Source organism: Mercenaria mercenaria, chromosome 18, assembly GCF_021730395.1.
Source record: "Mercenaria mercenaria strain notata chromosome 18, MADL_Memer_1, whole genome shotgun sequence".
Classification (NCBI taxonomy): Eukaryota; Metazoa; Mollusca; class Bivalvia; order Venerida; family Veneridae; genus Mercenaria; species Mercenaria mercenaria.
In genome coordinates this window covers 24,905,232-25,049,410 of record NC_069378.1, presented here as the reverse complement: position 1 = coordinate 25,049,410, position 144,179 = coordinate 24,905,232, and the positions used below count along the sequence as shown (strand labels likewise).

Sequence of the window (144,179 nt, the reverse complement as noted above, 5' to 3'; positions counted from 1 at the left end):
GGTGATATTACAAGTTTACAAGTTTGCAACATTCTATATTGCTCATGCAATAAAATCTGCAACATTCTAATCTGAAATCCGAGATGGAAGTAACCGGGTTCCGTCATATTATAGTACAAAGAAAATAGAGTTTAAATTATATAAAATACATGATAAATCTCTGTATTAAACTTGAAAGTGACATATAGAGCTGGTGTATCTCTAAATAAATGCCCATCAAAGAATCATTGAAAGCCACTCCCCTGACCACTCCCCACCCACAAGAGCTCATATAGCGACTTTTAAGCTTTTGATTACTATGAACTTAGCACCCACGTGCGCCAGTACGAGTGCTTTTTTGGCACGGTTTAGCATCTGGGTAAAATCATCGACCTTCCATAAACGAGCTGAATGACTTCCTCACAAGAAGAATTCTACCTTCTAAACAAGTTTTTGAACCACCAGTAGTGATAGGCAAGCTATTTGCAGTTATCGACCTTACCTACACTGTCTAAAATTAAACAATGAACTAAAACGTTTACTTTTTCCCAAAGCATAATTGTAACGCCTAAATCTGTGTTACAGATATCAGCATAGACACATTCAAATAGGAAAACCAAATAAGTTAGTAAGTTCAAAGAATTGCAAAACGATTCATTTGATTCATTTGTTACAAATGATGTAATAATGCAATATTACTTCCTGAATTGGATTTCCACGACTTATTTTATTATATTTTTTTTATTATTTACTTGGTATTTCTTTAATTTCTGTAATATCCATGCATATAATATTGATTTGAATAAATCTTGCAATACCATCGACATGTTATTAATACATTCTCAGAAGAATTCTGACAGGAAAGGAATTTTAACTCCCTACATCAAACAGTCACTTATGAATATGCAAGCAAGGATGAATTGTCTTTCTTTGAAAGCATTGAATTACCATACGTTATACACTGCTACAGTAATTATAAGTTTCAAACAGTGACAAAGATGTCAAGAAGAATAGTCGTGTTCAAAACACTCCCGCCCATCCCCCCCCCCCCACCCCTGACCCCCACCGCACACACACACGCACTCACGTATATTCATAGATAAAGTAAAGCATATAGACAGGGCGGATGAAAGCAAATGAATAAACACAGCTCGTAATTGCCCCTCCGCACCCCCCACCCCACCCCACCTCTAGTTATACCATATAGTTTGCTTTTTCTCCCTTTTTCTGTCCATTAGACTGCTTGTACCTTGTATTATGTCTAGACAGTCATCATCTTTGTTTTACCTAAAAGCAATTAAATCTATTATTCAAATATATTTGTGAACATTATCAGAAATTTTTGCTTGCAGCCACACAGGACTAAAGGCCAGGGTATGCTTATGATATTGACAGGTACAATTATCATATAAAAAAAAAGTCCAAAAGTGGGGAGAGTATATCTCTAAATATACAACGAAAATGCACTTGAGCTGTTCTGCAATTTAATTCTTATTTCCATGGGGCATGCACATTATCCCCTCCACCCCCACCCCACCCCCACCCCCTCCACACACACACTAATATGTCCCGATCAACATCCAGTTTTAGCTGACTTTGCCTCTTGGGACTCATTTATCTTTTAAGTATCAATTGTATAATTAATGTATATGAGCATTAAAAGCCATTTTTACAAGTTTTTCTTTCAGAAGTTTATTACTGTCCTCAAAATTAAAAATACCTGCATTTAGCTGTTTCATGTGTACATAGGCTAATTACTCAATACAAAATGTATGTTTTTGTCGCCCTTGTTTATTTTGAATAATATAGGTAAAACAAAAAATATTTTGAGGAAAAAAGATGAAATTATCTTTGGTTTACTCTGAAAAAAAAAAATTCTGGCTTTCAAGTTCTGAAACAAACATCTGACTTCCGTAGATGGCAAAAAAATTCTTAGCTCCAAGTAAAATCCCAGGCCCCCAAGAAGATCGAATGGTCGGCCTCTAGCATGCCTTTTTAAACTTGATAGTCCATATGGAGGTGTATTAACTGAATGCTGAATACAAATCCAATAACAAAATCACCACCAGCAGAAACAGTTATCCTTGCGCGGTGCTGCTCGCTAAGATCTACATCTGGAATATTTCCGTCATTCCATGACTGATTAGCCCATGTCATTTTGTTGTAGCATAACTCTGTACGGTTTATATTCTCATCCATAATTTGGGAAACTTCCTTCCTGGTGCCAATAACCAACCTCTAAAACTAAATGAACTAAAAAATTAATCTGTGCAATACCATCGAAGTTAACATTTAGGACACGGTTGCAGAAGCACAAATTTTCCGAAGTTCACATGTAAGACACGTCGCAGCTTTCAGTAACCTCTCATTTCCATCAGCGGCAACAACCTTAAGTCTATGTTTATCAACAGAAACTTTGTGTTGCCAAGCGAACCCTCCTCCATTAACTCTAAATCTATACTCTTCTTTGCTGTACAGTACAAACAATTAAAGGAATGTTCGTTACCTGTTGTTCGCCTTGTTCATTTAACACACGTCCTCTGCCATTAATTAGAGACGATGTCGTGTAAGAAGGAGCGTAGGTATTGTCAATCAATTTAGCAGCGTCAATGGGAAACCCTTCAGTATTCATAAATCCAAGCAACGCAGTACTGACAAATATTTCGTCCGAAGACAGTAAATTATTATAATTTTGTATCACGTGCTCCTCCATTTCCGCTGGCTTTTTCTCCTTGACAATAAATGCACCAACTAGGACTATGCTTAACTGTGCCCCACTATGAGAATGATAGAAATAGGTTCCGTTAGAGTTCAGTCTAAACCTGTATGAAAAATGTATGTCCTGGTAAAATAAGACAGTGTGTCTCGAAAGCAGCTCTATCCGTCCACGGTGTTCTCTTCATCTAAAATCTATGAAAATGAACCGTAGCTAAAAAAAATGTGATAGCACATTCGTGTGATGAACCATACGACATCCTCAGGATCAATTAAGGTGTATATGTCGTCACCATGCCTATTAAACATTCGGATGGAATTTAGACGTCAAAACTGTTGACTAGTTTGACAGTGCTTGTGCTATGCACTTACTCTTATTGCTATTTGTCATTATTTAAATATTTTACATTTTCTTCTCGAGTTTCAAAGTTACTTTCGGTCAAAATACGAAACATAAAGCTAAAATGGTTAGCAAAAGAAGACAAATTTAGGTACAAGACAAGTTATAAGGTCAAACTTTCGTCTTTATGGTGTTTTACAAAAAAAAGAAGGAGAAGCTAAATAAATTTTAAAACATTTTCTTGTACATCGATGCATGAAAACATACATTTTCACTGATGTATTCATCAGCAATACGTTTCTCACGTTTATATCTTAATCTGCAAACAGTGAAATAAAATACAGGCTTCAGGAAAGATGCGACTTATTACTTACTGTAAAATCATTTAAACTTCATGGGCATGAAATTTCGTGGTTTTGGTCAAAACGGCAATTTCGTAGGAGTATGAATTTGTGGATTTCAACTTTTGAACATTAAGTGAATGGGAATTTTACGTGTTCGTTGGGATTAAATTTCGTGGATTGACTCAACCACGAAAATTAGTCCCCCACGAATATTAATGATTTCACAGTATTTAAAGATTTATCTACTATACCCTACTGAATCAGAAAAATTGTCATTTTGGAGACAACATTCGTAAAAGACGGATACTGAGTGTAAGACAAAACATTGTCTTCAAAAGAAAAGTAAACTTGTCACAAAAAAGTACACTTGATATGACCTGTGTAAGATAACAGTTATATGTTAACGTTTAAAAACCATTAAAATAAACTTTTCTCATATCTTTTGAGACTCAGGATAAAAAAGTAATTAAAAAGTGTCCAAAAAAATGCATGTCACATTTCAAATGTTCAATTTCAATGTAAATATAAATCAGTTTCATCATACCTGCCATAATGTAGTCTTCTAAATGTGCAGTAAGAAAAATAAAATGTGATCGTGTAAGTAGGTCGTCGGTTAAAAATAGAATGCAATAGAAACCTTTACTTTTTGTAAAGTAATACAGGGGTATTCAATGTAGTTGTTGATACATAGTTATCCAAATTTACATTCTTCCATCTTAAATTGCATATATAGTAAATAATAATAATGAGCCGCGCCATGGGAAAACCAACATAGTGCCTTTGCGACCAGCATGGATCGTGGTCAGGATCCATGCTGTTCGCTTTCAAAGCCTATTGCAATAAGAGAAACCGTTAACGAACAGCATGGATCCTGACCAGACTGCGCGGATGCGCAGGCTGGTCTGGATCCATGCTGGTCGCAAAGGCACTATGTTGGTTTTCTCATGGCGCGACTCAATTATGAATTGTGTTGTCTTAAGATTTTACTTACGGGCACTTAACCTTCAGTGAAGTTAAATGTAATGATTGCAAAATGTTTCGTTTGTTTTGTTATGCTTTAATTCACACAGACAACCTTAAAGTAATTGATGTTTACTGTATAGGTGTAAGTTTGGCTAAGATTGTTCGATAGCTAAATATCAAATAAAAGTTTAAGGTAGTGGACATGTAACTACAGTCGACATTTTCTTTTCTATTGCGCAATAACTGTATGCTCCGTATCCGATTTTGGCATTCTCAGGTTCTTTTGAAAAAGAGTTTTCTATTATTTCCGAACGATGTCGAAATTGCATACGGAGAATACGGAAACGAACGGAAATTGCCGATTATCATGACGTATCCATTGCCTTACGTCACTCTGGCACAGTTCAGGTTATATGGCGTCTTTCTGGCTTTCGGTGGCTGGGTTAGATTCCACATGTTCTCTTGGGGAATATCGGGGGATATCCAAGACATGAGGTTAAATATTTTAAAATGTATGCATTTCATATAGCATCACAGTTACATTTTCATTATTATAATTATTATATAACACTTTTATATAGCACTCTTTTCATGTACATGTACAAGTTCAAAAGTGCTTCACAGAAACATTGCAAAAATACTAACAAATACGCATACAAAAATAATGCATTCAACATTAACAACATTCATAAATGTAAAACGTATAGATTAAACAAAATAAACATACATACATATTTAAAAGTATTTAAGTTACCCTAGGATAAAATACTGTTCTGCGCAGTTTTATGAAGAAGAAGGAGAAGACAAAAGCATCAATGTATCGGTCAGTTAGCAAAATATTGTACAAAGAAGTCGGGTCTTTAGCAGGCTTTTGAAAGCAGCTAGCGTGTCAGCTTCCCTGATCATGACGGGAAGGGAGTTCCAAAGCTTTGGAGCAGTGCACGAAGCTGTGATTGCCATACATCATGGTTTTAGTTTTTTGCATAGCCAGTGACAGCGTGTCTTGTGATCTTAGGTGTCTGACCGGTTTATACACTTCTAGCATATCCCTAATATAGGCAGGGGCCTGAATGTGTAAAGCCTTAAAGGTGTGGGTCAGAACCTTGTACTGCACCCTGTATTATACTGGCAACCAATGGAGCTCCTTCAGAACCGGTGTTATATGATTGCGACGGGGCGTCTTGGTGATGACGCGAGCTGCCGTGTTCTGGACATGTTGCAACTTGTTAAGTGTGCTATTTGGAATACCACTTAACAAGGCATTACAGTAGTCTAACCGTGAAGTAACCAGGCTGTTGATAAGGGTCTTTGTGGCATCACTGGTAAGATACCGTCTGATGTGACCTATTCTGCGAAGTTGTGCATATCCAGTCCGGCACACAGAGTTGATTTGTTGTTCCATATCCATATTGTTGTAAAGTACTGCACCAAGATTCCTTACACATTTTGTGGATTTTATCACAGAGTCACCGACCTTCACAGAGACGACATCAATGTACTTGGAGTTACGCTTTGATGTGAATAGCATTACCTCCGTTTTATCAGCATTGAGCTTCAGCATGTTGCAAAGCATCCACGAGTTGATCATAGGTTTGAACTTAGACACTCTCAAAGGTTACCGTTGGTACAATGTAGAACAGAGTTCTACAGAACATCTTTCTTACCCTCTGCTATACGGGAATGGAACAGTTTACCAGCTTCTATTACAGACCAAACGACCATCCATTCTTTCAAAAATGCTTTAAATGATAGAAGCAATCTGAAACCCAACGCTCTGTTTAAAATTGGTCAGCGCAAGCTCCAGATGCTTCATACTCGCCTAAGACTGGGTTGTAGTTCATTAAACTTTGATCTCCATCGGCGTTCACTAATTGACTCTCCCTTGTGTAGTTGCGGCTTATTCGAAACAGTTAGTCATTTCTATTTATCCTGTTCCAACTACACCCAGCAAAGGCAAAATCTTTTGACTAACCTCCCTTGTCCCGCTACGATTGACAACCTTCTGTTCGGCAACGAGCATCTGTCTTTTGAACAAAATAAGCATGTCATAATCAAAGCTCAGCAATTTATAGCAGCGACAGGTCGTTTTGATCCGAGTCACAACGGTTGATGAGTGGAGGTCCCCGAGTAGCTGAATATATATATATTTTACATTACTTTCTTCTATTTTCGTATTTTTTTCATCCGTCTACATTAGGTTGAAAAATATTCAGTTTTTACCAGTTTCTACTTCAATTTTCTTCTAAGTTCATTTTTCTACGACGTTAATCATTTAACAGTACTAATCTTGTTGCAACCTGTCATAACAAAAATTTATTTGTATGTATTAGGAAATGGATTCATATAAGTTACCTTGTAACTTTTTTCCTAATCCTAACTGTATTTGTTACAATGATGTTTATGTTATGTGTACCTGATTGATTGAAATAAATACTGTTTAAACTAAAGCATCCACGAGACAATTTCAGCCAGACAGCTCTCAATGCGGCGCAAAGTCTCACTTCTAGCCACAGCCTCTATCAGATTAGATATCTTATCTTATTAGATATAAGCTGTGAATCATGGAAGTGGTTTTACATACCAACAAGCCCGACCAAATCAATTGACTCTTTATAGCGACTAACCTACACATCGTGGTGGCATATTTAAAAAAATCAAACTTTTGCTATATTCACCTTTATGTCGCATATTTGATGTTCTAACAATGTATTAAGGAGCTACAAAAATCTCATCTATTTTATTGAAAATTGGATGAAAAAAAAACAGTTTAATTTATTTGATAACATCAATCTACATTATTTTTGGTAAGGTTTCTGTTTTCTGATTTTCCTGTCCAAATGATCGGCATTTGTATACGAAAGTGGGTGGGGTAAGGAATTTACATTATGAATTGTGTTCAGACCAATTAAGATCTTCAAATTTTCCAATCCCCGAGTAGAATAATGTTAATGCACGTTAATCTCCATTTCAGACCTTAATTGAGACTTTGTTTCAACAAATTTAATCCATTAAGAATGTATAAAGTTTGAAAAGTCGAGCTAAAAATGCTACATTTTTTCATAGCAGTAAAAGTCACACCAAGTCACATATCTATGTCATGATTATGGTTTAAGGTTATGCATTGTTGTATATTACATATTTTCTAATAGCATTTTCAAACACATACATTATTTGATTACACTGTACTGTATGCCGATGTTATTACCTTTTTTTCACGCGTTCGCTCTGTTGTGCGCCTGCAGGTCAAAACGTACCCAAACCAAAATGTACCCATGTTTTCTCAATCCCTGGCAAATTATTTTTAATGTAAAAGGGCTGTATATTCTATTTTAAGGTCTTCATTATTTAATCGGGAGCCAAAACAATACAAATATTAGTCATCGCTCCTCGTTCGCTCTTGATTTTCCCAAAAACAAAAAAAAGAAAATTTTTTTTGCTGGCCGGCTTAATTTTTTTAGAAAAAAAATCCGATGAACAACTTTTCAATTTGGTGTGGCCTTATTTCGGTCGTTTTGTTACATCTGCATATATATAACCGAGTGTAGCGGGTACTGAACCCTAATTAATTGTCTCTAAACACCATGGCTTAAAACCCTGCCCGTGGGCCAAGTGAGGGAGGCATCATTTTGATCGTTGCTTCTATCTCTGAACAAAACATGTCACTTAAATAATGTTCCAAGCGGCCTCTTATGCCTCCACCACCGTTAAAGCTGGAAAAAGCCGTATGACATAACTCGTGTCACTCAGAACTTTCTTAGCTGTAAACATTTAAATGTATTATTTCTTTTCCGCTTTTGATATAGAAATTATCAACTCTTTACATGCTATCATTCTTTACGCACACTGGAAAAACTAAAATGATATGTTAAGTACAGTAAAGTAAGTACTCCTTATATTGTCTCATGCGTAAAAATGCAATGCTTTTGACAGGGCAAGTTTTATCCAGATAACACTACTAAAGGATTAAGGTAAAATCAATTGGAGAATACCGGTTCTTTGTGATATGTGAGCCCATCGTCCAAAAGGTCAGGGTGGGTTCGAACGAAACTCTACAGGAGCATGATGCATGGTAGTACTTTCAAACAAACTAGTATATTAACTCAGTAACCGCTTCAGTAGCCTAGTGGTAGAGCGCCCGCTTCAAGTGCGGGAGGTCCTAGGTTCGATCCCTGGCCGCGACATACCAAAGACGTAAAAATGGTACTAGTAGTGTCTTCGCTTGGCGCTCAACATTAAGAGGATAGTGCTAGGACTGGTCAGCCCAGTGTCGGTATAATGTGACTGGATGGGGTATCATGTCACATGTCTACGGCGCGAAATATAAAGTTGGGCATTGTGCTCACTGCTACAAGTAGACACCTTCGCTTATATGACTGAAAACAAAAATGTTGAAAAAGACGTTAAACCCGAACACACACACAATGCACACACGCACGTACGCACACACAAATTATCTTTTGAAGGATATAGGGGGAAATTATGACAGTCATCGCAACATCAAAAAGGAAATTGTTGCGACTCACTGTAGAAAGGTTAATCACCAAACATGCACTGTGCTTTACAGTTTTTGTATCGAATCCTCTTTTGATAAATTTGTCTAACTGATTGGTTTCAAATATTTGATCAAAATATTTTTTCTCAGTTCAAATGTTACATTCCCATAATATACCGTTTGTGTAAGACAAGGTTTGAGAAGTGTTTTAAGGCTTGATTTGTATTTGACGATCTGTGATAAAATTTAGTGAAAGCCTTCTGTAGTTTGTAATGGATGGCGGTATAACTTTTTATAATAAAACGACGAAAAAGAGCATCAGTTTCTCTGATTAAGTTGGTCATAGATCTTGTGATTTGGCCAGATCTTAGATTCTCGTAGGGTATATAACAGTATTATAATATTCTCATAAAAATACCATATTTAGTCATTACAGGAACCTTTGACTCATATCCAATAAAGAATGGTTTAAATGTCAACATCAATTGAATATTATATTAACTGTGAAATAACATGTAAAATTCTACTTTAAATGAATAACAACTTCGAAATGATACTGTTCCAACTGTATCCCACATCAGGAGAACACCTATGCATATAGATACACGTATTATATATAAATCAGTATTTGCATGAATTTTTTCTGATGTATTTGGCAACTTAATCAAGAAAAAGGAGATATTTCCCAATGTTGCATAAAGATAACGATGCATTTCAAGAATATAAGAACTGCTTTCAAAACACCTATTGTCAATACACAGCTATGTTTATTAATCATTATTACAATAATAGTCAGACCAGAGAAAACGACAGAATGAAACAGACTGAAATAATATTTCACAGTCAAGATCTTGATGAATAATTTTCCATCTTCGAAACAAAGCTTAGTAAACGTCATATACTGTAAGAGAGGTGAAACGTCAGTCCAGTCGTATTTAGAAAACGTCATTTACTGTAGGAGAGTGAAAGATCAGTCCAGTCGTATTTAGAAAACGTCATTTACTGTAGGAGAGTGAAAGATCAGTCCAGTCGTATTTAGAAAACGTCATTTACTGTAAGAGAGGTAAAACATCAGTCCAGTCGTATTTAGAAAACGTCATTTAATGCAGAAGAGGGAACTTGTCAGTCCAGTCGTCTACAGAAAACATCATTTACCACAGAAAAGGTAAAACATTAGTCTCATCGTATTAAGAAAACGTCATTTACTGTAAGAGAGGTAAAACATCAGTCCAGTCGTATTTAGAAAACGTCATTTAATGCAGAAGAGGAAACTTGTCAGTCCAGTCGTCTACAGAAAACATCATTTACCACAGAAAAGGTAAAACATTAGTCTCATCGTATTTAGAAAACGTTATTTACTGTAGAAGAGGTAAGTGGTCAGTCCAGTCGTATATGGAAAACGTCATTTACTGTAAGAGAGGTGAAACATCAGTCTAGTCGTATTTAGAAAACGTCATTTAATGCAGAAGATGTAGATCGTCAGTCCAGTCGTCTACAGAAGTCATCATTTACCACAGAAAAGGTAAATCATCAGTCTGATCGTATTTAGAAAATTTCATTTACTGTAGAAGAGGTAAATTGTCAGTCCAGTCGTCTTTAGAAAGGAAAAGGTCATTTACTACAAAAAAGGTAAAACTATCAGTCTCGTTGTATTTAGAACTTGTCATTTCCTTCACAACTGGTAAGACTTCAGTATTATTTTGAAAACGTCATTTACTATAGGAGAAGCAAATTCTCGAACTTTTTTTACGTCAGACATATACGTAAAATATGTTTCATCAAGGTATTAAAACGACACCGATGCTTTGATTCTCCGTATGCACGTTACTGAAACAACAAACTGTAAAAGAATAACGAACAAGAGTGCTCCAAACATTCCCCAGAATTCTTCTTCTGTGAAAGTCCTCTCAGGAACATCGGGAACTGAAACGAAATGGTAAGAAGAAATTCAAATGTGAGTCTTCTGTATAATCGGCCTTATTGCTGGTATATCAGAAGTTGCTTATCTAATGGCCTATTTTGAATAATTACTATTGTATAGTAAGAAACAGGGAGTGTTTCTGCTCATGCGTTGACCAAACGTACGTTACTTGCAGCTTTGGTAGAGCGTACTGCTCTCAATAATTGCCGAAGGTGATGAAATAGTTATATATTATGGCGTCGTAGAAACTCCGTTAACTCTTTCCTGTCTAACATCAGTACACACTTCTCAACGGTTCTCTTGTTCCACCTATCTTTTAACAGCAATTAAGAGCAAAAAATAAAAATTTAAAAGAAAATATGTCCTTCCACTGAACGGTTAACATGTTCGCACATTTCTCGGCCATTTTAAAACTAGAAGATTACCACGCTCACTCAATAGTTGAACTAAAGTTAAGAATACGTCATATCCCGTCGAGAGGTAGTTCGATGCAACAACAGTTTTACTTTAGTTACAATAGCAGGCGATAAAAGATAGGCAAATATTATCACAAAAGTGATTTTTAAACCTATACATTTTACATGATACGTATACCATAAACATTCAATATTTCATCGCGTAGCGACATACAAATTATGTAAATTTTATTGCTCTCTTTTTTGCTGATATAAATATACAATATGAGAGTTTAAAACATATATCCACCACACGTAAATTATTAATATGTGTCGGCCGCATATATAATGTATTTTAGAGGTAAAATGTATTCAGTTGACCGTAACGATTTGAAATATGTCAAATGCTATTTGCTGAAATGACATAACCCCTTTCGTATCAATTCATACAAAATACACCGTAAATATAATATAAAGTTAAAGTAGCCACTACTTTTTAGATATAGGTATAAATTCATGGTTCAGTTTCTAAAACACTGTCATTTGAGCTGGGTAAAATATTTACTCGGCTTCGGTGATTACGAACCTTTTATACTCTTTTTAAATTTTTCTGCATCTATTTATTCAAATTTCATCATTTCTCATTGCATGCAATCACCAACCGTATCGCAGGATCTGATTTCTTTTCACTACTTGTACCTGTTTATTATTTAAAAAGCTTATCGGGTGTTTGAACTACTTTAATAAGGAATGCAATATTGTACAAAATAAAATACCTTCAGTGTTTTCTTCTTTATTTGGAGCAGTCACTGTGGTAGGTCTTTCCGTAACAACCGAATGTTCGGATGGGAAGTTTCTGCATTCCGGAAATCCAGTTGGAGGAGGAGGAACTTGTGCAAACGAATCATTTAAGAGTAAGCCTAGTCCTTAAATATAGAAAAAGAATGTGAGTACGAAAGCAAACGTGCAATAACTGATGACTGGATACACAAATTTCCCATTGAGATAACACTCTGGTGGTATTCACAGTTGAATACTTAGCAGTGTGAAATAATTATCTTCGAATTGCACACACATAAATAAAGCTAGTTGGGTAACGCTGTTTAATTATGTTAAAAGTTACAAACGTTCAATAGGGTATATTAAAAATCGTCAACATTATTTAGACGCATTCGATCTCTGTTCTTGGTTGTTTTATCTGACTTACGTACTTGTTCGTGACATACAGTTTCATTCATTCTGCATTTACAAAGTTTTAGATAAAGGAAGGTAAAAATGATACGTTATTTAGAATGTTCTTAATCAGAAAACACTGAAATCACATTGTATTAAATATTAATATTTGTTTTGGTCCAGTAATTGTAGATCACTCCGAAAATATGGTCAATTTTTAATGTACGTCAGTCTGTTTCTTTACATTTCAGAAAATATCATTCAGTATTGAATTGAAAATACATGTTCATGTAGTTTGTTCATTGATAATAATTTAAAAAGCTTACGGAGAATGATAAAACAGCCAAAACGTATTTAAACATACCCTGATGGACACGACTGGTTCTGCCTTTTCGACCAATGTAGATCATGATCAGCCTGCATGATCGGTCTGCACATCCATGCAGTCTGATCGTGCTCTGCACTGTTCGCCATACAGCCAGTATCGTTTAGGAAAGTACCCCTTTTAACAGTAATGGTACTGTCATAATTGAAAGATGGACAAGTTCATTATAGTAATTTAGCAAGGCACTTAGCCCTTATCAAGCTAGACACAATTGATGCTGCCTTTGCGACCGTGTAGATCATGATCAGGCTGCAAATCCGTGCAGCCTGATCACGATCTGCTCTGTTCGCTATTCACCCAATATCTTTTTGGTAAGCACCCCTTTTAACAGTAAATGGTACTGTCCAAATTGAAAGATGAACAAGTTCATTATAGAAATTTAGCAAAGTACTTAAGTGTTAAACATACCCTTTTGAGCGTGATATTCTTGATGACAGTGTATGTACCAAAGACCTGGATTGTCAGCCACGAATCTTATTACCACATAACCACCGGCTGGAACTGTTATTGTATCCTTGCGCGGTGCTCGTCTCAAATCTACACCTGGAATATTTCCATCACTCCATGACTGATTTGCCCATGTCATGTTGTTGTAACATAGATCAGTAGGACAGTGTATATTTTCATTCGTCCCATAATTTGGATAACTTGCATTCTTATGACCATATCCAACCTTCACAACATGAAAGGAATACCCATGAACATGTATAGGGTGGCTTACAATATTGAGACGACCGGCACTAAAGAAGTTTATCTGTACAACATCACCAAAATCAACATTTAATGGACGGATGCAAGAACAGAACTTGTCAGGAGTGCAATTATGGGATTCGTCGCAGATTCCAGTAACCTCAGTGGGTTGTGTTAAGGCGGACACAGGAGGCAGTTTCAGACTAACTCCATTCATGTGACCCATTATTGCATAATCATCCGCAACTGCAAACCCGAGACTTACAAAAAATTCCTTAAATTTTCCGGACGTAGGTTCTGGTGCTGGATCATTGTTGGAAATCGCACGGACTTCATCAGCATGAATACAGTTCCAGTTTGGATACTTATCAAAAGGACAGTTAACAACAGTGCAGCGGTTGTTTTGCGAACAAATATTCGTTGTTGTAGATGGGTCCTGTTTGTCAGCTCCTACGTACCTCAGTACAGCAAGACCAGTGTGGTTACGATACTTTTCAAGCGTTTCTGCTCGTATCCAGAAATTGCCGATAGTTAGATTAGCATCAATGATAAAATCAAATCGTTCACCCGAGTGCATAATGAATGAATCAGCTATGATTGCATCGATATCATTTCCATCGGCGGCAACAATTTTAATTGTATGATTATCAACAGAAACTTTGTGTTGAAGAGCGAAGCCTCCTCCAATGATTCTAAATCTATACTGTTTTCCTGGTTGCACGGTAAAAACACTTAAAGGAGTTTTCGTTAACTGTTCCCCTTGTTCGTTTATAACCCGCCCTCTTCCGTTGATTAAAGATGACGTTACTCTCATTGCGGGCGTGTAAGTGCTGTCAATCTTTTCCGCCGGAGTTAATTTCACACCATCAGTATTAATGAACCCAAGTAAGGCGGTACTTGCAAATATTTCGATAGAAGACTGTAAATTGTTATAATCTTGTATTAGCATCAAGTGTTCTTCAATGTTGTTTACTTTTCTCTCTTTGACAATAAATGCTCCAACCAGACCCATGCTTAACTGTGACCCACTATGCGAATGGTAAAAATAGGTACCGTGGCGGTTCGGCCTAAACTTGTATGTAAATGTTTGTCCCGGTAAGATTGGACACTGTGTAACGAAAGCTGCCCCATCCATCCATGGTGTGTCCCTCATCTCAATCCCATGGAAATGTACCGATACTCCATCACTTTTCATATGATTTCTGACGTGGACTACAACTTCTTGGTTCACGTACACGATTAACGTTGGCCCTGGCATTGTCCTGTTGAAAAGAATAAGAGCACGTTCGTGTGGTGACCCGTCAGCTAGTACAACATCCTTAGGGTTAACTACTGTATATGTGACGTCACCGTATACATATAACTGCCCGTCAGTTTCGTTGATGTATACTTTCTCGTTGTACCCGCGACGCATTGGTAACCATGCACTCACGTCAAGATAGATTTCGCAAGATTCCGCATCCATATTGCATGTCCCCTGATCATTGTGACCGGTGCAAAATAGTTCCGGTATGATGAGTAAAATGGTAAGCAATTTTACTTGCTTCCTCAGAAAAGAAATTGATAGCATACCTGAAAAATAATGGCTTATTAAAATGTAAAGAGGAACTATATGACATTTAAATAATATGAATGTACGTTTGTACTATAATATATAACAAAAGTATGTTTTTTTCTATACTGTTTCCGTTTTATTGAAAATAAGTGATGGATTACATCCTAAAGAACATTGTTTAAAAATGGACTTATAAAATATAACTTCACAATTTTGGAAAATGCTAAAGCAGAGAAAGTACAAATCCTTAATAAACATAGCAACTTATAAAAAAAAAGATTAAATGTTACTGCTTATAAGAACTTTGTTCTCTAACCGATGATACTTCCGACAGAAACGCTTATGTAATTAGTTCGTTAGTGTTTTGAAACAGTCAACCTATGTTTCTGAAGAAGTGAGAACAACTAAATGAAGTGCGTCTGATTCCGACTGTCCTAGGGCATCAGCCATCAGTTCTAAATGCCACCCTCGATACATTGGGACGAAAAGTTCAGTAGTGTCTGAAATACCCGTGAATTTATCGGTCATACCCAATTAACAATGAACTGAAATTTAGTGATAAAAGAACATGTGTAATCATGTGGGTAAAGACACGGATGCTTTCCGCTTTACATAAATGCAGTTTGACCGGAAGTGACCAATATGATCATTTATGTGCATCTCTGGCTTCCTGTGTTCTGTGTTAACACTGTTACATATTCCTGAAATATTAACACTGGAAGATACTCCAGCAAAATGTTTTAAACTAACATTTTAGTGTCCTTTCTCAGACATTGATAGTCCTGCTATCACATAACAATGTCTTTTTGTTCTTGTTGTTTTTCGCTTACAATATGTTTACAGTTTTAATTAAAAAATAACCATTTAAGCCAGTTAGTCATGCTAACATCTCTGCCGAAAGTTGTTTTTATCCCTCTCGATGAATTAAAATTTTCGCGTGAAACAGGGTAATAGGTATTTTTGACTTTATATCAAATACTTCCGGATGTACAAGTTTAACATTTAAATCAGCCAGGATGTAGAGTATGTCATTAGAATATATTTCATGCTGAGTACAGAAGTCGCTTGTGTATGAAAACAACTGCCACGATACAAAATAAAAAAGATAAAATTATATACAACACTTTTTCAATTGTGCTTTCTAATACGCATATCAAAATCAACCGCGGTCAAAGAAGTCATACTGTATCTAATACCTCGTCTTTCAAAGTGTAAACGACCATTTAAAATTATAGTATCCGTGCTCATCAGAATAAAACAATAAAAGAATAAATACTAAAAATGTTACTTATCCTATCCACTGAACAGAGATATATCCTCTTTCATAATCCGAATGTTACTGTTATTATTACAATATGGGTGCCTAAAGTTAACAAAATCAACGATTCATAATCCGAATGTTGCTGTTATTATTACAATATGGTTGCCTAAAGTTAACAAAATCAACGATTCATAATCCGAATGTTGCTGTTATTATTACAATATGGTTGCCTAAAGTTAACAAAATCAACGATTCATAATCCGAATGTTGTTATTATTATTACAATATGGTTGCCTAAAGTTAACAAAATCAACGAAGCATCAATTACGGGTTACGTAAAAGTCAACTCTATAAGGTTTCATAAACTGTTATAATAGGATGTATATAAACGGAAGTAGTTTAAATCAGGTGCTCCTTTAGAATGAATTTCACATCAACTCTAACAAGAAATATCTTTAAAAATTATGGTCGGCGAATTGTAATAAGGAAAGAAGTTTATGAATTTTTCATCTAACATTAATCTTTTATCTAACATTTTTCAAATTGCAAAACTAAACACCGCACTTTAACAATTTAAATGGTTCTCTTTTAATTTTTCGCAAAGGTTTCGTAGGGCTGCAATTTTGTTTCGTTTATCCTTAGTCGAATAATTACAGCAGTGGTTTGATGAAGATTCATGAAGCGGTTCATGAGAAGAGGTCATTAAACGTGTTTATATATTTAGCTAAATTGGTCCCTATCCCCATTTGTAACAAAATAGCAGGAGACCTTACGATATTGTTACACATCGAGTTTGATAAAAATCCATTACATTTTAGTGCTTAATGCGAAGAAAGGCATATCTACTTTTAGCTATAGTGTCTCTAATAAGGCCCAAGTTCCTATATAAATAAATTTGGAAGAGGACCTTATAATGATGCTCCAGACCAAGTATGACAAAGATCCACCAAGCTGTTCATGAGACGCTGTATAAAGGCATTTCTAGTTTTAGCTCCAGCAGCCACTAAAAGGGGTTAAATGTCCCAGCTGAACAAAGTTGGCTGCGGGCCTAATAAAGATGCTACAAATCAAGTTTGATTAGAGTACAAAATCAATTAAAGGATTTTTTTATTTATTATTTTTATTTATTTCTAAAATAGGCCAACTGATCCCGCTTTAACAAATGCATATTCGCTATTCATGAATCTTTGGACGATGACGTCACACCTATAAAAAGTGAAGGTCAAGCAAAACATACAATTGTAATTATTTCAATATTTCAGTTTCATAAGCAATGTTTGACCGTAGTCATATCACATAGATAAACTGTATGCATCGTACCTTCATTTCAGTGTAATGAGATTCAGTCATTATATAGCATATATATAATAAAACAGATTTCAACTGAGTTCAATATTTGCATACCATACTAAAGAAAAATATTCATATATAATAAATCAGTCAAATAATTTATAACAAATATATCAAAGCAAACAAGTACTTATTTTAATATGCAATCTGGATAAGTCACAAAAGCAAGAAACCTTTTCATATACAGACGACAATTGTAACAAGGAAAATCTTTTAAAAAGCACTTCTCTACATAAAAGACTCTTATCACACCCTTATTCATGTGATACGCAGACCGTATTCAACTCTTTCTTTAATTTGATGTTAGTATTTGAACATGTTTTTATCATATTTATTAAAATTACTTATCATTTTGAGATATATCAATATTCTTGCTAAATATACTGAGCCAAAGTTAGCTTTAAAACTGTGAACAGCGTCGTTTAGGATAAACGCTTTGTCTACATTTCACTCAGCGTAGCACAATCAACAGAGTGAAAGAAACTGACACTCTCGTCCAATCAGGCAGAGTGTTCCATAAATCTTCCATTTTGATAAATTATAATGCGTTATCAAGTAGTTTGATTTGCTAACTGAAGTCACGTGGCATAGGTAACGAAAACGAATTTAGACGGCGTCGCCGAAAAATACACAAACAAAACACTGGTTCAGACAATCAGTAGAATAATGATGTGGTTGAAGGCTGTCCAAAGGGGATAATTTAGCGCTATTATTGCAGTAAATGCAAGTGTTTATTTAGATTCGAGGTAACAATAGAGGACTTCCACAAAAAAGTTCTGATATTGAGCCTTGGTAATAAATGTTTGAATACATCAAAAAACATCAAGATTCTCATTATTTTTTCTTGCGTTTCTGTAAGTCCCTTCTACTTTGTGCAATCTTCATAATGATTTTACCACAATTTCGTATTTTTTGCGATACGTTTATGCTTGTCTGTGTATACATATCATAAATGATTTATTTAGCCGCGACATTTTCAAGATAACACGCTTTTCCTAGCACTAGAGGCGCCAAATTCATCCTCTACTAGTGCATACAAAGAGCGTTCTGAGAGAGAGAGAGAGAGAGAGGGAGAGATGGAGAGGGAGATAGAGAGACTTGCAACAATAGGAATAAAGGCTTTACGGAGGGTTGTTGGGATCTTTTCATATAAAAATCTCCTACGCTAATGATATTTCAAGTAATCTCAAGTCCGCAATTGCTTACACGTGCACATCTTGAAATGATATTGATATGTTAGATTACAACGGATTCTTTTAACCAACTTATTGACTGTTTGGGGCTACAGGGTTTAAATAAAATTTCAACAGTCCGTAAATGAGCCGCGCCATGAGAAAACCAACATAGTGCGTTTGCGACCAGCATAGATCAAGACCAGCCTGTGCATCCGCGCAGTCTGGTCAGGATCCATGCTGTTCGCTAACGATTTCTCTAATTGCAGTAGGCTTTGAAAGCGAACAGCATGGATCCTGACCAGACTGCGCGGATGCGCAGGCTGGTCTGGATCATGCTGGTCGCAAACGCACTATGTTGGTTTTCTCATGGCGCGGCTCATATATTTGCCTTTCATTTAATATTTACATAGGATTTAAATTGTTGGAGGCTACAAATCCCCTAGGAGAATGTGACAGTTGATCAAATAGATATAAAAACGTTTATATTTTTATAGTTGGTATGGAATATGTCGTTCCAGTACAATTATTCGTCAGTAAATTAAATGTATACATTTTATTGACGTGTAATTGATTCACTCATATTAACTAATAGAAGATACAAGAATTCGTAACAGAGTTAACAACATCCCCGGCCTAAAGACATTTTTCACAAAACATATCGCATGCCAATACAACATTATTCTAAATAAAATCATAGCTACATATCATAAAATTTATGAAGATATTATGAAGTTTGATAAATGTGTGGAAATCTATAACTGGTGAATGCTTTCAAATGCTAATGTCTATACTGCAAAGATTTGATGTGATTCTATTTTTAAACTGGTAAGGAAAAATGGATAAAAATGTAATGAAATATTTTATCAAATTGAAGGGAGGTAATTAATAAACAAATAAAATGCTTGGAACTTTTTTGATACTAATATAACAACTGCACACAAGAAAAAAGTTAATTCTACAGTTGAAACGGTGCTGCGCTACAAATCAACCTAATGTTTTGCAACCATAGTAATGCTATATTTACCTTTAAGGTTTAGCAGTATATCACAAAACAACAGATTTTTAAGTAATGAACAGTATCTTGACACACAACTTATCTGTCCAATACATGTTTTACTGTTTTGTCCCACGGAGTTGGATACTAAAATTATTCAAAATGAGTTGTCCCCCTGTAAATAAGAATGGCATTTGTAAAGAAATAAATGTAAACAATTGTCAAAAACGATGTATTACCTACTTATGTAAAGTTTAAACTCTCGCACGATGTTGCAAATGCATCAAAACGAAGACATGCAACAGCTTTTTAAAAATGTTGAGTTTTTAAAGGCGCTGAACTGTCCAGAAGTGTGGCCCCTGCAAGCAGTCCTTTTCTGGAATTCAATAAATATATGCGTAAATTGACAATGGCTTTGTAAAATAATATAAAATTTTTATATGCTGTTAAATTTTCATGTGAAACAATGCTTTCTTTCTATGATTTGATGACGTTCGAACTTTTTTCTCCGAAACATGGACCGATACCTTAAGTATACCAGTGACTTATAACTTGTGCCTGGGTTTGCATTCTACAAGTCTACAGTTGTTGTCAGTTTTTATATCTATCAATACCAGTCATCTTACTTAAAACATAATTTCGTTTTTGAAATAGTGTGAAAACTGATATAAAAATACATGTATTGTACTTTATCATATAAAAGGGAAGTAATCTCATATACAAAAAAAAATTAATAACTCAGGTGTCTGTGACCTTGACCTAGCACATGACACAATGTCTTGTAATGGTGAATATTTATGTCAGATTGTTTGAATATACACCAGTGCATAAAACAGTTACAGACCAGACAAAAAATGTCTCCAAAAAATCTCCAAAGGTTACCTTGACCTTGGAGCTAGGGGTCTGGGCCTTGCGCCTGACAAATCAACTCATTACAGGGAACATTTGTGCCAAGAAATTCTAAAATTCCATGATGAATGGCAGAGTTATTGACCGAACAAGAAACAGATCGTGTTAACATTTAACCTCTTAGTGTGACCTTGACCTTAGAGCTAGGGGTCTGGGCCTTGCACATGACACGTCATCTCATTATGGAGAACATATATACCGGTTGCACGTGATTTCAAAATCCATTGATGTTTGGCAGAGTTAAGGACCGGACACGAAATATACACTGTTACCCTTTGACCTCTAAGTTTTATCTTGACCTTAAAGCTACAGATCTGAGTCTTGCGCCTGACACATTGTCTAGTTTTGGGAGACATTTATGCCAAGTTATTTCAAAATCCCTTCATGGATGGCAGAGTTATGGACCTGACATAAAGTGTGACGGACGGACGGACGGACGGACGGACGGACGGACGGAAGGACAAATAAACAAGGACAAATATCCAACATGTTTATATCGAAGTGCTAAACTGCACATTTTCCTAGATGATATTAAAACTTAGTTGCAATTGACATCACAAAAGCTCATAAATATTTCTATCTTAAGCTGTTTTAAGAAGAAAGAATTTAAGTGATTTTCTAGTTTTGAAGAACATATCAAGAAATTTAAATCAGGATTCACCTTCACATCCTGAAATGAGCCGCGCCATGAGAAAACCAACATCCGTGCAGTCTGGTAAGGATCCATGCTGTTCGCTTTCAAAGCCTATTGCAATTAGAGAAATTGTTAGCGAACAGCATGAATCCTGACCAGACCGCGAGGATGCGTAGGCTGGTCTGGATCTATGCTGGTCGCAAACGCACTATGTTGGTTTTCTCATGGCGCTGCTTTTCGCAGCTTTTCAGTTAATAATTTACAACGGATTTTAAGTGTTTATGATGGACTATAAATTCTACTGAAATGTGAATCAAGCATTTAGTCTTGAATCTAAGATCATTAACGACTATGGGTTTGCTACGCTTAGTATTGATTTTGGTCGTGGTTGGATCCGCGTTGACGGCATCCGAAAAAGAGCCACTAGGTTTAGGTAAACCAAATTTCTCCTCGCTGCTGAAGCTGATCGTAGAAGAACGGACACAGAGGGTACGTCTGGAGAAAGACGTCGAGGAGCTTCTGAAGCAAAATAAAGCTATAGCAGCACAGCTTAACACTGTAGAAGGTATATATCTTATCATTAGTTCATATAAGTAATTTTGCTATGTTAAGTGTTGCTATCGTTACTTCGAAAAACATGATAATATATCACGATTATATGGAAAGCCAATATTTGAGCATTGACAATAAGCATGGCGCACGGGTCATCCTATGGAAGATCGAATTCGCATGGGATCGAAACGTTTTTGCTCTAAAAGGTTACAAAAATATTTTAGAAAAGAGACAGTCATGTAATTAAGAAATAATTTACTACCAGTATAGCAAAACAGTGCTTTATCATTATTTATACACGATGGGCGGTTATACGTCGGGCGGAATAATTTCACGAGGGCGCAGCCCCAGTGAAATTATTTCGGACGACGTATAACCGCCCAAGTGTATAAATATGATAAAGCACTGTTTTGCTATAAATTATTTCGATTCTAATATGTTCTTTATTGAAAAATTTATATCAAACATGATGGAACTGTTTCTTCGCGCAAGCATGGCGCTAATAGTAGGTCTTTGTTTATACACGCCACTGAGAACCGGAAATGGTAATACGTCTTGCGGCAGAGTTCAGTTCGGGCGAAAATAATTGCGAATTATTAATCAAAGCGAATAACTAACTCAGTATGTGTGTAAATTAATCAACACATTTGTGCAATGTGACATTTCGTTTAAAACATGTTATTAAGTAAAATATTTCATGAAATTTGAAAGCGCTATTTCTTGATGCGTACATGGCGCTAAATACCACGTTGACGTGACGTCAGCATAATATCGTTGTGATGATTAAAGCATTGTTAATCATATTAGAATTAAGGCCAATGACTATTTAAATGGTGCATTTATCCACTGATATGTTCAGCTCTTTATTTGAATAAGGGCTTAGCATTAAGAGTATGGCATTTAGTAACATTTAGACTTTATTTTTAAGAACCATTTGTGTCAATAATGGATTTATGAGTTTTGTTACATCAAGTATGTAAGTTTCTATATAATTTCAAATGCTACGAACATGTGTATGTATCAGTGTTGAATATATATATAGTGTTGAATATATATATAGTGTACACAATGCTTCATGTTGTAGCTTCATATTTGTCATATTGGCACAGTGGAAGTATGAAAAGCTATATCTAGGTTTGTGCATTTTCTAGACGGTTTATTACTGTTGTTGTTAACTTGTCTGTTTGGAGGCTCTGAAAGACAAAAAACAACAAATGGCCTGCTCGGGGCCACTGAAAGCAGCAATACATCAACTGGCTTGCTCGAGGCCACTGAAAGCAACAATACAACAACTGGCCTGATTGAGGCCACTGAAAGCAACAATACAACAACTGGCCTGATCGAGGCCACTGAAAGCAACAATACAACAACTGGCCTGATCGAGGCCACTGAAAGCAACAATACAACAACTGGCCTGCTCGAGGCCACTGAAAGCAGCAATACAATAAATGGCTTGCTCGAGGCCACTGAAAGCAGCAATACAATAAATGGCTTGCTCGAGGCCACTGAAAGCAGCAATACAACAACTGGCCTGATCGAGGCCACTGAAACCAGCAATACAACAACTGGCCTGCTCGAGGCCATTGAAACCAGCAATACAATAAATGGCTTGCTCGAGGCCACTGAAAGCAACAATACAACAACTGGCCTGATCGAGGCCACTGAAAGCAGCAATACAACAACTGGCCTGCTCGAGGCCACTGAAAGCAGCAATACAACAACTGGCCTGCTCGGGGCCACTGAAAGCAGCAATACAATAAATGGCTTGTTCGAGGCCGCTGAAAGCAACAATAAAACAACTGGCCTGCTTGGGGCCAGTGAAAGCAACAAACAACAACTGGCTTGCTCGAGGCCACTGAAAGCAACAATACAACAACTGGCTTATTCGAAGCCACTGAAACCAGCAATACAACAACTGGCTTGCTCGAGGCCACTGAAAACAACGATACAACAACTGGCTTGCTCGAGGCCACTGAAAGCAGCAATACAACAACTGACTTGCTCGAGGCCACTGAAAACAACGATACAACAACTGGCTTGCTCGAGGCCACTGTAAGCAGCAATACAACAAGTGGCTTGCTCGAGGCCACTGAAAGCAAAAATACAACAACTGGCTTGCTCGAGGCCACTAAAAGCAGCAATATAATGACTGACTTGCTCATGGCCAATGAAAGGAACGATACAACAACTGGCTTGCTCCAGGCCACTGAAAGCAGCAATACAACAACTGACTTGCTCCAGGCCACTGAAAGCAGCAATACAACAACTGACTTGCTCGAGGACACTGAAAGCAGCAATACAACAACTGGCTTGCTCGAGGCCACTGAAAGCAGCAATACAACAACTGACTTGCTCGAGGCCACTGAAATCAGCAATACAACAACTGGCTTGCTCGAGGCCACTGAAAGCAGCAATACAACAACTGACTTGCTCCAGGCCACTGAAAGCAGCAATACAACAACTGACTTGCTCGAGGACACTGAAAGCAGCAATACAACAACTGGCTTGCTCCAGGCCACTGAAAGCAGCAATACAACAACTGACTTGCTCCAGGCCACTGAAAGCAGCAATACAACAACTGACTTGCTCCAGGCCATTGAAAGCAGCAATACAACAACTGACTTGCTCGAGGCCACCGAAAGGAACGATACAACAACTGGCTTTATCGAGGCCACTGAAATCAGCAATACAACAACTGACTTGCTCGAGGACACTGAAAGGAACGATACAACAACTGACTTGCTCCAGGCCACTGAAAGGAACGATACAACAACTGGCTTTATCGAGGCCACTGAAAGCAGCAATACAACAACTGACTTGCTCGAGGCCACCGAAAGGAACGATACAACAACTGGCTTTATCGAGGCCACTGAAAGCAGAATACAACAACTGACTTCCTCGAGGACACTGAAAGGAACGATACAACAACTGGCTTGCTCCAGGCCACTGAAAGCAGCAATACAACAACTGACTTGCTCGAGGCCACCGAAAGGAACGATACAATAACTGGCTTTATCGAGGCCACTGAAATCAGCAATACAACAACTGACTTGCTCGAGGCCACTGAAAGCAGCAATTCAACAACTGACTTGCTCGAAGCCACTGAAAGCAACAATACAACAACTGACTTGCTCGAGACCACTGAAAGCAGCAGTACAACAACTGGCTTGCTCGAGGTCAATGAAAGTAACGGTACAACAACTTGCCTGTTCGAGGCTACTGAAAGCAGCAATACAACAACTGGCCTGTTCGAGGCCACTGAAAGTAACGATACAGCAACTGACCTGCTCGAGGATAATGAATGCAGCAAAACAACAATAGAAACAATACAACTGACCTGTTCGGAGGTCCTGAAAGCAAAAATACAGCAACTGGCCTCCGAACAGGCCAGTTTGTCAACGACAGTGTAAACCCGTCTAGAAAATGCACCGCTGAACTGCCAAAAAAGACATTGCCATTAATTTATATATCTTCAAAAACTTCGAAAATACAACTGATACGAAGATTCATGGCATTGTATAACATTTAACGAAAACTGATGCATACCTATATTTGTAGAACTCAAAATAACATAAAAACCAATAACCAGGCAACCAAAGGTCCACCATTTTGTCACGCTTGAGATATGTGGGCAGCAACTTCGTGTTGCAGCAATTCCACGAATTCAAGTTCTGTCCTTGCCTCTCACGCTACTCGCTAGTGCCAATAAAATGTACCATTCTGGATCATATCAGCTCAACTCTGCACTTATCTGTATGTTTGTTACGAAGCAATTAGTGACGCATGGTGAATTTTAGCCTTAACGAGACGCCGTACATTAGATGCGGTAGCGTCTGAAATAATTTTCGAGGGAAATGAACGCTCATAACGGGACAGGTCATCCTTCCATTTAATCCTGTCTGAATGATCAAGAAAATAGTATAAGGTACCATTGCGCATAATCGTGAAAAATATATTTCAGTGTTTCTTGTCCCGATTATTGTCGATTATAACAGCATTTTATTTTTATTTTAGCTGAGGTATTCAACAAGAAAAAGCAGATTGCTTTCACTGGTAAAATCAGCAGACGGATTCCGCTTTCTGAGGGGAACAAATCGTAACATTTGACGTTGTAACAACGAATCTGGGAAACGCCTATAGCACCGCCAATGGGATGTTCCGTTGCCCAATCAACGGACTTTATTTGGTTACCTGCAGTATCATTGGAGGTACCAAGGGTTATGTTGCAGTTAGCGTTCATCTGAATGGGAAAGTGATTGCACGGCCTTATACAGGATCCGGATATTGGCGCGACTCCGCTGCAGACACGGCTGTAGTTCATGCGAACGCTGGAGACGCCATTTATGCAAAAATTGCGTATGGAACCACTGCATACCTTGACAATATGTCAAGATTTGTTGTAGTCCTGCTGAAGGCTGACTAAGTAAATGCGTAATAGAAATGCATATTCTTTATAAGGAATAAAAGATATATATGGAATAAACATTTTTATGACTAGATCTTAAAAATACGAAACAACCTATGTGAATGCTAAAAAGTGTATGTAAAATTGATATTTCTATAGTAATACTATATAATTATAGAGAAGGGAAGAAATATTACTATAATGACATAATCAAAAGACAAGCACTGATATTGTCAATCCGTCATGTTCTGTCGGCTTTAGTAATTATGTAATGCCTAAAAACTAAATTATAGATTATAATTGGATAGATATGAGATAAGACATTATTTTCCAAAGCTATAGCACAGCTTAAAACAAAATCTGTAAAAAGATCCTTTGGAAGCACATAATGCAACCAAGCAAAATGATAGTAGAGTCGGTCTGAGTCTGTTCATGCGAGGTAATGTGAAGTGCAATACCTCTCTCGTCCCCTAGCACCGGCTAAAGCGGAACTATATTACATAGATACTGAATGGACTCCGTGATCCAAAAGGACCAGAAAATATAACAATACTGAATCCAAGTACGGGGGAGACTTAAAGAGTTAATAAAATCTGTAAAAAAATGATCATTTAACAAAACAACTCTGAAATAAATGATAAAACTTTTAAGTTGCATCTAAATTTCAATAAAATCGTAAACGTAATACTGGTAATAAATTTAAAACATATAGATACAGTAAAAAGTCAGTTAAAATAGCATCCAACCATGCACTCCAAAAAATGCCATTGTAACTCGGATCCCACGGCTATTAAAACTGTATTTGGATTACAACATATAAAGTTCATAATCTTATGATATACTGGCACTACAGACTACTCAAAAGATAAAGGGTCATATCTCAAATAAAGTGACCGCCAGTCTGTTAATCTAACGTCATTTATCCTGTCGAGTGACAACGTAAAATAAAGCCTTGACTGGGTGTACGGAAATGAAAATGTTTCATGAATTAATGACAATCCGTGTGTACCTTTATCAAAATGGCAACTTTACTCTCTTTTTAAAGATAAAATTTGTTATGAACACGTTTGATACATTAAATAATACCAAATATCTGTAAAACAAGCATACGGATCCTACCTATAAATTTTTTTCACCATATAATAAATCATATGTTTATTTATTGCTGTGAGAAGTTTCATTAAATCTACAATGTAGAAAAATTTCTGTTCGCGAAAATGGGATTTTCCCATAGACGCCCATTATGAACACTTGTGTGAGGTCTAAACTTTTTTAAATTAGTCTATCAAATATCAAGCACACGATCCTTATTTTCCATTGCAGAAGATTCTAAGTATATTCTGAAATTTTGAAAAATCAGGAATTATTCAAATTCTACATTGTAGAAAAAAAATAACGTGTAGAGTTACCTTAGGACACGGCCCACAGATATTAACACATGATTCTATCATAATTTGTATTCACATGACCGGTCTATAAAGTAAAGTAAAGTTAAGTTTAGTGTTTGTTTATTATAGTGTCACCCCTACTGAAAGGGCCGTCCAAGTTGACTTATGAGACACCTACATACTAGTACTTTGAACAGCATTACTTCCCGATTGCTATATTTTATTGCCGGACACCAGGTATTTAACTAGCTGGCGGCTCACCAACTGGTCTCTCTTCAGTTCTGACAGAGCTCGAACCTTCGACCACCCGATTGCGGGACAGGTGCCTTATCCATTACATCCGTTCCGTTGCATGTTCAAAGAAAGTAATCGATACATTACCAATACACTTATTCAGCAGGGATCTGCCGTTATCATAATGCAGTAGGGTATTAATACCGGCTTGCTATAAGGCTAGCTTATATATAGCGGCGTGGTAGAGTGTCCTGCTTGGATATGAGAGGTACCCGGCTCAATTCCAGATCAGTGCTGAAATGTTTTAAGTCTGTAACATTGAGGTCTAATGTATGTCTTGAATGAGATGCTGTTAAATGTGAAATGACACTTTGAAATGTCCAGAAGACACTCAAGCTTCTGGAATGGAGGATGAATTCTGAAGTGGAAGAGGAGTATGTGGTATAGGTGGGTATATGTCGACGTAACAGAACACTTGTCCACATTACCAATTAGATGTTACCAATTAGATGTCACGGGTTTGAATCCCAGTCAGAGCTAAAATTATTTCAGTCTGTTACATTGGCGCCTTGTTTGATTAATGTTTTTCTCAACTTTACTGCCATCATCCAGATTTGGTTTTAAAGTTTATAGGTACCTAAAAAATCTTCTACGACAAGATATGACATAACTTGAATTCTATTGGCATGTCATTAACAAACGTCTTAAGATTATGAGTAATGGGTATTTCCTATTGTATATGATGATTTTGTTAATGGCGCCCATTCAATACTACTTTGTAACGGATTTCTGCTTAATTAGGTCGTTCCTTTTTGGGATTGGGGTGTTGCAGTTTTCATTTATTCCCCTTAACAGATCCCTGTCAAAATAAGTCTTCTGTTTTTTTTCCTTGGTTGTTACCATCTGTGTTTCAAAAGGATCTAAACTTGTATATATTTTTTACCATCACAACAGCAGTCTTTAAGTTCTGTAAGCTCCTTGAAGGGTTAGCATTGATAGAATATGGGAGATTTTTTAAACATGTTGAAATGGTAACAGAAGTTGTTGTATGATCGAGACATGTGCTCAGTTTGTTTTAAAAGACGAAAGTATATTGGCTGAAGGTTGACAGGGCGGATTGGGAGGGTGAGGGGTGCTGACCCCCAAGTGTCTGTGAATTCATCGGGTTGTATTTAACGAACTGTAGTTTTCTTATGTAAAAGTTAACACCCCTCTTTCTCTTTGTTTTTCTAAAGTAGCGATATTATGTTTTATGGGAATATAAGTCTCTGAAAATCTGATATGCTAGAAATGTCGAAAAAAAAACGTCATGAAGTAAGTGGATTTTATATGAAATAAAGGACGGATTAACCAAACCGGAAGTGAAGTAGTCCAAAATGTAGTTCCATGCTATGGATGAAATCTGGTATATTGAGTGATATGAGGAGATGAAAGTTATATTTTTGGCTTAGTTTTATTGCTTATTGTATTAAGAAAAGATCTAGACCATTTTCATTGTGAATTTCCTGGAATAAGTTTTATTCTTTGCGAAAAGTGTCTACATACGCGTAATTGCTAAACGGCTGTTTTGATGGGGGCATTTTTAGAGGGTGATGTTTCTCAGAACAGATTGTTTTTCTTATATATAATATAACATATCAATATTTTTCTATTTTTGATAAGAAGACATGTCATACTAAATGACCATATACGGTTTTCATATAATTGAAATGAGATCTATGTGCTGAAAATGAGGTCTGAATATTTTATTGTTAGGATGAAATAAAGAAGGAATTGAGTTGGTAGAATGTAACCTAAAGGCATACAGATACTAAATAAGAAAAAAGCGTGAACAAAAATGGTAGTCGCATAATGGCGGATTCAAATAGTCCTGACTTTTTTTGTTTTTTTTTTTTTTGCTCTGTAGAGCTATTTTCCTTATTTTCTTTGCAGTTTTTTCTTCCTGAAATCACATGACAGATCTATGCTTGACATGTAGGTAGCACTTTCTTACTGAAATAACAACATGACAGAATTTTTCATGGAAACTTAGCTCATACACCACCACTACAATTTGGGGTCTCATTTTTAGCTGATTTTGCAGTTTGTGTGTTTGACTGAATTCTTGCATCAAACATGACCTCTACTTTTCTTTTGATTTTTATTCAGCTCTGACAATATTCTTCAAGAAAATGTAAGTTGCAGAATTTTAAAATGGGTCCTGATGTGTGCTGCGGCCATTGGAAATATGTCAATTTTATATAGAATAAAGAAGAACAGCTATTTAGTGTGTTGTAACCTAAAGATCAGCTGGATTTAGTGGTGTTCAGCCTGTCGAACGTCAATATCAGTCAAACGCTACAGGGAAAATATCAAGCGCCTGGACGACTACAGAACTGGTAAATATTTATTTTGTGGGGTTTTTTTTTGCCAAAAAAATATTGAGAGATGTAAAATATTGCTTTAAATGTTTGTGATGATAATTGATAATACATAAGTTTACAATATTTCCGTTGAATGACTCATAATGTCAATAAGTTGGCAGAAAATCTTAAGGTAAATGGCCAATCCTTAGTTGACACTGGTTGGTTAGTTTGATCCGTCCCAGTCACGGGTGCGAGACGTAGGTATTTCAGTGACATTTTATAGAAAATACATTTCCAAGTCTTCAGAATATTATTTCATTTGTTAAGACAGTATCATTCTGAAAATGTTAAGAACTTAGTTAAATTCCTTACTCCTACTTTTCTCTCTTGATGCCGGAAAATATGTAAACAAAAGGGAGACCACCACAGAGGCATCGCGACTGGGGCAGCAGGGGCAGCAGTCACCGCCCAATAATTCAGCCAGTGATGGCAAGACAAGTGTTTCAAATATTTTGAAAATGTCCAGATTTTTTCATCAACTTTCTACGCTCATGCAAATTTAAATTGGAGAGGCGAAACAGCAGAAATCGATAGAGCATTACCAGGGACATGTGTATTGTCAATTAGCGGAATCGCCAAGTGTCAAAAATCAATGAAACAATCAAACATTGTTTAAGAGTCATGTGTCTTAGTTGAATGTTGACAAAAGCTGTGCTACAAATAAATGTAAAGCAGATAATATATCAAGGCAGTGGCTACGATTACGGTACCGTATTAATCCTAGCCTCTGATTCTAGGATTACGGAAGTTACATATTCCTAGATAAGGCTGGTTACCTCCTTGAAAAAAATACCGTGGTATACCAGGGTTTTTTCCTAAATACCACGGTATATGCTGCTTTCTCCTTGATTCGAGCCCCTTAAATCTTTTAGGGGTGTGCATATTTTTGTAAACCTGTTCAATTAAATAATTTTTATTTGTTGTTACAAAAATATTTGCATTTAACAATGGACACTAAGAATTACAATGTTATCATCTTTTATATGTACCTTTTTGCATGAGACTGAAGGAGGTCATACTCCACTTCATTTTAAAACTTTCTCATCGATTTGAGCCCTTTGTTTGGTAGGTCAATAAGTGTTAATGTTTGCGCAGTCTATTTGCACAAAGCAAATTTCTATCAAGATTGAGTTATTGTTCACTCATTACAACAGTCGAAATATGCTCAGGATGCTTTTAATTTGAAATTTGGGCTCACAGTATTACCCACTGTGTAATTTCCTTTTGAAATAAGCGATTTTTTATGCAAAATATTAAAACATGTATTTAATCAACTTTTCAATGGTTTCATGACTAATATTTTTCAAAGCATTTTAAAATGTAAATGACACAAGTTTCTGATGGAAGAACTTGCTACATGAGCATGAATTTTACTAAAACACAAGGGCTCGAATCGATGAGAAGGTTCGAATCGACGAGAAATAGGCATATACGACAGTATACCACCATTTTTATCGTAAGACTTGCAGCTATGGTAGTGATCATAAAAATACTGAAAAACTCTCAGAAAGACTGAATTTATTATGAGCAACAACGAAGACTAGTTACTTGACTAGAATTAAGGAAAAAATACACCAGTTGGAATAATAACTTGACTAATGACTAGTTAGATTAGACCCTTAGTATTTTTTACCAGCATGACGCCATATTGTATCTAGGGAAGCACTGGATCACATGTATATAGGTCGCGCTTGGTTGAAGTTTGCTTGGTGCACCCGTTTGATAAACCAGTAATGTTTACAAATAGTATGAAGGCTTCATCAAATCGTTTTCAAACAAAAAATAATAAATTTCGACTCAACTTTTTCCATACTGTAATATTTCTTTTTGAATACATGCAAATACATACCGGGAAATTTTAATTTATCTTCATTTAAACAAGAAGTCGGGACTTGCCGAATTTACCAGACTCAAAGTAAAAACAAGTTCGCCCATGACGTCATCAATCTATACGGAATAGTCCGGAGGTTTTCGAAGGTTTTGATTGGGGATCACGCGGTCGATCTTGCATGTTCAATTGTACACTTGGGTGGTTATTTTTGAAAACTAATAATAGTAGCATGGGAATTGCAGAGATAAAAATCGGGAAATCATGCATGGTGTCAGGTAGGCTACATAAGACAATGTAAATTGAAAATAAACAGAAGTAAGGATTATGTTGATAAAATACCGGTATTCCCCGATGGTACCACAGTATCGTACCACGGGAAGATGGTACCACGGTTACCGGTATACCGGTAATACCGCGCACCTCTATTCCTAGACAACCCTTTGAGGGTAGACTAGGATTACGGAAGTATTTAAGAGGCATCAAATATTATGTTAAGACATGGCATAAATGATGTTATGAACTTACTTATACTTCACTTAATATAGCGAAAACGAAATTTAAAAAAACGTATACAGACGTTGATTTCACCTGGTTCTATATGCGCAGAAATCTAAAGTGATAGGCAAAATCAGATCATAAAATTGAAAGTGTATTTTTGAAAATCCTTTTGAGCTATTATTAAGAATATAATTCTTCGTTTGTCTGCCAGTTTTCAAAAAAATAATAATAATGATAAATTTATATATTTAGTATAAGCAACTCATAAAATTTAAAGTATAGAAACTTTGATCCTCAGATTTCTATAATATTTCCACACGCCGCCATTAATATATCATTTATGATTTATGATTATACTAACCCAAAATGGCTGATCAGTAACATGAAATAATAAGGTGGCAATAAAAAAAAAGCTATTTTAAGTGATATCCTCAAAGGTTTGTCTAGGAATACTGAACTTCTGTAATCCTAGAATCAGAGGCTAGGAGTACAGTACCTTAATCGTAGCCACTGCCATATATCAAAAGCACGTCAAATAAAAATATTTTAAGTGTTAGTTATCTGTAGAATACATATGCAGTTACATTAATTTTATAAAAAAGAAACAAGCATTATTTGTCTTTCATATCACTCTTTCTTGTTTTTACCCCTTTAATGAATGGTTCGTTGGTTCATTATTTTCCGACGATGGTTGATGCTTAAAGAGTAAAGCTCATTAAATATGTAATAAGCTTCCAAGACATTGATACAGTTGCGCTGTTCTATAAATGATAGGATTGTCTACAGTTTGCAAGACAATGAAAGGTTTTGATATTTCAGTGACTTTCAGAGTTATTTCAAGCAATCAGGGATTTTTTTACTGTTGAGAAACTGGGGCCCGGGGCCCATTCAGTTGGGAAAAATGGCCCGTAAAACCTGAAAATTGGGAAATACAAAAAATAAGTTTTACCATCATACAACCTTTATTTCAGCATTATCGTTGTTTGATGTCATATTTTTAAGTCTTTTGTTTTATATTTTTTGTCTTTTGAAAGTGTCTACTAAATTTTCTGGTATTTCTTCAGTGAGAAACTTGCAGACACTCATCGGTCAGTAAAATTTTGGGAAATTTAAACCAAATAATTGGGAAAATAAGCAAATTTTTGCAATTGGGATGGGGCCCATATTCGGCCCCAAAATCAGCCTTAAAAAATCCCTGGCAATGCTTAAATAGAGCTTCTTGGTAAAATTGGCACAAATAAGGTCTTGATATAATTAGTTATATGGTATTTAAATGCAAGGAAATAGTGTCATTTATGGTGCAGTTTGCAAAAAAATCCCAAAATGTCTCGCGCTGCCCCAGTACCAGATGCCTCGGGATGCACCTGCATTACTTCCAACAAGGGGATAAGTTTCAGAATACATATTTAGCAACATCATCATGATCATAGTTACTTAACCTTTAGTGGTGATAGTTCAGAAAAAATATAGAAAATGAATAAGTGCTTCTCCGTAAGAATTTGATCAGGAAGCACTTTACGACTGGACACATTTGGAGATAGATCGCTTGTAAATGTGAGGGTATATTGATTTTATTTATCAATAATGAAATAGTTGTAATGTAATTCATCGACATCTAATGTAGAAATTTCTTTTTGTTTGCTGCTGTATTTATGAAAAATTGACAATCATTTCCAACTTTCTATGATACCAAATAAAAGCAAAGTTTCACCACCAGATTTGTTTGTTTGGAAAATGTCTTTTCCACCAAAGAAATCACGAATGTATATCTGTCAATTTTTCAGTGAGTGACACTTTCTACTTTCAGTTGGCGGCCGCCATATTTTGTTTGCATCAAAGATCAAAGTCATTGAAATACCTACCAGACTTTTTTATATGCCCGAAAGGACGTACTATGTTATACCCCTGGTGTCCATCTGTCCGTCCGTCCGTTAACAAGTTTGTGTCCGCTCTGTAACACTTGAACCCCTTGAAGGATTTCAAAGAAACTTGATACAAATGTTCACCACACTGAGACGACGTGCAGAGCGCATGTTTTGAATGTCTGGCTTCAAGGTCAATGTCACACTTAGGTGTCAAAGGTCATATCAGTTTGTTTCGTGTCCACTCTGTAACTCTTGAACTGCTTGAAGGATTTCAAAGAAACTTGGCACAAATGTTCACCACACCGAGACGTCGTGCAGAGTGCATGTTTCGGATTACTCACTTCAAGGTCAAGATCACACTGAGGGGTCAAAGGTCATATATATGACTTTGCTTTGTGTATATTGCTATTCATTGCAGTGCTCTTGTTTTGCTTTTTTTTGGCAGATCCCTTTTCTTGTTCACTTACAATAAAAATTTATAGACTTATATAGGAAAAAACTTTAAAAATCTTCTTGTCTGAAACTACAAGACCTAGGCCTTTGATACATATGTGGACATATGTGTTGTTCAAAAATACTTATAAAAGAAGTGGACATCTGTGTAGAGTATATGATATATTGATGGTTATATGATTATGTGAAAATGTAGAAGTAATGAAATACATGTTGTGTTTTTTTGCATATGGTATACTTAAAAAGCACCATTTGGGTTCGATTTTTTTTTTTTTTTAAAAATCAAACACGAGAGGGGACACCCTTCCCGCACCCACCCTTTATCCCGCCACGCAAACTTTACCCCAGCACCTTAAAAAATTTCTGGGGAAGGGCCTGTTTTGTATGTAGCATTGCCTTGTGGTCCTCTATGAAGATTGTTCAAATTTTCCCCCTGGGGTGAAAAGAGGCCCCGCCCTGGGGGTCCCAAGTTTCACATAGACTTATATAGGAGAAAACTTTAAAAATCTTCTTGTGTTAAACTGAAAGGCCTAGGCTTTTGATATTTGGTATGTAGCATTGCCTAGTGGACCTCTAACAGAATTGCTCAAATTATGCCCCTGGGGTAAAAAGAGGCCCCACCCTGGGGGTCACTTTATGTGAGTTATATAGGAAAAAATACTTCAAAAATTATAAGATCGTATTTCCTAGACTGTTTAATTATATTTACCTGATGTACCCAAGTGATAACGGGTCACCTTACAGTGACCTTGACCTACTGACCTACTTTCTTGTTTTTTAAGATACAGTCTAGAAATTTGGATGACATGTACAGTTTTGCATACTGATCTTAAAACTGACTTTCAGTGACCATGAATTTGAGCTACTGACCTACTTTCTAATATTTTAGCATCAGTTTGCCATTTGAAACATGTGGCTCATATTACTCAGGTGAGCGATTCAGGGTCATCATGACCCTCTTGTTTTGACATAGAAATTAGTTAAGTTTTCCTTATCATTCCTTATTTTGTCTCAACTGTTTGATATATGGCTTTGAAACTTTGAACACTTGCTTACCATCATGGTCACACATTGCCATATAGTGAAAGACTTATCCAAATCCACAAATACAGGTACATTGTTCGTTTTATCTGTTCTTTTGTCTGAAAATCTCTGGTAATATTTTGAAACCCATACTTCCATCAATTCTTCGAATAGTCCAGCGCGCTGTCAAAAGACAGCTCTTGTTCAACTACACCACAGAAGCATATTTTTGACCGAATTACTGCTATATAACCAGTAATGGAGGTGAAGGCCAGGGTTCAATTCCTGGCTACTCCCATAACTGTGGTTTGTCCTTGGGCAAGGCACTTTATCACGACTGTCTCAGTTGACCCACCTGTAAATGGGTACCAGCAAGTTGCTGGGGGTAACGTAATATTGGTTTTAGGCTGTGGCTAGGGGTCCGATAACCAGACCTCTAGACGCGGAGTCCTTAGGTCCGGTAATCAAATTATCAATATTAATACTCAAAACAGTATTTACAAACTAGGACGACTATACTTTATCTTTAAAAACGGGAGATGATTTTAAAAAGTTTGATCTCGTTATTTTTCTTGTGCTTTTACATTCATTATTGTAAGTGACAGAAAAATCAACTGTTTCAAATTTCTTGAATGTCTACTTAAGGTGGTAGACAGCAAATTACGATTTCTTCTTATGTGATTTTGGCATTCTTCTGAGATGATGGAAAGAAATGTTGGTGCTGAGCTGTATTTACATAATACCTAACAATGATATGTTATTATATGGAAATTGCTGAATGAATTTACAGACCTGTCCATTATCTTACAAGAGCTGTTGGAGGGTAGCAATGCTCGACTAATCTACAGCCTTATCAATTGAGTGAATATTAAAGTCTAAAAAGGGGCATAATTTAGTAAAAATGCAAAACGGAGTTATGGAACCTGTGCACTTTCAGTCAGTTTATCACAGTTAATAAGTTTGTGAAGTTTCAATCCATTCGTACAAGTGGTTTACTGAGATATACCAGCTAGCTTACATACAAAATCTTAACCAAATCGGGCCGCGGAAGCTGATGCGGTCACACTAATGGTGCAGTATATTATTAAAAAATGCACCCTTTTTAAGTTCAAAATTTTCTTTGGGGATCTCTCCCAACATCCTCTGCCTGTAGGAGAGAATCAGCTCCTCTCACACTGTCCCTCATCTCGCCACTTCAATTTGCCCTTTTACCAGCTGCCTCCTTAACCTCTATATCGGGTCCTGACTGGAGCACTTTTTAATCCATTCAGTCAAAGATACTCACGGTCTATATTAAAAATTTTTGTTACCCGATCACTATGTGGGCAAGTTTGCCATTTAACCTTTACCCTCCTTTCTGGTCCATCATTCAATTTGGGCGGTACTACTTGTTTATCAAAGGGGTGTCCACTGAAAATTTACTGACAGGAACAGACGTGCAGGCTAATCTGGTCTGCACTGGTAGCAAAGGCAAAAATTTAAATCACTTGCCACCAGCAGGCTAAAAGCTAAAATTACATGCATAGAAATATTGCTTCTACATGTTTTTACTATAGGGATTGATCTTTAAAAACCAACATTTGGTGGTACAGAGAAAATGTGTTTGAAATACTTAAATGTAACAGGAAGTTTGGTCAGGTGAGCTTTTAAAATATAATTTACTGAAAACATTTTTCCTGGTGTGGATATCAGAAGAAAACTGGATGTTGAATCAATCAACTAAAAATGTCGCATATATAACGTTATTTATGAAATAAGGAAATGAAGACCTTTGTAATAATAGTTTTATAAGCATTGGACTAGCAATGTTAAATTTATACTAGGAATTATATTATTGGCCTTAGAACTTAGATTGAATGTGTATCTATAGACATATATACATGTAATTGTTAATGTTACAATTTGTATTAGTGCCAGTTAATGGCATAGTGATACTAAAATTTCTCGGTATTTTGTGGATGCCATATATTTAATTACTTTAGTCTTATAGAAAACACTGAGATAGTTGCTTTAATTAGATCTCATCAGATAACAGTTTTTGAAATCTGAGTCTACCAAATATAATGATAATAGCTTTATTGATGTCAACATTAGATTCTTGTAAACATTTTCTCATTTTACCCAACTTTTACTGTTTTTGCTTTTTTTCCAACTGCTGTCTTGGAATAAAAGACTAGGGTTTTTTTTTCTCATTATTTTAGTGATCCAGATCAAGTCAAATAGTGATGAATAAGAATTATATCATAATGTTGGAGTCAAAATATAAGCCATGCTATGAGAAAACCAACATAATGCGTTTGCGACCAGCATGGATCCAGACCAGCCTGCACATCAGCGTAGTCTGTTCAGGATCCATGCTGTTCGCTTTCAAAGCCTATTACAATTAGAAAAACTTGTTAGCAAACAGCATGGATCCTGACCAGACTGTGCGAATGCGCAGGCTGGTCTGGATCCATGCTGGTTGCAAATGCACTATGTTGGTTTTCTCATGGCGCCGCTCAATTATATGTATTATCAGTATGCTAGTATTAGTAAGTTTGTACATTCAGAGAACTTTACACTTTTTGTACTGGTATAATGTTTATCCTCTTTCGTTTCTCAGATAAAAACATTGTCACAACAGTGTGACATTAATTAATTAATTAATATTTTATGTCTTCAGAGGAATTCAGTTATCACCTGGCTTAGAATGGCCATGGATTCCTTGATTTCAGTATTGTCTGTTGTCCATGGAGTATTGAGATGCATATCCATGAACAAAAACTGTGTATGCCTGGATAATACTTTGAGCTGAGCTCCCTCATTGGTCCGAGGCAGGGTTAATTGGTTCCCAGCTTGTGCTTGTGCAGAATCGGGCTTCCTTATTGCCAGGGTCAAAATTGATTGGTCAGTTGTTCTATATGTTATGGGAGTTATTAGCATCACAGCCATGTTGTCAGTAATCAACCCTTAGGCTGCCTTCGTCAGGTTGAACTCTTTTTACGTTGGTAGCAATCAAACACTGTTGAATCGAGTATGATGTGATCATGCCATCATTGTTTGCGTACCGGAGTTACGCAAGTTGAACACTGCCTTTGAACGGGGCTAGTTGCGTAAAACATGGTGGATAACAAATTCAAGAACAAGGGAGAGATTGGGTTTTTTGTTTCTGTTTCACAATTTTGTAATTTTAACCCTTACCATGATAAACACGATTGATTCAGCGATTAGTGTATCATTCTGCACTGTTCACTATTCAGCCAGTATCTTTTTGGTAAGCATCCCTTTAAACAGTTAATGGTACTGTCCAAATTGGAAGATGGACAAGTTCATTATAGAAATTTAGTAAGGTAAGGGTTAAGTGCATCATCAACAGTCATATTTCTTGAGATGATATTATTGTCTTACAAATTCAAAAAAGCCACCTAATCTATAGGTGCAGTCATATTGGTTTTATAAGTCAACCAAGCCATGATGGTTCCATTATTGTTCTGTTAGATACGCATGTTCCATTACGTACACCACTTACTTCGAGCAATTGAAGGTAGCCATAGTGGTCTTCGAGTCTGTTGGTTAAAGGTCACCAGTTGCTTGTAACATGATCAATACTACATGTATATAACTAATGCATAACTTTAATATTCATCATAAATGTAAATTGTACTTCACATAAAAGGGCTGCTTTCAAAATTTGCAGTTACGTATGTTAAAACTTTCTAAAATGCTCAAAGTTAAAACATTTCCCTAAAACTATGATCAAATTAAGGTATTTAAGCAGTTGGGAATTCTGCCATTATCTCCAAAGAAATGAGTCGTTAATGCTAGAAATTATGAAATTTTGATTCACTAAATACCAGTTGCAATGAATTTATACTGATTATTACCTTTCCGCCTGCTCCAAGATAATTGGTCAAAATACAAATAATTCATGAACGATTTTCTTTTGAAATCTGATGCTTGCTTAGCTTTTTAGCCCACCACCATCATGGCATACATCAGATGGTGGGCTATTCAAATCACTCTGCGTCAGTGGTCCGTTGTCCGTGTGTGCGTCCGTCCGTTAACAATTTCTCGTTATCGCATCTCCTCAGAAACTACTGGGGGGATTTTGACCAAACTTTGTCAGAATGATGTATTGGTACCCTAGTTGCATACCCCTGAAAATCAGACTGATTCAACAATTTTTGAGTGAGTTACGGCCCTTTGTTTATTTTTATAATTTACATAGATTTATATAAGGGAATAACTTTGAAAATCTTCTTGTCCAAAACACTGAGCCTTAGGGCTTTGATATTTGGTATGTAGCATCATCTAGTGGTCCTCTACCAAGATGATTCAAATTATTTCCGTGGGATCAAATATGGCCCCGTCACATGGTTTATATAGACTTATACAGGGAAAAATTTGAAAAACCTCTTGTCCAAAACCACAAGGCCTAGGGCTTTGATATTTTGTATGTGACATCATCTAGTGGTCTTCTACTAAGATTGTTCAAATTATTCCCCTAGGGTCAAATATGGCCCTGCCCTAGAGGTCACATGGTTCACATAGACTTATACAGGGAAAAGCTTTGAAAATCTTCTTGTCCAAACCACAAAGCCTAGGGCATTGATATTTGTAATGTAGCATCATCTAGTGATTCTCTACCAAGTTTGTTCAAATTATCCCCCTAGGGTCAAATATGGCTCCGCCCAAGGGGTCACATGGTTCATATAGACTTATAGGGAAAAGCTTTTAAAATCTTCTTGTCAATAACCTACAGCATTCAAATTTGGACATGTATAGTTTTGAGTGGCAAGATGAACCTTGACATTAGTTGACCTTGATTTTGACCTAGTGACCTACTTTCAGATTTTTGAAGGTACAGGCTTCAAATTTGGACCACATGCATAGTTTTATGTTCAGAAATGAAATTTGACCTTGATTTTGACCTAGTGACCTACTGTCACATTTTTCAAGCTACAGCCTTCAAATTTGGACCACATGCATAGTTTTACTTTGACAGTGACATTGACCTACTTTCACATTTTTGAAGGTACAGGCTTCAAATTTGAACCACATGCATAGTTTTGTGTTCTGAAATGAAATTTGACCTTGATTTTGACGTAGTGACCTACTTTCACATTTCTCAAGCTACAGCCTTCAAATTTGGACCACATGCATAGTTTTGTGTTCTAAATTGAAATTTGACATTGATTTTTACCTAGGACCTACTTTCTCATTTGATACCTTTGATATTTGGCACGTGACATCATCTTATGGTCCTCTATCCAGATTGTTCAAGTTGTGCCCCTGGGATGGAAAGAGGCCCCACCCCGGGGGTCACAAGTTTTACATCTAGTATAGACTTATATATTACAAAAACTTTAAAAATCTTCTTGTCTAAAACCACAAGACCTAGGCCTTTGGTATTTTGTATGTAGCATTGCCTTATGGTCCTCTACCAAAATTTTTCAAATTATGTCCCTGGGGTAAAAAGAGGCCCTGTCCCAGGGGGTCTCAATTTTTACATAGACTTATATAGAAAAAAAAACTTTAAAAATCTTCTTGCCTGAAACTGCAAGGCCTAGGCTTTTGATATTAAGTATGTTGCCTTTCCTAGTGTTTCTCTACCAAATTTTTTTTCAGATTATGTCCGTAGGGTGAAAAGAGGCCCTGCCCTTGGGCTACCAAGTTTAACATAGACTTACATAGGAAAAAAAAGAAAATTTTCTTGTCTGAAAGTTCAAGGCCTAGGCCTTTGATATTTGGTATATAGCATTGCCTGGTAGATCTCTAACAAGTTTGTTCAAATTATGCCCCTGGGGTAAAAAGAGGCCCCTGGGGTCCTGGTTATAATTATGAGTTATATAGGAAAAAATACTTCAGAAATTATCAGATCATATTTCCTAGACTGTTTAATTATAATTACCTGATGACCCCAAGTGATTAGGGATCACTTGACTGTGACCTTGACCTACTGACCTACTTTCTTTTCTTTTTTTAAGATACAGCCTTGAAATTTGGATGACATGTACAGTTTTGCACACCGATCTTAAAACTGACTTTCAGTTACCATGAATATGACCTACTGACCTACCTTATTAATATTTTAGCATCTGTTTGCCATTTGAAACACGTGGCTCATATTACTCAGGTGAGCGATTCAGGGTCATCATGACCCTCTTGTTTTATACACTGTCTTATTAGAAAACAATCCTGAAATTTATAGGGAAAAAGTAATACTGCCACTCGTTAGAAAGAAGCTATATTGCTCATATATAGGAAACCTACTGCAAATTGTCTGTGCTCTTGGAATGTTGTTGTGCTGCGTCATTATTACTTTTATTATTACAGAAGAAACAGAATTTATAAGGTATTAAATTTCTATAACTTTTTATCATTCTTTTACTTCTATTATCAGTCCATACATTTCTATTAATTTTTGTGCCCCACCCCCACTCACCCCCAAAAATGGGGGGCATACTTCGAGTTGCTCTTGTCCATCTGTCTGTCCATCCATTTGTCTGTCTGAATTTGTGTCGTTCATATCTCAAAAAGTATTTGACCTGGAGTCATCAAACCTCACAGGATTGTCATTCTACATTGAAGTTGTGCACTTTATCATTTAATTGGAAATTACTCAGCCAGTCCAGATTTTTGGCCCAATTAGGCATAAAAGGGCCTGAAAATTTGTGTTGCATGTACATGTATGTCCAAAAGTAAATGACCTAGCATTATGAAACGTTATAGATTTAGTATTTGTCATGTGAAGTTTTGCACCAGGGAATTGTTGAAATCTCATTCAGCCAGACCAGAGCTATGGCCCTTTGACTTAAAGTAAAAAATATACATTAAATTTTATGGAAGGGTATAAAAGTTTGTGTCACCAGGGCACTCCTTTGGCCATTTTTAGGGCTGAATATTGGTACCATTCCCCTCTTAAAATAATATGTTTTTTTCCCCTTTTTCAGAAGAAAATTCCCCTGATGATAGGTTGTTTGACATAAATAGATATGAACTCTTTCTTTTAATATTATATAGTGCCTCTAAGGAAGATTACTGAACATTGCAATATAGTCACATCAGTTAGAAATGATTGAAAACAGTATTAATAAGTGTGAAAAGTAGTTACATATACATGGCTTAAACTTCCTCTTTTCGTCTTAAAATGTCGAATAATTCCCCTTCCTGAGGGTATGGGTACCTGTCCCCAAAGTTGTCTAGTTCCCTGGTCACACAAATTTTAAAACCTATTTGACCTAGGGTCTTGAGACGTAGTAAGAATATTATTCAGCATTATGAAGTTGTGAACCAGGGATTTTGTTTCAGATTTCTGTTGGTCAGACCAGAGTTAAGGCCCTTGATATAGTCAAAAGCATACAAGTTTGCATATCATGTATCTTAAAAAAATATTTGACTAAAGAGTCATAAAACCTCAGAGGATTGACATAATAGCACTTGAAGTTTTTCACCAGGTGTTCTGTTTGGGATATCACTTTGGCAGACTAGAGTTATGGCTCTTGACTTAGTCAAAACATACATTAGGACATGAAATTTTGTGTCCCATGTATCTAAAAAAATATTTGACCTAGAGTCATAAAACAATAGAGGATTGTTACATGTCATGTGATGTTGTGCATGCAATTTCACTCAGCCAGACCAGAGTTATTGTCCTTAACTTGGTGAAAAATGTGCATAAAGTGCTTAAAAATTTGTGTTGCACATATCTTAAAAAAACTTTCACCTAGTCTTGAAACCATGTACAGTGACAGGAAGTTGGAGGAGGGGTGATGTGTGTGTGTGTGTGGGGGGGGGGGGGGGGGGGGGGGCGGGTGCACTGCCCTATGGACACATATCTAGTTCTCATTCTTTACTTTTATTATCAGTTAATAAATTTCTATTACTTTTCCATAATAAATTTTCTGAAGGCAAATTAAATCAACACAGCTATATATTTTTTTTCCTGGAATTAAGGATGTTTTAAAGAAAAATCAGGAACTGTAACAGTACTTTATTGGTAGACAAATTACAGCTTAATGTGGGTGGATCTTTATGCTGTTCAGTATAAAAGTTGGAAAGATCAATGATCCTGGTATTAATAATATTAATTTTCTTTTTCTGATGGAAAGCAAACCACTTATTTTTGTAGCAATCTATAGTAAAAACTATGCATTCAGACGGGTATAAACCACATAATGTGACTTTTTGCAAATCATCTAAGAATCTCTACTTATGTAGCATGATTCATGGATTTATAAGGTCTTAATAACTAGAAGCCCTAATGTGGTTTTAAAAAAATGCATTTAATGGGGCCTTCGTGGCCGAGTGGTTAAGGTCGCTGACTTCAAATCACTTGCCCCTCATCAATGTGGGTTCGAGCCTCACTCGGGGCGTTGAATTCTTCATGTGAGGAAGCCATCCAGCTGGCTTACGGAAGGTCGGTGGTTCTACCAAGGTGCCCGCTCTTGATGAAATAATGCATGGAGGGGCACCTGGGGTCTTCCTCCACCATTAAAGCTGGAAAGTCGCCATTTGATCTATCATGTGTCGGTGCGGTGTTAAATAAAAAAATAAAAATAAAAAAAAAATGCATTTTTAAATTCTTTAAAAAAAAGCCTGTTACTTTATCATTCTTTCGCTTTTTTATCAATCAATAAAGATGTATTATGCTTTTATTACACTTCACTTGTATTATCTTATAAAACCTCATCACGGATGTTTCAGAACTTAAAGAATTATATTTTAGGCAGCTTGATCTTTTTCTGTATTGATCGAATATGGAATTGTTGAAGAAATTTTTTGAGTAAATGTGTTTTAAAATAGATTTTCTGGAAATCTGTGAGAAATTTTCTGTAGTAGAGAGGAGTAATTGATTATAATGGATATAAAATTCTCCGATGATAGTGTGATATAAGAAGGATGGTATAGATAACGACATTATTTTCATTTCGAAAGAAATTAATACGCAAGTGGATACTGTTACTAGTATAAGTGTTAGAGTTGTGTGGACCTCTTATTGTAACCATTATTCAAAACCATTATTTAAATACAACTGAAACTTGGTATCTCAAATTCCATGAGATTTAGCTTTCTACATCGAGATCACCAAAATTTAACTTGAAACGAATTTTTGTGCACATTTTCGGGACGGGACTTGAAAATGTCTACAAGATAGCCAGAATTTTGATATTTATAAGTGAGTTCAATATATATCGAATTTCAGCTGTATTTATAAAGGAAACTTTTGATGCATGATTGTTAAAGGCAATTTGAGAAAGTGTCATTTTATTCTTGGAAAACACTTAAATTATGCCAGTAACAATACACAGTGTGATCTGTGGAGTTTTATTGAATAAAGATGTTTAGAAATATACAGCCATAATTATGAAGTGGTGTAATGGGCAGAAAACATTCTTCATAATTGTTATTAGCTTGATAAAATCGTCCCAAGAAATAGTTGGAGTATACATAAAGGCTTAAAGAGAAAATACCTGCCTGAATCTGATACTTTTTCTTGTGTTCAGTATAGACTTTTATCTGTTGTAAAAGTTTCAATTATTGTTTTGATGTTGATCCAGAGGTGAGTACCTGTTTGGTATGATGTTAAATCGTACCAACGCGGTTTAGTTCATATGGTGACGTTCCAACTTTTCAATTGAGGTGGGAGAAACCAGGTGCCCTTCATACATTAATTATAAATTTTTCAACATTGGTAGGCACCTGTGTAGATTTATGGATTTACTTTTTCAGTTGCAAGCCAGCAAAAGTTTGCTTCCATTCATCCAAGAATTTCACATGATTCGTGATCAACAAGTCAACACTAACCACCTATTCACAGAAGTCCTTCTTCGGTTTGATATTTTTGTGTTTTCTCATTTTTTCTGAAATATCTTTTTATTATATTTGCAGGGTTGAGATGGATTGATCACACATATACCATGAGAGCTGAGTAAAAGATTAAAACTCAAGGGAAAAAAATGTCATCTGCGGACACTGGTGGACAAGATAAAATACCTGTGTTAAAACGATCACCAGGGGGCAGTAAAAAACAGTACCAGTTCCGTCATAGTGACTCGGAAACAGATTCAGTAAGTTGAGAAACTAGAGTTATATTTAGCTGTTGTATAAAATGTTGATGATCTCAGTTATGATAAAACTTAAAAGTAGATTTAAATATCAAAATCATTTTGGACACAAAATAACTGTTGGATACAGTCACAATGATTACAATGTAGATTATAATTGCAGGTGGAATAATTCTGGTACTTCTCTTGATCATTGTGCGTTTTTTTTTTCACAGTTCTGTGTAATAAATACCAACACAATGTATATTATAAATGCATGTGAATTAAAATGAATGGCATTTTTTTTTTAAATCAGTGGTTTAAGGTAAAACAAGATTTATCCAGTTTGCATTATATATATCAACATTTGTGAAGGATGTTATTTTTTATGATGATAGTGTAATTCATGGACTGATCTATTAAGTTGTTGGTTACAGTTATTTAATGCCCATCCTTCACTCAGATGATTTGTCTTTAGATATTTACTTCTAAAGTTGAAAGTTCTCATCAAATTCATTTAATTTACAATTTAAATATAAAAAGTAATTGTGTATGAACAGTTGCATTAGTAACAGTATTAAAAGTTTGTAAACCTTAAGCTTGCTAAATGTGGCAAGCGATTCTGCCTTTGCGACCAGTGCAGACCAAGATCAGCCTGCACATCCCTACAGGCTAATTATTGTCTGCACTGTTCACTATTTAGTCAGTAAAATAATAAGTGGTACTGCCCAAACTGAAAGCTGGACCAGTCCATTTTAGAAATTTAGCAGGGTAAAGGTTAAAAACTTGCAGTGTTTTTAGTGGTGGTACAATTCTATACTACATTTAACTGTACATGTATTTTTAAATCTAATGCATAGTACTGTTTATAAATACAGATACAATTGTAAATTTAATGTTTTCATAAACTATATATGCAGTGATTGTTTATATTTGAAAATATGAAATTTGAACTAGTAACCTCTAATTAGCATATATAACAAGCAATGCCACCATAAGCAATACCAAAGGAACATCAGAGTGGCAGTTTAAAACCAGTGTTTGCCTCAGTTCCAGGGTGTTGTGACATGGCAGAAGTTCAGTTTTGAGACAATCATCTTTACAGTTTTCAGTTCTATCCATACAACTGCTGGAATATAATTGACGAAATACTCCTTTCATGTTAAAGTTAGAATGTTTTGAGTGTTATCATAATGCAAATCTCAGCAAAGCCTTCCTAATGGTGTTTGAAACTCCATTTGCTAGAATATTTTGAAAAGAAGCAACATAAAATTCTATGTATATAGACCTATTCAGATCATAGTAACAAAATCTAATATTGGCCTGCCAAATCATCAGCCTGCCAAATCATCAGCCTGCCATATCATCAGCCTGCCAGATCCTCAGCCTGCCAGATCACCATTGTTACCTTTCAAATCATCAGCCTGCCATATCCTCAGTCTGCCATATCATCACCCTGCCAGATCACCATTGTTACCTTCCAAATCATCAGCCTGCCATAGCATCAGCCTGTCATAGCATCAGCCTGCCTGCCAAATCATCAGCCCGCCATATCATCAGCCTGCCAAATCATCAGCCCGCCATATCATCAGTCTGCCAAATCATAAGCCCGCCATATCATCAGCCTGCCAAATAATCAGCCTGATATATCATTTGTCTGCCATATCATCAGCCTGCCAAATGACCATTGTTACCTTCCAAATCATTAGCCTGTTAAATCATTAGCCTGCCATTTCATCAGTGTGCTAGATTTTCAGCATGCCAATTATCAACCTGCCAAATAATCAGCATGCCAAATCAGAGTTTCTCTACAGAGATTAATGTAATACTATATCTAAGTGACAGCAAGTCATAAATTATACACAAAGGTTCAAACCACAACAACATTGTTATATATGTGAAACCTGAGCTAAGGATTATCTTTGAAAAGAGACAATCTTATTTTAAGAAGTACTTGTTTCACTTCTGATATAAACATCTTCATTGTATTATAACCTCTGAATGGTGACCATGTTAACATTGTTATAGAAAGCAGATTTGTATATATATATTGCACTTGTGTCAGTAACTTATAAAATGATCTATTGATTTCGAAAGAAAATCAAGTTACATATTATTAATTTAACTCGGAAGTAATAAATAATTTATATACTTTCACGATTGATACTGGCATTTAGGAATATTAATTGATAGAGCTATGCTTTAGCAACATTTGTCTCCCTAATGTTTAATCAGTGAAGAGTCGGTATTTATGTCTCCTCATATACTTTAAACAATGACTAAGTGACACTAGTGAAAGATTCCAAAGGATTTTAGAATCATTCCATGGCTGAAGGTCAAGGTCACAGTACTATTCCCAAACCTACGTCTTTGAGATATGGTCGGATATTGCATATCAGTTTGCCTTAATGATGAAATAGAACAGTTTTAGGAGACGACTTTTCTAACAGCAGTCTCTAGTTTCATTATTAGTTTCTCAGTTACATTAATAATGAGAAAATACTTCATATATATTGTATTCTGATTTTAGTGATAGAAACCCCGGTTAACCATCGCTAACTAAAACAGAAGAATGTCATTTTAGGATTTATAAGATAGCATAAGAAAAGAAGGTGTGTCCAGTTCCAAAAAGCTTCTCCAGGTTCTTATGCACATAAGGTCTAACTTTTTAGCATGTGTCTCAAGAACCCTGTATAAAGATTCATCTCAAAGACTGTCATGACTGTTAATAATTTTAGTTGGTACCATACAGAATTGAACCTTCTACTGTCAGCTTCCGGGTATCATGTCTCTTTTTGCCACAGGTACAATTTTTGCTGTGGTGTGTCCTGAAGGATATTGACTTTTTGTCATGAAGAAGAAATGAATGTTAACTTTAAATAATAGTGTTTCCACAGTTTTGTTTAAATAACGTTTTGCGTAAAGCTATGAGAGGACAGATTCAGTAAAATCTAGTCATTTAATATGCTAGCTTTCTCCAGTTTTATCGTATACATGGTCATTTGTTGATTTGCTAAGGTCCTTAATTTGTTTCTGTTGTTACTCATACCCAATTAAATGGCAGTAACCTGGTAGCAAAAATCAATTAACCTGAGGTTATAGCAGTTGCCACCAAATAACACCATAATAGATTGAACTTGGCAAGAACATCTGTACTGTATAGTCGCATGGGACATTCGAAGATCACATTTTCATGGTAATCTATAAATAAAACAATATCTGTCATTAGTAAGAAATTGTTTTTGTACATAGACAAGTAATTTGGTAATATGTCTAAGTTTATTACACCAGTATGGTGAGTGTCTGTGCTATATATTTTAAGGATTTGGAAATTTTGTGCTTGTTGGATTTTTCACAGTTCTCAGAAGTAGAATTTAATTGTCCGTTCTATTGCCATTGTATTACAGAGTTCCAGAGTAAACTTTAGATTGCCACTGTAACACAATTTTGAATTGCTAAACATAGTTTGAATGTGAAGTAAACTTTAAATTGCTATTATGGCACCTGTCCTGTGTTTCTAATGTAAACCTAAAATTGCTTTTGTGGCACCTGTTTCTAATGTAAACTTAAAATTGCCATTGTAAAACCTAGTTCTAAGTGAAATTGTAACATGTAGTTCCAGTGTAAATTGCCATTGTGACACATAGTTCTAAATTCTAATGTAAATTTTAAATTCCCATTGTGACACATAGTTCTAACGTAAATTCTAAATTGCCACTGTGCCACATAGTTCTTAATATGTAAAGTTTAAATTGCCATAATGTTACACATATTTCTAAAAGTAAATTTTAAATTGCCTTTAGTGGTACAGTATTTTATACCAGCGGGAATCCTTGTCTTTTTAAAGTCTTGAATAAGGTTGTGCCCAAGTTATTGTTGTACCATAGAAGAGGAATAATCTTAATAATTGAGCCGTGCCATGAGAAAATCAACATAGTGGCTTTGCAACCAGCATGGATCCAGACCAGCCTGCGCATCAGCGCAGTCTGGTCAGGATCCATGCTGTTCGCTTTCAAAGCCTATTGGAACTAGAGAAACTGTTAGCGAACAGGATGGATCCTGACCAGACTGCACAGATGCGCAGGCTGGTCTGGATCCATGCTGGTCGCAAACCCACTATGTTGGTTTTCTCATGGCACGGCTCATATGAAGAAATTTATGATGTTGTCATTGCATGATGTTTATCTAGCCCTCTCCTGGTGTTTGAAATTTTTTCAATTTTTGTCATAACAGCTTGACACAATTGAAAAATTGAAAATTTGATTAACTGATTTATTCAAGTTTGATTGTTTTGTTGAGGGATGCAAAATTCTGCACACACTTTCCGTTGTTATTTTATTTGACAATACAGAGAGCAGTAATGAGAATATAACCTCTGCACAAAAAGGGAGATGCAAAATTCTGCAGCACTTTTAGCAAAGGTGAGCTTTTGTGACCGCCCTGTGTCCGTCGTCGTCCGTCCGTCTGTCGTCCGTCCGTCGTCAACAATTTGACTGTTAACACTCTAGAGGTCACAATTTTGGTCCAATCTTAATGAAACTTGGTCAGAATGTTACCCTCAATAAAATCTTGGACGAGTTTGATATTGGGTCATCTGGGATCAAAAACTAGGTCACCAGGTCAAATCAAAGGAAAAGCTTGTTAACACTCTAGAGGTCACAATTTTGGCCCAATCTTAATGAAACTTGGTCAGAATATTACTCTCAATAAAATCTTGGACGAGTTCGATATTGGGTCATCTGGGGTCAAAAACTAGGTCACCAGGTCAAATCAAAGGAAAATCTTGTTAACACGCTAGAAGTCACAATTTTGGCCCAATCTTAATGAAACTTGGTCAGAATGTTACTCTCAATAAAATCTTGGACGAGTTTGATATAGGGTCATCTGGGGTCAAAAACTAGGTCACCAGGTCAAATCAAAGGAAAATCTTGTTAACACTCTAGAGGTCACAATTTTGACCCAATCTTAATGAAACTTGGTCAGAATGTTACTCTCAATAAAATCTTGGACGAGTTCGATATTGGGTCATCTGGGGTCAAAAACTAGGTCACCAGGTCAAATCAAAGGAAATGCTTGTTAACACTCAAGAGGTCACAATTTTGGCCCAATCTTAATGAAACTTGGTCAGAATATTACTCTCAATAAAATCTTGGACGAGTTTAATATTGGATCATCTAGGGTCAAAAACTAGGTCACCTGGTCAAATCAAAGGAAAAACTTTTTAACACTGTAGAGGCCAAATTTATGACTGTATCTTCATGAATTTTGGTCAGAATGTTAATCTTGATAGTCTCAAGGTCCAGGTTGAATCTGGGTCATGTAGGATCAAAAACTAGGTCACTAGGTCAAATCAAAGGAAAAGCTAGTTAACGCTGTAGAGGCCACATTTATGACCATATCTTAATGAAACTTGGTCAGAATGTTGACCTTGATAATCTATAGGTCAAGTTCAAATCTGGGTCAGATGGGGTCAGAAACTAGGTTACAAGATCAAATCAAAGGAAAAGCTTGTTAACACTCTAGAGGCCACATTTATGACTGTATCTTCATGAAACTTGGTCAGAATGTTAATTTTGATGAAGTTCGAATCTGGGTCATGTAGGGTCAAAAACTAGGGCACCGAGTCAAATCAAAGGAAAAGCTAGTTAACACTTTAGAGATCACATTTATGACCATATCTTTATGAAACTTAGTCAGAATGTTAATCTTGATGATCTTTAGGTCAATAGGTCAGGTGAGCGATACAGGGCCTTCATGGCTCTCTTGTTATTATCTTTTAATTAACATTACACACAGAGTGCATTCAAGAGAAGTTCACCTCTTGCACAGAAAGAGAAATGAAAAACTCTGTGAACACTTCATTGTCTTTTAATTTGATAAACAAAGTGCATTCAAGAGAACTTCACTTCATTATGTCAATACATTTAATCGATTTTTTTATAACTGCAGCAGGTAAAACAAACATTGAAGTACAAAATACTCTACAAAATTCTCTAAACAGAATCCTTACTTGGTGTCAGAACAACTCCATGTCTCTTAATGCAAAAAAGACAAAGGCAATGGCAATACAAACAACAAATAAACCAAAAGTCAATAGCTCTATTCAACTCTATCTTGGAAATGAAAAAATAGAATTTTCTGACTCGGAAAGCCTTCTGGGAGTACAAGTTGACCAGGGTCTCAAATGGAAAGAACAAGTACACAAAGTACTAAAAAAATGCAACTCTAAACTATATCTCTTGCAGCGTATAAAATGTTTCTTAGACTTGCTTGTGCGAAAAATGTTTTTTAATGCGTACATCTTACCACATTTAGATTACTGCTGCTCTATTTGAGGTAACTGCAATGCAACAGAAATTGAAACAATTATAAAATTTCAGAAACGAGCAGCAAGAACAATTCTTGATACTAATGTTGACACTCCATCAGAGGAACTATTTACTACACTAAATTGGATGAAATTTCCTGACAGGGTTAAATGTAAAAAAGCAATCATTGTGTACAAATCACTTAATGACATATGCCCAGACTACTTCAGAACAAAATTCACATACTTGCACAAAGTCAAAAAAGTTAACTTAAGGTCATTAGATTCAAAACAAAATCTGTACTTGCCAAAGCCAAACATAGAAATATTTCGGAAATGTCTCGATTATTCAGGTCCCAGTCTATGGAATGAGTTGCCTGTTGAAGTCCGTACTGCAGAAAACTTAAGTTGTTTTAAACTAAAATACCTGGCATACTGGAAAGGGTCACAGGTCTAAAAATGGTTTTCAGGGGCAAATTCCACATTTATTAATTATAGAAATATCTGTGTCATTTTCTACTGTTATAATTGTGCATTTTGTACATGTGTGTGCGCATGTGTGAGTGTATGTGTGTGAGTGCCTGTGTGCATATATTTCAAATTATTTATTGCATTATATAAATTTTTGTCATGACTATAATTATGTATTTTATTACTATGTTAATTTGAAAGTCTACACTGTTGTAAATATTGTATATATGATGAGGCTCACAGGGAAGATCGGGTTACCTGACTGTGTTGCCTCTTTAAATAAAGTCTTTATTATTATTATTATCTTTATTATTATTATTTTTGCACTGAGGTAACAAGAAAATTTGGATTTTAAATGAAGTGTTGCCATAACATGGCACAAAGGCCTTCTTGTGTTTCAGGATGGGGAAAGTGAAGACAATTCTTCTGCCATTGGAGGAACTACCAATGGCAACCGAGGAACTGACAGCTCTTCTGCACCTGCGAACAAGCTGACCCCAGGTAAAGGTCGCAGTAAAGGTCGAAAGTCAAGGTCACAGAGAAATGAATGGGAAATTGTGGAGGGATTAAGAGACGGACAGAAGTTTGAAAAAGCCCCAGACAAATATGAAGGATACTTGTCAAAAAGGAAAAGATGGCCGATGAAAGGATGGCATAAGGTTAGTAAGCAGTTTATATATTATTATCATTTTACCCCCAGATACAAAATATATGGGGATTATATTGGAGTCAAACTTCTTAACTGCTGCGGAGATTTTCATAAACTTGAATCAATTGTTAACCTCATGAAGACGATGTGCAGTGTAAAACTCAAGTCACTAGCTCCAGGGTCAAGGTCACACTTGGAAGTCAAAGGTCAAATAAATTAACAGGGAAGATTTTCATAAAATTAACATCAGTTGTTAAACTCATCAAGATGACATGCATTGCACACTTGTAAGCCAGGTCACAAGGTTCAGGATCAAGGTCAATCTTGGAGGTCAAAGATTAGCTTGAATTTGTTTCTGATCCTTACCCTTTAAACCACTTGAAAGATTTTCATATAACAAGCATCAGTTGTTCTGAGCACACAACCTAGGTTACTTCACCAAAGGTCAAGGTCACAGTGGTCAAAGATCAAATTTCATACATGTGTCTGCTCAATATCTTCTAAACCACTAGAATGAATTTCATAAATATTAACATCAACTGCAACCTCATCCAGATGACTTGAAGGGGGCACACCACAGATTATCAGGTACAAAGTCATGGCCTTATTTAGAGGTCAAAGATCAAAAAGCTTAAATTTGTGTTTGTACCATTTCTTCTTAACCAGTGGAAGGATTTTCAGGAAACTAGGTTCAGTCTTCAGTTTATTGATTTCGCATTAGCCCTTATCATGCTGGACACGACTGACTCTGCCTTTGTGACCAGTGCAGATCATGATCAGCCTGCACATCCGTGCAGTCTGATCAGGATCAGCACTGTTCGCCATTCAGTCAGTACCTTTTTTGTCAGCACCCCTTTGAACAGTTAATGGTATTATTGTCCAAAAACTATAAACATTTCTGATGGGCCCAGTAATGTAACATTCCATGATTCATAAAGGTGGACAAGTTCATTATAGAAATTTAGCTGGGTAAGGGTTAGACTGCAGGGCCCTCGTTTGCCGATTTTTGGGGCCGAAATTCGGCCCCGTTCCCTCCTCGAAATAGTATGTTTTTTCCCCCCAAGTATAGAAACGTTCCCCCTCAAAAGAAAAAAAAATTCAAGAAAAAAATCGATACCCGATAGTCTTAGGAGCATCTTGTAACTTAATGGGCCTGATAAAGTTTACTGATCCGTATAATACGCGCGTTTTTCCCCCCTCCAAGGGCCCCGGCCCCAATCCCCCAAAATGTAGAGAGGGCCCTGGACTGTATTCTTAGTACGGTAATTTAAGTCAGAAATGGTATCCACAAAAAAAAACAATGCATCTCCTCACCCAGATCAGTTTTACAAAATAGACAAATTCCTCATTTAGGTGTGTTATACTTGAGATAATAAGGTTCTACCATGAAGAAATAAATAAACCTTTCTTAATTACATTTAACATGCCACCGTAGCTTAAGAATGCATATTGTACAAGAAGACATTTCTGTAAATCAATAAACTAAGTCTTCTGAGAGGCTTAAATATGATACCTTTTTATGAAAAAATTAATTAATATTCACAGAAAACCAGAATATGAAATGGCAAGATGTTATTACACGCTGTGTGAAGGCAGGTAGTAAAATTGACAGATATATTCACCAAGATTCTTTCACTGTTCCAGAAGAAAGATCCATAATTAGGCCAGTGATATTAAATTCCACTGTATTCAGCTCAGTGGTTTATTAGCTCACCTGTCACATAGTGACAAGGTGAGCTTTTGTGATCACCCTTCGTCCGTTGTCAGTCCGTCCGTTCATCCGTGCGTCAACAATTTCTTGTCTGCACGATAGTGGTTTTATTTATGATTTTATTTTAACCAGACTTGCACTTAACTTGTATCACCATAAGATCTCGGTTCCTTTCTTGAACTGGCCAGATCCCGATATGGGATCCACAGTTATGGCCCCTGAAAGGTCCAAAATTAGCTATTTTGACATTGTTTGCGTAATAGCAGCTTTATTTATGATTTGATTTTTACCAAACTTGCACACAACTTGTATCACCATAAGATCTTGGTTCCTTTGTTGAACTGGCCAGATTCCATTATGGGTTCCAGAGTTATGGCCCCTGAAAAGGCCAGAATTAGCTATTTTGACCTTGTCTGCACAATAGCAGCTTCATTTATGATTTGATTTTAACCAAACTTGCACACAACTTGTATTACCATAAGATCTTGGTTCCTTTCTTGAACTGGCCAGATTCCTTTATGGGTTCCAGAGTGATGGCCCCTGAAAGGGCCAGAATTAGCTATTTTGACCTTGTCTGCACAATAGCAGCTTCATTTATGATTTGAATTTAATCAAACTTGCACAAAACTTGTGTCACTATAAGATCTCGGTCCGTTTGTTGAACCGGCCAGATCCCATAATGGGTTCCAGAGTTATGGCCCCTGAAAGGGCCAAAATTAGCTATTTTGACCTTGTCTGCACAATAGCAGCTTCATTTATGATTTGATTTTAACCAAACTTGCACACAACTTGTATCACCACAAGATCTTGGTTACTTTCTTGAACTGGCCAGATTCTTTAATGGGTTCCAGAGTTATGGCCTCTTAAAGGTCCAAAATTTGCTATTTTGGCTTTTGCAGTCATATAGAGACTTCATTTATGGTTTGGTTTGATACAAACTTATAAAATATCTTCAACAACAATAAATCTTGGATTCCATGATGAATCTGTCATATCCAATCATAGGTTCCAGAGTTATTTTATATCTGATTACCAGCCCTGATTGTAATCAAAATGGTTTTATATCAGTAAGTACTTATAGGACTTATTTGAAATTTCATTATTGTCATTAGTTGGACTGAGACAATCAGCCATTCAGGGTAGATAACTATGGACTGATTTTATGTCAAATTACCTCCCTTTATTTCAAATTAAAATGGGTATCTCTCCGTAACTTATGAAGATACTGATCTGAAATTTCATTTATGTCAACAGATGGACTTGGACAATCAGTGAAGATACATATTGAATGAATTTATGACAAATTACCTCCCTTTATTTTTTATCTAAATGAATACACCTTAGCAGCTTCTAATGAGATTGACTGAATGGCGAACAGTGCAGATCATGATCAGACTGCACATCCACCAATAACTGTTAAAAGGGGTGCATACCAAGAGATGCTGACTGAATGGCAAACAGTGCAGATCATGATCAGACTGCACATCCAAAAATAACTGTTAAAAGGGGTGCATACCAAGAGATGCTGACTGAATGGCGAACAGTGCAGATCATGATCAGACTGCACGGATATTGGTGGTGTCCAAATTGAAAGATTCATTATAGAAATTTAGCAGGGTAATGGTTAAAAACAGATAAAGAAACTATGCATGTAGATGTAAATTTTTTTATGCAGAATTGCACGGTTGAAAAATCACTATTTTCAATTTTACACATGAATTTATACAGTTACAGCAGTAAAGGGAGGTAATCAAAATCATTGGATTCAATAATTAAGTTTCTGCAATATTAATTAGTAATCACACCTTTCAAATATATCAGAAATCAATCATCAGATGTAGGATTTAACAACAAATTGTGGTATTTCATGTTCGTAACAAAAATGTGGCAGTTAAATTCTTACTAAGGCATTATGAGCCTTTAAATGTACCACTTTTCAATAACTTCCTGCTTGCCACTGTGTGTGTTTACTGCACTCAGTACTTCAAGTGAAATTCTTTGATATAAGGGGGCTTGCTGATAATAGGAGAAGATAGTGGTCTTATTTAGATTTACAGCCTCTGAAATAATGACTAAAAAGGAATCCAAGGTCATCCATCACCATTTAAAAGGTATTGTAAAAGTTGCCTGGCCACTTTTTCTCATCTTCGTCCCCAACACCAACACACCCCAAAATTTTGAATTTGTGATAGGTAAAAGCAGTTTATCAGTTTTCGAATGTAGATATGTCAGTGAACAATGTGAAGAGGACAGAATGCTTAAAATGTGATGTATTATAACTATGGACAAGGATTTAAAAAATCATTGTTTTTTTTTCAGAGATACTTCATGTTGGAGAAAGGAATACTATACTATGGAAAGTCACCTAGTGATGTAAGTACCATTTTTTCTTTCTTAAACTGTTCCATTTCATCAATATATAATATTCCCTCGTTCAGTCAAGTAAGGTGGCTTTGCACTGAGTTTTGCATTCATCCATTGTAATGGAATATTACCAACGGTGAACATTTAACCTTAAATGGTAACCTTAAACCAAGGGTGAACATTAACCAAGGGTGAACATTAACCTTAAACCATAACCAATGGTGAACATAGACCTTAAAGCATAAACCTTAAAAAGCAATTACCTTCGTTATTGTTTATGTTCACGCAAATTAGTTTTGCGGTCACATCTTTGCATTATTTTCTGTAATTTCACCTCTTCTACTGGGAATGAGGATCAGGTGTGCAGAAGCTGAAAATTCCAACTTAAATCAGAAAAAAATGCTGAATTTGAAAGGATAGTGTGTGGTTGGACCATAAATTTGGCTCTGATATTACATACATTTTTAGCTCACCTGAGCCAAAGGCTCATGGTGAGCTATTGTGACCGCTCAATGTCCGGCGTCCCGGCGTCCGTCCGTCAACATTTCCTTAAAAAATCTTCTTCTTGAAAACCACTGGGCAGAATTACACCAAAGTTCACAGGAATGATCCTTGGGTGGCCCCCTTTCAAAATTGTTCAAAGAATTGAATTTAATGCAGAACTCTGGTTGCCATGGCAACAGAAAGGAAAAACTTTAAAAATCTTCTTGTCCAAAACCACAGGGCCTAGGGCTTTGATATCTGGTGTGTAGCATCATCTAGTGGTCCTCTACTAAAATTGTTCAAATTATTCCCCAAGGGTCAAATATGGCCCCGCCCCGGGGGTCACATGGTTTATATAGACTTATATAGGGAAAACTTTGAAAATTTTCTTGTACAAAACCACATGGCCTAGGGCTTTGATATTTGGTATGTAGCATCATCTAGTGGTCCTCTACCAAGATTGTTCAAATTATCCCCCTAGGGTCAATTATGGCCCCTTCCCGGGGGTCACATGGTTTATATAGTGTTTATAGAGAAAACTTTGAAAACCCTTCTTGTACAAAACCACATGGCTAGGGCTTTGATTTTGGTATGTAGATCATCTAGTGGTCTCTACAAGATTGTTCAATTATCCCTAGGTTCAAATTGCCTGCCGGGGTCACATGGTTTATATAGAGTTATAGGGAAAACTTTGAAATTTCTTGTACAAAACCACATGGCTAGGGCTTGTTTTGGTATGTAGATCATTTAGTGGTCCTCTACCAAGATTGTTCAAATTATCCCCTAGGTCAAATATGGCCCCTTCCGGGGGTCACAGTTTATATAGTGTTTATAGAGAAACTTTGAAAATCTTCTTGTACAAAACCACATGGCCTAGGGCTTTGATATTTGGTGTGTAGCATCATCTAGTGGTCCTCTACCAGATTGTTCAAATTATCCCTAGGGTCAAATATGGCCCCGCCCTTAGGGGTCACACGGTTTATATAGAGTTATATAGGGAAAACTTTGAAAATTTTCTTGTACAAAACCACAAGGCCTAGGGCTTTGATGTTTGGTATGTAGCATCATCTAGTGGTCCTCTACCAAGATTGTTCAAATTATCCCCTAGGGTTAAATGTGGCCCCGCCCCAGAGGTCGCAAGTTTTACATAGACTTATATAGGATAAAAAGTTTAAAAATCTTCTTATCTGAAACCACAACTCTTAGACCTTTGATATTTGGTTGTAGTATTGTCTTATGGTCCTCAACCAAAATGTTCAAATTGTACCCTGGGGTGAAAGAGGCCTGCCCTGGGGGTCCCAGGTTTTATATAGACTTATATAGGAAAAAGGGTTTAAAATCTTCTTGTCAGAAACCATACGACCTAGGCTTTTGGTATTTGGTATGATGCATTGTCTAGTAGTCCTCTACCAAAATTGTTCAAATTATGCCCCTGGGGTTAAAAGAGGCCCCGCCCTGGGGTCACTTAGTTATTATGTGAGTTATATAGGAAAAATACTTAAAAAATCATCTGATTCTATTTCCAAGACTATTTAATTATAGTTACCCGATGACCCCAAGTAATATGGTGTCACTTGATTGTGACTTTGACCTTCTGACCTACTTTCTTGTTTTTTAAGATACAGCCTTGAAATATTGATGACTTACACAGTTTTGCACACAAATCATTAAACTGAATTTCATTGACCCTGAATGTGACCTACTGACTTTCTTAATATTTTATCATCAGTTTGACATTTGAAACATGTAGCTCATATTACTCAGGTGAGTGATTCAGGGTCATCATGACCCTCTTGTATCATTAGTGTGAGCTGTCATCACATTGCTCTGTCTGTCATTCAACATTAAGTTTTACTTTAAATGACTTCTTCTCATGAACTATTTGATGGATCTTTACTAAACTTGGTTAGATGCACCCTTTTATGAACCTCTCTCAGCTTTGTTCAAACAGTTCCAAATGACTGTATATAGGGGCCACCAGAGCTGAAAATAGAATATTCTTTAAGAGACTTCTTGTGGTGAACCACTTGATAATCTTCACCAAACTTGGTCTGTAGTATCCTTTTATTGACCTTTCTCAAATTTATCAAATGGTTATAGTTGACTCCTTTTAGGGGCCATTATCAGAGCTAAAACAGAAAAAAAAACTATAAAAATGTCTGATGGGCCCAGTAACATTCCATGATTCCATGATTCATAACATCCTTAAGCTGTCAATGTCAGGTGAGCAGTTTAGGACCATCTTGTTTTAATAGCTTACATGGGGAAACTTGTGAAAACTGAAAGATATCAGGGTTGCCACTTACCTTGAAAAGTCGGGGAAAACTGATTTTTTTCAAGGTCAGTGAATTGTCAGGGAAATCTTGATAATGGTCAGTGAAAAATGAAATTTTAGAAAAGTCAGGGAAAAATGAAATTCTAGGTTGATGTTTAAAATGTTCAGCGGCTATGGCAGTCTTCAAGCAGTATTTATAAGTATTTCCAAAACACATTTTGGTGTAATTGTGTATAAACTTCATTTAAATGTGTTTGATTCAATTTCGTTTTTATGTTAGCTTTGGAATTTTGAAGACTGAAAGGCTTTGCAACCATTGCCTTCAGAGCACGTTAATCCTATAGTTTTCCTGCTTTGGATTGGACGGCTGTAGGGAGGAGGAGGCAAAAAAATATGGTGGTATTGGTCAGTGAAAAGTATGGTTTAGTCAGGGAAAAGTCAAGGGAAAATCAGGGAATTTCATTTTCTCAACTAAGTGGCAACTAAGTGGCAACCCTGAATATCGTTACAGTCTATGCCAAAATACTACCTGTAAGTTGTAGGTTTAAATCCTGGACAAGGCATGTGTAGTCTGAGATAGCTGACTGTTTCTGGACATTTGGCCTCCATCTCAGATTCATGTGGGAAAGTTGTTAATTACTTGGGAGAAAGGATTAAAAAGTGGTTATGAATACATGAACACTAGTTAGGTTTACATAAAATCATGTATTGTACAAAGACCTTGTTTGGCATGAGTACATTGAACTGGTGGTGAGTAACCTCTGTGACCTGTAAGAGTTGTAAACTTGTAATAGCTTTCTTTGTTGGCTTATGATGATGATTATAAAACTGTGAAGAAAAACTTGTGTTAAGAGCAGTCCCACCATAAACTATTATACTGACAAACCAATCTGACTAAAGTGTTTGATCTTCTAAACGAAGATCTGAGAACGACCAATTCACATTCGTCTTCTGTATATTTTGGATTTCCAATATTGCTCTTTTTATTTTCGCAAATCTATTTTATTTGAACCAATCGGACAACTTGTTCGAATGTCAAAGAGTAAGAAAAATTTGCAGTCAATACAGGGCTCGAACCCGGGACTTCTCACTTACAGAGCAAGTGCCCTACCCACTGAGCTAACCGGCTGTCTGACATCTTTCGACATAAAAATTGTAGATATCAAAAACCAAGGCTTTTTAAAGCTTGCAGAATGTTGTAAGTTAGCTTTTGATTGGCTAGCGGAAGGGTCGTCAGAACGAGGCTATCAGTAGCTCGTTGTCAGATCCTATGCGTAGTGTAATAGGATATGTACTTTAGTCAGATTGACTGACAAACCTAATGTTGTATTTTCAGATACAGAAAGGGAAGTACCACGGTGTGATAGATATAGGACTGTCTGTTTTAGCATTCAAACGTAACCGACACAGGATTGACATTGATGCCGAGGAACTTGTCTATCATATCAAGGTCTTTATAAATGTGTTCCATTCTTAGAACTTTTCTTCTGAATAAGGCGCAGTATTCCTAGCCAATTTCAGGGAAAAATTATATGAATTTTCTATTATCTAGGCAATTTCTATGAGGGTTTAGACATGATAAATCACATAAAACTGTCAGACTGGAATAAATTTAGTACATGCATCCTTGTTTGTTCTAATCCAGCTTGTTTGATATTTGAATAAATTATGTTACCAGGTAACTTATGGATAATTTACAGGAAAAAAACATGCCTTATTTGATAAGGGAAGTAGCTGTATTTGCCACAGTGATGGTGAGGAAAAATCCTTTGTAAATTTAAATGTAACCAACATTCTAACCAGCATTGAAATTTTACTTTGAATGGTTCACAATGTTATGTTAATACATATACCAGTACAATGAAGCATACATCACAGGAGCACTGATGACTTGAGTTTCTGGGCAAGCCGTGTGGTACCCAGCCATTTTCCCTATAATTTCTATGTTCAGATCGCAAAAACTCTTTTTTAACCTTCCTTTACGACTGAGTGATCAGTATTTTAATGTACCAGTATTTACAAAAAAAAGTTTCCCATGTTCAATTTGATATTGTTTTATTTTTAACAGATAAAACGACAGTTGTTTGATGATTGGTTGTCAAGGTTACGGAACCACCGTCTCTATCGGCAGCATGAAATCGCATATGGAACAAAAGAATCTCCGAAACTTACTGAAATTTCAGCACCTATGCAAGCTATGGAAGACTTATCCACCCTAACTGCAAGTAAGAGCAGTGTATTTTGGTATTTTATTGCAGGCGTCAAAATAATTTTCTGCGGTACTGATCCAAAAATACATTAAAGGAGCATATACAACATTGACAATATTTCCATTTACTAGAAAGAGCTTAATGAAACATTTGTTGCCAAGGCAATACTAACTGAATGACATACGTGTAGGTGTCAAAATTTTTGCTGTCATTTTGATGAATTTATGCCTCTCTTTGTAAACAGCTATTGTTTTTCAACAAAATTGTGTTTGCGATTGTCAGCTTGTTAGTTTCTAAGTAGCTACTCATAATTCTTTTAGTATGGACTTAGTTTTATAATTCTCAGTGTTATATTGATAAAATTACTTTTACAGTTTTGAAACAGATTAGATTGCAATATTCTCTTTCTTTTGTTGTACTTGAGTATATTTCGTTGTTTCCTGCTATGAAGGTTTTGGGAGATATAGAAATACTTTTCATACATTGGTGTCTGATCTCCCCGCACACACCCCACCCATCCAAAAGAGAATAAAGTATATTTTTGGGCTCACCTAAACATTGGCTTTATAGGTCAGTAGATGACTTGTTAGCTCACCTCAGCATGAAGTGCTTTGGGTGAGCTATTGTAATAACTCAAAGCCCTTTGTACATCCATTGTCAGTCCGTCCACATTGGTGAGAACTGCACCGAACTTGATCAGCAGCACAACTGCATTGTACACTCTCAAGTTTGTTGAGATGTTTCATCTTGGCCCCATTTATGTGCTACCTGAGTTAAAAATAGAAAAGTCTTTAAATGACTTTTTCTTATGAACCCCATGGTGAATCTTCATCAAACTTGACCTGAAGCATTAGTATAAGGCCCTGTCCCAATTTTTTACAAATGGGGGCTCATGGCCTCTGTTAGCGTTCACTAGAGGTAAAGATAGAACCAGTATAGAGACTTTCCAAAACACCCTCAGCCTGCTCAAATTGTCTGTGTGTGTTTTGTCCACCTAATTTTAAAAGCCAAAGAAGCATTATAGTGTTTGAATTGTTTGTCATCTGTTGCACTGATTTATGTAATCAGCTTCTACTGCCTCTGCTATTTTTGACTCCGGGAGCATATCATGGTCTCCTTTTCAAAGTTGCACACTGTCTAGCCTATTTAAGCTCTGAAACTCAGGTGGACGATCAAGGACCATCGTGGCCCTCTTCTTTCGTTTTTTGGATCAGTATGTCAAAGGTCACTCAAGGTCAGTCAGACCTTCAGATTGAAAGCAGTTTCTGTTCAGTAAGTATAAAGACACTTAGCCTACAGTCTTCAAGCTTCATAGGATGATTGCATGTGGTCAGTAGATGACTTATATTGTGTTTAGGTCAGTAGGTCAAAGGTCAAGATCAACTTGATATCGGGACTGAAAATGAGAAAGGCCATTTTTCTTTTAGAAAACGTCTTCTTGTTAAACTGTTTGTTTATAGCAACAAGATTTGTATTCTACTGACAAACTCCTGTATTGTTATTCATCCATTTCCTATGGCACATATTGGCATACCTCCTGTTCACAGGATATATCCGGGGAGCATAAATCAGTTTACTGATAATTCTTGTTATTTCATTGCCCCGAACTACTAGAGAACTTAGCCTGCCCGCTTAGCTCAATAAGGAGAGCGTTGGTCTACGGATCGCGGGGTCGTGAGTTCGATTCCCGGGCTGGGCGTATGTTCTCCATGACGATTTGATGAAAGACATTGTGTCTGAAATCATTTGTCCTCCACCTCTGATTCATGTGGGGAAGTTAGCAGTTACTTGCGGAGAACAGGTTTGTACTGGTACAGAATCCAGGAACACTGGTTAGGTTAACTGCCCGCCGTTACATAACTGAAATACTGTTGAAAAACGGCGTTAAACCCAAAACAAACTTTGTATTGCCTTGTAATGCGTCATGCTCATGTTGTAGTAACTAAAATTTCACAGTGACATTGTTGAGAAATAGAATGAATATGTGAACAATTTCTACTTGTAGACATGAATCTGGCAGAGAAGGCTCGGGATAGCTCACTTCACAGGGAGTTGTCACGGCATCCAAGTTTGAAGGGTCAAGACAGGGTGGCTACGTGGTTATTGGACACACAGGGATTTGAGCACTGCAATAAAGGTATGGTTTAGCTGATACCAGTTTGCTAATTAGATGTGTGAAAGGTCAGGTTGATAAATATCAAGAAATGTGTTCATTTCCATCTTTTTTTTTGTTACTTAACCCTTAGCCTGCTGGCGGCAGATGATTCTGCCTTTGCGACCAGTGCAAACCAAGATCAGCCTGCACATCCGTGCAGTCTGATCATGGTCTGCACTGTTCGCTATTCAGTCAGTAAATTTTCAGTGAAAACCCCTTTGAGTAATAAGTGGTACTGTTCAAATTGAAAGATGGACCAGTCCATTATAGAAATATAGCAGGGTAAGGGTTAAAGACATTTAAAAAGGGAAGCGTATCATGGTAGTGTTTTAGAATATAGCTGTTTCCTCAACATTTGGTCAGGATATTTTATAGTCCTGTTATGCTTTTTAATGGGCAAGGCATGTCTTAAGATGAACATTAAAGTGTTTTATATGTCTTTTATTGTGACAAAAATATTGGTATAATATAAGGGATTCTTGCATACAGGACAGAAGAATCATCTTCTTTCACCATTACCTGAAAACTCTTGTGCTTAAAGTTCTAATGAAAACATTAATTTTATAAAGTAATTTTTGCATTGATTTTTAATACCTTGACTATTCAAAGAATAAGGATAGCTGTTTGACGCGCCCTAGTGTTGGCGTTGCTCTCAGGTTAAAGTTTTTATTGTAAGTTTCTAGATTTTCATCTTAACCTTTAGTCTACTGGGGGCAAGCTATTTTGTCTTTGCAACCAGTGCAGACCAAGATCAACCTGCACATCCGTGCAGTCTGATCATGGTCTGCACTGTTCGCTATTCAGTCAGTAAATTTTCAGTGAACACCCCTTCAAATAATAAGTGGTACTGCCCAAATTGAATGATGGAACTGTCCATTTTAGTAATTTAGCAGGGTAAAGGTTAATTACTGCTCCTGTTATCATCAATTTTAGCCAAAAGAATGGTCATGGTGAGGGGTGGACATCTGAATGTTTATGATAATGTGTCTTATGTTGTGCACCCCAGTTTAAACAAAACCACTGGTGTGTGTGTTGAAGTATGAGCCTGTTGTTATTCTCGTTACAGCCCTTGCACAGGCACAGAATTTGTTGTACGAGTTACACAAAGACATGGAAGAGATCAGGGAGTTACCTGTTAACACAGAAACTGTATTTGATGTAAGTTTTTAGTAGAAATGTTACTGATTTTTTTGGGGTGAGCTTTCATATGTTTTTTATTGTTTGAAAGTAAAAATGTTTATTTAATGTTAAAGAAATTTGACCTTAACAGCTCTTGGTTGCATCATCATTGTTGATTTATATTATAAAATTGATATTAATAAGGACGTTTCTATACTTAATTTTTGAGAAAGTTAGATTTCTTGTTAACATTTTCTGATGTTACTGGGTTTTCTGTGGGGGAGGGGCTATATTCTTGTTTGAATGGTCACACCTTTAAAGGGCTGATTTCAAAAACTCAAATATAGTAAGCTTTCTTCAAACATGGCCAACATTCCAATACACTGACCAGTAGTTTGGCAAAAGTAGTCTCCCTTGAATATACACGGATCGCGGACCCGATAACGTTTATCGATAAGCAATTTTACTATAGATTTGTATAGGAAAATATATTTCAAACATTAAAAACGTATTTTTATCGTTATTTAACAAAATTTTATAACCTCGTGAAGTAATCTTCATTTTTTGCCCTTTATTTCAATATATTTTTTATCGATGTGATACAAAAACTTATTGCTTCCATTTTTGTTTGAAGTTGATGACTATGGTTTCTATGTTTTTCTATATAGAAAGTTTGAAAAGATCGGTTATGTCAGGTTTTAAAAGGCTATAAAAACATTTTCTATCAAAATGACATTATTTTATAACCTCGTGAAGTATTCTCCATTGTCTGAACATTGTCTGGGTATTTTTTATTTTAAAATTGAATTATGACAAATTGCTTCCATTTTAATTTGAAAATGAAGTAATCGCAATCTTGAGCACGCTTTTCACAAATATTTACTTAACGGTACGACGGCACAAGGCAATGCTTATCAATGTGTTGCATATCTATTTGAGCATTTTATTTATTTATTTATTTATTTATTATGATTAAAAGTAAAACTTTTTTGAATTGGCAGACTTTAAGTCACATCTTTAATTGGAAATAAATTGGTCTTAAAATGTCCGCCTTAAATTAAAAAAGGCAATTAGAATTAATTCCATGTAATTGCTTTACAAACTGTGTGCCGGTATACTTTTTGACGATATTTCAATAAACTGTCCAATAATTGAAACATTTCGCGAAAATTTTGTTATGTATGGGCCTAAAATATTAGATACAGCCATGACTTCTTTACGTTCACAGATCACTGCGTGAATGAAAAAGTATTAATTACAAATTAATGAATGATGGTCATATTAACTGTGGTGATAATTTGATTTATTTACCCGTGCGAACATTTCAGTAGAAGATGAAAAAGGTACACTTTACGAAACTTATTGTTCAAATTGAAAAAACAAAAAACAAACAGATGTATATTTATCCAAAGAGCTATAAAAATAAATACTTCTTTGATTTATCAAATACAATAATCACTTTCACCTGTATATGACCTTTTTCATTATCATGATATTAGCAGAAATATTTTATGAAAACAAAGACATTTTTATAACTATATTATTATTCTACATTCTATACTCCACAAATCTTCATGGTCCACGGGGACCCCTGTTGTGAAAAATTGCCCATCAGTTAGCGACTATTACATAATCGCTGATAAGCAGCAGATAAGACGGGGGTTTTAGATTGGATTATCGTGGTTGACACCTCTTCACAAATGTTTTATGGTCTTTTTGCGAAATATTGTGAAACAATGAAGTTTTATTGTAATACAATAATTTTTAATAGCAAATAGATACTTTAGATTAATTGTAAAATGTAAGATAGTATGTGTTTTAGACAATTATAAAATGTGTTTTTTTTAACAAATGTATGTATAATATAAATGTGCACAAACATGACTCAAATGAAATGTTGAACTTATATAGTAGTGGATCTAGGCATTTAAAAACAGAAAATGACATTAGAAATTGCCAAAATTTATATATCGAGGGCTGAGCGCGAAACTATTGTATCTTGTTCTTTATTCATATACAGTTACAATAGTTTCGCGCTCAGCCCACGATATGTGTTTAATTCAGTTTAGGTTGTATTGTCCAGCTGTTCGAAACTATTCTGAAACAAACTGCTTAACCGTCACCTAAATTTCTGTCATAATTTTCTACACCCATCTAAAATTTTATGCAAAAAAGTATAATAAGTAAAAAACAAGTACATCTATGATCAATTTGCCGATAAATAATTTAATAAATAAATATCTGTTAATGGCAGAACATCTCTACTTTATGTCTCAGTTGATTATTTTTTATTACAGACGTATTTTGGGGGTAATTAGCATAGCCTTGGGTGTTTAACTTATCTCCATCCGGTGTATTCGCAAAGGTCCATAAAACATCACGCGTAAAACACTTACAGTCAATATGCAGTAATTGTCAAAATCGAAATTTTCATGGCGATAAATTAAAAAAAATAACCCGAGAACATAATTTTACAACATTACGTTTCACAGCAAAAAGAGGAAATGATTTCAAAAGGGATTTGAAAGAAAAGGAATCGTTTAGTGTGATGTTTTATGTATATCCTTTACCACTGAAAAGTGGCATTTTTTATTTTTAAATTTTTGGTCCATGCATTCAACGAAACTTATAACTCCACTCAGCATATACAGGACAGAAAATCAACATTACATACGCATGATAAACAAGTATTTTTACTGTAAAATCGTACATTTTACTTATTGTTTAATATAATAGAATCATTTATAACTCGTGAAACAATGTCGGTATCTAGCAAAGTCCATAAAATACAATTAATTACAGTAGCTTAAAGATGTGTTATATTCTGCTTTAATTAGCATACTTCAATAATTCTGTCTAACCAAGATGCGTTGCTCGAAAATGTAGAGCCGAGTTTACCTATAAATGCCAAACAGCAGGTTTATCGATATTTTAGTGTAAAGGGAAACAACTACAACGGCGCACAAGGCAAAAAATCAATACCGACAAGAGTTGTGGTTCTCGTATATTTCACGCTCAAAGTTGGGGATGGTATTTTCTGACCTAGAGATTTAAGTCACCCAGGGTTTTTTCTAGCTAATTTGGGAGCATAGCCTATACCCCCAGAATTGGGAATTTTGATGCGTAAATGTTCCAAATTGGGAAATATTTAGTCCCATAAGATATAGTAAGGATGTGTGTAAGCACTTTCTTATACACTTGGTTCACATTTTAGAACGTTTTTAACATACTTCCGTTACAAAATTGTCCATAACTTGGTCAATTTTTGTGCAATTTTGATGAAATTTTTTTCAGAATGTAGATTGGGAATTTTTGCTTTAATTTTGGGGAAAATACATACTTTTTGGCATTGGGAATATAGCCGAATAACGGCTATAAAAACGGCCGAAAAAAACCCTGTCACCATACCCCACCCACTTTCCTTAGGCTTATCATTCCTTTAAGCATTCTAAATTATGTTGTCAAGTCAGTTTATAAGACTTTTTGCAAACGATTGTTACAGTAGTGGTTTAAGTGTATTGATAATCAATGCACGGGGTGTTGGAGTGTAATCTTTAAATAGTATGCCATAGATGATATTATACTTGTAACAATAAATATCTTACATTATACACTATATTACATTATCAAATTGCTGAATTGAGCCTAGAATAGACATAACTGCAACCAGACTATGGCTTGTTGTGTATTTTGCATGCTTAAATAGAAATGCTAGTCAGAGATTTAATTGTGTAATTTTAGATGTAGAAGTTAATGTTAAAACTGATGAATGAAATGATAGTTACAAACAGAATGTTAATGACTCATTCTAATATACAATTGAACTAGGTTTGCTCAAACACCACCCTTGAGATCCCAGCAATATTCCTATAGAATGTATATTGTTCTATGGCTCAAACTACCAGTAACTCTAAACAAATTTTGCTGAGCAAACTAAGTTTGACTGCATACTATTGTAAATTATTTAGAAAAGATGGTACCAAGTTGGAAAAATGATATAATTTAGAATACAGTCACTTGAAGAATAAAATGTTAAACTTGTTTATAGCAAGTGAACTTCTAGAAACGTGAGCCCAAATATTCTTCCCATGGTTATGGTCCTTGTGCATCATGACCACTAATCTAATGAAACAGTGGGTTCTTCCCATGGAATATGATCCATGTGCATTTTAACTGATAGTAACATAGTTAAAACAGTACTTCCCATGGAATATGATCCATGTGCATTATAACTGATAGTAACCTAGTAAAAACAGTACTTCCCATGGAATCTGATCCATGTGCATTATAACTGATAGTAACCTAGTTAAAACAGTACTTCCCATGGAATATGATCCATGTGCATTATAACTAGTAACCTAGTTAAAACAGTACTTCCCATGGAATATGATCCATGTGCATTATAACAAGTAACCTAGTTAAAACAGTATAATTATCCCATGGAATATGATCCATGTGCATTATAACAAGTAACCTTAGTTAAAACAGTACTTCCCATGGAATATGATTCATGTGCATTATAACAAGTAACCTAGTTAAAACAGTACTTCCCATGGAATATGATCCATGTGCATTATAACAAGTAACCTTAGTTAAAACAGTACTTCCCATGTAATGATCCATGTGCATTATAACGATAGTAACCTAGTTGAAACAGTACTTCCCATGGAATAATCTGTGCTTAAACAGTACTTCCCATGGAATATGATCCATGTGCATTATAACAAGTAACCTAGTTAAAACAGTACTTCCCATGGAATATGATCCATGTGCATTATAACAAGTAACCTTAGTTAAAACAGTACTTCCCATGGTTATGATCCATGTGCATTATAACTGATAGTAACCTAGTTAAAACAGTACTTCCCATGGAATATGATCCATGTGCATTATAACAAGTAACATAGTTAAAACAGTACTTCCCGTGGAGTATGATCCATGTGCATTATAACAAGTAACCTAGTTAAAACAGTACTTCCCATGGAATATGATCCATGTGCATTATAACAAGTAACCTTAGTTAAAACAGTACTTCCCATGGAATATGATCCATGTGCATTATAACAAGTAACCTAGTTGAAACAGTACTTCCCATGGAATATGATCCATGTGCATTATAACAAGTAACCTTAGTTAAAACAGGGAAGTGATCCATTTGCATTAAAACAAGTAACCTAGTTAAAACAGTACTTCCCGTGGAGTATGATCCATGTGCATTATAACAAGTAACATAGTTAAAACAGTACTTCCCGTGGTGTATGATTCATGTACAACATGAACAGTAATCTCTTTAAATATTTTCAGTACATAATATTAATAGATAAGAGTGTGCAAAATAAGCATATATTTCCATTGTATAAATATGGCATGCATGATACTGAGCTATTTCTTGTTATATCATAATATTAACCAAAGCTCATTTTATTCTCATTGAGGTTTTCAAGATTACAATACATTTACACTTCTCATGTTTGTAACTACCATTGTTTTACTTTTAACCTGACCTCAAGGTTGGAGACCAGTCTCACAATACTACCTTGCAATTGGTCAATTTCAAATTGATGCTTAAAACAAAAAGCAGCCAATTGTAAAGCAAAAGTTTTGAGACTGACTTTCAAACTCAGTGTTATAACTTGAGACCTATGTTGTCATGTTCTCCTGATTTTCTCGATGTTTCTAGCTCAATGATAGCGACTCAAATGACAAAAAGAAAAACCGAAGTTTTGGAGGTCGAGTCATGAGAAGGAGAGATCATAAACGTAATGCCAGTCTACAAGAGTCTGAACCAATATCTAATAATAGTAAACAGGTAAAAGTTATGGTAAATGTAATCTTTGTCTGCTGGAGTCTGAACACATATCTAATAATAGTGAACAGGTTAAAGTAATGGCAATTGTAATGCCAATGTACAGGAGTCTGAACACATATCTAATAGTAGTAAATAGGTAAAAGTAATTGTAACGCCAGTGTACAGGAGTCTGAACCTATATCTAACAACAGTAAACAGGTAAAAGTTATGGTAAATGTAATGTTTCTCTGCAGGAGTCTGAACCTATATCTAATAATAGTAAACATGTAATAGTAATGGTTATTGTAATGCAAGTGTACAATTGCCTGAAACTATTACCTAATAATAGTTGACAGAAAAGTAATGGTAATTGTAATGCCAGTTTACTGGAGTCAGAAACTCTATATAGTAATTGTAAACAGTAAAAGTAATTGTAACTGTAATGCCAGTCAACAGGAGTCTGAACTACTGTCTACTATTAGTTAACAGAAAAAGTAATGGTAGTTGTAATGCCAGTCTACCTGTCTGCACCTATATCTAATTAAAAGTAATGGTTATTGTAATGCCACTGTACTGGAGACTGAACCTATATCCAGTAATAGTAGATAGAGAAAAGTAATGATGTTAGTGCTAGACTACAGGAGAGTAAACCTCAAAGTGTACTTGATAATATTGGACAGGTAAAAGTAAAGAAGAGTGGGGATATTTTAATAGTAAGCAGGTAAAAACTGTAGAAGAGTTATTGTAAGACCAGTCAACAGAAATCCCAAGAAAAATCAAATAAAGAGTAAACAGTTGGAAAAGTAATGAAGAAATATAGTATTTGTAATGCCAGTCTACCAAAGTCAGAAGATATTTCAAGTAAAAAAAATAAGGTAAAAAATAAGGAACTTCTCAGCAGAGTAAATGTTATAAGTAACAGGGAAAAGTAAAGAACAGTAATTGTAATGTTAGACTACAGGAGGCCAAAACTATATCTGGTAGTAGTAAAAAGGATAGGAAGTAAGGAGGTGTGATAATATTTGAAGGACAAGTCTACAGGAGTCTAATGTTATATACAGTAATAGTGAACAGGTTGGAAGTAGAGTTAGAGTAAACAGGTAAATGAAAGAAGACTAATGTAATTGTAGTGCCTGTCTACTGGAGTCATTTAGTAACTGTTTACAGGTAATTGTAATGAAGAGAAATTGGTAGATGTACTGTCAGTCTACAGACATATATCAAGTAATGAGTAATAGTAATTTTTCTGCCAGCACAAAGGAATCAGAAGTGTATCTAGTAATAGTAAAACAGGTAAAAGTTAAGAAATGTGATAGTTATTGTAATGCCAAAGGTGTTGATAACTGTAAGACAACATTACTGGTGATAGTAATTGTAATGCAAAAGGTGTTGATAACTGCAAGACAACATTACTGGCATAAGATACGGAATGTTGCAGTTGTACATAAAGGAACAAAGATAAAGAATGACTGAACATTGTTAACGTAAGGAAAGTTTGCTGGAATGGGATACATTACAAACAGTTGCAAAAAAGAATAATGTTTAAAAGTTGAGGTATATCTTTGTGTCTAGTAGATGTTAAGGTAAACAATTACTGGACACAATTTTCAGCAGTTAGTGAAGAATTAAAAACAACTTGATGGTTGCAGCTGTAACTGGTAAAAGTTTACTTGATAGTGGTTTAGAACAGGTAAACATGTGATTGTTACAAGAAAATCTGTTTTAACCATGTTTGGTAGTATGGTGTATAATCCGATTCTTGGTGGAAGGGATTCAAAGGCAGTAGGTTTTCAATTTATAATGCTATATGTTACCCATTTTATTTACCCTCTGTGCTGGGAGACCTTCCTTGCATAGTTTGTATACTGCTAGCTTTTAGAACTTCTAGAAATGTAACCCTTATATTTACCTCTTCAAACTTTTCCATTTTTGTAGCATCCATTCAGCTCCTGTCCTACCATTTCTATAATTATGTCTCCCCCAGGAGACATATTGTTTTTGCCCTGTCCCTCCGTCCGTCCGTACATCACACTTCATTTCCGAGCAATAACTGGAGAACCATTTGACCTAGAACCTTCAAACTTTATAGGGTTGTAGGGCTGCTGGAGTAGACGACCCCTATTGTTTTTGGGGTCACTCTGTCAAAGGTCAAGGTCACAGGGGCCTGAACATTGTAAACCATTTCCGATCAATAACTAGAGAACCACTTGACCCAGAATGTTGAAACTTCATAGGATGATTGGTCATGAAGAGTAGATGACCCCTATCGATTTTGGGGTCACTCTGTCAAAGGTCAAGGTCACAGGGGCCTGAACATTGAAAACCATTTCCGATCAATAACTAGAGAACCACTTGGCCCAGAATGTTGAAACTTCATAGGATGATTGGTCATCATAAAGAGTAGATGACCCCTATTGATTTTGGGGTCACTCCATCAAAGGTCAAGGTCACAGGGGCCTGAACATGGAAAACCATTTCTGGTCAATAACTAGAGAACCACTTGACGCAGAATGTTGAAACTTCATATGATGATTGTACATGCAAAGTAGATGACCCCTAATGATTTTGGGGTCACTCCATTAAAGGTCAAGGTCACAGGGGCCTGAACATTGAAAACCATTTCCGGTCAGTAACTTGAGAACCACTTCACCCAGAATGTTGAAACTTAATAGGATGATTGGTCATGCAAAGTAGATGACCCCTAACGATTTTGGGGTCACTCTTTGAAAGGTCAAGGTCACAGGGGCCTGAACATTGAAAACCATTTCCGGTCAGTAACTAGAGAACCACTTGACCCAGAATGTTGAAACTTCATAGGATGATTGTACATGCAAAGTAGATGACCCTTATCGATTTTGGGGTCACTCCATTAAAGGTCAAGGTCACAGGGGCCTGAACATTGAAAACCATTTCCGGTCAGTAACTAGAGAACCACTTGACGCAGAATGTTGAAACTTAATAGGGATGATTGGTCATGCAGAGTAGATGACCCCTATTGATTTTGGGGTCACTCCATCAAAGGTTAAGGTCACAGGGGCCTGAACATTGAAAACCATTTCTGGTCAATAACTAGAGAACCACTTGACGCAGAATGTTGAAACTTCATATGATGATTGTACATGCAAAGTAGATGACCCATATCGATTTTGGGGTCACTCCATTAAAGGTCAAGGTCACAGGGGCCTGAACATTGAAAACCATTTCCGGTCAGTAACTAGAGAACCACTTGACGCAGAATGTTGAAACTTAATAGGATGATTGGTCATGCAGAGTAGATGACCGCTAACGATTTTGGGGTCACTCTGTGAAAGGTCAAGTTCACAGAGGCCTGAACATTGAAAACCATTTCCGGTCAGTAACTTGAGAACCACTTGACCCAGAATGATGAATCTTCATAGGATGATTGGTCATGCAGAGTAGATGACCCCTAACGATTTTGGGATCACTCTGTTAAAGGTCATGGCCACAGGGGCCTGAACATGGAAAACCATTTCCAATCAATAACTTGAGAACCTCTCGACCCAGAATGTTGAAACTTCATAGGATGATTGTTCATTCAGAGTAAATGACCCCTATTGTTTTTGGGGTCACTCCGTTAGAGGTCAAGGTCACAGGGGCCTGAACATTGATAACCAGTTCCGATCAATAACTTGAGAACCACTTGACCCAGAATGTTGAAACTTCATAGGATGATTGAACATGCAGAGTAGATGACCCCTATTGATTTTGGGGTCAGTCAATTAAAGTTCAAGGTCACAGTGGCCTGTTCATGTAAAATCATTTTTTGGTAATAACTTGAGAACCACTTGACCTACAATGTTGAAACTTAATAGGATGATTGGACATGCAGAGTAGATGACCCCTATTTATTTTGAGGTCACTTGGTCAAAGGTCAAGGTCACAGGAGCCTGAACAGTGACTTGAGAACCACTAGGCCGAGAGAGTTGAAATTTAGCGGGATGACTGGACATGCAAAGTAGATGATCCCTATTGCAGCCAACCATCAGTGTCTCTTTGACTTTCGCTCCTGACCCCTATTGACTTCTTGCCTATAGGACTTTGCATTTGGGGAGACATGCGCTTTTTTACAAAAGCATTTTCTAGTTTTACTTAGAAAACTTATTAGTTCTCTGGATAAAATTTCCTTTGCCTTTCATTGTACAGTAAACTTCACTAAAGTCTTGTAACGAACACAATTATAATGAATTTCCAGTAATACGGTACAATTTCAGATGTCCCAGTTTTAGCCATTCTTTGTTCTATGTTAAATAAAATGGTTATGTTCTTAGTGAATTATTGGATATAAGAAACACATTTTCATGTCCGAATGTTAACATGACCGAAGTTTTTTTATTTTAGCATCAAGCTTCTACCATATGCTTCTGAGTTGAGATAATGACAGGATTTAATTTCTTATATATTGTATAAAGGGCTTCCGTCGCTGACTTCAAATCACTTGCCTGTCACTGTTGTGGGATTGAGCCAGCGCTTAGGGCACAGTATTCTTTATGTGAGGGAGCCATCCAGCTAGCTTACAGAAGGTTGATGGTTCTACCCAGGTGCCTGCCTGTGATGAAATAATGCCCGGAAGGGCACCTGGGGTCTTACTTCATCATCAAAAGCTGGAAAGTGGCCATATGACCTATAAATGTGACGGTTCGACGTTAAACCCAACAAAAAAATAAAACAAAAATTTTGCATAACTTATTGTTTTAAATACAAATACATGCAGCATTCAATGGAGCGTATCATTGTTGTAAGTTTTAGACAATTATAAATCATAATAGAAACATCTAAAAATAAGTAAACATTATTATGCAAGACAAAATATACCTGCTATGTTATACATCTCGGCAAACCATCGCATTCAAAAGCTTCAAGGTGTGAAATATAAATTGTAATTTACAAATTTAAATCATTTTAGACATCAGATTAACATATGTTTAGTATATATGGCAAGAAATTTTAATATTTCACTAGTCAGTGTTTATTATACAGTTACTGACTTACGTTGGGGACGCACTCCGAGGATAATATCATTTTTACAGGTCCGTAAAAACACATATTAACACATATTGACCGAAACATAAGTCTATGATTGTTATATTATATGCCCCTCTCAAAGGCACTCATTTGACTGGTCCATATTTCATACATATAAGAAAAAGTGATATCACAAGAGTCATTATCACTTTTGCAGGTCAATATCGCTTTTTGTGGACCCGCGCGTGCCCTCATTTCGACCAATCAAATGAGCGCATTTGAGAAAGGTATATAATATTACAGAATAAACAAACAAAATGTAAATTAATCTGCTTATTCTGAGGAGTTTGCTATAACCAAAGTTTACTGTACATTTTTCTTGGTTCTATAATTTCTGCTTATTTTTCTCAGTTCATTTGCACAAGTATTTTGAAGTGAGCAGAGTTTCAGGTTTCCAAAGTTTATATATTCCTTAGATTGGAAATAAAACAGAATGTCTATAGATATTTTATTTTTGCTAGCGATCTGCTTTTTTGCTTTGCTTGATTTTTTTTAGCTCACCCGAGCCAAAGGCTCGTGGTGAGCTTTTGTGACCACTCAATGTCCGTCGTACATCGTCCCTCGTCTGTCGTCTGTCAGTCAACATTTTCTAAAAAGATCTTCTTCTTGAAAACCACTGGGCAGATTTACACCAAACATCAAAGGAATGATCCTTGGGTGGCCCCCTTTCAAAACTGTTCAAAGAATTGAATTCCACACAGAACTCTGGTTGCCATGGCAACCAAAAGGAAAAACTTTAAAAATCTTCTTGTCCAAAACCGCAAGGCATAGAGCCTTGATATTTAGCATGTAACATCTAATGGTCCTCTGTAAAAAAAATTCAAATTATGCCTCTGGGGTGAAAAGAGGCCCCGCCCTGGGGGTCCCAAGTTTTACATAGACTTATATAGTAAAAAACTTTAAAAAATCTTCTTGTCTGAAACCACAAGACCTAGGCCTTTGATATTTGGTATGTAGCATTGCCTTGTGGTCCGCTACCAAGATTGTTCAAATTATTACCCTGGAGTGAAAAGAGGCCCCGCCACGGGGGTCCCAAGTTTTACCTAGATATATAGGAAAAAGCTTTAAAAATCTTCTTGTCTGAAACTGCAAGGCCTAGGCTTTTGATATTTGGTATGTAGCATTGCCTAGTGGTCCTCTACCAAAATTGTTCAAATTATGCCCCTGGGGTGAAAAGAGGCCCTGTCCTGGGGTTCCCAAGTTTTACATAGACTTATATAGGAATTTTATTTTAAAATCTTCTTTTCTGAAAGTTCAAGGCCTAGGCCTTTAATATTTGGTATGTAGCATTGTGTAGTGGACCTCTAACAATATTGTTCAAATTATACCCCTGGGGTGAAAAGAGGCCCCACCCCGGGGGTCACTTGTTACATGAGTTATATAGGAAAAAATACTTCAAAAATTATCAGATCATATTTCCTAGACTGTTTAATTATAATTACCTGATGACCCCAAGTGATTAGGGGTCACCTAACTGTGACCTTGACCTACTGACCTACTTTCTTGTTTTTTTAAGATACAGCCTTGAAATTTGGATGACACGTACAGTTTTGTACACCTATCTTAAAACTGACTTTCAGTGACCATAAATGTGACCTACTGACCTACTTCCTAAATATTTTAGCATCAGTTTGACATTTGAAACATGTTCACACAACTGGGAAAAGATTTCAATGCTTACTTATATTTGACTTTCTTACCTGATCTCTTACACTTGTCTGTGTAGCTCACATTACTCAGGTGAGCGATCCAGTGTCATTATGACCCTCTTGTTTAGATATATTATAAGAAAGTCTTGGGGAAAGAAGTCATTATTTTGTAATTTTTCAGTTGCATATTTGATACTTTAAAATTTACAAGTTAATTAAAAGGATGAATATTTGTCAGCATTGTTTGAAAAATTTAACCTCAGAATTTGAGATGAGATAGAGTTAAAATCCTTGTTATTGAAGTTAAGATTTTGTCATTTATTAAGGAAAGTTTGAATATTGATTTTAAGAGCTGCAAGATTGGTGGCTTTCTTAAAATACTGTGAAATCAGTTAATATCTTGGGCATGAAATTTCATTGGTTGGGACAAAACGGCTATGCCCTTGGGATATATGTTCATAAAATTCAACTGTTGCAGATAAAACAAGTGAGAATTTCTTATGTTAATTGGGATTAAATGTCATAGGTTGATGCAACAATGACATGCATGAAAGTCAGTCCCCGACAAATACTGATGATTTCACCATATATTACTATTATAGTGCTAGCTGAATGAACCAAATCAGGACAAAAAGGAATAATTTATTTTGATATGGATAACTTGAATTGTGATTGCTGGCCTTTCTGAGTCTAGAATAACTTATTTTATGTAATGAGCTGATGCAAACTGGCAAGTTTTCATCACTTTTAACTTTTTCATAATTTCAGAACAATTCTCAACCTGCCACGCCACAGATCTGTGTGACACCTCCAAGTTTTAAGATCGCCAAAGATCAGTTACGATCAAGTGCGTCAAACCCAAACCTACACGTAGAAGACCGACCTCGTCCGTCCAGCGCTCCCATGCAGCTGTCTCCACAACATGCCGCAAGAATTGAAGAGATAAAACTCAAGGAGAGCTTCATGACAAAAGCAGACCAAAGTAAGTTTTAACATTTTTCAGCAGTGAATATGACCCCAAAATTATATTTTCAGTCACACATGTATTAAGCTGCCAGCCAAGGGATTGATACAATTAGACTTCTTAAGGCTGCTTAAGACAAGATGAAACTAACATATAAAGTCAGTGTTGGCAAGTTAACTTTTTAACGTCATGAAAGCCACAAAAGAGTATTTTACCAGATGAGTCCTGATGCTGTTGCAAATTTCGAATGTTTTGGGAACAGTGTGGCATTGTGGATTTTAAACAAGGGCACATATGAGCCATGCCATGGAAAAACCAACATAGTGGGTATGCAACCAGCATGGATCCAGACCAGCCTGCGCATCCGCGCAGTCTGGTCAGGATCCATGCTGTTCGCTAATAGTTTCTCCAATTCCAATAGGCTTTAAAAGCGAACAGCATGGAGCCTGACCAGACTGCGCGGATGCGCAGGCTGGTCTGGATCCATGCTGGTCGCATACCCACTATGTTGGTTTTCTCATGGCACGGCTCATATAAGTGAGCATATAACCATGTGTCACAAATTCTGGTGACTAATAAACTGGGAATCAGTTACAAAAGATTTAAAAAAAACAAAACATCTACAATACTATGATTCATATCAAAGGTAGGGGCCTCTATGGCCGAGTGGTTAATGTCGCTGCCTTCAAATTGCCCCTCACTCACTGGGGTAAGAACTAGGTGAGGTGAGCAATAAAGGGCCTTCAGGGCCCTCTTGTTAATAGATGGTTTGTTATTGTAGATATTCTTATAACAATACAGTCTAAATTTTGTGAAAACTATCTGCTAGTAATCGTAATAATAACATGGTTATGAAGCTTCTTCTTGGTCTTTCTACATTCATAACATATCTGTAAATTGTTTATAGAATTACTCTGAATTATTACACATTGTGTAAGAAAGACATGCTTTGTTTATGTGATTTCTTTCAAAAAGTTTTTTGTATGGAGTAGAGATAAAACTAATCTTTTTTATTTATCTGAGTGCATTTTTTCCAAACCTGGCTTCTTATTCAAAATTTCATTCACAGTATAATGTTGTTCTTCAGATATGATGGTCGAATTATTTATAATAAATTATTATGAGTGGACATGCATCTATGTTGATGATATGATTTTACATCCACTTCAGAAAAAAACCAAGTTTTCTGCATTTCCTTGAAGCATGTTACTTTTTTCAACTTCCATGCATTATGCATACCTGGTATGCAGTATTAACATTGAAAATACCTTCTGTACATTTTGTATTAATGTATGGCTGACGGGCCTGCAATTGTATGGAAAAAAATATAGTTTATACTCAATGTCTACATCAGTAAATAATACAAAGTTGTTACTTGGTTTAAATATTCTTTTATTTTGGCATAACTGGCCTTAACAAACACCAGACTGAAAAGTATGACTAGATAAGAATAATGACATATTTCAAAGTATATACATAGATGAACTTAAATCGGATAAAGTCTGGTGTAGAAAGTGAGCCAGTATGCCTCCTTCTTTCTTGGGAGTAGAGGCTTTAGATTAAAGCCTAAATGCCACTTCACTAAGAAAGAAGGAAGAGACCAGCTCACCTATAACCAGTTGGCATTACTCAACAAGGAGAAGCGGTGGGGATGGATGGTGGATAAGCACGCTGTTACTCGGCTGTGTTGATCTAAACACGGACTAGAAACAAAGAACTGTGTTTCAGCGGCTGACGCATGTTTCGGCGCGGTTTTGAACAAAGAGCTCATGTTTCAGTGGCTGGATTTGATCACATGATGCATTTATTATAATGAGCGTCGAAATTTTGTGTATTCGTCACGTGATGCATTTCTCAAGACGAGGCTCCGGAAGTTGATGTTTTTCATCGTTAAACGAAAGTAGAATTGTGTATTCGTTAAAGTATTTGTCGTCACATGATACATTAATGAAAACAAGGCTCCGAAGGTTACACTAATGTAAACGGAAGTACATGTATGTATTCGTTACGCGCTAGCTTTAAAATGAGATTATGAAACGAAAGTAGATTCGTCACGTCTATACATACATTTCTTATAAACCACGTTTATTACATAAACTTCCATTTATACTCAATGTCTACATCAGTAAATAATACAAAGTTGTTACTTGGTTTAAATATTCTTTTATTTTGGCATAACTGGCCTTAACAAACACCAGACTGAAAAGTATGACTAGATAAGAATAATGACATATTTCAAAGTATATACATAGATGAACTTAAATTGGATAAAGTCTGGTGTAGAAAATGAGCCAGTATGCCTCCTTTCTTGGGAGTAGAGGCTTTGGATTAAAGCCTAACGCCACTCCACTAAGAAAGAAGGAAGAGACCAGCTCACCTATAACCAGTTGGCATTACTCAACAAGGAGAAGCGGTGGGGATGGATGGTGGATAAGCATGCTGTTACTCGGCTGTGTTGATCTAAACACGGACTAGAAACAAAGAACTGTGTTTCAGCGGCTGACGCATGTTTCGGCGCGGTTTTGAACAAAGAGCTCATGTTTCAGTGGCTGGATTTGATCACGTGATGCATTTATTATAATGAGCGTCGAAATTTTGTGTACTCGTCACGTGATGCATTTCTCAAGACGAGGCTCCGGAAGTTGATGTTTTTCAACGTTAAACGAAAGTAGAATTGTGTATTCGTTAACCCTTTACTCCATACAGATACAATAGTATTGATTATTGATACCCAATACACTCAGTTGCATTATCTGTACACTATCTCCATACAGGTTATTGGAGAAAAATGCAAAATTTATACCTGTGTTACTCAGATCAAAATTAGTCTATGAATACTTGTTTTAACCATTTAGTGTCCAACATAATTTATTTTTAGAATTAAATTTTCTTTCTGATGGTATATTTTTCATAATTTTGTGATAAATATTTTTCACAATAGAAAGCTACAAACCTAAGACCTTAGAATATTATTATAATTTAGCTGTTTTATGCATGTGATACAACAGAAAAGAAATATTTTTACTGTTACAAATGCACAATTTTATTAATTGAAGGTAAATGAAAGACTAGAAAGGTCTATATTAAGTGATTTTCAAAATAAGCAAACCCATTTAATTAATCATTAAAATCTACACCCCTACCAAACTTACAGAACTTCATAGATCATAAAATTAATTAATTACATAATGTTTTGATAAGAAGCACTGATCAAAGACACTTTCTATAAAATTTGTTGATCCACATCATAAATAATGATGCAAACAACACCCTAATTGCTTTGTTTTGACAGCTGTGCACAATAAACACACTTCCAAGGGGCCCAGGTCAATTAGCATAAATTCCATAATGTTGACAAGTGATCTATGGATTTTAATGGTTGTTATGGTAACCACACCTTTTATTACACCAATCTTATGTCTCACTTTTACATAATTTGCCATAGTTGAATAACAGAATGCAAATAATAACTTGTTTTTGGGTCACCTATGTACTTTTCCATCCATCAATAGCTGTCCTAATATATATAAAGTCAGTGTGACTTTCAGAAAATGCCACCTGAATTAAAAGTGATAATTATCAATAAATTACAATTATAACCACAAGTTTTTCTGAAACTGATCTTTTATTAACAGTTTAAACTTCACAAATATGCTTTTGTGGGCTTCATTGCCAATATATTTTATTGGTATTTTGCATTTAAACTATCAGTGTAGTAGAATGCGATAAAAGGAGTATCTATGGAGTAATGCATAGATGCGTTAAAAGGAGTATCTATGGAGTAATGCATAGATGCGTTAAAAGGAGTATCTATGGAGTAAAGGGTTAAAGTATTTGTCGTCACATGATACATTAATGAAAACGAGGCTCCGAAGGTTACACTAATGTAAACGGAAGTACATGTATGTATTCGTTACGCGCTAGCCTTAAAATGAGATTATGAAACGAAAGTAGATTCGTCACGTCTATACATACATTTCTTATAAACCACGTATATTACATAAACTTCCATTTTACAATATTTTTTTTTTTGCATGATGCTGATTTGATGGCACTAACATAAGTACTCAGAGAATGCTAGTTGTCCTTTTACATTTGTTAGAGTGTTTGAATTGAAGCGGCCTTTTTATGCCCTCGAAGGGAGGCATATAGTTTTTGAACCGTCTGTCAGTCTGTCGGTCTGTCAGTCTGTCGGTCTGTCAGTCTGTCCGCAATTTTCGTGTCCGGTCCATATCTTTGTCATCGATGGATGGATTTTCAAATAACTTGGCATGAATGTGTACCACAGTAAGACGACGTGTTGCGCGCAAGACCCAGGTCCGTAGCTCAAAGGTCAAGGTCACACTTAGATGTTAAAGGATAGTGCATTGATGGGCGTGTCCGTCCATATCTTTGTCATCGATGGATGGATTTTCAAATAACTTGGCATGAATATGTACCACAGTAAGACGATGTGTCGCGCACAAGACCCAGGTCCGTAGCTCAAAGGTCAAGGTCACACATAGACGTTAAAGGATAGTGCATTGATGGGCGTGTCCGGTCCATATCTTTGTCATCAATGGATTGATTTTCAAATAACTTGGCATGAATGTGTACCACAGTAAGACGACGTGTTGCGCGCAAGACCCAGGTCCGTAGCTCAAAGGTCAAGGTCACACTTAGACGTTAAAAGATAGTGCATTGATGGGCGTGTCTGGTCCATATCTTTGTCATCTATGGATGGATTTTCAAATAACTTTGCATGAATGTGTACCACAGTAAGACGACGTGTCGCACGCAAGACCCAGGTCCGTAGCTCAAAGTTCAAGGTCACACTTAGACGTTAAAGGTCATTTTTCATGAAAGTGCATTGATGGGCGTGTTCGGTCCATATCTTTGTCATTCATGCATGGATTTTAAAATAACTACGCATGAATGTGTGACACAGTAAGACGACGTGTCGCGCGCAAGACCCAGTTCTGTAGGTCAAAGGTCCTAAACTCTAACATCGGCCATAACTATATATTCATTCAAAGTGCCATCGGGGGCATGTGTCATCCTATGGAGACAGCTGTTGTGTTTTATTGCAATAACCCCCTTAATTGTCCACAGTCACACTAGGCTGTGCAACATTTTCAGTTGTATGACGCGGTCCTTAACATTTTGGATGCAGTTGCCGCGAATGATGGGTTTGTTATGGAAGAGATTTCCATCTTCCAGTGTATATATACTTGGGAGTGATTGTAAAAAAAGTAACATAAATACAGCAATCTATTTCCAGTCCTTTTAATCCTTTCTGCTGAAAATATTTCTTACCCTACACCTCTGTCCCCATACCCTTTATCCTTCAATTTTTATTGCAGTTTTTGGTATTTTGATTAATTTCATTTTTTGAGAGAGAAGTGTAGGCACATGGCTTCAGTGCCTATAGGCATCTACACCGCTGCATATGATTATTTAAATGAATTGTGCATCTTTATATTGTAGTGCATGACACATTGCGGATGTTGTTACATTCCATGGCAACGGAGCGTGATCGCTTGAAACAGACGGTAGATATGGACAATGTAACTATGACAACAGGGTCAGCACTCGGGGCATCACATTCTTCTGCAGCTGTCACATCATTGAAACAGACGCTAGCTGAGGTTAATTTTAGCTTTACATTAATAGGCCTGTCAAAAAAACATAGCTTTACTAGACATATACAAGCTAAATTGTGTCCTTCAAATATCTCCATAAGCAACCAGATTGTTGCATTTTAAGGTCTTAACTTAATGGAACCCCTACATTAAGAGGATGCTCAATGCTCCGCCACATCCCATCCCTGAAATCCTGTTTTTCAAATTCAGGGATTCTCAAAGGCAAGATAACCAAATGGAATAAATAGTGATTGTTTTTGTATAGGAAAAATAAAAAATCATATGGAATGGTCTGCAAAAGTTTTTGGCTCTTATTTTGAACTTGGTTCAAAAGATGGCTTTTTTCAAACTGATACTGTGCAAGCTCTGTACTTATAGGTAAGTTATAGAACAATTTCCGCCAGGCATGTTGATGACTAGAGGTCACAATACACTTTGTGGCAAGAGGTATCAAGTTTGATATCTTGGCAAGCCATTGTATTCTGTGAAAATTTGACAGAAGATATTATGTTTGATATCATTGGAACTCCACCTGGGATATGTTACTGGCAGAGAATAGCTTACTAAGTAATTATATTGATTCATTTTATGGTGATTTTAGACTATATCATAAATTTTGTAAATTGTTTGCCATTCTGTAGGTATGCCATCAGAACAAAATGTTGAAGGCACGTCTGGCTAAAATTCATGGAGAATCATCACTGGCAGATTTACACTTGTCAAGTCCACCTAGTAGTCCAGTGGAACACAGGGTAAGTCAGTCAGTAAGTCAGAGTTCACATTGTAGCCCAGTGGAACACAGGGTAAGTCCACCTAATAGTCCAGTCACAAGCATATTTATACCTTTTAGGGGCCACTAAAGCTAAAAATAGAGATACCTTTAATCAACTTCTCATGAACCACTAGATGGATCTTCGTCAAAGTTCATCTGTAGCATCATTCTTATGTCCTCTCCCAAATTTTTTCAGTGGTGATGTTTGCCCCTTTTAGGGGCAGCTAAAGTTGAAAATATAAAGAAGCCTTTAAATGACTTCTTCTGATTAACGGCTGGCAGGATCTTCATCGGACTTGGCCTGTAGTGTCATTGTAAGGTCCTCTCACAAGTTTATTTAAACGGGGGCACTCTTTTTAGGGGCTGCTAGAGCTAAAAATAGAAAAACCTTTAAATGTCTTCTTCTCATGAACTACTTGATTGATTTTCATCAAACTTGGTCTGTAGTATTATTGTAATGCTTCTGCTTGGTCCCTTTTAGGGGACATCAGACCTAAAATTAGAAAAATTAGCTTTCTGTCCAATTCCTTAATTAATGTTCTGTAAATGTTTCATGTATTACTGAAATAAAATATGTTTAAACTAAAATTAGAAAAACAAATAAACAAGTTCGTATCATGAATGTTGTTCTTACGGTTATGCATTTTAAGCATCAGAAAAAAAAACTTGAGAACTTTTTTTAATGAACTTCTTAAAGAATTTTCACCAAACCTAGTTAGAAGCAAGGTCAGTTGGTCAAGGTCATCTTTAGGTGAGTGACATAGGCCCATTTGGGCCTCTTGTTTCAATCTTTTCCTAGAATGGTAAAAAATCAGATACCTTTATAACTGTGCTGTTCTCCATAATTATAGTATATTTCTTGATTTTATTAGTTTAATAGGCAAGTGATCAGAAAAAATTGAAGGTGAGCTGTAGCAAGCCTTCTCATTTTTAGGTCATCTGATTTTTGAAAAAAAATCTACAAGGTATTGTCATCACTTGATAGTCAGTGTTAGTTAAATTTTTTGTTTAGGTCCACCTTTTCTCAAAAACTGTAAGAGCTACAGCTTTTACTATGTAGACCAAGAACCAGAACACTGATATGCATTTTGTCAGAATTATGGCCCTTTTTGTACTTAGAAAATTTGAGTTTCTTGGTTAAAACTTTTGTTTAGGTCATCCTTTTCTCAAGAACTATAAGAGCTACAGCTTTGAAACTTTGCACACTTTTTTATCATCATAAGTTGACTAGGAACCATCACTCTGATATGCATTTTGTCAGAATTATGGCCCTTTTTGTACTTAGAAAGTCTGAACTTTAACTCTTTTTCTTACATATTGTCCAGCACTTGCAGGTGAGTGATGGCACCCACATGCGGTGCTCTAGTTTTATCACAAGCCTACTAAATGAGTTTAATCAATGCATCTTTTCTAGATTCAGTGTTCATTAAACTGCAGACAAAGTAGTTATATTTTATCTGGGTAACAATTTCAGATGCCTCGGTTGACACAGTCATTCTCTGCAGAAAGTTGTTCTATGTCGGAGTACTATGATGCAGTGGAGGAAAATAATGCTGAATCTCTGAGTGACTCCTCTTCTGAGGTGAGTGAACTATTGTTGCTTTGTCCTTAAACAACAAGGAAAGCAATCTGCTGATATGCCCTTTTTTCTTGAAATATTGGGAAGAGGTCCTAGCCTTAAGTTTTTGGAAATATTGGTGTAATTTTAGTTTGTGAATTTGATTAAATTGCTGCATGTTCCTTTATTTTCTGACCTAAGCACAATACCCTGTGGTTCAAGTGATTAAGTTAGCACAGGGAGAATCTTCATTGACTTTTAAAAAAGACATCAGAAAAAAGAAATGGGAAATGAAGCGTCAATGTTTGATTGGAAAGTAGCAGAAGTTTGGCCTCAGTTGCAGGTGATAAACACCATGTGCTGGTACTATACTTACGTGGAAAAAGGTTTCACATTACAACTTCCATATAGGAAATAGCATTTTGTAGCCTGATACCTGTTCAGTGTACAAAAATTGTAGCTTTAATGAGGTTAATTTACTAATAAGCTAATCTGCTTGAAAGAAAGCACCTGCCTGTGTAGAATGTACATTGTATTTTCCCTTCAACAAATATTGTTGGAATGTAAGGGATATTATATATTGCCAGATAAGCCCGCCTGTTTAGCTTAATAGGGAGAGCGCAGATCTATGGATCACATGGTCGTGAGTTTGATCCCCGGGCACAGTGTTCTCTGAGACAATTTAATAAAAGACATTCTGTCTGAAATCATTCGTTCTCCACCTCTGATTCATGTGGGGAAGTTGGCAGTTACTTGCGGAGAACAGGTTTGTACTGGTACAGAATCCAGGAACTCTGGTTAGATTAACTGCCGGCCATTACATGACTGAAATACTGTCGAGAAAGGGAGATAATCTCAGAACAAACAAACGTGTTGCCAGATAATGATAGTGTAAGTTCACTCCATTGGAAGGGTTTTTGATGAGCTTACTACGCATAATTTTTATTAAGGATAACATGGTGTAATAGCCAGATTTCATATCTTGAAACTGGATGGTAATATTTAAATGAAATTTGGTCACTTTAAAGACATTCAAAATTAAAACCTTTTCACCGAGAGATTTTTCAAATTTTATCATATTTGGGGGAGATAATCGGTATTGAAGTTAACATTGATGCCTATGGGAAATATATAATTTCTTTCATTATGGGAATCTGGATTTGAGTTTCGAGAAACTTTTGCGGTAGAAAGCTGCATTATATGATTCTGATACAAATATCAAAAAGGAATCTAAAATTCACCGTAGGGAATAGGAGAAAATCATGTTTTTCTAGTTTTCAGGGGAGATAACTCATGAAAAAACAAATTTAACAGGGGAGGTAATCTAAAGGAAATTTTTGAGAACTTCTGTCACTATATAACTTATCAATATGCACCATATTTCTATCGTTTGACATTTTTAAAGCTTAAATTATAAAGTTGTATGTACGCTTTTGATGGAATTGAGGCCTATTACACCATGTCATCCTTAATGATTCTGTGGTCTAATGTCATTGGTTTTTATTGGAAACTCACCTGGGAACAAAAGCTCAAAGTAACTTGAAAGAAGCAAAGAAAGTGAAGTAGACAACCGGTTGTTCTTTTACTGAAATATTGTTGAAAAATACCAAATTGAATATACTCAACATAACCAGACATGGTGCATTGATTGATATTTTGATTATACCCAGCCTTTTTGTAATCCCTGGTAGCATCAGTTCTTATTGTTCCTGGATCAGCTCCCTTTAATACGTTGATCTTGAACAGTCATTTTAGGGTGATGTTTCTAATTTTGATTTCAGAGCAGAATGGATTTCTCATGGGTAATGGTATAAACATGGGCTTTGCCATGTAGTTCCATTACTGACTGATATTTAGAGGGTTTTGTATGAGCTGATAACTTACACATATTAATTATATAAATATTACATTGCTTTGAGTATTATTATATACTCCGGTCCGAAACATCCGCCCAAACCTTCATAGAAAAAGAGAGTGATATTGTTTTGCTCAATGTATTTCAGTCTGCTGGTCCATCTTTCAGTCTGTCAGAAGTATTATGTATCTTATCAGTAAATAGAGAATGCTTGGTCTCCCAAACATGTTAGATGATTGCCCGTGGTCAGAAGATAATCTCAGTTATTTTGGGGATCAGTAAGTCAAAGTTCACAGTGACTTCTGCACTGAAGACGTTTTCTGGTCAGTATATAAAAAACATTGTCAGACTTCATTGAATGATTGCATGTGGTCAGTAGATGACACTTACAGTTTTTGAGATCAGTAGGTCAATGTTCAAGGTCACAGTGACCTGCTGCTTTCGGCTGTATAATTCTAAATGATTTGGCTGTTGGCCTTCTTATGATATTGCCAGCAGTCAGTAGATAGCCCCTGATGCTATTTGGTTAAAGGCCAAGTTCAGAGCTGAGTATACAAAACTACAGACCCACTTGCCTTCCAACAAACCATCAAGGGGGAGGCATATGTGTTTTACAAACACTTCTTGCTTCAGCACAAGTTACATTCTGTTGACCAGGCCAAGGATCATAAATTGATCAAAAGTTGCAAAAACTAGATAAATAAAAACCAAACATGTCTCTCCAGGACCCGCCCACTTAGGTCAATAGGGACAGCACAGACCTATGGATTGTTGGGTCTTGAGTTTGAGCCCTGGGTGAGGCGTTTATTCTCAGTGACGATTTGATAAAAGACATTGTGTCTGAAATCATTGGTCCTCCACCTCTGATTCTTGTGGAGAAGTTTGCAGTTACTTGCGGAGAACAGGTTTGTACTGGTACAGAATCCAGGAACACTGGTTAGGTTAACTGCCCACTATTACATAACTGAAATACTGTTGAAAAACAGCTTTAAACCCAAAACAAACATACAGATTCTCCAGGCACTGTAGAAATCACTGCAGAGGAGTGGATCAGTGCTTAGCTAGGCTGTGTTATAATATATTATGGGCTATATTTTTCTCTTAATGTGTTAATATAATATGTTCGTACTGGTACTTAATTCAGAACACTGGTTAGGTTAACTGCCGGCCGGTACATAACTAAATGCCGTTGAAAAACGGTGTTAAACAAAAAAAACAAACAAACAAACAAATTTTTAACAGTCAACAATTTTTTAGCATTCTTGAAGGTATAAAAATCAACTTTAAAAAAAAGAAGAAGTGAAATACGTCCTGTTGTGGAACATGTGTATAATAAATACTGACCTCTAGATCCAAGAGGTCATGCTGCATGTATTTCAAGGAATGATAGTTTGGATGCAGGTTCCTGTAGATGGCAATGATATGCCACACTATAAGCAATGATAAAGGCTTACAAAATTAATGCTCCTAGTATAGTCACTTATATATATATATGAACCACTGGATGGATTGCTGGACATTTTTAATACATCAAAGATTTGTATCTGAAATGATTGTTAAATTTGTAGTGATTAACTTTCTTATAAAACTGTCAGTGGCTAATTACTGAGAAATTACTGGCCTTTTTACTTGCATTTAATCTCAGAGGAAAGGCCTTTCTGTTTTGTTTTATGTGCATATTCATATATTAACTATAACATCAGATATATTTGTGAGGCTAAAATTTTAGTTTGCTATTTTTGAGTCGGCTAAAGGCTGAAAGCCTTTTGACGAGTCCTTGCTATCCAACGATTCTCTAAATGGACCAAATAACACAGTGAAGGGATGTAGTTCCATTAGATTTCTCAAACTTCAAACAGTTCACTGCATGAATGAAGTTAAGTTGTGTCAATTCCCTTTGCTATGACCAATATACGATGTAATCTGTCATATTTATGACTTGTAATTGTGCAATTCTCGAATGTAACTCATTAAGCATAAATGTGCATTTTAAGAATTGCGCAGGCTTACAAAGCTTTGGTAACATCCAGCGAAAGACAAAAAATAGTTCCACAGGGCTCCAGATAAGATGCGTATTAGCGTAAATTACGTATAGAAATAATGCAAATACGCATGTCTAATAACTTTTAAAATGATTTCTAAGCGTATAAAAACGTATATAAAATTACAGAAACGCACACAATGCTTTTTTAAAAACAAAATCTGAATCGTCTGGATGTGTTAGGTAACATAGCCGATCAGCCTTAATTCTCCCACATTGAACGTAAACACGCATCGTATGATTTCTATAAACTTTGCGTGGGTTGGATTTTGCAGTCAGTAAACGGATAAATTATCGGAAGAAGAAGCTCTTACTGGTTTGTTTAGTTACTACTGATATTGAAAATATTTTTAATTCTTATTTTTCGAGAAATAAACAAATCGGCGAAACATTAAATTGTATTTTCTTGTAGTTTTTGAAATCGAAAGTAGATCGTCTATGTTTGGCTGCTTTCACGAAACGAAATAACTTTTTTATGAAAAGATTTAAATAAGAGGTAATTTAACCGTAAACTTCAATGTCAGATACTGCCAATTGCTGCTAAATGTCTTCGTATCATCACAATTTGTAAAATATATATTGTTCAAACTGGAGAAAAGTGTAATCGTATCCGGATATAATATTTTGGGTAAATATTGAGCTGTGTTATGAAATTTTAAGAAAAAAACTAAAACCAAACTGAAACTGGTAGACTATACTGTCAGTACATCAATCATTAGCCGACTCAGGCCATTCAGGCCTTTGATTAGGTCTTTGTAATCACTCAGTCTATCATCCGTAATGTGATATGCTTAGTATGTGGTCTGTCATTAACAGTTTTAGAGTTAATATGCTGTAGGTCACGATTTTTGTGTGATCTTTATGAAATTTTATTAGAATGTTTGCCTCTGTAAAATCTCAGATGAAAATGATAATGGATCATTTGGGGTCAGAAACTAGGTCAATTCATATGAAAACCATTTGGGGTCAGAAACTAGGTCAGATCATAATGAAAACCATTTGGGGTAGGAAACTAGGTCAGATCATACAAAAACCATTTGGGGTCAGAAACTAGGTCAGATCATACAAAAACCATTTGGGGTCAGAAACTAGGTCAGATCATATGAAAACCATTTAGAGTCAGAAACTAGGTCAGATCATATGAAAACCATTTGGGGTCAGAAACTAGGTCAGATCATATGAAAACCATTTAGAGTCAGAAACTAGGTCAGATCATATGAAAACCATTTGGGGTCAGAAACAAGGTCAGATCATAATGTAAACCATTTGAGGTCAGAAACTAGGTCAGATCATATGAAAACCCTGCATTATGAAATTTTGTGCATATATGAATATGAGTTATCTGTGGCCAAAAGTTATGTCACCAGGGTCCAGTTGTTCGAAACTTTAACAGACTGTTAAACTAATCGCCTGTTAAATTTTGATTCAGAATACTAGTCTTGGTGGGAAACACTAGTAAGTTGTTTTAATTTTACTGTAAAGACGTTTCAGTCTTCATAATCCTTAAGTCATACATTTGTTTTTCTAAGTTTTCTAAAATGTCGAAATATTACTTTAAAAGTTAATCGACTGTTAGCTTAATCAACTGTTAAAGTTTCAAACAACTGGGCCCAGGTCAAATCATAGAAAAACCTTATCACCAGAGAGGCCACACTTTCTACCTGATTTACCTGAAATAAATTACTGGTCAGAGTATGTCTATCTATTGTCATTTTAGTGCAATTGTTACCTTTCATTGAATAGTGTGGCATGATAATTTCAAGGTATAATGGTCAGGGTCAGGTTAGCAACTTCAGAATACTTGGAAAAACTGGCCAACTTGTTTCTAATCGAGTTTGTAATAAAACTAATATAAACATTAATTTCACCTTTCAGAAACTTCTGATTTGCAGTATACCTGTCTCGTTTCCTCAGTAAAACAAGACTTTGTACTCTGCAACCAGTGTTTTGTTATGCTTTTTACAAGGATAAAGTATGAAATTGATTAGAGAAAGAGATGAAATCAGCTAATTTTGACCAATTATTGAAAACTGATATGTGCAGAACTTGCTTTTAGAGGATATAATTATAGCCAGCTGAGATGTTTAAGATTTTTTTTGTATTCATTTTACTTTCTTTTGATAAGTAGCTTATTGCTGTACAGGAGTATACAGTTTCTAAGCAAAATGTTAATTTGCAGTATTGTTCTTTTTCATGACAATGCATACTATCTTCTTTTAACATCAGATTGGGGTCTTGAGGTATATAGGCAGTAGTGGAAACTTCTTGCTGAGGAAGTAAAATCACTGTTGTTCTTTTTTAGCTCACATGTCACAAAGTGACAATGTGAGCTTTTGTGATCACGCAGTGTCCGTCGTCCGTGCGTGCGTAAACTTTTGCTTGTGACCACTCTAGAGGTCACATTTTTTATGGGATCTTTATGAAAGTTGGTCAGAATGTTTATCTTGATGATATCTAGGTCATGTTCGAAACTGGGTCAACTGCGGTAAAAAACTAGGTCAGTAGGTCTAAAAATAGAAAAACCTTGTGACCTCTCTAGAGGCCATACTTTTCAATGGATCTTCATGAAAGTTATTCAGAATATTCACCTTGATGATATCTGGGTCAAGTTTGAAACTGGGTCACATGCCTTCAAAAACTAGGTCAGTAGGTCAAATAATAAAAAAACCTTGTGACCTCTCTAGAGGCCATATTTTGCTTGGGATCTGTATGAAAGTTGGACAGAATGTTCATCTTGATGATATCTAGGTCAAGTTTGAAACTGGGTCAACTGCGGTCAAAAACTAGGTCAGTAGGTCTAAAAATAGAAAAACCTTGTGACCTCTCTAGAGGCCATACTTGAGAATGGATCTTCATGAAAATTGGTCAGAATGTTCACCTTGATGATATCTAGGTCAAGTTCAAAACTGGGTCACATGCCTTCAATAACTAGGTCTTTAGGTCAAATAACAAAAAAACCTTGTGACCTCTCTAGAGGCCATATTTTTCATGGGATCTGTATGAAAATTGGTTAGAATTTTTATCTTGATGATATCTAGGTCAAGTTCGAAACTGGTTCAACTGCGGTCAAAAACTAGGTCAGTAGGTCTAAAAATTAAAAAAAACTTGTTACCTCTCTAGAGGCCATACTTTTCAATGGATCTTCATGAAAGTAAGTCAGAATGTTCTCCTTGATGATATCTAGGTCTTGTTCGAAACTTGGTCACGTGTTTTTAATAACTACAGTGAAACACCGTTCGCTCGAGGTCGCAAGGGGATGAGCAAAATGCTCGAGTTATCCATGGTTTCAAGCGACCCAAACATTGACCAACATACGAAGAAAATGGAAGTTTGTTTTACCAATTGTCATCGAGACCATTTGCAGAGGAAACGGTGATGTGTAATAATAACACAACCGTGACATTTTCAAAAAACGTATTACAAACGTTATTTATGATAGTAAATGGCACATGTGAAGAAACAGCTAAGACATTTTTTTAGCTCGACTATTCATAGAATAGTGAGCTATTGCACTCGCCCATGCGTCGGCGTCCGCGTCCGCGTCCCGATTTTGGTTAAGGTTTTGTATGTAAGCTGGTATCTCGGTAACCACTTGTGGGAATGGATTGAAACTTCACACACTTATTCACTGTGACAAACTGACTTACATTGCACAGGTTCCATAACTCTATTTTGCTTTTTTACAAAATTATGCCCCTTTTTCGACTTAGAAATTTTTGGTTAAGGTTTTGTATGTAAGCTGGTAACTCAGTAACCACTTGTGGGAATGGATTGAAACTTCACACACTTATTCACTGTGATGAACTGATCTACATTGCACAGGTTCCATAACACTATTTTGCTTTTTTACAAAATTATGCCCCTTTTTCGACTTAGAAATTTTTGGTTAAGGTTTTGTATGTAAGCTGGTATCTCAGTACTTACTAATGGGAATGGATTGAAACTTCACATACTTGTTCACTATCATGATCTGACATGCACTAAGCAGGTCCCATAACTCTACTCTCTCTTTTTTTAAAAATTATGCCCCTTTTTCGACTAAGCAGTTTTTGGTTAAATTTTTGTATGTAATCTGATATCTCAGTATCCACTAATTGGAATGGATTGAAACTTCACACACTTGTTCACTGTCATGATCTAGCATGCACTGTGAAGATCCCATAACTCTACTTGGCATTTTTACAAAATTATGCCCCTTTGACTTAGCAGTTTTTTGTTAAGATTTTGTATGTAAGCTGGTATCTCAGTATCCACAAATTGGAAAGGATTGAAACTTCACACACTTGTTCACTGTCATGATATGACATGCAGTACAGAGGTTCAATACCTCTACTTTGCATTTTACAAAATTATGCCCCTTTTTCAACTTTTGTATTCATTCAATTGACAAGGCTGTTGAATAGTCGAGCGTTGCTGTCCTCCGACAGCTCTTGTTTTATTTGAAATACTGTAATTGAATTCGCAGTTTTCTTCTCCAAATTAAGATTTCATAATTATTGTCTCAAGTTTATGAAAAGGCTATCTTATTTCCTTTATTTGCATGCAAACAACTGTTGATTAAAATACTTAGATCTCATAATTATCTTCTCGATCCTGCAGAAAAAAGTAATAATTAATAACAATTTTGGTCAATAAGATTTTTCTTCCACCTTTCATCAATAATTAATCTCATTATCAGATCAAATATATCGACAAACAAACATTTAAGATAGTCGGGGAATAAACCATGCAGTTCTCATGACGTGCGAAAATTTTAAATTAACATTAATACATTATGACCGCCAAAGTGTGAAAAATTTTGACACCCCTGCTTGAGTTTGCCATAAGCAACAAAGAGTAAATTGATAGACAGGGACCAGGTGTCATGCTCGAGCGATCGAGTTATCGATGCTCGACCCAGCCATGGTAATTTCACATAGAAAATAGAAGGAAATCGGCCGGGACCACTTGAATTGCTCGAACGAGCCGGGGTGCTCTAGTCATCGATGCTCGAGCGAGCGGTGTTTCACTGTAGGTCAGTAGGTCAAATAACAAAAAAGCCTTGTGACCTCTCTAGAGGCCATATTTTTCATGGGATCTATATGAAAATTGGTCTGAATGTTCATCTTGATGATATCTAGGTCAGGTTTGAAACTGGGTCAACTGCAGTCAATAACTAGGTCAGTAGGTCTAAAAATAGAAAAACCTTGTGACCTCTCTAGAGGCCATACTTTTGAATGGATCTTCATGAAAATTGGTCAGAATGTTCACTTTGATGATATCTAGGTCAGTTTCGAAACTGGGTCATTTGCCTTCAATAACTAGGTCAGTAGGTCAAATAATAAAAAATCTTGTGACCTCTCTAGAGGCCATATTTTTCAGTGGATCTTCATGAAAATTGGTTAGAATTTTTATCTTGATGATATCTAGGTCAGATTCAACACTGGGTCACATGAGCTCAAAAACTAGGTCACAATGTCAAATAATAGAAAAAAACGACATCATACTCGGTTTCAAACTTGGTCATGCTGGGACAGGTGAGCGATTCAGGACCATCATGGTCCTCTTGTTTACTTTTTTTAATTCGAAAGGTCTTGTGCATAAGAATACACATGGTATCACTAAATATGTTTTATAAAACACTGCATCTTTCTGAATGAAACATGTAAAAAAATGTAGATTTTCTTTCACATTCAGCAAGAAGCAAGCTACTGTATTTAATATTATCTTTCCAGTTCGGGACATAGGAAGAAACTGATAGATTTTTCCCTAATTGCAAGTTTCCCTACTGATTGGTAGACTAAGTACAAATCAGAAACCTGATCCACGTAGCTGTGCCTTTTGAGTGTCAGTTTATCGAATCTGTGTCTTACTTTCTCTTTGCAAAAAGTTTGCAAAGTCATAATGATGTGGTATACTCTCACATTCTGAACAGGTACAAGTGCTTGAAAAGTGGCCATATGACCTGAATTGTGTTGGCGGGGCTCTAAACCCAAGAAAATAATAAATGAGCCGCGCCATGAGAAAACCAACATAGTGGTTTTGCGACCAGCATGGATCCAGACCAGCCTGCACATCCACGCAGTCTGGTCAAGATCCATGCTGTTCGCTAACAGTTTCTCTAATTACAATAGGCTTTGAAAGCGAACAGCCTGGTTCCTGATGTGGATGCGCAGGCTGGTCTGGATCCATGCTGGTCGCAAAGCCGCTATGTTGGTTTTCTCATGGCGCAGCTCAAATGAATAATTCAAGACATGGTTTTAGTAAAAATAGTACTTGAATAAGTAGAAAAGTGCTTAAAAAGTACTTGAATTTTGTCTTGGATGTCCTGTATGAACCTGTAACAAAAATAATGGACCATTATAAGCTGTCTTATATGTTTAAGAAGAAAATAACTGACATTAAAAAGCATGAATTCGGCTGTATGTAGTAAGCATGATTGGAATGATATTGTAGAAAAAAAGGAATGATACAGAGGGAAACTATTGAGTGATATTATTTATTCTAAAAAGATGAATCTTACAAGAAACATCTACTTTTGTAGTTCTGTTTACACGCACAAAAAAAGGTTTTTCAGTTTGACAAAATTCAAGTTTTTTTTAATTGTATTTTACTTGTATTATAGTTTTACTACCAATTTATATTTACAGAGATCTGATGAGGAGATTTCCAGTGACATCAGTGATGACAACGATACAGAAATGAGTATAGCACATAGTGGTAAATATTTTAGTTGTGGCCTTTTTTTGTTACGGTCTACTTATCAGCTCTGTAAGTAAGGACAAGACTAAATCCAGATGTTGTGAGTTACATACCCTGGTAAGGCAACTCTTAGACATTATAAAAGAAGATAATGTTCTAGTCCTGTACCTGTAGTACTTTTGGAGAAATTGTCAGTTACTTGCAAAGCGTATAGCACATAAATGTTCGAAACTTTAACATGCAGTTAAACTAACCGCCTGTTAAATTTTGATTCAAACTACTACACTTGGTGGGAAACACTAGTACATGTATGATGTACTGTAAAGACATTTTAGTGTTTTTTAACTTATACATAAATTTTGTTTTTCTAAAATGTCAAAATATACCTTTGAAAGTTAATCGACTGTTAACTTAATCGCTTGTTAAAGTTTTTAACAACTGGGTCCAGTTTAACTTAACACCAGTTAAATTTTGATTGAAAATATAAGTCTTGGTGGGAAAATTTAATACGTTGTTTTGGTTTCTTTTAGTGTTCATAATCCTTAACTCATTGTAAAGTTAGTTTTCTGTGTATCTAAAATATGAAAATATAACCCTAAAGTTGGGTTTATCACCTGCTAAAATTTCAAACAACTGGGTCCAAGTCAATACAAAAAGTCCAGGAACACTACATACATTTTAACCAAAATTCTATTGTTTTAAGCCTTTAGCAAACAAATTGGGATTTCTATATTTTGGTATGTAGTCTCAGTCTTAATTTGAGCCGTGCCATGGGAAAACCAACATAGTGGGTTTGCGACCAGCATGGATCCAGACCAGCCTGCGCATCCGCGCAGTCTGGTCAGGATCCATGCTGTTCGCTTTTAAGCCTATTGGAATTGGAGAAACTATTAGCGAACAGCATGGATCCTGACCAGACTGCGCGGATGCGCAGGCTGGTCTGGATCCATGCTGGTCGCAAACCCACTATGTTGGTTTTCCCATGGCACGGCTCATTTTTCAAGTTTAATGATATAAGATGTTACCTGGCATAGTAACTAAAAATTTACCTTGTCCTCTAGTTGTCTGTAATTTAAACATATTTTCTTTTGAGGTCATGAGAACAAAGTTTGTCTGTATAATGTATGAATCTAAGTAATTATCTTATCTTTTTTACATTGATATTTCATATATATGGTAAGGCAATGTGTAATTATTTTAATTTGTTGGCAAACTATTTTATGGATTCTGGAGAGACAGTAATTCAAGGTTTTGCGTTTAAAAATATAATTCATTGAAATTTTATTCGTTGATTTGGTTTTAATTTCATGGTTTAGCAAAACCATGAAATCCACAAGGAATATTCACCCTCTAATATTATTTCATTGTAAGATTTTAAATATATACTGTAGAATTATGAAAGAAATACACAAATATCTTCCCATTTCAGCATCAGAAGACAACATCCTGACAAAATTCCAGACTGGTCGCCGATCGAAACTTCCTGTTCCTAAACCAGACAAGGGTGATGTGTCATTGTGGAATTTACTTTTCCGAAATATTGGCAAAGATCTGACAAAAATCTCAATGCCTGTAACATTGAATGAACCTTTAAGCATGCTACAGGTAAGCCTATTGGGATTTTTTTTGCTTTTTTACTCAGCTATACAAAGTGTACAGAGAACTGTCTCACTCGCCCTGGTGTTCGCTTCAACACCATCGTTAAAAGTTTTGTTTGCACTTTCACTACCTCAGTTATTACTAAGCGGTTTTGAATCAAACTAAAAATAGTTCTTTCACATCAATATCCGCATTATATTGTTTCAGAGATTACATATCCTCACACCCATTTACTCTCAAACTTAGTTAGAGGGGCCTCCTTGGCTGAGTGGTTTAGGTCGCTGTCTTACAATCACTTACCCCTCACCGATATGGGTCTTGTTTGGGATGCTGAATTCTTCATGTGCGGAAGCCATACAGCTGGCTTACAGAAGGCTGGTTGTTCTACCCAGGTGCCCGTTTGTGATGAAATAATGTTAAAGACAACAAAAACAACAAGAAAAAACTTACTTTAAATTATAATATCTTGGTAAACATTTTCAAATAATCAAGTGTATTGTTTCTCAGCTCCTGTCTGACTCTTATTTCAGCGTCTTTGTGAAGAACTTGAATACAGTGATCTGATTGATAAAGCCACTGAATACAACGATCCTTATGAGAGAATGGTGAGTACACTTTACCTGTTTTATGATGACATGAAAACCTGAGAGGTCTGTAAGTTCTTACTGTTGTATGTATGGGTAATGTGAAACATAGATGGTAGGCTATTTCATGTAATGCAAAATAATATGATAATGAGAGAAAAACTTAACTGTTTCCTGAAATATGAAACAGACAATAAGAAGTGTTTTTATAACTTTTGGAAAACAGAATTTCCATGAATATACTTCCAAAATGGCATAGATTTCTGTTTAGATTAAAAAAAAAATGTTATATTTTTGCAGTTGCCAAATAGAGGCCTCCGTGGCTGAGTAGTTAAGGTTGCCATCTAATCACTTTCCCCGCACCAATGTGGGTTCGAGCCTCGCTTGGGGGCTTTGAAATCTTCATGTTAGGAAGCCATCCAGTCACTGGTTCTACTCAGGTGCCCCCTTGTGATGAAATTAAGCATGGAGGGACACTTGGTGTCTTCCTCCATCATCTAAAGCTGGGTAGTTGCCATATGACCTATGATTGTGTTGGTGTAATGTTAAACCCAGCATTCAGTTACTTCTTTTTTTCTTTCAGATCTATATAGCAGCCTTTGCAGTGAGTAGCTATGCAAGCTCGTGTTACAGGGTGGGCCATAAACCCTTCAATCCTCTACTTGGTGAAACCTACGAAAACATACGAGAAGATCGAGGCTGGAGATTTGTCTCTGAACAGGTACATGTATTACACTCTCACATTCTGAACTGGTATAGGTATTACACTGTCACATTCTGAACAGGCACAACTATTAAACTCTCACATTCTGAACAGGTACAACTATTAAACTCTCACATTCTGAACAGGTACAACTATTAAACTCTCACATTCTGAACAGGTACAACTATTAAACTCTCTTATTCTGAACAGGTACAACTATTAAACTCTCACATTCTGAACAGGTACATGTATTACACTCTCACATTCTGAACAGGTACATGTATTACACTCTCACATTCTGAACTGGTATAGGTATTACACTCTCACATTCTGAACAGGTACATGTATTACACTCTCACATTCTGAACAGGTACATGTATTACACTCTCACATTCTGAACAGGTACATGTATTACACTCTCACATTCTGAACAGGTACATGTATTACACTCTCACATTCTGAACAGGTACATGTATTACACTCTCACATTCTTAACAGGCACAACTATTAAACTCTCACATTCTGAACAGGTACATGTATTACACTCTCACATTCTGAACAGGTACATGTATTACACTCTCACATTCTGAACAGGCACAACTATTAAACTCTCACATTCTGAACTGGTACAACTATTAAACTCTCACAGGTATGGGTATTACACTCTTACATACTAAAGAGGTACAGATACTTCACTGTCACATTCTGAATAGGTATGTATTACGCTCTCAGATTATGAATAGGTACAGATATTACATTGTCACATTTTGTACATCCTGAACAGGTTCAGGTATTACACTCCCACATATAGAAATGGTCTCACATTCTTAACAGGTACATTGTATGTATTGAGTGGTACACTCTCACATTCTGAACTGGTATGGGTATTAAACTTTCACATACTGAACAGGTGCCATTATAACACTTTCACATTCTGAACAGTATTGATGCGGGTATTACACTCACATATTCTGAACCAACAAGTATATCACTCATATTCTGAATAGATAGAGGTATTACACTGTCACATCATAAACAGGTTTGATTATTACACTCACAGTCTGAACAGGTATGTGTATTACACTGTCACAGTCTGAACAGGTATGTGTATTACACTGTCACATCATAAACAGGTGTGTGTATTACACTGTCACAGTCTGAACAGGTATGTGTATTACACTGTCACATTCTGAACAGGTATGTGTATTACACTGTCACATTCTGAACAGGTATGTGTATTACACTGTCACAGTCTGAACAGGTATGTGTATTACACTGTCACATTCTGAACAGGTATGTGTATTACACTGTCACATCATAAACAGGTTTGATTATTACACTCACATTCTGAACAGGTATGTGTATTACACTGTCACATTCTGAACAGATATGTGTATTACACTGTCACATTCTGAACAGGTATGTGTATTACACTGTCACATCATAAACAGGTTTGATTATTACACTCACATTCTGAACAGGTATGTGTATTACACTGTCACATTCTGAACAGGTATGTGTGTTACACTGTCACATTCTGAACAGGTATGTGTGTTACACTGTCACATTCTGAACAGGTATGTGTATTTCACTGTCACATTCTGAACAGGTATGTGTATTACACTGTCACATTCTGAACAGGTATGTGTATTACACTCACATTCTGAACAGGTATGTGTATTACACTGTCACATTCAGAACAGGTGTGTGTATTACACTGTCACAGTCTGAACAGGTATGTGTATTACACTGTCACATTCTGAACAGGTATTTGTGTTACACTGTCAATTCTGAACAGGTATGTGTATTACACTGTCACATTCTGAACAGGTATGTGTGTTACACTGTCACATTCTGAACAGGTATGTGTGTTACACTGTCACATTCTGAACAGGTGTGTGTGTTACACTGTCACATTCTGAACAGGTATGTGTGTTACACTGTCACATTCTGAACAGGTATGTGTGTTACACTGTCACATCATAAACAGGTTTGATTATTACACTGTCACATTCTGAACAGGTATTTGTGTTACACTGTCAATTCTGAACAGGTATGTGTATTACACTGTCACATTCTGAACAGGTTTGTGTGTTACACTGTCACATTCTGAACAGGTATGTGTGTTACACTGTCATATTCTGAACAGGTATGTGTGTTACACTGTCACATTCTGAACAGGTATGTGTGTTACACTGTCACATTCTGAACAGGTATGTGAATTACACTGTCACATTCTGAACAGATATGTGTATTACACTGTCACATTCTGAACAGATATGTGTATTACACTGTCACATTCAGATCAGATAGGGGTATTACACTGTCACACCTTGAACATTATGAGTAGTTGTATTACTTACCCCTTTGAAACTCTTGAAATATGTATATGCTATTGACCTTCTGTCAAGATATAGAGTACAAGAAAACCTCCAGTATACAGCTTGAACTTAGCAGTCCTGTAAAGGTTGTATCTCGTGTCAGATTCATTTGTACACCATTATAAAGGGTTCTTTGATTGGTTAAGAACAAAGTTTATGGGAAAAGTAGGTGTACAAACTTGTGAAATATGAAATCTAAAGCTATCAAGGCAGTTGATAATCAAAGAAATAAATATTTGAGCCGCACCATGGAAAAACCCACATTTGTGACCAGCATGGATCCAGACCAGCCTGGGCATCCGCATCTAATTGCATTAGGCTTTGAAAGTGAACAGCTCAGATCCTGACCAGACTGCGTAGAAGCGCAGGCTGGTCTGGGTCCATGCTGGTCGCAAATACACTGTGTTGGTTTTCTCATGGTGCGGCTCATTTCATGAATAATTGTTTTGAATTTGACTTTTGTCATAGGTAAAGAGTGAATCTAATGAGACGTTCCATGGTTTCATTCTGTCATTTCTTTTAATACAGTGTAATTTACAAAGTCATAATTATGTATTTGAGTAGATCATGTAGAAATGTTCAGTGTAATGTAAACATCTTACCTGTTGGTCAAATATTTTAAATTCAACAAATGAGAGATAAAAACCAATTTTCCTACCAGATTTGTGCAGCATTATGCATTTGATACAAGGTTTTACAGAAATAATGTTCAGACACTAACAAGAAGTTTTACTCTGTCCTTAGGTGAGCCATCATCCACCAATATCAGCATGCTACTGTGATTCTAAACATTTCAAGTTGTGGCAAGGTAGGTTTAAATCCATAAAATACAAAGGTTTTTTTTTTTTTTGTAGGAAATAGATGAATGTTCCCGCCTTGAATGGATGAAATAACTCATTTCTTATTTAGCCATTGGCAGATACTGCTAAAAACAGTGCCAGTTTAAGTAAAATTCCTAGCACTGAACACTAGTTATCAGCCGCGAATGTGAAATGAACCAGGATTCCTAGTATTTTAGACCAACCTGCAAACAACAGCATCATGGACTCCCTTAACTGGGATTGAGGTTCTTTAAAAGTGTAAAAAAGGAGTGGATGTATATTGCTTTGCACATGTCGGTCCGTCTGTCAGTAGAGCGAATGGTTTCCACTCTCTAACTTGAGAACCACCATAACCAGAACATTCAGACTTGGTAGCATGATTAGGCTTATGAGGTAGATGACCCCTAACATTTTAGGGATCAAAGGTCAAGGTCACATGGACTTTAACCTTGAAAACAGTTTCTTTTTCATTAACTTGAGAACCACTTGACTCAAAACAATCAAAATTGATAGCACGATTTGGGCTTATGAAGTAGATGACCTTTAATGTTTTTGATGTGAATAGTTCAAAGGTCAAGGTCACAGGGACCTGAACATTGTAAACTATTGTTCCATGTTAACTTAGAATCACTTGACCCAGAACCTTCAAACTTGATAGCATGATTTTGCTTAATAAAATAATTACTGGTCCCATGTTGTTGTATTTTGGAGTGGTCATTAAGTCAAAGGTCACAGGGGCCTGAACCTTGAAAACTGTTTCCGCTCAGTAACTTGACAACACTTTGTCTCAGTATCTTCAAACTTGATAGTTTGATTGGGCTTATGAAGTAGATGACCCCTAACGTTTTGGGGGTTAGTAGGTCAAAGGTCAAGGTCAAAGTGATTGTGAGACTGAAAATGGGACAACCCATCAGTGGGGACATACTTGTTTTACTTACACCTCTTGCTTTATTACAGAAGATAAAGTTTTGTTGTGTTTCAGATATACAGATAAAAACAGTATTGATACACAAAGTTTTGTTTTATTTCAGATGTGCAAATAAAGACAAAGTTTTGGGGCAAGTCTATGGAGATACAGCCACTTGGTGTTGTAAATGTTGTTTTGCCAAAGTAAGTTTCTTTATCCACTTTCATCTTTTGTTTAGTTTAAGTTGTGATCACAGATTGAATAATATTTTATACAGTCTGGAGTCTTTGCCATAAGACAAACCAGGGTTGAAGGTTTTGAATGAATCCTTATCTTTGGTCAATTTCAAGATTGTGCACAGAAATAGCCAATCAGAAGTAGGAGTTTTGCGACTGCTCGGCAAACTTGGATTTATAACTTTGAACCCAGAGCCCACATTCATTGATGTTCTAAGTCAGATATAGAATTCAACGTTATGATGATTTGTAGGCGAAATCTTTTCTTTAGTTGAAGAATAAACACAAAATAGAGAATAATAGGAAAAAAGGAAAAAACAAAAAGTGTTGGAAAGAACTTGTGCTATTCATTTACTTGCCAATCCTGGTGTGCCTAGGTTATGGTTACTATGATGGTGTTTTATCACAGTTTACACCGATTGCAATTTTTGTATTACAGCATCCAGTTTTGGAAGTAATTTATAAAAGTTGCTCAGACTAAGATTCCAGACATGGTTTCAAGAAAAATAATCCTTGAAAAGTAAAAAAAAAAAAGTACCTGAAGTCCTGGAAATTTTTCCAGAGAAAAAGACACTTTATGGCAACACTAGCTGAAATTATAGAAGCTTGTGAAGAATTAGTACTGGTGTTAAGAATTAATAAGGTGGTTCTACACATTTGGATCACAGTTTTTTCTACACCATAGAATTTCAATAAATACTGATTTTTCAAAACTTTAGAATATACTTAGAAAATTCATAAAATAAAAAAGATGGGGTCATGTGTTTGATTTTTTGCTAGACAGATTTGAGAAATTCAGACCGCAAACAAGTTTTCACAATGGGAGTCTATGGGAAAATCACAAAATCTATGACCTTTTCACTAATAGAGTTTGCTACTATGTAGATTTTAATGAAATTTCTGATAGTCATTAATATAATCATATTGTCTATAATATGGTGAAATGAAATGTATAAAGGCCTTGTGCTTATTTCTGAGATATTTGCCCATGATTAAAGACATCTGCACATTATATAAATATCATATGGCAGCATGCGTGACATTGATATTGTCAACCCGAGGGCAGAATGTCACCCGAGGCGAGGGTTGACAATACCAGTGATATTTATTTCATTATACCGAACAAAATTCAGTACATAAAATGTTTTAAAATGTTTTTAATTCATTTAATTTAACAGTTTCATCTTTAGCGTGGTAATTGCCTGTGTACACATTAAATAGTGACGTCACTACTATATGTGTACAAGGGAGGCAATAATATGACATTCTGCTCTCGGGTTGACAATATCAATGTCACACATGCTGCCATATGATATTTATATAATATTATTTGGCTTTATTTAACAGGTTAAACTTTTTAATATCATACTTTATCTCTAGAAAGATAGAAACGTTGTCAGTTTAATAAATTTATTCATGTGTTGACATTATTTCATAAAATGATTTTCGTTTCCGTTTGCCAAGTCGGGATTTATTCTAAGCTATCCGGATAAATGACATTATGCCATTACTTCCAGTTTATCAAATGTGAAGAACTACCTTAAGTATATACTGATATATAAATTTCTATAGAATAGAGCTCAGTCCGTACATTTTTGTTTTCAAACAAAAGGAATTCATGTTAACAATTTTCTTCCTTGCAGATTTAAAGATCATTACAGATGGAATAAAGTGACGACCTGTGTCCATAATATACTGGGAGGTCAGCGCTGGGTTGACCAGTTCGGAGAAATGACCATTACAAATGGAAATATTGTGTGTAAACTGACATTCACAAAGGTAAAGTACATGTACATGTAACAGATATTTAGAAAAAGGCATGCAGATATACAGTTACACTGTTTAATAAATTAATGTAAACATTTTTTTTATCATTCAGTAGAATTGCTCATTAACCTTTAGCATGCTAGATAAATTGTCGTCTGCTGGAAATGTCGTCTGCTAAAATTGTAAAGTTCATTCAATTTGCTCCAAAATTGGAAGAAATATTGTCAGAGTAGCAAACAGCTTGGAACCTGATCAGACGCCGATTTAATCAGCGTCTGATCTGGTTCCAAGCTGTTTGCAAAGGCTGTTAAATTCGCCTGCAGCAGGCTAAGGGTTAATGTGAGAAATTCTCATCTGCTTTGTAACAGGTTTTATAACACATAGAATCCTCAAATTCAGAACTAGGAGAGACTTATACTATGCACAAAGATATATAATATAATCAACCAGTTAGCAAAATAAGGAAATAGAACACTTATATCGTCAAAAGTAATAAATAATCAATCAATTTTAATTAAAGCATGTCTGAAATATAAGAAACTTGGACTCCACAGTAATTGAAATAGTTTCAATTTTTCATCCACAATTCTGACTATGTATCCCTGTAAATCATACATTGTTCATCTAACATATACTGATCAGGACTGACAATAAAAAGTTGATGATTTGTTCTATAGGCAAGTCACTACTACCTTTCAGTAATATGTTGATGATTTGTTCTATAGGCAAGTCACTACTACCATTCAGTAATACGTTGATGGTTTGTTCTATAGGCAAGTCACTACTACCATTCTGTAATGCGTTTATGATTTGTTCAATAGGCAAGGCACTACTACAATTCAATAATATGTTGATGATTTGTTCTATAGGCAAGTCACTACTACCATTCAGTAATATGTAGATGATTTGTTTTATAGGAGTGTCTATGTTTATGATTAATTTTGTTCTATAGGCAAGTCACTACTATAATTCAATGACAGTTAGTGAGGCGTGACTTATCCGCTATCCTCAGCATTTACTGCAGTATTGTTATGAGCTAAAAGTACAGACACCTCGATGCATAAATTTGATCTATACCATTCAGTAATACATTGATGATTTGTTCTACAGGCGAGTCACTACTACCAGTCTGATAAGAGACATGAGGTTTATGGCACTATCCTCAACCCTGAAGGAAAAGTTGTTCACAATCTGTTTGGTAGATGGAATGAGGCCCTGTACTGTGGCCACGCCCCCTCAGCTAGGTGTATATGGAGGCCAGGTAGGTGACTGAAGGTGAAATAAATGATACACAGGATCATAGCCAAGGCTTTTAATCATTTCCTTATTTCCTATACTGATATTTTTAGCTCAACTATTCGAAGAATAGTCCGAGCTATTCTACTCCCCCTGGCATCGGCGTCACATCCTGGTTAAAGTTTAACATGCAAGTATGTAAAGCTATCATTCAAAGGCTTTGAAATTTAGTTTTTCTTTTTCTAGATCAATAACCAACCTCACATGATCAAGTTTCATAACTCTGACATGAATTTTGGCGAAATTATGCCTCCTTTTGCACTTAGAAAATCCTGTTTAAAGTTTTGCATGCAAATTACTATCTCAAAAACTAATGCAGATGTTGATTTGAAACTTCACTTACTTCTTCAGGTTTATAAATTTAGGTCATAGCAACAAGTCTCATAACTCTGATATGTATTTTGCAAAATAATGTCCTCTTTTGGACTTTAAAAAACTTGAAAACTAATGCAGATACTTGATTGAAATTCTATAGATATTTTAACATTTTATCACTGCTGCTGGGACAACAATTTGAATAGTCGAGATTGGCTGTCTTACAGACAGCTCTTGTTTAAATTTAGCCTGGTCCTTTAATAATGCTCCTAACGAAACTATAGTTATTGGTACTTGAGGTCCTCTTCCAGTAGCAAAGTTAGATATACCCATGACCAGCATGTTGGTGGCACCTTGGATGGTGACGGATACCTTTGATTCAGCTGTGGAAATGATTTAATCTTATCATGCTGGACACGACTGATTCTGCCTTTGCGACCAGTGTAGATCATGATCAGCCTGCACATCTGTGCAGTCTGATCATGATCTGCACTGTTTGCTATTCTGTCAGTATCTTTTTGGTAAGCACCCCTTTTAACAGTTAATAGTACTGTCCAAACTGGAAGATGGACAAGTTCATTATAGAAATTTAGTAAAGTAAGGATTTAACAGAATACCCTTTAGTAACATTGTGATTCTAAACACATCAATATTCAAAGCTTTTCTAATCAGGGTTGGCATGTTGTTGCTGTTTATTGACACAGACAAAAGGAAAGATTATCATTTCATTTTTCCTGTCACTGTTTTTCAGGTACAATGCCTGAAGACTACGAGATGTACTACGGCTTTTCACGATTTGCTATGGAACTGAACGAGACTTTACCTGACGAGGCTTCAGTTCTTGCGCCAACAGATTCTAGATTTAGACCAGACCAGAGATTGTTGGAAGAGGGGAAAATAAGTGAGGCAGAGCATGAGAAGTCGAGGGTGGAGGGCTTGCAGAGAGAACGGAGAAAGAAGAGGGAGGCAGCAAAAGAGGAGTATCGGCCTATATGGTTTAAGTAAGACTGATATTTTTTTCTGTGATTTTAAGAGTCGCTCAACTTTCAGTCTAGTTTGTGTTATATTAGAAAGGGCCTCCTTTGTGTTTAGACCACTGGCTTTATATTTTATGTCCCTCAAAACATTAATTTAAACCTTGATTAGGGACTAATTCATACATATGATCTATTTTTAGCTCAGCTGAGCTCATGGTGAGCTATTGAGATCATGCTGTATCTGTTGTCCGTTGTTGAATGACTTCCTCCATAACCACTGGACGGATTCTGGACTTGAAAAACCTGTTACTGAAATTAACAACAGCAACAGAAATTTGTTGCAATTAAAGGAGGTTATTGTGTGTTGATTGAAATATCAGCCACTCAAAAATTTTTAATTTAACTTAAATCTTTCTTTTTTGCAGGAAAGACATTGTGAAAGGAAAAGAATACTATTCTTATGACAACAGATACTGGGAGTGTCGAAAGGAGCCAGGGTTTATGAAAATGACTCTACCAAAGATCTGGTGATCAAACTTGTGTTCATATAGTGCCTAGATAATATTAGGTTAAATAATGTACTATAAGGTGTTCTGTAAAATTATCTCTACAGCTGGACCAATGGTTATAAAACTGAGTTAGGAGACCAGTCTCAAAGTTCTAGCAACTGACTGGTTGATTTTGAGCTCAATCATGACATTGACCAACGACAAGTCTGTATTTTGAGACTGGTTTTCAAATTTTGTTGTATAACCTTGAAAACTGTATAATCTGCATTGCTACTTACCTATACAGGATATTTAATGCAGATTCTATTAATTATAGATGATCTAAGAATTTTGTAGTGTTTTTTTCTTTCCTTGGCAAATCAGGTAACTCTTTTGGGGGTCATAATATAATAAGAAGCAATTAAGATATTTATATTTTGCAACTTAGCCTGATATTTATGTACTATAATTTTTAAAACAATAATATTTAATACAATGGCTTCTGTTTCCAATGTGGATTTTAAAACTGATTTTCTGTTATGAAATAGCAATAATTAAAACAGTTTGGATGAATACATGTACAAATTATTGATAACACTTTTTAGTGGTGTAGAACCATCTATCTCATTGTTTGTTTTATCGCGAAATCAAGAATGAAATTGACGTCATTAACCTTTAGCCTGTGGCAAGTGATTCTGCCTTTGCGACCAGTGCAGACCAAGATCAGCCTGCACATCTGTGCACTGTTCGCTATTCAGTCAGTAAATTTTCAGTGAACACCCTTTGAATAATAAATGGTATTGCCCAAATTCAATGATGGACCAGACCATTTTAGAAGTTTAGCAGGCTAAAGGTTAAAGATGCACGCCTCCAGATTTATGTCAAAGTTTTCATATTTTTGAAAATGCTTTCATCAGTAATTACAATAGACAGAAATTTTAAAGTGATTCAGTTCATGTCAGGAACTTAGAAGTACACTCTTAGTCAATGTAACAGCTTGAAAACTCAAAAAAGCACAAGTCACACATAAAAAAAGAATTTAGCTTTATCACATATATGATGTTGTTGGAGTGAAATAAAAAGCCATTACATTAATTTGATATTTCGCTACTATGGTAAAGCTTTGACATTGACATCATTTTAAGTATAGTACACATTGGTCCAATTGACTTGATCTATAATACGTAAAGAAAGAAGAAATTTTGATCTTTCAGTAGGAAAAGGCGTTTCTCTATAAACTGCAATTTTTAATCTCTTGAGTCAAAAACAGAATATTTTGGTGCTTTTTTGACACATTTTAATGGTTTTGCAGACTGTTACATTGGAACAGTAGTGATTCATAGGCAGAAAAAATGTTCGTGAAAATTAATTAGCAATTTCTTTGCTACATTTTATTTTAACTCTTATCATTACATGGTTAAAGTATTTTGTTGTTTTATATAGAAATGGCAACAGGGCTATGGGAGTTGTAAGGCTTAAAATTATAGTCCCCTTTTTATTTATTTGTTTATTTTCATCTTACATTAATCACTTGAGTTATATAGTTGAAATCATGTGAGAAATTGATGTTCCAACAGTTAAATCTTAAGGAACTTAAAGGTAGTTCTGGACGTTTGGGTCATTTTTTTTTCTACAATGCAGAGTTTGATTAAACCCAAAACTTCAGAATGTACTTAGAAAATTTGGCAACTAAAATTCAATAAATTTGTTTGACTTTTTTTGCTAGACTGATTTAAAAGATTTGGACCTCACACAAGTTTTCATAATGGGAGACTATGGGAAAATCACAATTTTGATATCATTTTCCAGAATAGAATTTTTTTCTACAGTGTAGATTAAATCAAACATCACACATTCATAAATAAACATATGGCATTTAATATGGTGAAATAAAATATATGCCCGTTTGCTCATTTTTGAGATATTTGCCTACGATCAAAAAGATCCACCCATTACATGCTAATTTTAAGACATTTAACGTGTCAGATGTTTTGATATCATATTTTAATTTTAGGAGGATTGATATGTTAATTTTGTAAGGAAATTACTTACGGGTTGCCATTTATTCATAAATTGATATTCATTTCCGTATGCAGAATCCAGGCTTTATTCTGCATTATCCAGATAAATGGAGTTATCAAACATGCAGAACTACCTTTATGATGCTGTTTATTGCTGTAAGACTGTTTGTCATGCAGGAAAAGTCGTTGGAGCCTTGTTCTGTTTTTCACAGTCTGAAAAATCCCTCTGTGATAGCTCATACTGTAGGTACCTGTGTAAAATGCACAGCTTTTTTACCCCTAAGTCCACCCTGAAATCATGGGTGCATATTGTACACAGGCTTATATGATACCAGTTTTAATGTAGTGGACATGTAATGACATTATATTTCATATACTACATGATTGTGCGATTCGGCATTCTCCAGTTTTCACTGAAAGCCGTGTTCTTGTTGAGCTACATTTCATCTGAAGATTGCAGAAATAGCAAAAACAAAAATGCCTAATGGCAGGGAAATTGCCAGTTGTCATTACAGAACCACTACAGTCAAACTTTATTAACTCGATCTCTGATAATTCATACACCACCCTTCTCCCGAACTCGTCAGGTCCCGGAAAATCCCTGTATAATGAATTTTGTTTGATTACTCGAACAAATTTTGCTGGTCCTGTTGGGTTCGAGTTATCGAAGTTCGACTGTACCTTAATTACTGACTTATGGCTGAGTTTTTGTAACTATCTGCACTTTAGCCCCCACCAGTTGTAAATTTATCACAGTACCAATTTTTTTTTTCTGCAAAGTATAACTTTGAAAATACTATCTTTATTTTCACATGTAGCTGGCTTACAGAAATATACCTATGTTAACCTGCAGTATATATATATACATGTTATATATGTGGTATTGTATTAAATATCTACACCATTTGTAGTTCACCATACATTGTATAAATACACTGAAACATGGGCTGAAGGTCACATACTACAATATTTCTTCCTGGACTTGCTGTTTAAGAAATTGTATTGTATTTAACCTGTGAATAACTGCCACATTCTAATAGAGACTATTTTTGGTTTTGTAAAATTTACAATAATAATACTTAAATTGTGAAATGTGCATGACATAATAGTTTTAAAAGAAGTAAAACAGTTGTCCTTTAATTATATTGATTTAGAAGTATATAAATGTAAGGCGTAAATAGTGTTAACAAGCTTCTGACTGGTCGATCCTGTGCCCGGTCTGTATATCGACCAATGACAAGGCTGCAAAGACCAGTCATTAAACTCCAGCTTCTGATTGGTCAATCCAGTGCCCAGTCTTTAAATTGACCAATGACAAGGCTGCATTCTGAGCGTGGTCTCCTATTAAAAAGTAGCAAAGTATAAAAAATGTTTGCTGCATGTAAATGAACATGTTCTGGACTGCAGCTTGCAGTGCAAGACTAAGTATTGCAAGAGGATACAGTACAACACTGATTGCAAGACAAAGAGCAGAATGCTGGAGTCGTCCATATATCTGAGTAATCCAGACATGGAAATACATGGCAAATGACCAAGGATCACAAGTACGGCTGGAGTCAGGCATAATGCTTTTTCTGAATTTTTGATTTTTGAGACCTTTTGAATATATCGTGATGACTCCACACGTATTCTTCAGAAGTTTAGAAATACTATACTGTCATGTGTTACAGTAGCTAAGAGACATAGTTTGAACACATTGTCAGCTGTAATTTATTGTTCTTGTATTTATCTGACATTAATTATGTGCATACATTTTCTCAGTGTATGCTTTTATAAGATGGCAATGTATTATTAGTCTTTCAACAGCTGATGTATGTAGAATAATTGCTATAAATATTAGATAAAGTAGGGTTATTATAACAGTACCTTGATCTTCAGTGTTGTATTCAGCTCAGGTGGATTTAGCCAGTCCCCTGTGCATGTGTTTTCTGATCTGACCTCCATGCAAATGTTTTCAGATCAGTACCCTGTGCACGTGTTTTCTGATCTGTCCTACATGCGCATGTTTTCAGAGCTGTACCCAGAGCATGTGTTTTCTGATCTGTCCTCCATGCAAATGTTTTCAGATCAGTCCCCTGTGCACGTGTTTTCTGATCTGTCCTCCATGCAAATGTTTTCAGATCAGTCCCCTGTGCACGTGTTTTCTGATCTGTCCTCCATGCAAATGTTTTCAGATCAGTACCCTGTGCACTTGTTTTCTGATCTGACCTCCATGCAAATGTTTTCAGATCAGTACCCTGTGCACGTGTTTTCTGATCTGACCTCCATGCAAATGTTTTCAGATCAGTACCCTGTGCACGTGTTTTCTGATCTGACCTCCATGCAAATGTTTTCAGTGCACGTGTTTTCTGATCTGTCCTCCATGCAAATGTTTTCAGATCAGTCCCCTGTGCACGTGTTTTCTGATCTGTCCTCCATGCAAATGTTTTCAGATCAGTACCCTGTGCACTTGTTTTCTGATCTGACCTCCATGCACGTGTTTTCAGATCAGTCCCCTGTGCACGTGTTTTCTGATCTGACCTCCATGCAAATGTTTTCAGATGAGTACCCTGTGCACTTGTTTTCTGATTAGTCCTACATGCACGTGTTTTCAGATCAGTCCCCTGTGCACTTGTTTTCTGATCTGTCCTCCATGCAAATGTTTTCAGATCAGTACCCTGTGCACGTGTTTTCTGATCTGTCCTACATGCAAATGTTTTCAGACTAGTCCCCTGTGCACGTGTTTTCTGATCTGTCCTCCATGCAAATGTTTTCAGATGAGTTCCCTGTGCACTTGTTTTCTGATCAGTCCTACATGCACGTGTTTTCAGATCAGTACCCTGTGCACGTGTTTTCTGATCTGTCCTCCATGCAAATGTTTTCAGATCAGTACCCTGTGCACGTGTTTTCTGATCTGTCCTACATGCGCATGTTTTCAGAGCTGTACCCAGTGCACGTGTTTTCTGATCATACCTCTGCAGATGGAATTATACTCAGTAATAATCATGATAATGGCATTGATTTTTATATTTTAGATGAAACTTGGTATATGCATTGTACTGATTGTGATGATATTATGCATGGTAAATGTGATATGAGCCGTGCCATGAGAAAACCAACATAGTGGGTATGCGACCAGCAAGGATCCAGACCAGCCTGCGCATCCGCGCAGTCTGGTCAGGACCCCTGCTGTTCGCTTTCAAAGCCTATTGGAATTGGAGAAACTGTTAGCGAACAGCATGGATCCTGACCAGACTGCGCAGGCTGGTCTGGATCCTTGCTGGTCGCATACCCACTATGTTGGTTTTCTCATGGCGCGGCTCATATAAATTGTCACAAAATGTTTGAGTTCAAACAATTACTTCTTTGTTTAAGTTTTGTTATATCTTTGACTAGAAGCTGTAAGTAACATTGAAAATTAGCTTTCATGAAGTATTTTAGTTACGTACAATAAAGTTGTATTGTATTTAATTACATGACTGTGTATTTAACTTATTTTATTGAGTAAAAAGTGCTAAAAAATTTGAATGTTGAACAGGTAATACTTGCATATGCTTTTCATAAGTGTGATACTTCATGGCTGTCACTGACAATGTATGGGACAACTACCAGATCTTAACTTCAGCGTATTTGTTTGTGACCTTTTTTTCCTAGTCCTTGAATATTGTTTCTGGTTGCACTTTTAACTTAGTTCCTATCTAAAGAATCAAATAACTTCCTCTTGCAAAATGTTTTTAACGTATTTTGAGAGGACCCCATATAAAGCACAAAACTTTGAATTACATTCAATATAATTGAGCCGTGCCATGAGAAAACCAACATAGTGGGTATGCGACCAGCATGGATCCAGACCAGACTGCGCGGATGCGCAGGCTGGTCTGGATCCATGCTGGTCGCATACCCACTTTGTTGGTTTTCCCATGGCACGGCTCATATGCGGATTTGTTGACACTAAATATAACCTTATACTTAATACATTGTATATCTCTTTGGGTCCAGGTTTTTATCAACGGTCTAGCCAGATAGTTGGTACAATTCAGCTAGTATGGATTCTTGTGTACATCTGTTATAACATATCTTACTAGGAATTCGTATGCAGATATTGAAGCTTAAACATAGCTGGAGGTGTAATATATTTATGTTGTACACATTAATTTTTAAATACCTGGATAAATTGTGATGTTGTTGCTGTCTGGAGTGAACATCTCTGGAAAGACAGAAATATGTTTGTTGTACGATTGTTGCTCCTGAGGAGACATTCATGTGGAATAACATTCTTGTGTACATGTGTTTAAGATGCTGTCATTTACAAAAAGGATATTTTAAAAGATCTGAAATTGATTCCTTATTGTTCTTTATTTTTTGTAAAAGCAGTTACATTCATGAACCTGAGAATCTCTAAAATGTAGTTTATTTATACCTACATAACATTTAAACAAAACACAATTTAGTCCCAATAATTATTTTATGTAATATAATAAAGTTAGATATCAAAATGTAGCAGTTCAAGTAGCTTTTACCAATTTAATAAGATAGCAATTTTGTTTTTTGCTCAGAAATTCAGTAAAAATGATTGCGTCATAAAAAGTCTGCGTTTGTAGGTCACGATCTTGACTTGAGCAGTTCAGTTTGTTTTATTTATTTATTAGAAAACATGAGCTGTATTAATATAAATGAACTATTCATAATTTTAAGATGTCCAAAACAGTACGGAATGATATAAATTACACTTGAGTAATGATTACATTTTACCTGGACATTATCTTAGACTCCCCGTGTAAAATCTCAAATTTTAATTTAAAATTAATTAAAGTATTAAATTCTTGCATGTATTGTCAAAAAACTTACTTTTATTCCTGAAAATAAGTGTGATATTTATTTTTTACTCACTATAATTATGTTCATTGTAAAAATGCTTTGTTTTACCCAAGCGGAAGCTGGCATGTATTTGAAAATGCAGCTGTATGATTGGTCAGTTAGAAAATCTGATATGATGTTAGAATTATGAATACAAAAGTTGTCTGCTATTTTGAAATCTATAGATCTGATTTCTGCTTATTTAACAACTGTTCTTTAGTCATTAGGTATATGAAGAGTTGTAATATAGGCTATAAAATGTTTGGCACCTGTTGTCTTCACACAATAGGTAAATGTATAGAATTGAGATTTTTTTCCCCAATCCTTTTCTATGAATGAGCTATAATTTTGTATCACTCCTCCTTTTTGTCGTTTTGTATTTCCCTTATTGTTAATATTAATTTACATCAAATGACATTCACAAATATTTTAACAAACACCCTTATATCTCCAAGTTCTCACAGGCTGTCTTACTTCAATAATTGCTGCATTTTACTATTATAGGATGATTCATTGACCTCAAATCAATTTCCCTTCACCACTTTTGTTATGTAGCCTGACTCCGTCATGTAAGGAAGCCATCCAGTTGTTTTGCAGACAGTTTACTGGGTGAACAGTTAAGTTTCAGTTAATAAATGTTTCGAAAATATGACCGTCCCTTTAATATGACAAGGTTATATATTTTAATGGTCGCACACAGTTTCCAAAAGTAAGATCGGTCTGTTGTTACATATTATGACCACTTTTTACCGATCTAATATGTTAGATGTACAGTTATGTTTCGCTTAATGACTGGAAAAATACAACCGTACATTTAGTATGACAAGGTTTTGAAAGAGCCAAGTGTTTTTTCATGTATTTCAATGGCCGCAAGTTCCAAAAATGTAACTTACTGTCCACTGTTGCATAATTATTACGATCACCTTTTACAGATCTAATCTGTTAAAATGAGTTTAGGTCTCTGAATAGTAACTGCATGATTTTATCTTTCACAACTTAGGCCAATTAGTAAGTAGGTAAAATAGACCATATATGTTAGACAATTTTAGAGTGCGGATGACAGACCAATATTAGATTAATTTGCTGCAGTCATAATTTGTGATTAAATTGCATTACTTGCATACATTTAATCGATTGTTCCTTTGAAAGAAGACACTTTGGTAAACCACCTGCCCTTTTTCAACTCTGGATATAACACTAGGCAGGGTACCGATAGTAATACTAACTCTGTAACAACACCATTTTTTGCTAGCCCACAAGTGGTCTTCACTGTACTAACTTGTCCTAAGTTGTGTCACAATGACTTTAGACCCAATAACGTTTCTTAAAGACACACCACAAAACAACTGTATTCTTTTGTATTTCCATGATGGTAATTAGACATGATTTGCATGAAAACAAAATGAGATATACAAGTATTTAGTTACAAACTGACAGTGGCATATATAAGGCCAAGATAATGTGTTTAATGTCTTAACATTTTATTGAATTACTGTAGCAATATGAACAGAAATCAGTGTATTTAGTTAAATTTCAATCACAGTTTGTTTCTTCAGTGTAAGACAGAGATTCATCTTTATGTTTCAATCTATGCTGAAAAGAGATTGAATAAGTTTGTAGATGAAGTTGTGAAAACACATTTATTCATGAAGGGCCTAAAACGTATATTGCCTGTATTATAAGAATGACTTTGATGAAGTTTTTATGGGTGGAAAAAAAAAGGTTACTAGGTCATGGTGGGTCTTTAAGAAAGATAAAACATTGGTCAAGTAGTCAAAACCTAACTTTGATGGAGAAATAACACCATAAATGGCCAATGTTGATTAGCATAGGGATTGTTTTTGCCACAATATACTGTACATTGGGTATTATTGGCAGATATTTGCTGTCGATATCTAATGGCAAAATTAAAGTGATGCGATAATTACCCAATCTACAGTAAAATAAGCTGTATATTTGCATTGTTTGTCAGGTTTGGTTTTTATCACCAGTTATGAACTATATTGTTACCGTTATTTATTCATTAGAACATGTATTTTACACAAAATCCATTGCAAAATAAAGTTACAGAAAAATATCTCGTGTCTTTATGTGTTTCTGTTGTTCCACAACTGCACTAACAAAAATATGCCTCGTATTTCTTTCTTAAATACAATCTGGAGACATCATCGTCTGTCCACCTGTATATATCCCAGTACATGGTTGTCGACATATGACCACGTTTAGTTTTGTGTAATCTGCAGTCAGGTTTGAAACAGGGCATCTTGAGGTCAAAAAGTAGGTCACTAGGTCAAATTGGGGGAAAACCTTGTCAACACATGAAGGGGCCTCCGTGGCTGCTGACTAAGAGTCACTTGCACCTCATCGATAAGGGTTCGAAACCTTGCTTGGGATGTAGAAGTCTTCATGTGAGCTGGCTTACTGAAGGCTGGTGGTTCTACTCAGGTCACGGTCTGTCCATCCCCGAAATAATGCCTTGAGGGCACTTTGGGGTCTTCTTGCATTGTCAAAAGCTGAACTGAGTCACAATAGTATCAAAATTTTCTCTTGAGTTTAAACCCAACAAACACAAAAGTTGTTAACATAAGAAGCCGTATGTTTCCATCACATATTGAACACAGTAAATAGCTGCATCAAATTCTGTAATCAGACAACCAATGCAGCAGTGCTTACCTGTGGCGTCTGCTGTTAAGATTAAACTTAAGGATGTTGCCAGTGTGTTGGAAAATATTTGTGTGAAAATCTATCTTTGAATTAATTGATCACCTCCCTGTCTTAATGAAGGCATTCTCGGATTATGGATTGTATAAACAAGACTATGTACTTTCGTTCGTATACTTCCAGGCTAAACAAAACCTGATGCACATCTTAGACAGCGACGTGAGGCAAAGTCTATATAATAATGAATACATGTACATTGTAGCAATCTTGATGGTTATTTTAAAACATTGCTAAGTCACTTCCATCATCCTTTTTGTTGGGTCAACCCTCTAACGACATGGAAATAGTACGTTTTCACCTACGGATCATGCTATCCCTTGTTCAAGCAATGGAATGTTTTTCTCCTCCATGTTAACTTTTAACAGGGACAAGGATGTTTCACGGACTCATGCGGTAAGCATGGAGGCTCGTCTTGTCTGTAACGTAACAATGAGATGTTTAGTGATATGCGCCGTGCCACGGGAAAACCAACATAGTGGCTTTGCGACCAGCATGGATCCAGACCAGCCTGCGCATCCGCGCAGTCTGGTCAGGATCCATGCTGTTCGCTAACAGTTTCTCTAATAGCAATAGGCTTTGAAAGCGAACAGCATGGATCCTGACCAGACTGCGCGGATGCGCAGGCTGGTCTGGATCCATGCTGGTCGCAAAGCCACTATGTTGGTTTTCTCATGGCGCGGCTCATATTAGATTTTCTATGCACGGTACTTTTGCTAGAGAACCGGTTCAGGACGAATAAGTTCGCTGTCTAGCGAACCCATTCCAGTTCCCTAGCCACTGCCTAGATTTATAGGTCACTTCCAACATCCCTGCTGTTAGGTCAACCCCTTAGCGAGGGAACAATCCACCACTGAATTTCCTTCACTAGCAGCTATATATACATTTTGAATTACGCTTAGTAGTTATGAGTATCGACTGTCTATCACTCTTTTTTTATGCCCCCCTTCGAAGAAGTGGGGTATATTGTTTTGCAGATGTCGGTCGGTCTGTCGGTCGGTCGGAATGTAGACCAATCCGTTTCCGGATGATAACTAAAGAACGCTTGGGCCTAGGATCATGAAAGTTGATAGGAAGGTTGGTCATCACCAGCAGATGACCCCTATTGATTTTGAGGTCTGTATGTCAAAGGTCAAGGTCACAGTGACCCTGAATAGTAAAACGGTTTCAGGATGATAACTCAAGAACGCTTGGGCCTAGGATGATGAAAGTTGATAGGGAGGTTGGTCATGACCAGCAGATGACCCCTATTGATTTTGAGGTCAATATTTTAAAGGTCAAGGTCACAGTGACCCTGAACAGTTAAACGATTTCCGGATGATGACTCAAGAATGCATAGGCCTAGCGTCATAAAAGTTGATAGGGAGGTTGGTCATGACCAGCAGATGACCCCTATTGATTTTGAGGTCAGTATGTCAAAGCTCAAGGTCACATTGACCAGGAACAGTAAAATGGTGTCCGGGTAGTAACTCAAGAATGCTTGGGCCTAGTGTCAGGAAAATTGATAGTTAGGTTGGTCATGATCAGCAGATGACACCTATCGATTTTGAGATCATTAGGTCAAAGGTCAAGGTCATACTGGCCAGGCACAGGTAAAACGGTTTCTGATCTTCTTGTCTAAAACCAGAGCCTAGGGATTTGATATTTAGTATGAAGCATCATCTAGTGGTCCTCTACAAAGATGATTCAAATTAATGCCCTGGGGTCTAATATGGCCCCACCCCGGGGGTCACATGGTTTATATAGATTTATATATGGAAAAACTTTGAAAAACCTCTAGTCCAAATCACAGGGCCTAGGGCTTTGATATTTTGTATGTGACATCATCTAGTGGGCTTCTACTATGATTGTTCAAATTATCTCCCTAGGGTCAAATATGGCCCAGCCCCCGGGGTCACATGGTTTACATAGACTTATATAGGGAAAAACTTTGAAAATCTTCTTGTTCAAACCACAAAGACTTGGGCTTTGATATTTGTAATGTAGCATCATCTAGTGATTCTCTACCAAGTTTGTTCAAATTATCCCCCTAGGGTCAAATATGGCCCCACCCTGGGGGTCACATGGTTCATATAGACTTATAAAGGGAAAAACTTTTAAAATCTTCTTGTCAATAACCTACAACATTTAAATTTTGATCACATGTATGGTTTTGAGCTGCAAGATGAACCTTGACATGAGTTGACCTTGACCTTGACCTAGTGACCTACTTATACATTTCTGTAGCTACAGCCTTCAAATTTGGACCACGTGCATAGTTTTGTGCACCGAAAAAAATGTTGACCTTGACATTGACCTAGTGACCTACTTTCACATTTTTGAAGGTACAGGCTTCAAATTTGGACCACATGCATAGTTTTGTGTTCCGAAGTGAAATTTGACCTTGTTTTTGACCTAGTGACCTACTTTTACATTTCTCAAGCTACAGCCTTCAAATTTGGACCACATCCATAGGTTTGTGTACCAAAAAAAATTTGACCTTGAAATTGACCTAGTGACCTACTTTCACATTTTTGAATGTACATTGTACAGGCTTCAAATTTGGACCACATGCATAGTTTTGTGTACCGAAATGAACTTTGATCTTGAGATTGACCTAGTGACCTACTTTCACATTTCTGATTGTACAGACTTCAAATCTGGACCACATGCATATTTTTATGTTCTTAATTGAAATTTGACATTGATTTTTACCTACTACCTACTTCCACATTTCTCAAGCTATAGCCTCCAAATTTGAAGCACATCCATATTTCTGTCTACCGAAATGAACTTTGACCTTGATATTGATCTACTACTAGTGACCTACTGTCACATTTCTCAAGCCACAGCTTTCAAATTTGGACCACATACACATTATTTTGTGCCGAAATGAAATTTGACCTTGATTTTGACTTTGAGCTACTCTTGAAATTTGGAATATTCAAAAATGGCTCAGTGGATGGCACCAAGATCACTTTGTAATCTCTTGTTAAGTTAAAGGTCAAGGTCAGATTAAACCAGAATGGTAGAACTTTTGTTTACAGTAAGCATATAATTTCTGTTCCTTGTGCAATTACTAAATGCATCAAGGGGGGCATTTCGTGTTCGACGAGCTCTTGTTACATTCTCATTCATCAGAGGTCCATCAAAATCCTGAGACGTTCATCCCGGGAACCATGGTAGACCTCTGGTGAGAATGTTTTTAGCTCACCTGTCACATAGTGACAAGGTGAGCTTTTGTGATCACCCTTAGTCCGTCGTCTGTGCGTGCTTCCGTCCGTCCGTCAACAATTTCTTATCTGCATGATAGTGGTTTCATTTATGATTTTATTTTAACCAAACTTGCACACAACTTGTATTACCATAAGATCTCGGTTCCTTTCTTGAACTGGCCAGATCCGCTTAATACGGGTTCCAGAGTTATGGCTCCTGAAAGGGCCAGAATTAGCTATTTTGACCTTTTCTGCACAATAGCAGCTTCATTTATGATTTGAATTTAATCAAACTTGCACAAAACTTGTGTCACCATAAGAACTCGGTTCCTTTCTTGAACTGGCCAGATCGCATAATGGGATCCAGAGTTATGGCCCCTGAAAGGGCCAAAATTAGCTATTTTGACCTTGTCTGCACAATAGCAGCTTCATTTTTGATTTGATTTTAACCAAACTTGCACACAACTTGTATCACCATAAGATCTTGGTTCCTTTCTTGAACTGGCCAGATTCCATCATGGGTTCCAGAGTTATGGCCCCTTAAAGGTCCAAAATTTGCTGTTTTGGCTTTTTCAGCCATATAGAGACTTTCTTTATGGTTTGATTTGATAGAAACTTCCAAAATATCTTCAACACCAATAAATCTTGGATTCCATGACAAGTCTGTCAGATCCAATCATAGGTTCCAGAGTTATTTATATCTGATTACCTCCCCTGATTGTAATCAAAATGGATTTATATCAGTAAGTACTTATAGGACTTATTTGAAATTTCATTATTGACATTAGTTGGACTGAGACAATCAAGGTAGATAACTATGGACTGATTTTATTTCAAATTACCTCCCTTTATTTCAAACTAAAATGGGTATATCTCCGTAACTAATGAAGATACTGATCTGAAATTTCATTTATGTCAACAGATGGACTTGGACAATTAGTGAAGAAACATATTGACTGAATTTATGACAAATTACCTCCCTTTATTTTTTTATCTAAATGATACACCTTAGCAGCTTCTAATGAGATTGGTTTGAAACGATCATATCAAATTGAGCAATGGTACTCAGGTGAGCGATACAGGGCCATCATGGCCCTCTTGTTTACAGTATCTTGAAATTGCCAAATCAAGAAAAAAATATGCCCAATTGTCAGGAATCAAACCCGGATCGCCGTGGCAATAGAAATTTTCCTGCTGGCTTGACAAATACACCAGGAATACGTACTTAACCTTCTTTAAATATAATCTGAAGCTTTAATAATTAAGGCAGTTTAACCTCCGGTACTCCGTTGCGAACGCTTTCAATTTTGAATGGAAATATTAATAAATTAACTATAATTCTTATGTTCAAACAGGAAAAATAAGTTGTTTTTTTAACAGAACTGGATAGGTTACCATTTTAAATCAAGGTTAGTGAAATCATAAAATATCTCCAGTGTTACCGCCAGGGGCAGCAAATTCAATTGTCCATATTGCCCAGGTTGTCCCAAAGCAAGTCAAAATCAGATTTCACCGCCCCTGCTGACGCTATATAACAGTTTTTGACAATTTACAGCTTGTATCACATATTAAACATGTATTTCAGTTCTACATGTATCTGTTCATGTTCTTGACACGCGTAACTACATGTACTTATGTAGCAGACGACACTGTGTCCGCATGTCTTTTTGTTATATCAATTACTACAGCACTTACTTCCTTAATTTTGAAGGTGAGATATAACGGTATGCTAAAGTATATAATCCGGTATGGTATCCTTCACTTTTTAATTCCGAAAGTTCAGTAATAAAATTTGTACTTTTAGAAAGAAACTAGGAATTTTAACAGAAATGTTTGTTTAACTGTTGCAAGTTATTTTACATCATATTCATTTGTCCCCTTTGACTGTACGTTTATATACCCCCTCGTTTGTACAGGCAAAACTCTGCAGTGATTCAGACTGTATAGTTACTCCAAACTCCAGGTCATTGTTGTAAATGTTTAAAGCCTCAGTTTTTCCTGCCAAAAAGTTTGCCTTATAACCAGTTTCTATCATATCCAAACAGACTCCTGAGCCGAAAAGTCTGTAATTCAACACCAGCCATACAGCAACAACAGTGTCAATTCTCAGCTGCTCGGGCATATCAGAGGCCGCATCAAACAGGTTCATACTTTCACTCTGTATCAGCATATCCTCTACTGGATCATAAAAAGTGAATAAAACTTCATCTTTAGTGATTGTAATTGTTGGTATTAAAAAATTTCTTAAATTAGGATGGACTTTCTTTATGAAGTAAGAAAAAACTACACTCTGTGCTATGGTTTGGGCTTTCCCAACCGTTGACTGTCTTCCATATTTGATCTCAAGGGATGACTCAACATTTATTGGCATTACTGCATTCCCATCTGGTCCTAGTAACACCACATCAAGTCTGCCATTCCATACCTTCCTATGACCTGAAATAGAGAGGAATAACTAGCTAGAGCTATCACTAAATTGATCAATACACATGTAGGATGTCCTTCTATAATCCACACCACTGTCGAGATATAAAAAGGACACAATCTGACTTTTGAGCTTTCTGCTTTGAGCTTGAGCAGGCTTGTGCAGGGCATGCATCCTGCATTATGTCTTCGAAGTGTATGTTTGACACAAAACACATGAAAATCCATCAAGGCATTATCGAGATATAAAATGGACAGGATTTTACCTTCAAAATGTGACCTTGCTTAAGGCATGACCAAGTTCAGCACATGGTCTCAATGAGGCTTAATATTTGAAAAAAAAATTCGTAAAAAGTCCTTCAGGGCATTAATTAACACTTTATACAGCAAATACCACTTGACCTTCTACTGCAAGACCTACTGCAACCTATTAAACCATGTGTGATGATACGGCTTGCTGTTTCTTGGATTTGCACTTCAAATCCCTGAAATGATGATTTGACTCAAAACTCATGAAAATTTATCAAAGCACTGTTAAACTTTTGGCTGGTTTTAGGGGCAAAAATGTACACTGTATGTCTCCCCCATTTCTTAGGGTCCGTAGCAATAATGGAAATGTTTACAAGCTGAAATATTCAAGGGATGTAAAAATTGTGTGTATGGAATAAACATTTAGTCAAAGTGGAAATGTTTCCAAATTAAAGTAACCAAACTATTTCCAATTCTGTTGCTATAAATTTCACAGTTGGCTTGCTTAATTAGTCCCTCTTTCATACATGACTCATGAATTCTGCACATTGTCTTGATGAGGTAATCATTTGACCCAAGTTTCATGAAAATCCTTCTAGGGGTTGAAAAGATACAGAGCTCAAACCTTTGACCTTGAGGTGTGACCTTGACCTTGAATTGGCATGGCTAACTCGTGAGTTCTTGATGAGGTGATCATTTGACCCAAGTTTCATGAAAATCCTTCAAGGGGTTAAGGAGATACAGAGCTCAAACCTTTGACCTTGAGGTGTGACCTTGACCTTGAATTGGCATGGCTGACTCGTGAGTTCTTGATGAAGTGATCATTTGACCCAAGTTTCATGAAAATCCTTCAAGGGGTTTAGGAGATACAGAGCAGACACAAAATGGAAGGCTCAAATTTTTTACCCTAAGTTGTGACCTTGACCCAACATGGCTGACTCATGAGTTCTGCACATTGTCTTGATGAGGTGATCATTTGACCCAAGTTCCAAAAGAATCCTTCAAGGGGTTTAGGAGATACAGAGCGGACACAAAATAGAAGGCTTAAACCTTTGACCTTGAGTTGTGACCTTGACCTTGAGGTGACATGGCTTACTCATGAGTTCTTGATGAGGTGATTATTTGACCCAAGCTTCAGGAAAATCCTTCAAGGGGTTTAGGAGATACAGAGCGGACACAAAATGGAAGGCTCAAACCTTTGACCTAGAGTTGTGACCTTGGCCTTGAGCCAACATGGCTGAGTCATGGGTTTTGCACATCATCTTATTGAGGTGATCATTCAACCAGAGTTTCATAAAAATCCTTCAAGGGGTTAAGGAGATACAGAGCGGACACGAAATGGGAAGCCGACATGGCTGACTCATAAGTTCTGTACATCGTCTTGATGAGGTGATCATTTGACCTAAGTTTCATGAAAATCCTTCAAGGGGTTTAGGAGGTATAGAGCAGACATAAAATAGAGGCTCAATCCTTTGACCTTAAGTTGTGACCTTGACCTTGAGCCAACATGGCTGATTTATGGGTTCCGCACATTGTCTTGATGAGATGATCATTTGACCCAAGTTTCATGAAAATCCTTCAAGGGGTTTAGGAGATACAGAGCGGACACAGAGGCTCAAACCTTTGACCTTGAGTTGTAACCTTGACCTTGAACCGACATGGCTGATTGATGCGTTCTCCACATCGTCCTGATGAGGTGATCATTTGACCCAAGTTTCATGAAAATCCTTCAAGGGGTTTAGGAGATACAGAGCGGACACAGAGGCTCAAACCTTTGACCTTGAGTTGTAACCTTGACCTTGAGCCGACATGGCTGATTTATGTGTTCTGCACATCGTCTTGATGAGGTGATCATTTGACCCAAGTTTCATGAAAATCCTTCAAGGGGTTAAAGTTTTATGGAGCGGACACGGTGTTATGGACAGATGGAAGGACTGAGACCATTCCTATTTATAACCCCCCACCACTTTGTGGCGGGGAATTAAAAAGTGATGAAAATGCACAACTAGGCTTGGTACTGATCACTTCTACCAAGTTTCTATGGACGTGCTGACAAAAAATCCTATTAATTATCATGTAACATTGACCTTGACCCAATAAAACATTTCTGATAATACGTACAACTAAGCTTGGTACTGATCACTTCTGCCAAGTTTCATTGAAATCTCTCCAATGGTTTATGAGAAGAAGATTAGTGCTGACAAGAAAATCCTATTTTTTATCATTGTGACCTTGATCTTGACCTATTTAAAAATTCCTGATAATATGCACAACTGTTCTTGGTACTGATCACTTCTGCAAAGTTTCACTGAAATCCCTTCTGTGGTTTATGTGAAGTGCTGACAAGATTTGAGAACATCCAGACATATCTTCGGACAGCACAAAATCAAAATGTATGGGGGAGACGTAAATATAAAGCAAATACAACAAGACTTCCACATGAGACTTTGAGCTTGAGACAGGATTGCTTGGCCATGGAGATGATCACTTGACAGAAGCTTCCTGGAAATCCTTAAGGTTGTTTACCAGTTATAGAGCAAACACAATCTGACCTTCCAGTGTGACCATAAGCTTGAGCAGGCACGGCCATGTCGAGAGTGAGTGGGTTCTGTACTTTGTTTTATTGCGGTGAAGAATTCACGTTATTGCGGTGAAGAATTCACGAAAAGCCCATTAAAATCCATTGTCAGGATAAAAAGCGGACATGATTTGACCATGAAATGTGACTTTGACAATGAGAGATTGCCCTAAATCGCTCAACTGAGTATAATGGCTATACATGGCAGTGTCAATAACACAAGTACACCAAACTAAATAATTTCTACCAAATATCAAAACCTGAGTACTGGGAATTTCAGACAAAAAGATTTTTAAAGTTTTTTCCTATATAAGTTAATGTAAACTTGTGACCCCACCCCCACCAAGCCAAGCCTCTTTTTGGACTGTTGATCATTTGTGCCACAATATTCTAACATCTGGACGCCATCCAGTGGATGTGAAGGATGCTAAGTGTGTTTATGAGAAGGAGACTTCGAAACTTGGCATACGGACCTGGCATCTGACCCTTCAAACATATTTAAAAGTACAAAGCTGTAAGTAGTATGGTTTCAGAATTATTCAAAGAAATAATTCGGGACAGGACGGGACGGGACAAAGTGATTCCTATATAGCTCCCCCCAAACAGAGTTTGGTGGGGGTATAATAAGCCTTGCCAGCCATTTTTTCGCACAATGGCTTGAAAATACTGGTAGAGGATTACCTACAGAAATCCAAAGCTCTGATAAATTTCTGAGAAGAAAAGTTTTAAAGGGTTTTCAGCATCATTTGAACAACAGCATTTTTTTAGCCCTCGTGTCCTATATTCAAACTTTACCTTGTTCATTTTGGCCCATGATAACCTATATGCAAACTTTACCCACACATGTATTCAAACATGTTCTGTGAACATTATAGACAACTTACCAATGTATGTATTGTTTGTAACCCCACCAATCAGGCGCTCCTGGCAGCAAGGACACACTCTGTACTCTAAAGATCCTACTTTTCCCAAATCTCGAGACAATTCGTCAACAATAAATTCATCACTTCCAAGTTCTTGGAATAAATGTTTGCATAACTGCAATGTCCATTCAATTTCTGATCTAGATTTTCGAGATGCAAGGTGTCTACCATGAGCTGAAAACAGAAAATGAGAGAGCAATAATACAAATGAGCCATGCCATGAGAAAACCAACAGTGCATTTGCGACCAGCATGTCTGGTCAGGATCCATGCTGTTCGCTTTCAAAGCCTATTGGAATTAGAGAAACTGTTCGCGAACAGCATGGATCCTGACCAGACTGTGCGGATGCGCAGGCTGGTCTGGATCCATGCTGGTCGCAAAGCCACTATGTTGGTTTTCTCATGACGCGGCTCAAATGTAGATTTATATTACTCACCTGAGACTTAAAAAGTCATATTTCTCTTAATCTAACCTAGCATTCTAGTTTTTCATGGTCACCATAGCTGATCCACTTCTGAACTTGATTTACTCAGAAAAAAATTCAGACCAAAGATCATGTTGATTGGACTTAGGAATGTGGCCTCTAGTATGTTAACAAGGCTTTTCTTGGATTAGAATACAGTTGTAGTGATCTCATTTTTTCTGTACCTGCATTACCCAATTTTGAACCTAACCTACTGGTAGATCTCATTAAAACAAGCACTATGACCAAAAGGTATGCTGATTGGATTTGAAATATATATCCTTTTGAGTGTAAACAGAACTTCTTGGATTTATCCTATTTACCTAATTTTTGACACTTAACATGACCTCATTCTGAACTTGATCTTTTTCTGAATCTGACCTGGAACTCATTGAAAAATATATTCTGACTAATACTCATGTTGATTGCACTTAAAATAAGGATTCTAAAGTGTTAACAAGATTTTTCTTTGATCTAACCTAGCGACCTAAGTTTTGACCCAATATAACCCCCTATGGTGTTTTTTTTTCTTCTATCATTGAGAATAACATTCTGACTACAAAATCTTGTTAATACTCTATAGAGATCACATTTTAAGTCTAGTCAACATAATTCTCTAATCAAGGTATTGCAAGCATTGCACTGGAAGAAGAAAAAGAAGAAGCAATGCACTGGTCTCCTTCATCAACATATAGAAAGTATGTAATAAGGCAATGTGACATTGGGAAAACAATTTAAATGTTTATATATGGGAACATTGTTTCCTTAACATCACAGAAATTGGTTACTTGAGGGTACATAACTGTATGTCAATTATAATGTGTTACTGAATATGAATGTCATATACATGTACAAGTGTACACTTGTTCCTGAAAGTCAGACAAAAGTACTCTGTTGGCCTCATATTATACATGTAAGCTCAAAAATTAAAATATCTTCTAAAATGTGATCAATCAATACAAGAAAAGTGGAAATCCCAAACAAACCAGGTTTTCATCTTTGCATCATTACAACAGGTTCTTTAAAGACATGTGGTATTCTATTATACATATCTGATGCATCCAATCATGCCATTCAGAAGTACAGGTATAAGAAAAGTACATGTGTCATTTCCCTATAAAGTTGATGATTTTGCTGAAAATAGGTGATCCCAAACTAAAATATTCAGCATAATCCATTTTTCTATTTTAAGTAACAGTAAGCGAAAATATCCAATTCTTTTATTCAAAGTTATAAATCCAAACTAGTTTTTTGATAATCAAAATGTAAAACAATAAGCTTCTATGACCTTGACCCTGATCTAAGTGCCCTCAAACACATTCCAAACCTTTTGTGTTTGATAAAACCATTATTTCTATTTTTAGCAACAGTGACCTTGACCTTTATCGAAATGACCCCATATGCAATCCTAATCTTGGTCTCCTAATTATCTATCAACTGGCCAAGTTTGGTGTCTGTATCTTGATCCAAACTAAAGTTATCATGTGGAAACCAAGTTTCTTCCTGCCCGCTCGCCAACATACCCCAATCTAATAACCGGTTTTTGTTGAAAACCTGGTAAAAAATTTTGGGGGTGGGGTCGAAAGTACTGTAAGTACATTTAATACCAAGCATTTAATTTTAAAAGTCCTGCACCAGGCTAGCAGAATAAACTTGTCCTTGAAGATACAGAAAATAGTCAAAATAATTTAACACCGTTGATTGTGAGAATTATACTTTTGTGTTGGGCCATAATCCCCAGAAACCAAAAAAAACATGGAGAGGCTTTTCTATGGTGAAACTGCGATTTAGGTAGAAATGTAATTGCACAGAGAAATTGAAAGAATCTCTCAAAAGTTAAAATATGTCCTTTCAAGCCTTTTCAAATCGACAGAGTTGCACTTTTACGTCACAAAAGAGGCGAAACTGATTGTATTTTTTTCAGCACTACTGATAGGTTAACCCCGCCCAAAGCACAACGTATTTTACATTCGAGTTGAATGAGTCTTCTTGATGTTACACAAAGCACGCACTCTGACTTTTATAAACTGTCTATTCGGTATTCTTGTCTAAAAATATCTATGACACCTTGCATACATAGTAATTTTATCGATAGGAAAAGTCATTCATGAGAAAATAGATTCTATAAGATAATAACAGTCGTTGATGTCATTGTTTTAAAAATAGAATGCACAATAAATTTTATTTCATCAACTTTATGCGTCACAATTATAATTCATCAGCTTGTAAAGTTATTGGTTTTATCTGCACACAATGATGACATAAGCTGTGTAAAGTACATGTATACATTATTATACAGGTTTAAATTTCCAGACACTCACTGTCCGCATGTTGGGGATATTATTTGAATTATTTCATATGAATTAATGAGGCACTTAATCCCCTTTTGTTGCAACTTACAAGTAAGTTATATTTGAATTACGTATATTTGCAACAAAATCAGCGTCTGTACAAGGAAAATTTCAGCTCGGGTGTAAGACACCATTTTAAGAAAAATGACTCTTCTTCAATTAAATGACATAAATTTGTACACAGGCAAATTAAATGTTAGTATGCCGCAATATTCATGTAGTGATTATAAGTTTATAGGCCACTTCCAACAACCTTGCTGTTGGGTTAACCCTATAGCGAGGTGGTGTCCTCCTTCAGATCTTGAGTTCAGGAGTTCGAAACCCAGAATGTTGGACCTTGGTATTTTCTCTCCCAGGATTTACTTTATTCATTTAAAATCAAGTAGATTATATACCTTTTACTTTAATTCAATGTTCATTAAATGTAAAAGTCATGTACACCACCTATCAAAAAAAACAAACTAAATGGGCGGGGCAGTATTGTTTAACAAATTTGTGACGTAAAGGTAAAAGTCTATTAATTAAAACAAGAGGGCTATGATGGCCCTATATATCGCTCACCAGAGTTGATCTGGCCTACTGACCTGGTTTTTGACCCCACATGACCAAAAGTTGAACTTGACCTAAAGATCATCAAGACAAACATTCTTTTCATAAAGATCTGGTTACAACTGTCGCCTCTATAGTGTTCACAAGCTATTCCATTGATTTGACCGGGTGACCAAGTTTTTGACCCCACATGACCCAGATTCGAACTTGACCTACAGATTATCAAAACAAACATTCTGACTAATTCTCATGAGTTTCAAACTTAAGTTGTGGTCTCTATAGTGTTGAAAACATTTTCCTTTGATCTGGCCTAGTGACCTAGTTTTTGAACCCACATGACCCAGATTCAAACTTGACCTAGAAATGATAAGACAAACATTCTGACCCAGTTTCATAAAGATTGAGTTACAACTGTGGCCTCTAAAGTGTCCACAAGCTTTTCCTTTGATTTGACCAGGTGACCTAGTTTTTGACCACATATGACCCAGATTGAAATTTGACCTAGAAATCATCAAGCCAAACTTTCTGACTAAGTTTCATAAAGATTGGGTCATAAATGTGGTCTCTAGTGTTCACAAGCTTTTCCTTTGATCTGACCTACTGACCTAGTTTTTGACCCCACAAGACCCAGTTTTGAACTTGACCTAGAGATCATCAAGACTAACATTCTGACCAAGTTTCATACAGATTGTGTCACAAATGTGGTCTCTACAGTGTTCACAAGCTTTTCCTTTGATGATGAGTTTGATCTGATCTACTGACCTAGTTTTTGAATCCACATGACCAAATTTTGTTCTTGACCTAGAGATCATCAAGACTTAACATTTTGGCCAAGTTTCATAAAGATTGGGTCAAAACTGTGGTCTCTAAGAGTGTTCACAAGCTTTTCCTTTGACCTTATCTACTGACCTAGTTTTTGATCCCACATGACCCAGTTTCGAACTCGACCTAGAAAACATCAAGACTAACATTCTGACCAAGTTTCATAAAGATTGGGTCAAAAATGTGGTCTACAGAGTGTTCACAAGCTTTTCCTTTGATCTGACCTACTGACCTAGTTTTTGACCCCACATGACCCAGTTTCGAACTTGATCAAGACTAATATTCTGACCAAGTTTCATAAAGATTGGGTCAAAAATGTGGTCTCTAGAGTGTTCACAAGTTTTTCCTTTGATCTGACCTACTGAACTAGTTTTTCAAGCCATATGACCCAGTTTCGAACATGACCTACAGATCATCAAGACTAACATTCTGACCAAGTTTCATAAAGATTGGATTACAAATGTGGCCTCAAGAGTGTTCACAAGGCAAATGTTGACAGACGACGGACGCTAGTCGAAGACGGACGCCGGACAATGACCGGTCACAATAGCTCACCTTGAGCACTTTGTGCTCTGGTGAGCTAAAAAAAGTGAGAAGGCAATTTGAGCAGTTATATTCCGGTTACTTTGAATACCGGAATCTACTTCTTTACCGGAATCTACAGGAATCTAGATTGTACTACCGGAATCTACATATGGCAGCTTTACTCTTTCAATTAAATCTCATTTTCCGATGATTATAAACTTTTGATATCTTATGTAAATAGCTTGTGTTATATTTCACACAAAAAAATCAAAATTATGAGGTACTGGGCGATTGTTTACATGCGCCGTTATATTGACACGCAGTGATTATCGCAAGTGAATAATTATCTGATCACAGTACTTGAAAATTATGCATGCATTTAAACTGTAATATAGAATCTACTCGTGATTTGAAAAATGTAAAATTTTGTTCTATGTAAAAATCTATTAAATGATTTATAAATTGTAAAAATTGTTTTTGTTTGTTTTTCCATTTTCATCACGCCTCAAAACCTCCTGTTCGTTGCTTTCTAAACATGTTGAAAATTTGTTTTTGTTTTTGTAGAAAAACAAAAGCTATGAAGTAGTAGTCTCCAACAGGCAATATAATAAAAGATGAAAAAAATGTCGAAACTGCAAAGGTAACTGGGTAAAGTGTAAGATAAAAATTCAAGAAAGAAGGAGTTTAAATGCACGTAAACGGCTCCGGCAACATTACTTCTTTCCAAACATTTTCTCGCTTGCAGACGACACTTCTCACCCATACCCATTCATCGCAAATCACCCCTCTATCGTGAAGTGCATGCTTTCAATGCATTTGTCTTCCGTTTTTTGTTTGTTTTGTTTTTTGTTAAATAAATGAAAATAAACTAAATGTTAACACGCCAAGCTTCGTCCCTGATATGGAAAACAGTGGCTTTGTAGCATTGAAGAAAAGTGTAGTATTCACAATAAAAGGCGATTTTGCTTTGTCAGTCCATATATGGCCCATTTTCTGCCCAGTTTGCCAGGAACCTACTATGTCAGTCTCAATCTAGGCGGTTAGAAAAGATCACATATTCAGATCTAGTTAGTTTATTTCCTAACTAGTGTTGAAATCAGTTTTTGTCTTTGTTAAAAAAGACGAGGATATTTATTCACAAATCCCGTTGTCAATTTAAAGAAAAGATGTGATGATCGATATTCTATTTAAATAGAAGAAAATTTTGCAATTCACCTTCGCCTGAGAAATATATTGATCAGCAGTTGTAATAAACGTTTTTATGAGACAGCAATAAACACATAGGTGTCATAATTATAACGCACAGCATGTCCTAATTGTATAATCAATTTGATATGATTACACTGATTAAACACGAAATATATGCATTAATATATTAAATTTATTTCTGTTCTTTTTTAACCGAAACAAGAAAATAACTACTATTTCTCTGAGAAAGTTTTGTTTTCAAAATTACATACATGATTAAGAATATTCTTCGATCTGTATTCAAAGTATTCAACTGACTTCTAATTTATTTTTCAACACCATTTTGATCTACGGCGTAATTATGTTGTTGTTTTTTTTTTTGTATTTTTTTTGTCCTATTTTGTGAGATATTTTCCCATGTTTTTTTTTTTTTTTTAAAGAAAATTAACTAGCGGGTCACCTGCAACTGGCAAGTTATTAAAACATATTGTTAATTCAATTAACATTCAAATATTGCACACATAAAATTATATTGGCCCAACTCTCAGTGTGCAACATCCTGAAGGTGACACTTATTCTAACTTTTAGCGGGGTATTGTCAGAATTTTTATTACCAGAAATTTAAAAACGGAAACGTCAGCAGAATTTGCAAGTTCACACCCGTATATATAAGAAATAAAATTAACAGAGAAACATATAAGCCACATAATTATGGAATATCCATGCTCCATCTGTGCTTTAGAGTGTCTGCAAGACACCATACAATGTTCAAATTGTAAGAATTGTATTCATAGTAAATGTTTAAATCTGAGTGATAAAGATTTGGTCAGCTGCTCATTTGAACTTTCTATGTCAGAACTGTGTATTCTCTGGAACCAGCTATGATGCCAGCGCAGCCTTAGCAAGGTAAGAATGGTTTATTTTTCATTATTACTTACTAAAGTCAACAAAACTCCAACTTGGTCATTTTATATTGTAGTTTGGTTAAATTTCGACATTAGAGCGCGGATGGTAGATCACCGATTAAAGGTTCTTGTAAACGGAAATGAGGTTAAAAATGGAAATACGCATCAAAGTGACCGCTTCAAACAATTTATATCAAAATTATTTTGAAATTGCGAAAATAATTACACATGCATCGTAAATGTGTCCCGGCTAGCAACATCCCGACAGCTCGCTCGCGTTGTGCCTATGTCAGTATCACTATGATGTGTTTTTAACACGTGCATGTTGCCGCATATGCACGTGCAAAATATGCAATATTGGTCAAAATAAATGAATAATTAGCTGCAGTACCTATTCAAATGTCGGCATGAGAAATTTCTTATGAATACATGCATTATTAACCAAACAGTAATGCCCTGCACGCGCAAATATGCAATATTGGTTAAAATAAATAAATAGTAACCTGCAGTACCTAATCAAATGTCGGTATGTGAAATTCCTAGAGAATACAAGTCATGTATTATTAACCAGATAGTTATACAATATAAACTGACCGATTACAAATGTTGTTGAGTGTGTACACGTTATCATTGCAAAAGCAGCGGCACGATGACACGTGCAGATTTCCCGCTAAAACGCAAATAAACTATTCCTTATTGCTACATGTATGTGTTCAAATCATAGCTTGAACTGGTTATTCTCTTCTCTTTTTTTTCGCATAAACAGTACTATTAACCAAACTCTGTCTCGTAAGTTTGTGTTTCTTTTTAACTGAGATTTCACCCACAATGTCAAGAATGGTATCGTGTAAATAAACCGGTAACGAAATAGAGTGTTTGCAATCATTTTTTAAACAACACACATTATCAAACTTGAGATAATGCGCGTTTTTTATTATTATTATTATTATCTGTTTGTCAGATATCCTGTTTTCGGATAGTAAAGACCGCGGTAATAATCCGAAATATACATATCATTTTTTATGGTTCTCTTTGAAAATCCACTTTTTAAACAAATGGCAGACCTTTCTATCAGTGTAGGTATATTCATGATATTCATTGTATTTTGCCGTTATTGAATAAAAAAAGAAGACAGAATAAAACGCATCTTGACGTTATTTTCTATTGACGTTAGTTTTTTTAAGTGTGACAGTTTTAAGAACTCATTCATCTGTAAATAAAAATATCATCTTTGAAAGCATTTTCAAAATTAGACTGCCATTTTACAGAGAAAAGTAAGCGAAACTGATCAAACTTGTTAAAATACAAAATAGAAAACAGTTTTCCTTTGTTATCGCAGTTTACAAAACATGGTTAATTTTTAGCATGGGTCGCAACTTTTGACGTTATGTCTGACATGCATTTATTATCTTATATAATTGAATCAAATTTCATGAATATCGTTAATTTTAAATTTATTTTATTACAGACTGCATACGTTAAAAGACAGATTCGACGAGACAACAAGACCGCCCATTGAGTCAATTTACAACAAAATCTTTAATAAGAAGGTTAAAGAGGCCCGGGAAAACGGACTTGTCATATCGAATAATATTTCTGACCAAATTTGTCACCTTGAAAATATGGTTACTGAAAATGATACGTTTGTCAGGTCAATGATACGGACTGGTGGCAAATCCCCGACAATTATCCTATACACTGACGAGCAAATTGCCGACATAAAACGACTTTGTTGTACGGGACAGACTGTTCTTGGTGTCGACAAGACTTTCATGTTGTGCAAAATGCACGTAACGGTTACCTGTTATAATCAGTTGACAGTTTTTAGACATAGAATGGGAGAACCCCCTCTATTCTTTAGCCCAATGTTTGTCCATGACAACAGTGACTATGAGACATACAGCTACTTCTTCCACCATTTTAAGTTGAAGTTGGCTGGTACAAATATGGCAAAGCTTGTCATTGGTTCTGATGATGAACAAGCTATGGTCAAAGCCATAACGACTGAATTCTACAACTCGACGCACGTTTTATGCACGCGACATTTACAACAGAACGCAAGACAACACTTGACTGACAACGGTGTTGCCCTGGCAGACAGGAAGGTCATCCTTGACAAAATATTTGGGCGTGATGGACTGGTCAATGCGTCGGACGACATAATCTTCGAAGCCCAGTCTGACGAACTTGAAAGCTTCTGCACAAATTTTTCTGACAAGTTTGTGCAATACTTTCAAAAACGACTTCGACAGACGCTTAAAACTAAGGTGAACGAACCTTTAAGAGATGGAATAATATCAAGCGACTGGACAAACAACAACTGTGAGTCAATTAATCATGTGTTGAAACAGACAGTTGACTGGGAAATGAAAAGCTTACCTGAGTTTGTCAGGCTGGTTAAACAAAGAGTGAATGGCCAATTCCAAGAACTGAGAGCAGCCCTTCCGTCAACAGGTAACTTTCGCTTGGCTGCTTCTCACCAGCACTTTGAGGTTACAAAGGAAGTCTGGATAGATATGACTGAGCAGCAAAGAGCAAACTTGTTCAAACGCTTCAGACAGTATGTTGTTAAAGATGACAAAATTGTCATTTCTACTGACGGACGCAGTGCTGTCATTGCACCAAGAACTGAGGGTAAAAAACCTGGTCAAAGAAAGCGAAAGGTTAACATCAGGACTGTGACTCAACGCCAAAAAGACGAAACAATGAATAACATCACTGGGGTGCAGTTGGCCTGTCAGAAGTATTCTCACACAGTTTCAGCTTCGCCCCTTTTGTGGCGTAAACCTGCAACAATGTCCATATGAAAAACTTTGAAAGGGCAGGTTGATCTGCAACCAGTAGTAAATTATAGAACTGTAGAAGATCTCTAGATATGGCACAAAATGTGCACCTCTGCACAAGTGTGTCCATGAAACTTCCTTACCTCCAAAATTGTCCAGAAAACTCAACAACTTCTGAACCGCTTGTTCTTCGCCGCTTGACTGTTCCACATTCTCCGCCAAACTATCGTACAAGTTTTTTATTATTAACGCACCTCGACGAAAAATTGACAGAAAATAAAACAGCGTATCAGGTTCCAGCTCCACTTCACAGAAGCTCTCCGTAAAGCTTGAATTCAAATGACCATTGCTGTAAATAACTTTTAACAGTACTAATCCAGTTCCTTCCCCAACTGACAACTGTTCCACAGCGCTTTTCAACAGACTTTTCTCATAACTGGCTGCCATACTGTTCATTTCGGCGGTTACCTCCCCTTTCCATGAAATATTGCGTTAATCATATATGCAGTATCGAATATGACTATAGGTAGTACACTGAGCGTACAATACACTGACTAGAGGTTAGGGTTAGGTTTAACATAGGTATCTGATACTGTACTACCACCAATAACATCAGTACTGTATTTAGAGCTAACCGAAATATTGGGCGCGTTCGGCAGGTACTGGGACAATACGGATCAGACAACCCGGACAATATTTCATATTTGGGACAACCCGGACGCCGTTTCAGAACGAACCGAGCTGTGTTTTTTAAAGTTCTACGCCGATATTTTCATCAAATGCATGATTTTGAAGTTTCAGAATTACTTATAATGTCTAATACGAACATCACTCATTTTTATTAAAGTTAACTTACAGGCTCATTTTATAGACGATCGGGAACATATCATGGACGACACGGACCATATACTATGGACGACCCGAACCAAAGTTTTTGGTTAACTCGTACCATGTTTAAAAACTTATTTTGGTTGGTTTAGAAATATAATTATAGTTTTATAACATTAATAACGTCATTAACAAAGGGGATAATGAGATAATTAGGATATGTATAAAGACCGAGAAGATAGATTTTTCTACTCTTATTTTTTTTTTTTTTTACTTTTTTTTTGTAAAACAGGTTTAGGAAAGTGGTATATTTACAGATTATTAGTAAATTTACAGCTAATTTATAAATTTACAGATAGATCTATTTCGATCTATAAATTTACAGATTGTGTGAATGAAAAATGATGAAATTACATTTATTCTCAAAACTGAAGCTTGAAATTAATTGGGTTATTTAAGGTACACATAAATTAAGGTCATTTGTGAGTTTCAGCCATTTTTGTTGAGTTTTTAGCATTTTCAGAAATAATAGAAGTCAACAGAAATGACTGAAAGTTACAATTGACCTTTATTTATGCATACTATAACTAAATCAATTAATTTCAAGATGTAGATTTTGAGTCTAAATATAATTTTAACAGTTTTCAAACACTTGATCTGTAAATTTACAAATGGAAAAATCTGTAAAGTTATAGATTATCCGTAAATTTACAAATAATCTGTTTCCTAGACCTGTAAAATATTATTATATTTATGTTGAATTAAGCAAAAAGAATATTGTTTGCCGATTTTGTTATTGAAATTGTTTTGTTTTGCATAAAAGCTGTGATGATGTCAATGCCTTGCAGTTCAATTTAGTTTACAGTTTGTCATTAATCAAAATTGTTGTAAGCAAGAAAATGGTTGCCGGCAGTCCTATTGATCTTAAACAGTCATCAAATATTATTGATGATCTTAAATTACACGATCGATAGTTTAAATTAAATAATTTAAATTCATTAATTTCAGATTTAAAAGTAATGGAAATAGCTTAAATCACAATGCAATTAAATCACTTGGCGTCGTAAAAAACCTAACCAATAGTATTTAAGGGTTATATTTATCTATTATCTTAATTTAAAATAGTTATTTGTGACTGAAAAAGAAAACGATGTGACTGAAAAAGAAAACGATGCAAAGTTTTTATTTAAAGATTTATTAATAGTACAAGCAGCACATAATACAACATAACAATATATTACATTATATAATACATGAACAAGTATAAATAATCCATGAACATTTCCCTTAAAACAGGGCAAAAAAAACTCATGTAAAGTAACACTGCACACCCACTTTTAAACCGGTCCGTACATAGATGCACACGCATCTAGAAGGCTGCATATCGTTATGAATTTCTCATTGTAAGTAAATAATTTGAATCGAGAAATATACTATAAGAACAAATTGCGACTTCAAATTCCATCCTGTTTTAAGCAAATAATTTTCACAGTTTTTCATCAGTTAGCATTAAATAATATGTTTAAGTAGTCTCTTATAACTGTACTAGAGTGGCAAAGTTCATGTATATATAATTTGCCATGTCTTTAATATTGATTTTTGTACTTTTGTGAGACTTTAATAAACAATATGTTAACTGCATTTTTTTCACAAACAAAAATCTGTGATTATCTCCGCTTTAATATGCAACATAGGTTGATTGAATTATCACCTCGTTAATAACGCTATAAAAATCAATAACTGAACTGTACCTCGTTAATACCGAATAATTCAATTATCACCTCTGGTGTGCTTTTTAGTGATGCCGTGATAGTACAGTACAGTAGGTGCAATTGTTCAATCAAATAATAATAAACAACCCTATCCTATACAATTTTACATAGATTTTTAATATATTTTGAATCTTTTGATCCGATACATATCAACAAATCGTATATAGAAATTACCCCTTTTAATGGATTAGATATTTAAAGCGGAATTTATTTAATAAAGTATGATATACGTCATCTTACAATACTTCAAAATCGTATTGTACATAGATACAAATGGAAACGTTTTAATAATTGAAATTTTTATTATCGTAAAAGCTATATGATATAAATGTATATGCATGGTCTTTAATATTATATAATTACCTATATCGAATTAACGTAGGATTAAAGACACGTATGTCACACATTTAAAACACGAAAGGGTAAGTATCTTAATTAACGTAGGATTAAAGATACATATGTTGCACCTACATGAAAAGGCAAACATAATTGCAATTAAGCATTTAAATAATCATGTTTAATAGACACACTTTAGTATTTTGATAACAATTAAAGGATTGCAAAACTTCACTAAATGATGGTCTTGGTCGTCCACGATAAGATCATCCAAAACGTCGGTAAATGAAGTTTACTGACAATGAATATTGTTCACATGTATATTATTATATTTTGAAGTAAAATGTAATATTATGGTCCGGGGCGTCCTAAAACGTGGTCCGGGCCGTCCTAGAACATGGTCTGGGCCGTCCTAGAACATGGTCCGGGTTGTCCCCAATCTGGTTGTCTCAAATATGGTCCGGGTTGTCTGGTCCGGGTTGTCTAGTCCGGGTTGTCCCATGGTCCATATTGTACCTAATTCGTTCGGCATACATACTCGAGCTAACCCGAGTCACCCTGGGTATTACTCGAGTATAACTCGTGTAACCCGGGCGATAGTAGTTGTGTCACCCGAATTCTACCCACCTTCTGAAGCTGGGAAAGGCGGGTGATCGTATCCGAATGCATTAACACTTTAAACATGGCGTCGTTAGCAGACTGTTAAAATTTTGGGTGCAATTACTGTAAAGACTTTATCTCAATAACTGTAGATAATATTGAATTCAAACTTCAAACAAGTCTTTCCACTCATCAGACTTACCAAAACAATCAAGTTAGATAAATCTTGATCGAATCTTATGTAAATTATAGGCCTCATTTATAGATATATTGCTTTTAAATCTCTATTTTCACTTTTTAATGTCATTAACTAACCGCAGATGATCAATTCCCATTACTCTAATATGTATTTTGACAAAATTATGCCCCTTTTGGACTTGTAGTTTTAAGTCTTACATGCAAGTTAGTACATCCAAACTAGGGCAGATGTTTGGTTAAAACTTCACACATTTCTTCGGGTCTGTAAAATAAGGTCATATCAACATATCACAAGCCTCATATAACTCATTCTTGAGTCAGACCCCTTTTTGGCGTTAAAGTTTTGGATGCAATTTGTTTTTTTTTAAACTAATGCAGGTACTGGGTTAAAACTTCACACATGTCTTCCATGTTGTAAAGGACATGACATCAACTTCCATAACTCTTATTTGAACATTGGCCAAGTTATGCACTACTGTTTAAACTTAGAAAAAGCTGGTTAACGTTTTGCATGCAAGTTACTATCTTGGAAACTAATGCAGATATTGGATTGAAACTTCCATACATGTCTCCAGTGATGTAAAGGAAGGTCAAAGCATCAATTCCCATAACCTTAATTTTGGACAAGTTATGCCCTCTTTCTTGTGCATAGATATTGTTGTGTTTGCATGCAAGTTGCTATCTCCAAAACTAATAGGGGCATTGGTTTAACATTTCTCACATGTCTTCAGGGTTGTAAAGCAAGGTAAAAGCATCAAGTTCCATAACACTTACTTTAATTTTGGCAAAGTTATGTCCCTTTTTAGTAAGAAAATGGCGGTTAAAAATTTACCATCAAGTTGCTCTTGTCAAAACTAAGGGCGGTACTGGGTTGAAAACTTTTTATATCTATTAAAGGTTTTAAAGTGAGATCATTGAATCAAGTCAAATAATTCTTAAATCATTATTTCAGTTCTAGAACCGAAAAGCATTCATATTGACAATTGCCTTCGAATAGTGGAGAGTGTTGTCATTGTTCTTTTAAAACCTTTTACTTTCTTCTAAATTCAGAGTAACTTACAAATGCTCTTTTGGCATTCATGCCCCCATCTGTAAATACTGCTGAATAGGACAGAGGTTGAGAAATCTGCTTCTTACAGCAACATCCATGTCAAGCATATTTCGAGGGTTCTCGATCTGATTCTTAAAGCTTGTAAGTTTTCTTTCTAGGTTCATAAGGGACAACTTTGAGAAAACATCTAGGCTTAAGAACACATAATGAGTGATAAGGACAAATTAATAATCCACAAAAGAAGCCACACATTGACGTTGAAGTTATGATTAAAAAATTCAACCTCCCTACTTGCCAATAAACCTTCTTTTCACAGACACATATGCTATGTTGTCTAGTTAGCTCAGTAGTTGTCTAGTTAGCTCAGTTAGCAAGTCCAAAGGTCACGGGTTTGATCCGGTTAGCAAAGAAATTCCTTCCATGGCCATTTGCAATCTACCTCAGTTCATACGAATGTAGAGTTGTCAGTTCCTTATGAAAGTGTACTGGTAAGCCACTTAGGTTGCTAAGCTTGCCAGGGAGAGTGAACATTTGTTACCATTAGTGACTGTCAGTCATATATGGCAATAAGATTGTTGGAAATTGTGTTGAACCCAATTGAACAACATCAAGAACTGGTACTTGGTCTTTTAAAAGTCAAACTAGCATTTAGCACATTTCATGGCTGTACTACGTACAAAGTTTGAAAAAAGCATACTGTTTGTTATGTGCTATTTGTGAGCATGGTGAATTCAGTTATGTCATTTTAAACAAAGACATTTTCATTTAAAAAAAAAGAAATTCATTAGCATTGGGGAATAGAGACAGCAGATATGAGCTTATTCATTTTCGTTACATATTTCTTCAACAGACATGGCTAAGTGGTATCAACGTCCCTGGTTGTGGATTCGATCACCTGTCAAGATATACAAAAGTAGTTAAAAATGTTAAATGTATCAGCAACTGACCCTGGCATTCAGCTCAAATGTGGAAAATGGATTCTCTCACACCTGCGTGGCAATGGTTACCGTCCAGAATGATTATTATGCGCAGTGTCCTATAAATGGGTCTTGGCAAACAACGCAGATTGAACACCGCAAAACAGATCATGTGATCAGGGTCTCCACTGTTTCCTTAAAAGA

The 144,179-nt window shown here is 36.0% G+C and overlaps 3 protein-coding genes across 10 annotated transcripts; 1 reads left to right on the top strand and 2 right to left on the bottom strand.

Annotated features, from left to right (window-relative positions):
- Nucleotides 1–9,313: 9,313 nt before the first annotated feature.
- On the bottom strand, nucleotides 9,314–16,540 carry LOC123538503 (uncharacterized). 5 transcript variants are annotated; one of them, XM_053530706.1, is made up of 4 exons: nucleotides 15,269–16,540; nucleotides 13,116–14,969; nucleotides 11,926–12,075; nucleotides 9,314–10,756 (listed from the first exon to the last, which is right to left on the bottom strand). In XM_053530706.1, the coding sequence occupies exons 2-4, from the start codon at nucleotides 14,965–14,967 to the stop codon at nucleotides 10,620–10,622; spliced, it is 2,139 nt and encodes a 712-aa protein (XP_053386681.1). In that variant the 5' UTR covers nucleotides 14,968–14,969; nucleotides 15,269–16,540; the 3' UTR covers nucleotides 9,314–10,619. The 5 variants fall into 5 exon arrangements, with proteins under 5 accessions (XP_053386681.1, XP_053386683.1, XP_053386682.1 ...); XM_053530708.1 differs by having other exon boundaries at nucleotides 15,331–16,540; XM_053530707.1 differs by having other exon boundaries at nucleotides 13,116–15,497; nucleotides 16,241–16,540.
- Nucleotides 16,541–30,197: 13,657 nt separating this feature from the next.
- Nucleotides 30,198–111,242, top strand: LOC123538802 (oxysterol-binding protein-related protein 3-like). Of its 4 annotated transcripts, none has more exons than XM_053529383.1 (23): nucleotides 30,198–30,232; nucleotides 45,800–45,978; nucleotides 53,134–53,391; nucleotides 57,412–57,465; nucleotides 61,551–61,664; nucleotides 62,283–62,439; nucleotides 64,430–64,561; nucleotides 65,646–65,737; nucleotides 71,379–71,507; nucleotides 78,947–79,160; nucleotides 84,609–84,769; nucleotides 85,405–85,566; nucleotides 87,010–87,117; nucleotides 97,619–97,688; nucleotides 99,100–99,275; nucleotides 99,800–99,874; nucleotides 100,437–100,574; nucleotides 103,682–103,745; nucleotides 104,790–104,868; nucleotides 106,545–106,680; nucleotides 107,779–107,929; nucleotides 109,031–109,280; nucleotides 109,682–111,242. In XM_053529383.1, the coding sequence occupies exons 2-23, from the start codon at nucleotides 45,868–45,870 to the stop codon at nucleotides 109,785–109,787; spliced, it is 2,937 nt and encodes a 978-aa protein (XP_053385358.1). In that variant the 5' UTR covers nucleotides 30,198–30,232; nucleotides 45,800–45,867; the 3' UTR covers nucleotides 109,788–111,242. The 4 variants fall into 4 exon arrangements, with proteins under 4 accessions (XP_053385358.1, XP_053385360.1, XP_053385357.1 ...); XM_053529382.1 differs by lacking the exon at nucleotides 30,198–30,232 and adding an exon at nucleotides 30,350–30,456; XM_053529384.1 differs by lacking the exon at nucleotides 30,198–30,232 and adding an exon at nucleotides 30,436–30,456 and having other exon boundaries at nucleotides 85,405–85,515.
- Nucleotides 111,243–123,474: 12,232 nt separating this feature from the next.
- On the bottom strand, nucleotides 123,475–138,804 carry LOC123538584 (uncharacterized). Its single transcript, XM_053530762.1, has 3 exons — nucleotides 138,417–138,804; nucleotides 128,649–128,861; nucleotides 123,475–124,949 (listed from the first exon to the last, which is right to left on the bottom strand). The coding sequence occupies exons 1-3, from the start codon at nucleotides 138,727–138,729 to the stop codon at nucleotides 124,381–124,383; spliced, it is 1,095 nt and encodes a 364-aa protein (XP_053386737.1). The 5' UTR covers nucleotides 138,730–138,804; the 3' UTR covers nucleotides 123,475–124,380.
- Between the last annotated feature and the right edge of the window lie 5,375 nt (nucleotides 138,805–144,179).

Bases quoted from the DNA above. Each gene is read 5' to 3' on its own strand.
- LOC123538503 (XM_053530706.1), bottom strand. From the start codon at position 14,967: ATGCTATCAATTTCTTTTCTGAGGAAGCAAGTAAAATTGCTTACCATT. The intron at 12,076-13,115 runs GTATGTTTAACA...TCTATATTTAAG, and splicing joins AGAATATCACGCTCAAAAGG to GACTAGGCTTACTCTTAAAT. The intron at 10,757-11,925 runs GTATTTTATTTT...ATTTCGTTTCAG, and splicing joins TAAAGAAGAAAACACTGAAG to TTCCCGATGTTCCTGAGAGG.
- LOC123538802 (XM_053529383.1), top strand. From the start codon at position 45,868: ATGTCATCTGCGGACACTGGTGGACAAGATAAAATACCTGTGTTAAAA. The intron at 53,392-57,411 runs GTTAGTAAGCAG...TTTTTTTTTCAG, and splicing joins CGATGAAAGGATGGCATAAG to AGATACTTCATGTTGGAGAA. The intron at 109,281-109,681 runs GTAAGACTGATA...TCTTTTTTGCAG, and splicing joins TATCGGCCTATATGGTTTAA to GAAAGACATTGTGAAAGGAA.
- LOC123538584 (XM_053530762.1), bottom strand. From the start codon at position 138,729: ATGAACAGTATGGCAGCCAGTTATGAGAAAAGTCTGTTGAAAAGCGCT. The intron at 128,862-138,416 runs GTAAGGAAGTTT...TTCTGTTTTCAG, and splicing joins TTTTCTGGACAATTTTGGAG to CTCATGGTAGACACCTTGCA. The intron at 124,950-128,648 runs GTAAGTTGTCTA...TCTCTATTTCAG, and splicing joins TACAAACAATACATACATTG to GTCATAGGAAGGTATGGAAT.